The sequence below is a fragment of the Ziziphus jujuba genome, chromosome 6, assembly GCF_031755915.1.
Source record: "Ziziphus jujuba cultivar Dongzao chromosome 6, ASM3175591v1".
NCBI lineage: Eukaryota > Viridiplantae > Streptophyta > Magnoliopsida > Rosales > Rhamnaceae > Ziziphus > Ziziphus jujuba.
The window spans coordinates 13,407,881-13,511,986 of NC_083384.1; the positions used below are offsets into that span (position 1 = coordinate 13,407,881).

At 31.8% G+C, this 104,106-nt stretch overlaps 17 protein-coding genes and 1 non-coding gene across 30 annotated transcripts; 8 read left to right on the plus strand and 10 right to left on the minus strand.

The window, feature by feature from the left end:
* Window positions 1-842: 842 nt before the first annotated feature.
* Window positions 843-3,531, minus strand: LOC107430555 (laccase-17-like). The gene is made up of 6 exons (XM_016041400.4): window positions 3,319-3,531; window positions 3,024-3,175; window positions 2,687-2,931; window positions 2,456-2,584; window positions 1,403-2,365; window positions 843-1,203 (listed from the first exon to the last, which is right to left on the minus strand). Exons 1-6 carry the CDS (start codon window positions 3,451-3,453, stop codon window positions 1,073-1,075), a joined length of 1,755 nt encoding a protein of 584 aa, XP_015896886.2. The 5' UTR covers window positions 3,454-3,531; the 3' UTR covers window positions 843-1,072.
* Window positions 3,532-10,090: 6,559 nt separating this feature from the next.
* Window positions 10,091-12,745, minus strand: LOC125423966 (laccase-17). Its single transcript, XM_048480004.2, has 6 exons — window positions 12,567-12,745; window positions 12,271-12,422; window positions 11,935-12,179; window positions 11,714-11,842; window positions 10,660-11,625; window positions 10,091-10,413 (listed from the first exon to the last, which is right to left on the minus strand). The coding sequence occupies exons 1-6, from the start codon at window positions 12,699-12,701 to the stop codon at window positions 10,283-10,285; spliced, it is 1,758 nt and encodes a 585-aa protein (XP_048335961.2). The 5' UTR covers window positions 12,702-12,745; the 3' UTR covers window positions 10,091-10,282.
* A 1,507-nt stretch (window positions 12,746-14,252) lies between these two features.
* Window positions 14,253-18,241, minus strand: LOC107430512 (laccase-17). Its single transcript, XM_048464347.2, has 6 exons — window positions 18,057-18,241; window positions 17,767-17,918; window positions 17,252-17,496; window positions 16,982-17,110; window positions 15,190-16,161; window positions 14,253-14,670 (listed from the first exon to the last, which is right to left on the minus strand). The coding sequence occupies exons 1-6, from the start codon at window positions 18,171-18,173 to the stop codon at window positions 14,540-14,542; spliced, it is 1,746 nt and encodes a 581-aa protein (XP_048320304.2). The 5' UTR covers window positions 18,174-18,241; the 3' UTR covers window positions 14,253-14,539.
* Window positions 18,242-21,566: 3,325 nt separating this feature from the next.
* Window positions 21,567-23,516, minus strand: LOC107430551 (aspartic proteinase PCS1). The gene has a single exon (XM_016041395.4). The coding sequence runs from the start codon at window positions 23,130-23,132 to the stop codon at window positions 21,786-21,788; it is 1,347 nt and encodes a 448-aa protein (XP_015896881.2). The 5' UTR covers window positions 23,133-23,516; the 3' UTR covers window positions 21,567-21,785.
* A 5,829-nt stretch (window positions 23,517-29,345) lies between these two features.
* Window positions 29,346-33,366, minus strand: LOC107430514 (amino acid transporter AVT1E). Its single transcript, XM_048464399.2, has 11 exons — window positions 32,914-33,366; window positions 32,159-32,445; window positions 31,819-32,033; window positions 31,699-31,722; window positions 31,408-31,588; window positions 31,071-31,290; window positions 30,704-30,839; window positions 30,371-30,536; window positions 30,192-30,235; window positions 29,807-29,869; window positions 29,346-29,683 (listed from the first exon to the last, which is right to left on the minus strand). Exons 1-11 carry the CDS (start codon window positions 33,117-33,119, stop codon window positions 29,588-29,590), a joined length of 1,638 nt encoding a protein of 545 aa, XP_048320356.2. The 5' UTR covers window positions 33,120-33,366; the 3' UTR covers window positions 29,346-29,587.
* A 621-nt stretch (window positions 33,367-33,987) lies between these two features.
* On the plus strand, window positions 33,988-35,178 carry LOC107430515 (DNA-directed RNA polymerase II subunit RPB1). The gene is made up of 2 exons (XM_048464556.2): window positions 33,988-34,216; window positions 34,330-35,178. Exon 2 carries the CDS (start codon window positions 34,339-34,341, stop codon window positions 35,074-35,076), a length of 738 nt encoding a protein of 245 aa, XP_048320513.2. The 5' UTR covers window positions 33,988-34,216; window positions 34,330-34,338; the 3' UTR covers window positions 35,077-35,178.
* Window positions 35,179-36,795: 1,617 nt separating this feature from the next.
* Window positions 36,796-38,156, plus strand: LOC107430568 (uncharacterized). Its single transcript, XM_016041417.4, has 2 exons — window positions 36,796-37,009; window positions 37,120-38,156. The coding sequence occupies exon 2, from the start codon at window positions 37,128-37,130 to the stop codon at window positions 37,905-37,907; it is 780 nt and encodes a 259-aa protein (XP_015896903.3). The 5' UTR covers window positions 36,796-37,009; window positions 37,120-37,127; the 3' UTR covers window positions 37,908-38,156.
* Window positions 38,157-38,303: 147 nt separating this feature from the next.
* Window positions 38,304-40,096, minus strand: LOC107430565 (mitochondrial import inner membrane translocase subunit Tim9). Its single transcript, XM_016041412.4, has 2 exons — window positions 39,916-40,096; window positions 38,304-38,804 (listed from the first exon to the last, which is right to left on the minus strand). Exons 1-2 carry the CDS (start codon window positions 40,005-40,007, stop codon window positions 38,603-38,605), a joined length of 294 nt encoding a protein of 97 aa, XP_015896898.3. The 5' UTR covers window positions 40,008-40,096; the 3' UTR covers window positions 38,304-38,602.
* Window positions 40,097-41,886: 1,790 nt separating this feature from the next.
* LOC107430566 (kinesin-like protein KIN-10B) lies at window positions 41,887-46,084 on the plus strand. Its single transcript, XM_048463677.2, has 14 exons — window positions 41,887-42,275; window positions 42,375-42,543; window positions 42,654-43,047; window positions 43,162-43,367; window positions 43,465-43,772; window positions 43,855-43,918; window positions 44,083-44,172; window positions 44,247-44,325; window positions 44,411-44,697; window positions 44,778-44,824; window positions 45,395-45,416; window positions 45,524-45,586; window positions 45,687-45,725; window positions 45,815-46,084. Exons 1-14 carry the CDS (start codon window positions 42,040-42,042, stop codon window positions 45,887-45,889), a joined length of 2,079 nt encoding a protein of 692 aa, XP_048319634.2. The 5' UTR covers window positions 41,887-42,039; the 3' UTR covers window positions 45,890-46,084.
* A 1,067-nt stretch (window positions 46,085-47,151) lies between these two features.
* LOC132804350 (uncharacterized) lies at window positions 47,152-50,172 on the plus strand. The gene is made up of 2 exons (XM_060818643.1): window positions 47,152-47,243; window positions 47,368-50,172. The coding sequence occupies exon 2, from the start codon at window positions 47,442-47,444 to the stop codon at window positions 48,840-48,842; it is 1,401 nt and encodes a 466-aa protein (XP_060674626.1). The 5' UTR covers window positions 47,152-47,243; window positions 47,368-47,441; the 3' UTR covers window positions 48,843-50,172.
* Window positions 50,173-50,303: 131 nt separating this feature from the next.
* Window positions 50,304-53,545, minus strand: LOC107427650 (aspartic proteinase 36). Of its 2 annotated transcripts, none has more exons than XM_060818646.1 (7): window positions 52,929-53,545; window positions 52,676-52,832; window positions 51,781-51,863; window positions 51,601-51,697; window positions 51,355-51,415; window positions 50,962-51,168; window positions 50,304-50,580 (listed from the first exon to the last, which is right to left on the minus strand). In XM_060818646.1, the coding sequence occupies exons 1-7, from the start codon at window positions 53,480-53,482 to the stop codon at window positions 50,549-50,551; spliced, it is 1,191 nt and encodes a 396-aa protein (XP_060674629.1). In that variant the 5' UTR covers window positions 53,483-53,545; the 3' UTR covers window positions 50,304-50,548. The 2 variants fall into 2 exon arrangements, with proteins under 2 accessions (XP_060674629.1, XP_060674628.1); XM_060818645.1 differs by having other exon boundaries at window positions 51,355-51,424.
* A 2,177-nt stretch (window positions 53,546-55,722) lies between these two features.
* On the minus strand, window positions 55,723-56,937 carry LOC125419087 (metallothionein-like protein type 2). Its single transcript, XM_048464226.2, has 3 exons — window positions 56,774-56,937; window positions 56,422-56,502; window positions 55,723-56,248 (listed from the first exon to the last, which is right to left on the minus strand). Exons 1-3 carry the CDS (start codon window positions 56,836-56,838, stop codon window positions 56,155-56,157), a joined length of 240 nt encoding a protein of 79 aa, XP_048320183.1. The 5' UTR covers window positions 56,839-56,937; the 3' UTR covers window positions 55,723-56,154.
* Window positions 56,938-65,095: 8,158 nt separating this feature from the next.
* LOC107430517 (probable protein phosphatase 2C 4) lies at window positions 65,096-68,190 on the plus strand. The gene is made up of 4 exons (XM_016041361.3): window positions 65,096-66,949; window positions 67,044-67,157; window positions 67,468-67,732; window positions 67,831-68,190. The coding sequence occupies exons 1-4, from the start codon at window positions 65,339-65,341 to the stop codon at window positions 67,944-67,946; spliced, it is 2,106 nt and encodes a 701-aa protein (XP_015896847.3). The 5' UTR covers window positions 65,096-65,338; the 3' UTR covers window positions 67,947-68,190.
* A 2,653-nt stretch (window positions 68,191-70,843) lies between these two features.
* On the minus strand, window positions 70,844-76,829 carry LOC107430593 (pectin acetylesterase 5). Of its 9 annotated transcripts, XR_003057881.3 has the most exons (15): window positions 76,445-76,825; window positions 76,220-76,302; window positions 75,966-76,095; window positions 75,590-75,669; window positions 75,390-75,479; window positions 74,798-74,922; window positions 74,204-74,264; window positions 73,778-73,831; window positions 73,581-73,658; window positions 73,388-73,493; window positions 72,648-72,793; window positions 71,884-72,022; window positions 71,375-71,508; window positions 71,066-71,162; window positions 70,844-70,932 (listed from the first exon to the last, which is right to left on the minus strand). XR_003057881.3 is itself a non-coding variant. In XM_016041450.4 (13 exons), exons 1-12 carry the CDS (start codon window positions 76,668-76,670, stop codon window positions 71,915-71,917), a joined length of 1,287 nt encoding a protein of 428 aa, XP_015896936.2. In that variant the 5' UTR covers window positions 76,671-76,826; the 3' UTR covers window positions 70,844-71,508; window positions 71,867-71,914. The 9 variants fall into 9 exon arrangements, 3 of the variants coding, with proteins under 3 accessions (XP_015896936.2, XP_015896935.2, XP_015896937.2); XR_003057880.3 differs by having other exon boundaries at window positions 70,844-71,162; XR_009639351.1 differs by having other exon boundaries at window positions 71,066-71,508.
* A 1,110-nt stretch (window positions 76,830-77,939) lies between these two features.
* LOC107430592 (dol-P-Glc:Glc(2)Man(9)GlcNAc(2)-PP-Dol alpha-1,2-glucosyltransferase) lies at window positions 77,940-82,126 on the minus strand. Of its 3 annotated transcripts, XM_016041446.4 has the most exons (9): window positions 81,736-82,124; window positions 81,332-81,526; window positions 81,087-81,175; window positions 80,211-80,544; window positions 79,421-79,694; window positions 79,067-79,204; window positions 78,777-78,981; window positions 78,357-78,499; window positions 77,940-78,270 (listed from the first exon to the last, which is right to left on the minus strand). In XM_016041446.4, the coding sequence occupies exons 2-9, from the start codon at window positions 81,419-81,421 to the stop codon at window positions 78,011-78,013; spliced, it is 1,533 nt and encodes a 510-aa protein (XP_015896932.3). In that variant the 5' UTR covers window positions 81,422-81,526; window positions 81,736-82,124; the 3' UTR covers window positions 77,940-78,010. The 3 variants fall into 3 exon arrangements, with proteins under 3 accessions (XP_015896932.3, XP_048320353.2, XP_015896933.2); XM_048464396.2 differs by lacking the exon at window positions 79,067-79,204 and having other exon boundaries at window positions 81,736-82,126; XM_016041447.4 differs by lacking the exon at window positions 81,736-82,124 and having other exon boundaries at window positions 81,087-81,201; window positions 81,332-81,471.
* A 6,588-nt stretch (window positions 82,127-88,714) lies between these two features.
* On the plus strand, window positions 88,715-89,765 carry LOC107430571 (cyclin-dependent protein kinase inhibitor SMR3). Of its 2 annotated transcripts, XM_016041421.4 has the most exons (2): window positions 88,715-89,046; window positions 89,150-89,765. In XM_016041421.4, exons 1-2 carry the CDS (start codon window positions 89,044-89,046, stop codon window positions 89,600-89,602), a joined length of 456 nt encoding a protein of 151 aa, XP_015896907.1. In that variant the 5' UTR covers window positions 88,715-89,043; the 3' UTR covers window positions 89,603-89,765. The 2 variants fall into 2 exon arrangements, with proteins under 2 accessions (XP_015896907.1, XP_048320338.1); XM_048464381.2 differs by having other exon boundaries at window positions 88,715-89,765.
* A 1,948-nt stretch (window positions 89,766-91,713) lies between these two features.
* Window positions 91,714-96,917, plus strand: LOC107430518 (uncharacterized). Its single transcript, XM_016041362.4, has 7 exons — window positions 91,714-93,644; window positions 94,343-94,433; window positions 94,572-94,729; window positions 95,260-95,311; window positions 95,411-95,487; window positions 95,618-95,711; window positions 95,940-96,917. Exons 1-7 carry the CDS (start codon window positions 92,076-92,078, stop codon window positions 96,704-96,706), a joined length of 2,808 nt encoding a protein of 935 aa, XP_015896848.3. The 5' UTR covers window positions 91,714-92,075; the 3' UTR covers window positions 96,707-96,917.
* Window positions 96,918-97,733: 816 nt separating this feature from the next.
* LOC112493490 (small nucleolar RNA snoR26) lies at window positions 97,734-97,825 on the plus strand. The gene has a single exon (XR_003057972.1). It is a non-coding gene; the product is annotated as a small nucleolar RNA snoR26 (small nucleolar RNA).
* The last annotated feature ends 6,281 nt before the right edge of the window (window positions 97,826-104,106 follow it).

Consider the following 104,106-nt stretch of genomic DNA (forward strand, 5'->3'; position numbering starts at 1 on the left):
TCCGTTGGCTGTGAGGTTGGGTCAGTGTTCATGGATGTGGTGGCTAAAGCCCAAATGGGTGTCTGCCTGGTTCAAGTGCGTATCGCAATGAGTTCTTCGGGTTTTTTTTTTTTCCCATATGCGGCTTCTATAGTTTTATTTTTCATTTTCTCACACTATCGATTAATTACAGGTTAGTAGGAGATTATTAGTTGCTAATATATATATATATATATATGTTTGTTCCCGAGGACCCTTGTATCTTCTCCAACAACAAATTTAACATTTCCTCCATCTAAATTGCACGGTATATAATAAAAATTATTTTATATCAATCACACACTTTATAAAGGTAATTTTCAAAACTTTAGAGATTAAACTGTGGTTAGTGTAATTACATACACTATATATATTGTAGCGTTAATATATATATTTTTTTCTATATTAGAAAATGGGAATTTAAGCTCAAATTTATTATTTAAAGAAATAATAATTTTTGCCTGTAGATTTTCCTATAAGAACCATGGTATACTATAATGTATATATTGCAATTAGTGCACTTGCAAGCTATATTTAATATATTTATTTTATTTAAATACTGTTATTATTATTTTTAAAATATTGTATTTTAACAATTAGCCGGATACGGAATTTCCAATAAAACGTTACTCAATATGAATTGATATGAGGATAAAAATAAAAAATAAAATAAAATAAAATAAAAAACGAAGGGTCAAAATCTAAGCAATACTACTTCAATGCAATTTTTTTTGGTAATACTATTTCAGTGCAATTTGATCCTTTCTACATACTAATAATAATATTTATCTTTTCATATAGAAAAATGAGGATATTATTAGATGGAATACAAAATTGAATCCCCACTTATTTTTGCTTTGATAAAGTGGGTAAATAATACTACAACAATTGTTGGGGGCTAATGACCTATAAATCCTTCTCTGTGGCCCTCTTTTCGGCAATCACAGTCACAAAGATACTCCGGAAAGAATCAAAAAAGTAACAAAGATATGTGAAAGGAAAATTGGTTTTTAGTAAAACAATTAGAGCAACCCACGAAGGTTAATTGTGGGATTTAACATTTGGGAAGATCAGACGGTGGAGGAAGTAGCTTTTGATTGGCCTTCTTTCCATCTAATACAACCCACGCCATCTTCAGGCCCCAACTGGTGTGTACTTCCAAGTGGCAGTGCATGAACCAAACACCTATTTACACAATTAAAAGTGCAAGACAAAGAAACAAAATTAGAGCTATAAATTAAAAGTTGAGTGTCTATTATATATATAATATGGTTTTAATTTTAATGGGTATGGTCAAATTATTTTTGTTCCCTCTCCCCAGTTAAAATTGGCACATATTCTACGGTATTTATGTAATTGATATAAAACCCATATATGTGCTCACCTGGATTGTCAGCACGGAACCGTAAGGCAACCCATCCTCCGGATGGCACCCCAATGGTGTTCCTTTCAGCGGGATCGAAAAGATTGTATTTAGTTGGATCCTGTTTTGGATCAAAGTTACCAAAACCCATACCAACCACAAAAAAATTGAAGCCGTGGAGGTGAAGTGGGTGGCTCTCTGCCCCAATAATGCTAGTGTCCTGCAAAACCAACTCAACTGTAGCATTGAATGGCAAAGCCGCCACTTTAGTCCCATTGCTCACCAAAGTGTTGTTGGGTGGAGTGCCTGTGTAGTTAAATTTGAACGGTGGGTTGGTGGGAAAATCCGTTGTGAAAACTCCCTTGGACCGTTTCAAGAAATGGGCCTGAAGAAGAGCTATATTGGGCTGGACAAAGCTCACATTATTAATGGACGCCACAAGTCTGGTGTTGTTTGGGCCTGGACAGTTTTGGTTCGTCAAGCACGAAGTGGTTCCCAACCCAACTGTGAAAAAGAAGTTCTTATCAACGGTTTGTGGAACATTTGCCGGGAATTTTGAATTGGCCAAGCTACGGATTTTCTGGTTATATTTAAAGGAGAACGATGTGTCGTTGAGCTTGGGTAGCACTGGTTTCAGAAGAGGGAGCTTCTTGTTGTTGTTGCTTGTGACTGAAGTTTTCTCGTATTCGAGAAGTCCGGTGGTGGTGGAGTTGTCGAAAGCGGCGGGGCCAGAGACATAAGGCCTAGCTGCAATGAGGAATGTGGCATTTGGGGTTTTAGATTTGGTTTTGAGAAGGACATTGGTGGTCTGTCCTGGAGTGATTAGAACTGTTTGTGTTTTGAAAGGCTTAACGTAGACCGCGTCGGCTTCAACGACAGTGAGAGTGTGATTGGCTATACTGAAGAAGAGCTCGTCGTTCAGTGCGGCATTGATCAAACGGAGGAGATAAGTTTTACCTGCCTTTACCTTGAGCTTGAATGTATCTGGCAATGGAAATTAAATATATCAACCACGATGTTCCCAATTCATAAATTGGGAATTTTATGAATTTTCTTATATATAAAGATTAGTACCTTTGGCTGAGCAATTATACAAAGGTCCAGGAAGACCATTAATGGTATAGGCATCGGAAACATTTGGTGCTGACCCTGTTTGCATGGCCTGGTTGATGACAGTCTCTGTATCTGCTTTCCACCATTCACCTGCAATTTTTCAGACAAAATTCTCATTATTTAGTTTATAAAAATCTTCCAAATGATTCTATAACTTGTCTATATATATAAGTATGTATTGTTATGAGTTACCAAAAATGATTAGAACTTCTTTGAATGGTTGAGGAAATGGATAAGGAACACGTTTCTTTGGGAGGATGACAATAGGTCCATAGAGAGTTGCTCTGAGCCATGAAATGTGGGCATGCCAAAACAATGTGCCTCTTTGGCCAGTAATTGTATAGTTGTAGACATAGCTCTGTCCTGTCTGAATTGGGCACTGTGTGATATAAGCAGGTCCATCTGCCCACCCACTTCTAAGTTGCCTAATTCCATGCCTATTCTCCAAATTCATACCCCAACATTAATAAATGTTCAAGCAAACTAAGAATTACTAGCAAAATAATTAATGGAACAGACGAGTCTTTACCAATGGAGGGTGATATTGTTTTGTACTTGGTTGACCACTTTAATTAAGAGCCGGTCACCTTCTCTTGCTATGATTCTTGGCCCTGGAAATTTTCCATTAACAGTCACAATGCTCTTTGTTTGGCACAATCTCGTCACATTTTGTAACTTAATCTGCACAAAATATATATATATATATATATATATATATATATCAATGGAAAGAACAAAAAGACATTTTGTGGGAACTGCAATGTCTGTATCACTTACTCTTTTTTTTTTTTTTTTTTTTTGAATGAAAGGCATTAAAAACTTACATTGAACTTGTAGTGCCTGGTAATTCCTGAATGCTTTGCTGCTTCAACCTCTGGGTTTGTCCAATACAGTGAACAAAATAGAACAAGGATGATAGACTTGAAGAAGGCTGGTGATGAAAGAATTCTGGAACCCATCTCAGTTTTTTCTCTGTAGAACTTGAATGAAATTGATATTTTCCTGGAAACTATAGAAGTTCTCTTTTTGGATGATGAGTAAGTGTGGTAGTGAGATGGTTTATATAGAAAGAAGAAATGGGAAGCTAAACTAGGGTTTGGTTGATTAGATGAATGGGAATGATATTAGCTAGGTTGGAAACAACTTTTGTCTTCATCAACAAATTGTGAGTTCGATGAAACCAGATGAGTTGCTGGTTAAACTTTATTTTAGAGTGTTATTGAAGCCAGATTATAGTATCTAATAAATAGTTTTCTAACGGTATCATTGAAAATTAAGTTCCTGAAAATTGCCCTTATGGAAAGGTGACCACTAGGAAAATGCTAAACTTTTAAGGTCAGGATCGGCAGACTTGGGCCTGTTTTGGTGATTTATGATAGTCGGTCAATGGTCATTGTTTATTATACATATGGCATTTAGAGGATAGTCGGTCAATGGTCATTGTTCATTACACATATGGCATTTAGAGACTCTAAAATTTTACAAGTTATGATCAAAAGCTTTTTTTTTTTTTGTTTTTTTTCCTATCATGTTAATTCTTTTTCCTCTTTTTTTTTTTTTTTTTTTTTGATATACCATAAAATTGGAGGAGGGGAGAAATTTTTTTTTTTTTTTATCTTTCATTATTATTATTTTTAAATTCACCTCTCATCAATCTAAAATCTATGATAACATGAGTGGTCATTGTTATTCGAATTGTTTGTAAAATTACTTTTTATTATGTTATAGTTTGAGGAGGACATTTCTATCAAATTAATTTTGATTACTTTAATAAGTTTTTGAGTAAAATAAAAAGTTAAAAATTAAGCTGACTTTTGCGTAGGAAAGGGATTGATTTAAGAGTAAAATGAGGGGAAAAAAAAAAAAAAAAAAGGGCATGGTTGCCTGGTAGCCTTCAGGCTCCTACCGTTGATACTTGGTAATCAAGGAAATAAAGGAATAGGATCAAACTAACTTGTTAGCTGTTGGTTTTTTATTTGTTTTTGGGGGTTAGAGAGGGGGCTATAGCCCAGAAAGAAAAGCCTACACTCTAAGGAAGGGAAGTCTTCTTTCCCATAAAATCCTCAAACAACACCTGCAGAACCTCTCAAGCAGCTTTCTCAAGTATTTAACTCCCAAATCATTAGTAAAATTCAAATTGGCCATTTTATTAGCAACTCTGTTACACTCTCTATGAGGCATGAAGCAAAACCAACTCCCACTGCTTGGCAATAAAAAATCCGCACTCATTTATCAGCTCAGAAAGAGGATGAAAACAATCCACACCTTCTTGCTTCACCCAATTAAGAACAACCAAGCAATCCATTTGGAAAATAAAGAATTTTTTAATTCCCACCTTCCAACTTAGATTCATAACATAATAAAAGACATTACTCGAGGTTTTACCCAAAGAAACCATAAAAAAACCAGCCACCCATAAACCAGAACAGTTCTTATCATACCTCCAGAACCAACAGCGCCAAAACTCTGTTTACAATAGCCATCTGTATTTAGATTAACCCACCCATTTGCTGGAGATTCCCAATTTAAAAATTTTGAAACTGTGGGATTCATGGTGCCTTTACAAAAGTTGTCCATCATATCTCTACTATATTCAGAATTATAATTCTAGCATTTTCAGGAAAGATTAATTGCTTAGAAAATAGAGAATTACATCTTCCACTTCCAAATGGACCAGCAACAAATAACAAAAATATGCTTCCATATACATATATATATATATATATACTAGGATTTGGTTTTGGGATTGAACATTGATTCTCTGGAGCTGTGGGTGGAAGGAGTTTTTCTATGTGGTAGATATGGGGTGCAGAGAGAGCGAAGATTTGAGAGGGAGATGGCCATGGAAGAGAAAGTGAATTTGTTCTCATCGGCTCTGTAAATTAGGGACCTGAAGAAGGTTGTTTCAGTAAATTCGACGCAGTGAACGATTTTCTACACTGGCGAGGTTTGGAGCCTCGGCCTCCTCCAAACTGCGTCAATGACGAAGCGTTTACCAGCTGCACTTCGGCGCGGTTATTCTTCTTTTATTTATTTTTTTTCTCTTTTTCCTCTGTTCTCCTTTTTTTTTTTTTTTGGCGTTCCAATCGGATTTTTTTTTTGTCCCCTGATCAATTTCTTGTTAATTACCAAGTAATTATTTTGTATACGAAAAATTTTCAAATTTTTAATTGAGCAAAACTTTTTCTACACATTAAGAAAATATATATTTATGAAATTATTAAGGTGGAAAAAAAAAAAAGGGTTGCACATTATTGATTGGAGATTCATTAGTGTTTTGCTCAATCAAAAATTGTAGGAAAATTTCGTTTAATTTATATTATTTGATAGACATTATCAGATGTGGTTAAATGAATAGGATCATTTCTTGATTAGTAAATGGTTGGTTGATACTCACACTCAAATATGTTTGAGGAGGTTAAGAAAATCAATGAAAGGAAATAATGGAAATCATAGCTTATACAGTTTGAAGTGCTTTAGTATTCAATAATTCTAGTATAATTATTTCTTCTTTCTTTGTATTGCTAACGTATTACAGAGTACATTCATAAGTGAATTGTAAATGGAAAAATACACGCTAATTCCAATTCATAAACAACAATAATACAGGACAGCATGTTAAGCTGAGATAACGGAAAATTTATTGGTAAAATATATATATATATATATATATATATATATATTGATGGCACAAAATCAACACTATTAATGATAAAACACTACAAGGGAAGAATTGGTTCTAACCGTCTGGAAACAATCATCACAAAAAAAGGAGCTGATAAAATCAAACAGAACCATACAAAAGATGGAATGATGATCTGCAATAGTAACAAAGAAGAAACAATACCACAAAAGAGGCTAATATTGCCCATAACTCTAGCATAACGTGAATTGGGATGATAATATATCACAATAGCATAAATATGCAAAATTGTGATGAAAATTAACATAGTTACAAAATTTGTATCAAAAGGAGAGATAGCTTTTGAATTGAACTTGAGTTGAAGGAGGACAAGCAAGATACTATATGAAATATGAAGATCTGATGTGATACCATAATGGCATTCTCCTCTAGCTGCCTGATCATAAAAAATATGAATATTTTTAGAATAAATAAACAAAATACACACATGAATAATTAGTGGCAATTAAAAAACTCAAATAGCAAGTATAGCGTCTAACCGTGCTAATGTTAAAAAACTCCTTACTAATGTAAAAAAACTCCCCATTTTATAAGAGGATAGAAATTTTATGATAGGATAGAGATTTTAAGTAAGGTTTATTTATAGCACTGTTTCTTACAATATATTTTACCTAACATTATAATATTATATTACTTTCGGATTATTATAATATTACTTTCGGATTCGTTTATAATTTCATGAGGTCCTGTCACATTATAATATTATATTACCTACTTTAGTATATTTCATTCGTTTATAATTTCATGAGGTCCTGTCACTCCTTTAGTATAATTTCATGAGGTTCTATAGTTCACATAATTTCATGAGGTCCTGTAGTTCACATTATAATATTATATTACCTACTTTACTATAATTCATTCGTCCTGTAGTTCACATTATAATATTATATTACCTACTTTAGTATATTTCATTCGTTTATAATTTCATGAGGTCCTGTCACTCCTTTAGTATAATTTCATTTACTAATTTCTATAGTTTCACATAATTTCATAAGGTCCTGTAGTTCACATTTATAATTTCATGAGGTCCTGTCACTCCTTTAGTATAATTTCATTTACTAATTTCTATAATTTCACATAATTTTATGAGGTCCTGTAGTTCACATTATAATATTATATTACCTACTTTACTATATTTCATTCATCCTGTAGTTCACATTATAATATTATATTATCGTTTATAATTTCATGAGGTCCTGTCACTCCTTTAGTACAATTTCATTTACTAATTTCTGCAGTTCACATTATTTTATGAGGTCCTGTAGTATATTTCATGAGATTCTGTCCTGTCACTCCTTTAGTATAATTTCATTTACTAATTTCTGTAGTTGATATAATTTCATGAGGTCCTGTAGTATATTTCATGAGATAATTTTATGAGGTCCTGTCACTCCTTTAGTATAATTTCATTTACTAATTTCTGTAGTTTCACATAATTTCATGAGGTCCTGTAGTTCACATTTATAATTTCATGAGGTCCTGTCACTCCTTTAGTATAATTTCATTTACTAATTTCTATAGTTTCACATAATTTCATGAGCTCCTGTAGTTCACATTATAATATTATATTACCTACTTTAGTATATTTCATTCGCCCTGTAGTTCACATTATAATATTATATTATCGTTTATAATTTCATGAGGTCCTGTCACTCTTTTAGTACAATTTCATTTACTAATTTCTGTAGTTCACATAATTTCATGAGGTCCTGTAGTATATTTCATGAGATCCTGTCCTGTCACTCCTTTAGTATAATTTCATTTACTAATTTCTGTAGTTGACATAATTTCATGAGGTCCTGTAGTATATTTTATGAGATCTTGTCCTGTCACTCTTTTAGTATAATTTCATTTACTAATTTCTGTAGTTGACATAATTTCATGAGGTCCTGTAGTATATTTCATGAGATCCTGTCCTTTAGTATAATTTCATGAGGTCCTGTAGTTTCATTTATTAATTTCTGCACTCCTTTAGTATAATTTCATTTAATCCTGTCCTTTACTATAATTTCATGAGGTCCTGTAGTTTCATTTACTAATTTCTGCACTCTTTTAGTATAAAATTTCATTTCATTTACTAATTTCTGTAGTTGACATAATTTCATGAGGTCCTGTAGTATATTTCATGAGATCCTATCCTTTAGTATAATTTCATGAGGTCCTGTAGTTTCATTTACTAATTTCTGCACTCCTTTAGTATAATTTCATTTAATCCTGTCCTTTAGTATAATTTCATGAGGTCCTGTAGTTTCATTTACTAATTTCTGCACTCCTTTAGTATAAAATTTCATGAGGTCCTGTAGTATATTTCATGAGATCCTGTCCTTTAGTATATTAAAATTTCATTTCATTTACTAATTTCTGTAGTTGACATAATTTCATGAGGTCCTGTAGTATATTTCATGAGATCCTGTCCTTTAGTATATTAAAATTTCATTTCATTTACTAATTTCTGTAGTTGACATAATTTCATGAGGTCCCGTAGTTTCATTTACTAATTTCTGTAGTTGACATAATTTCATGAGGTTCTGTAGTATATTTCATGAGATCCTGTCCTTTAGTATATTAAAATTTCATTTCATTTACTAATTTCTGTAGTTGACATAATTTCATGAGATCCTGTAGTATATTTCATGAGATCATGTCTCCTGTAGTATATTTCATGAGATCCTATCCTTTAGTATAATTTCATGAGGTCCTGTAGTTTCATTTGTAGTTTCATTTACTAATTTCTGTAGTTGACATAATTTCATGAGGTTCTGTAGTATATTTCATGTAGTTTCATTTGTAGTTTCATTTACTAATTTCTGTAGTTGACATAATTTCATGAGGTTCTGTAGTATATTTCATGAGATCCTGTCCTTTAGTATAATTTCATGAGGTCCTGTAGTTTCATTTGTAGTTTCATTTACTAATTTCTGTAGTTGACATAATTTCATGAGGTTCTGTAGTATATTTCATGAGATCCTGTCCTTTAGTATAATTTCATGAGGTCCTGTAGTTTCATTTGTAGTTTCATTTACTAATCTTGTAGTATATTTCATGAGATCTTGTCCTTTAGTATATTTCATGAGGTCCTATCACATGAGCCTAGGCCATGAGATCCTGTCACATGAGCCTGGGCAAGCTTGCATTTTTAGAAAGTTACTTTATATTTTTTTTTTGCTTGAGGTTTCCTTATATCTTTATACCATTTTACTTTTGTGTTATACTAATGTTACTGCAAGTTATATTAATTCTCAACAAAGCACGTTAATTTACCATGTGGCATTAATCTGTAGCAATCAATTAAAAGCCTTGGATATTACCAAAAAAAAAATAAATAAATAAATAAAAGTTTGGGTGATTAATATTAGTTAGAACAATGTGTAATAAAACTTCCTATCCTTGCATATTATATGGTCAATATAATTCTCGCGATATACTTTTATTATATTTATCAAAGAAAAAGAAATATAGATATAGCTTTATTATATATATTGATATGTTCCGTACTTATTTGGCTAATCAACACAATATTCGATATTTATTTTCATATAATTTTAGCAATATGAATAATCACAAGTTTATAGGAGATTATTAGTTGCATATATATGCTTGTTCCCGAGGACCCTTACATCTCCATAGACAAGTTTACACGCTATACTATGAACATTATTCATTTTATTTCATTCACACATTTTAGTAAGATTATTTTTGAATATTTGAATTATTATTAAAAAAAAAAGGCAATGAATTTTAGCAATAGGCTGTTTTGCAAAGACCACACTGTAATGTATAAATTGTAAAATGTTAATTTTTCTTTTTCACAATTATCAAAAACTAATAATAATATTTTTTTCTTTCATATAAAAAAGGAAGATATTGTTACATAGAATAAAAAATTGGATCCCCACTCCTTTTGCTTTCATAAAGTGGGGTAAATAATAGTAGGACAACCGATGGGGCTAACGACCTACAAGTCCTTCTCTGTGGCCCTCTTTTGGGCAATCACAGTAATAAGGATATGACCCCCTAAAAATAAAAAAATAATTTTTTTTTTAATAAAAATAATCAGACCAATCCATGTGGGAAATTTGTGAGATTTAACATTTGGGAAGATCAGACGGTGGAGGAAGCAGCTTTTGATTGGGCTTTTTTCCGTCTAATACAACCCACGCCATCTTCAAGCCCCAACTTGTGTGTACTTCCAGATGGCAGTGCATGAACCAAACGCCTATTTACTCAATTCAAGTCCAAGACAAAGAAACAAAATTAGATCTATAAATTTAAAAAAAAAAAAGAAAAAAGAAAAGTACAAGTTCTATTACATAAAGCACAGCTTTATCAAAGAAAACAAAATTATGGCTTTAAATTTTAATGATATAGTCAAATTATTTTTATTCTCTCCCTCCAATCAAAATTGCCACATGTTATAAGATATTTATATAATTACATAAAACTCGTATATATATATTCTCACCTGGATTGTCAGCACGGAACCGTAAAGCAACCCAACCACCGGATGGGACGCCGACAGTGTTCCTCTCAGCGGGATCGACAAGGTTGTATTTGGTCGGATCCTTTTTGGGGTCAAAGTTACCGAAGCCCATGCCAACAACAAAGAAATTGAAGCCGTGGAGATGAAGAGGGTGGCTCTCGGCGCCAATAATGCTAGTGTCCTGCAAAACCAACTCCACAGCACTATTGAAAGGCAAAACCACCACTTTAGTCCCATTGCTCACTTGAGTGTTGTTCCGCGGAGTGCCCGTGTAGTTGAATTTGAACGGTGGGTTGGTGGGAAAATCGGTTGTGAAAACTCCCTTGGACCGTTTGAAAAAATGGGCCTGAAGAAGAGCTATATTGGGCTGGACAAAGCTCACATTATTAATGGACGCCACAAGCCTTGTGTTGTTTGGGCCTGAACATGTTTGGTTCTGGGAGCACGAAGTCGTTCCCAACCCAACTGTGAAAAAGAAGTTTTTATTAACGGTTTGCGGGACATTTGCCGGGAATTTTGAATTGGCCAAGCTACGGATTTTCTGGTTATATTTGAAGGAGAACGACGTGTCGTTGAGCTTGGGTAGCACTGGTTTCAGAACAGGGAGCTTCTTGTTGGTGCTTGTGGTTGTAACTGCAGTTTTCTCGTATTCGAGAAGTCCGGTGGTGGTGGAGTTGTCGAAAGCAGCAGGGCCAGAGACATAAGGCCTAGCTGCAATGAGGAATGTGGCATTTGGGGTTTTAGATTTGGTTCTGAGAAGGACATTGGTGGTCTGTCCTGGAGTGAGTAGAACTGTTTGTGTTTTGAAAGGTTTAATGTAAACTGCGTCGGCTTCAACGACAGTGAGTGTGTGATTGGCTATGCTGAAGAAGAGCTCGTCGTTCAGTGCGGCATTGATTAAACGAAGCAGATAAGTTTTCCCTGGCTTCACTTTGAGCCTGTATGTATCTGCATGGAAATTAAATATATGAACCATGATCTTCCCAATTCATAAATTGGGAATTTTATGAATTTTCTTATATATAAAGATTAGTACCTTTGGCCGAGCAATTGTACAAAGGTCCAGGAAGACCGTTGATGGTATAGGCATCGGAGACATTTGGTGCTGACCCAGTTTGCATGGCCTGGTTGATGACAGTCTCCGTATCTGCTTTCCACCATTCACCTGCAAATTTTCAGACAAAATTCTCATGATTTAGTTTATATAAATCTTCAGAAAGATATCATATATAAATTTTATATATAATTATGAAATACCAAAAATGATTGGAACTTCTTTGAATGGTTGAGGAAATGGATAAGGAACATGTTTGTTTGGAAGGATGACAATAGGTCCATAAAGAGTTGCTCTAAGCCATGAAATGTGGGCATGCCAGAACAATGTGCCTCTTTGGCCAGTAATTGTATAGTTATAGACATAGCTCTGTCCTGTCTGAATTGGGCACTGTGTGATATAAGCAGGTCCATCTGCCCACCCACTCCTTAGTTGCCTGATTCCATGCCTGTTCTCCAATTCGATACCCAAACATTGGTAATTGTTCATGGAAACTAAGAATTACTAGCAAAATAATTAATGGAACAACGTGTCTTTACCAATGGAGCGTGATATTGTTTCGTACATGGTTGACCACCTTAATTAGGAGCCGGTCACCTTCTCTTGCTATGATTCTTGGCCCTGGAAATTTTCCATTAACAGTGACAATGCTTTTTGTTTGGCATAGTCTTGTGATATTTTGTAACTTAATCTGCACAAAAATATATATATATCAATGAAAAAAAAAAAAAAAAAAAAAAAAAAAAAAAAAAGAAGAACACAGACAGTTTATGGGAAATGCAGTGTATATATCACTTTTCGTTTTTCTGGTGAAAGAAAGCCATTAAAAACTTACGTCAAACTTGTAGTTCCTGGTAATTCCCGAATGTTTTGCTGCTTCAACCTCTGGGATTGTCCAAAACAGTGTATAAAATAGAACAAGTATGATAGACTTGAAGAAGGCAGGTGATGAAAAAATTCTGGAACCCATCTCTGTTTTTTCTCTGCAGAAGTTGATTGAGATGTCTACTACAGAATTTCTCTCTTTGGATGATGAGAAAGGGTGGTAGTGAGATAGTTTATATAGGAAGAAGATCTGGGAGGCTAAACTTGGGTTTGGTTTATTAGGTGAATGGCAACGAGATTTGCTAGATTGGAGACAACCTCTGTCTTCATCAACAAATTGAGAGTTCGATGAAACCAGATAAACTGCTGGTTGAGCTTTACTTTAAAGTGTTATTGAAGCCAGATTATAATATCTATATTATATAGTTTTCTAACGGTATCACTGAAAATTAAGTTCCTGATATTGCCCTTATGGAACGGTGACCATTAGGAAAGTGCTAAACTTTAAGGTCAGGATCGGCAAAGATTTGGGTCCTTTTGTCCTCTTTTGGTGATTTATGGCATTTGGTCAATGGTCATTGTTTATGATTCGTAATGCAGTTAGAGACTCCGAAAATTTTCAAGTTATGATCACAAACATTTTCTTTTCTGTTATGTTATTTGTTTATTTTTTTATTTTTTTATATACCATAAAATTGGAGGAAGGAAGAGTGCTTTTCAAGCTCAAGGCCTTATTCTAGTATCCAAGAACCAGCACTATGATCATATTATTGCCATTTGAGCTGTTTTAAAAGGATTTTTCATTATAGTTTGATGAGGGCATTTCTGTCAAACTAATTTTTATTAATTCATAAATTATTAGAGTAAAATAAATATTAAGCAATTTGCCTGATTTGGGTGTAGGAAACGGAATTTCTTTTTTATTTTATTTTTTTTATTTTATAGTAATTGGTGTAGGAAAGGGATTGATTTAAGAGTAAAATGGGAAAAAACAGAGCATGGTTGCCTAGTAGCCTTCAGGCTCCTACCGTTGATACTTGGTAATAAAGGAAATTAAACTAACTTGTTAGATGTCGGTTGCTCCTTCACACTATTATTCTAACAGCTTTTGATGTTAACAAGTTTATTTCTTAATTTTATTTCGTAGCCAATAGAACCCTTTCTTCAAAAAAAGTCTAAAATGTCAAATTTAATAGCTTGAGAAAATAAATCCCATAATGGATAAAATAGTTTTACAAAAGCAAAATATATAAACTAAGAGGAATTGAATGCCATTACAACATGTAGATTGGATAGCTAAATAACCTTCAAATGATGTTTTAGAAGGTCGTTGAATTGTGTGGAATAGGTGGTTAAATTGGTTTCGTGGTGTACGAATCATTTGAATGACAGGAAATAAGATGAAATTGTAATTTATTTATTTCTAAATAATACACTTAATAAATATTAGTGTGCCGTAAGGTTCGATCACATCCCATAGACAATCTAAAACATGTTTGTGCTCTCTTTCGTAATGCCTCTTGGCCCGGCCCATGGAATCTATAACTATACATATGGCTGTACATATCATCATCAACCTCCAATAAATCGTTGCATACAAATCATTTGGTGTATTTATGTAACATCAAACGAGCTATTACATATATGTTGGTTTTAAATTGTTTGGTTAAAAAAAAAATAAAATAAAATAAATGAATGCGTTGAATCCTTCTACCCATTTACTGTTTGTTTACTATTTTTCATCTCTTATTTATAAATTACATACAACAACAAAACAATTCTTCAATAGATACAAATATAAATAAAAATAAATAGGCCGCAGCTCCATCACTAAAAAAAGCCCAAAAGTCTACTTGGCAGTTCTGTCTCACCTATATATGTGGCTAAATACACTACCTTAAAAATTATATGCACCATAAATAGATTAGATGTATATAATGTTGTACGGGGTGTATATAAAACGATCCAAAACAAATCATAATTCTAACATTTGGGAAGATCGGCTGGCGGAGGAGGTAGCTTCTGGCTTTGCAGCTTTCCATCTAAAACAATCCAAGTCATTCTCAAACCCAGGGATATATGGATCTCATAGTGGCAATGCATTAACCATACCCCTGTTCATACACACATTAATAATATATTATACATTTATATATATATATATATATAAAGTCATATTAACGAATAACAGGGAACAACTACTGAGACAACTTAATTCAGTACTCTTATAAGTTATATATTATAATATATGTTATAATAATACCTGCTTTGGGCAGAGAGCCAAGTTGATTAATTTTTTTAAAGTTCGTTTTTCAATTCAATATAATAATAAAACATTTAGATTAATATATATATATATATATATATAACAATGATTCTAGATTCACTAAATTATTAACCAAATTTTTAAATATCAAATGACTTGGCATTTTGTTATTGGACTTATCTTCTATTATTTTAGATTATTATTTATTTGTCAACCATTAATAAAATGATATAATTTGTGTAACTAAAATTTGGTAAACAAATTTGAACCTATAAAATTGTAATATATTATATATAAAATTACTTGCAATAATTGCAATAAGCTATAATAATTTCTTAAAAAACGAAATAATTCATAGTCGATTCACCTGGATTATCGGCCAAAAATCGAACTGCAATCCAACCACCAGTAGGCACACCCACAGTATTCCGTTCAATCGGGTCTTGAAGATTAAAATTTTTTGGGTCATTCTTCGGGTCATAGTTCCCAAAACCTTGTCCAACAACAAAGACGTTAAATCCATGAAGATGGAGAGGGTGATTCTCAAGCCCAAGAATGCTAGTATCCTGCATCACAAGCTCAACACTAGTATTAAATGGAAGAACAACAGATTTGGTCGCATTCATAACCATTGTGTTATTTGGTGGTGTTCCTGTATAATCAAAAGGAATTAGAGGTTTGCTTGGAAAATCTGTGGTGTAAACACCCTTTGACTTTCTATAGAAATAGGCTTGGAGTAGAGCTGTGGTTGGAAGATTAATAAAGGATATGTTATTCACAGTAGCAGTCAATTTTGTTCCATTTGGTCCTAAACATGTTTGGTTCTTTGGACAAGGGTTGGTTCCGAGCCCAACTGTCAAAAAGAAGCGCTTGTCAACTTTGAGAGGGACTCTAGCCGGGTATTTCTTGTTTGCCAAGCTACGTAGTTTGCTTGTGTAATCGGTTGCAGAGGAAGTGTCATTAATTTGGGGAAGAACCGGTTTTAAGAGTGGAAGCATCTTTGCTGAAATTTTATTTTTCATGGAGGGTGGTGGTTCGTATTGGAGGATGGCAGCTCCCGTGGAGTTGTCGATGGTGGATGGACCATTTTGATATGCTCTAGCAGACATGAGAAATTTGGCACCAGGGAAGTAGGGTTTGGTTTCGAGAAGAATGTTTGTAGTTTGTCCAGGGGCTATGAGAATGGTACGAGTATTGAAAGGTTTAACATAAACGGCATCAACTTCAACTACTCTCATTGTGTGATTTGCAATGCTAAAAAATAGCTCCTCATTGACTACAGCATTGATCAAACGGAGAAGGTAAGTACTCTTAGGTTTCACCTTTAGCTTGAAAGTTTCTGTCCATAGAAAAACCAAGTAAAATGGAATTAGATTTTTCATCACATATATTTGTTAAAATATATGTAGATCCTGTCTTTAGTGTCTATTTTGGAGTGATTTTAAAATATCTCAATCATTTCCAAAAATATAAAAATATTTTCTATAATATTTAGCCAAAAAAAACAAAAAAGTGAAATTACTTTTTGGTATTTTATTCTATAAAAATAATTTATTAAATGACTCTTAGAAAAAGCAACAATTCATTAAATCTCAAAAAATCATTTTCTAAAAGAGGAGTGATTCTTAGAAGTACCCTCAGAGACTTGATGAAAATTCATTGACATGCCTGAAGTTTGAAAAATTATTACTTATATCCTTGGAGTTAATTTTTGAGTAAATTCATGTATGAAAACTCTCTTTTAGCCTTTAATTTCAAAATAAATAATTAAACTTTATTTTATAATCTTTTTATATAATAAATATTAAAAATTATAATTTAGTTATCATTTTTTAATTTATTGTTTATTATTATATAAATGATACTTATAGTAAATAATAATTTTTAATGTATACTATTGTAAAATAAATGATGAAATAATAACATAATATTTATTTTGACATATAAGATAAAATAGACTTTCAATAAATTAATTTTATTAAAAATCAACTTTTAGGATGGTAAATGTTAATTTTCAAAACTTCAAGAGTGTTAATGAATTTTTATCATATTTCAAATTTTCCAAAAATAAATTACATAAAAGGCACATTCTACATGTGAATGAAGGGTATTAAAGTAAAAAAAAAAAAATTGATTGTATTATTACATAAATATAATACCTTTAGAAGAACAATTATAAAGTGGCCCAGGAAACCCATTAATAGTATAGGCATCAGACACATTTGGGTTTCCACCATTTTGAAGGGACTGACTTAGAATTTCCTCAGGATCTGCATTGAACCACTCTCCTGCATGTAGTTTCAAAGCAAGTTGTACTTAAATTTACACATCAGCAATTTTCAACCATATATATACAAAATGCATTTACAACTGCTAAATTAAAATTGAACAAGCTTAAGCTACATAAATCACAAGGCGTAGAATATTACCAAAAATGATGATGACTTCCTTGTAAGGCTTGGGAAAAGGATAAGGTACTCCACGCTTGGGCAAAATGACTAATGGACCATAGATGGTGGCTCTTAACCATGAAAAATGGGCATGCCAAAATAGTGTGCCTCTTTGCCTTGTTACCGTGAAGTTGTACACAAAGCTCTTCCCAATCTGTATGGGACATTGAGTTATGTATGCTGGTCCATCAGCCCACCCACTTTGCAGCTGTCGAACTCCATGCCTGTTTTTCAAAAGGAAAACAAAAACATAACTTTACAACGTAAAATTTTATCAAAATATTAGGACCCATGTATTTTTTTGGCATGTATAATAACTTGTTAATTTTGTACCAAGTAGCATATTGTCACTAAGAATTAATTAATCATATATCATTGTTATTCAAAGCATTATTAATATGCATATATATATATATATATATATCCAATCTAAAAGGAAACAAAATTGGGCATATGTATCTAGAAATTAAGTCTCAAATGTGAAAGATGTGCACCAGTGAATAGAGATATTGTATTTGGCATGGTTAACTACTTCAATAAGGAGTCGATCACCCTCTCTACAAACAATTGTGGGTCCTGGAAATTTTCCATTGACAGTCACCATAGATCTTGTGTGGCAGAGTCGCGTCACGTTTTGCATGACGATCTATTAACGAAACGTTTCCACAAACATAGAAATAAAGAAGGAAAAAAAAAAAAAAAGTTAATTTTCCATATGCATAGCTATTACAAATTTTTCAGAGAACTACGGAACTAAAAATGCATAATGGATGTAATGCATTACGTTGAATTTGTGCTTTCTGGTTTTGCATTCTGCAATATGAGAGAGAAGACATAAGGATATGAATGAGAAGAGCAGAACTCCAGAGAATGTTGCTGAAGAAAAAAGAGAAGCACCCATATCTGTTTGTGTTTTTGCCTGTGTGATACGAAATGTGAGAAAGCTAGCAAACCAGGTTGAAAGACTCACACTGAACTCTTAAAAATCTCAGTATTGTATATATATATATATATATATATAAACTTAGAAATGGACATTGTTATAGGTTACTTGATGAATAAAGTTTCATAATTTTGTTTAAAAGCAAGGGTTTTCTAGATGAAGAAGTTTTAGTTCCGGAACAATTATAGAGTGTTGTCAAAGATAAACCTTTTTTTTTTTTGGGGGGGGGGGTCGAATAAGACAAACATTTTGCATTTAAAAATTTCTCTTTTGTCATGAAAACATGATAAGATCTCCAAAAAGTGGGGTAAATCCGAATTGTGCATGCAAATGAGGGACGCTCGCGGTATGTCCATATATTGTAGTTGTTGAGATAATTAGATATTCATATTAAACTTTTTTTTAAAAAAATTTAAATTTTTAGAATCAATGATAAATTAATATAATATGAGAATTTAAAATCTTAGATAACTAGATAAATTAATATAATATGAGAATTTAAAATCTTAGATAACTAGGTATTTATCCTAATACTACCAATACCAACACTTGTAAAGATAATTTAATAATTTTATGCATCAACTAGATTACAAATTTTCTTCTTCTTTTTTTCAAAAAGGAAAATCAAAGAATGCCCTCAATCTTGTCCTTGTATTGTTAATTTTCTTATTTTTCAAACAAAATAAAATATTTTTGTAGATGGATAGTGGAAAATTTATTTGCAAAAGAATGTTAATTAACATGGTTTACAAGCACAAATGCTTGAATTAATCCAGAAAATTAAGCTGTAAATTAATTTTTTACTTGAATTAATCCACAAATGTTGGTATCAATTATTTTAACATAGCTCAATCAAATCAATTTTGCCGAAAATGCAAGAATGAAGTGAACGAAAAATATTCACTAGTTCACCCCCAAAAAAAGGTAAAAAAAAAGAAAAGAATGAAGGTAAACAAAATGAGCATATATATAGTATTTCCCCTAATTAACTTACATATGACTACCTTAATGTGCAGTAAATAGGTTTCATTGTCTTGTTGCGGTATTAAACTTTCCAACTTTTAAATCATTATCTTGTTCATTTTCATGGTAGTTAGGCAAATATTTAAAAATATATGGTAAAAAAAATGGTACTTTCCTGGTTATGTATCGAAAGAAGAAGAGTTCGTTGAAGTGGTGTTGTTGAAGAACTTCTTAAGCAAACAAAGATGTGGTAAATTTGTTGCATCCATGGAATGATACTTTCTAGCTAGCTGTTGCCATATACTATATATATCTATGAGTAGAAATAAAAGTAGTTCACGTCAAGTTTAATTGAAATGCAGGCAACATTGGATACTATATTATATATCACAGTCCACAAATTGTTAGATGCAGCCTGAAGTTCACCATTTCAATATACCTACTGCAGTCCTTGTGGAATACACTTGTGGACCACTCTTGACGAGCATATGCTAGTTTAAGTTCATTTAAGGTGACAGGAACACCCAGATGGAGATTATATAGCTAGCTGGCAAGCTTTATACATACATTCAAATTCAAGTCTGTGAGTGTACTATAGAGATCTAGATTTCCTATTCTATTTTTCTGCTTTTATTCTTGTTTGATCGGCGATAAAATCTCACATAATAAAAAAAAAAAAAGTAGTAAAAAAAAAAAGTTATAAATAACAGATTTTTAAATGAAATAAGATTCTATAAATATTGGACAAATAAAAAATATGAGATAAAAAATCTCCATTTATAATTGTACATTAAAAGACAAAATACAAAAAAAAGAAATTGGAAAATTTAAATCTCTATATATATATATATATATATATATATATGTATATATAATCTTCAATGAGTAATTTAATTAACATTTATGTTGGAACGTTTTTGATAGCGTTTTTAAGTACCACAGAATGTATACTTGTACCCATCAAAGTCATATTATTGTTATTATTATTATTATTATGGTAGTGTTTTATGCCGATAAACATATGAGGTTCTTGATCATTTGGCAAAACCATTAAAGCATCCATAAATATTGAAAAAATATTCTATAGCCCTTGTTAATTGTGAGAGTATAAATTCCTCCTACTTGTGCATGTCTTAACTATGTATTGAAGTCTTCTAGGCCCATAAATAGGTGACAAACGAAAACAAAAACTTGATTGAAGATTAAAAAAATTAGACTGAACTTGGAGTACTTTGCTTTTCATGCTTACAATTCCACTTTAGATTTAATTATTTTGATAGTTTTCATTAAAGATTGTGATCTAATTTAATGAAAACTTTTTTTCGTTTGGCAACGTTTATGTTGAAATGAGATCAGACAGCCTTCAATGAATACAGATAACAAACTGTATGATAAAAAAAAAAAAAAATTAAAATTTAATAACTACCATGATCATTGGATATTCTACTCAACTAAACAGTTTACAAATTGGATCATTAAAAATAAAGAATATATAAATAGGATCTATAAGGTACAAGTAAACTAGATCCATAAAAAAATAGAGAATATATAAATAGGATCTACAAGGTAAGTCGTTGTTTAGACAAGGGATAAACGATTTTTTTTAAATTATTGCTATTAAGATATACAAAGTTTTTTTTTTTTTCGATTTTTCCAAACGTGTAATATATATATATATATATATATGTATAGGTTGCAATATTCTTTGTTTTTATGGAATTTTTTGTTTCTTATGGACATTTATAGGGATTAAAATTTCAAGCTATTCTATTGTTATAGGATCATAAATAGGGAATTTTTAAATACGATCTAGGTAGAAAGTAGACTGGAGAAAAAGAATGCTTTTCTATCGTTGTAATTTTTTTTTTTTGAAAAGTTCCGTCATTTTAATTAATATATATATATATATATATAAGTTGCAATTTTTTTGGGGAATAATTTCTATATTTGGTAAAGTAAATCGGAAAATGATGATTTTTTTTTATCATTATAATAAGATATAAACGATGATTATTTTTTATCATTGTAATTGAATTATAGGTTGCTTCTTCTTTTTTTAAAAGAAAAATTTACTTTTAAAAAAATTAAAACGATAATAGACCATTATATGAAAAAAGAGAAAAAAAAAAAAAGCTTCTTTTTTTTTTGGTGGCTAGAAACCATTGGACTGTTTTTACATAAACAATTATAACTCATATGATACTAGTTTCAGTTAGGCATGGACCATTGTCCCAAAAAATAATAATTTTTTTATACCGGTGTAGGGACAGTTATAATTTAATTTAAGCAAACTTATAATATTTAATATCAGCTCGGTTAAGAAGTATTAAATACCATGTGCATGTATAATGTCACTGTAGCAAAATTAATATTCAATATACAAATGTGGAAATTTTAAACTTGGTTTAATTCGCCACAAATAAATTTTATTCATGAATATTAAAAATCCGATGTACAAAAGCGGAAGAGAAAATCAGATCTCCACCAATATATCTCATCGATTTGCAAATCAAAGTCGTGTCCAGAATCTACAAAACATTGAATAAAGAAAGTCGTACAATCAGACGACCCAATCACAACCAACCAGATAATGGATGGTGGGGTCTACTACACACGCAGACCATATCTCTGACTCTCCAAATCACACTGTACCTGAGCCAATCCGATCCTAGATCTTTGTAGATCAAACTCCATCCACATGTTCTGCTGATGGTGGTGACCAATCACGTACGCTTCCACCCCCAACAAATCAGAGTTCCCAAACGTAAAGCAATACACCGAATCATTCCCCACTACTTGACCCGGAACCCGATACAGTATACTTTCACCCGACACGGTCATTTCAGCCCCCTGAAACAGCAGACTCACGGTGGGTAATCGGGGCAGTGTCGTTCGGGTCAGTGGGACCCGGTAGCACAGATCCATTGCCCCTTGGAAAATGAAGCTTGGGTCGTCCAACACACTCAAAACGCCGGTCGTTTGGTTCAAGAACTCGTTCCTCAACGCCGTATAAGCCGGGCCGAGTAGGAACGTGAACTGAGTTCCCGAGTCGACCATGGTCTGCCCGGCTCCGGTATGGTCCGGTTCGAATACGGATTTCGGTATCGGAAGCAATTTTTCCGAAACCTTAATCCCTTCAAGCTGGACCGTATAGGCGACCCGGTCGAAGTAAGGTAACGGAGTGGGTATTTGAATCAACGGTGTGTAATTTAACGGCGAGATGGATGAGAAATTGGTGTCACCGAGCAGCAATAGGCCCGAGAAATCGTGCCCCGATATGCAGTACGAGAATTTTGGGAACTCCATTTGCGAAACGAAGGAAAGAGACCCACGGTTCATACCCATTAACCCGGTATTCTTCGAGTCTTCATCGGAGTTGGAGCTGAAAACGGAGTCCATGCATCCGAATACCAAACCGGGAATATCGGAGGTGCCGAGATTGAAAGTATCGGAGGCAAGATTTCCTTCAGAAGAGGAAGCATCGGCGTAGGAAAGAATGGCGTGGCAGAGATTATTCGGGTCGCAAGAAGCGGGTATGGAGAAGTCCTGGGTCCGATTCGTGCAGGTGGGAGAAGAACAAGGAATGGCCGAGTAGGAAGAAGATCGGGTCGGGTCGAAAATGGAAGAGAAGTTCTGGGTTTTGTTGCAGTGAAGCCATGAGAGCTCGCTTCCAGTATCAATGACCATGGAAACATTCTGTGGAGGATTACCAACGGTGAGAGAGACAGTGAGGCTGACATTCTGATGGAACCGAAGCTTGTTTGGGGATCTAGGAAGGGACCCAGATGGAATTTCCTGAGTTTTCAGGGGTAAAACGAGAGCAGGTGGAGTAGCAGTTTGTGAGGAACAAAGTTTGGGCTGAAGGAAGCAGAAAATTACAGCACATAAAAGGAGATAAGAGAGAAATTCAAAACATGGGTTTTGGAAGGAATTGCAGAGAATGCAAGCTCTCATAGTGTTTTTTGTTTTTTGTTTTTTTTTTTGTTTTTTTTTTATGTTTTATGGTAATATAGTAATATTGGAAACAAAATGGCTCATTTTGGGGTTGACAAGAATGAGGAATAAGAATCAGTGATTGAGGCAGATCAAAAAACAATGGTGGACTAGTGTGTGGTTGTTGGTGTGTAATGTGTTTTGGGGAACGGAGACCTGAACGTGCTCAGATATTTTGTTGAAGTTTGTTTCGATCAGTGAAGAAGTTTCTTTTCCATGTATGTTTTTGCACTTTGAAACGACGGAGAGAGAGAGAGAGAGAGAGAGAGAGAGGGGGGTAGATCTAGTGTACTTCTACGTGTTTAAGTCCGGTGCAACAACTAAAAAAAATACTTATTATGTTAAGGTTGGTAAATGTTAGCCTGTTAGGTGGATTGCAAATAAATCTCTATTGGATTTTTCTTTGAATACTTATAAACCAGATGCTATATATTTTCACAAGCAAAATTATATTTGATTTCATCGTAAATTTAGTGTGATTTTGAAGTTATGCAATAAAAGTTCAAGAATTAAAAAAATTGAATGCATTAGTGTATCGTACGTGTTATAGACGGGCAATAAAGAGGATGGTAACGTATCTCATCCTTGGAACCTTTTTTATTGGGATTCGGGACACCAAACCAAAATAGCCTCTCTTTTTTTTTTCTTTTTTTTTTCCTTCTTCTTTTTTATAATTATTTAATGAAGAATCTCCACGTAGATAGGGATAGGAAATTTTGATTCTTCTCCGCCACTCCTAGCTGCATTTTTGTGGTGGATAAAGTTTAATATTAAAATATATATAAATATATATATATATAAATTTTGTGGTGGAAATAACCCAACTGTATTCCGGTGTGAGTTTCAATATTAATGATAATTTTTAAAAAATTATTATTAATATTTATTTTTATATAATAAAAATAAAAAAAATTATCATTAATATTAAAATTTACATAATAAAAATATTTAAATATCCACGTTATAAATAATTATATATATATATATATATATATTTCTTTGCTTTTATGTTTGGATTCTATTAAAGAAAGGAAATTCTATACATTTTATTGTTTGTTTTTAAGTGGCATATATAAGTTTCAAAGAAAATGCTTTTGTTTTTTTGTTTTTGTTTTTGTTTTTTTTTTTAATTTTATTTGGTTATTGGTTTTACTTCCCCAGAACCAAACAGGGGATAGATATTCCGTTCTTGCGTTTGCTATTAATTTATTTAATGATAAAAAAATAAAAATCTTTCAACTTTATAGCGTTTATTAATTAAGTTAATAATAAAATAATCATACAAATACTAGTAATTAATTAATCAAATTTTGTGCTTCAACAAAAATAATAAAAATCATAATTTGATATTATTAAGGTAATATTAAATTTTTTTTTTTTTGGTAGATTATTTGTACTTTTCTAAGGTCTAGTCCTTAAATTTAGGGTGTTTGTCTCCATGACAATGAGAACATTCAAAAATGATAAAAATTATTGTTTGCTGGAAAGCTCCATCAGATCGCCTGCCTTTACAGTGAAGTTTCCTGCCATTGTTTCCACAGCAGGAGAGAAATAGAAGTAACTGCTTCAGGTAGAGAAGTTTTGACGCTTTCGATATGGTTTGGATCATTTGACCATGGCTCTTCGTTCTTTACAATCATAAGCTCGATAACCAGGGTCCAAATCAGGGTCTCAATCTCGCCTCATTATATAATTTCAGGCAAATTTATGTTTTTAAAAGTTATAGGTATATCTCAGGAGATGAAATTGGATTCGGAGATAAAATTGGTTTTGAATCATCTACAATGATTTTAATTCGATTGTTCCACCTCCAATATAAAATTAAAAAAAAAAAAAAAAATAGGGTGATGGTCATTTCTTTCCCTCATTTATCCTTAACTACAGTACTTGTTGCATTTCTCTTATTTTTACACTTTTGTTTTTTTTTGGGGAAGTAATTAATAACGTTTTTAAATGTGTAGTTGATTATACAAATGTATTTTAAACTCCCAACTTTTTTTTTTTTTTTGGGGTAAATTGAAACTCCAATTACGTAAGAAAAAGAGTGCCAAGGTGTCAAAATCAGAGAAGTGCAACAAACTTCATTGTGTGTGTGTTTTTTGTTTTGTTTTGTTTTTTTTTTTTTTTTTTTTTTTCCTTTCTCTCTCTCTCTCTCTCTGAAAACAACAAATATGATAGTTAAGGGGCAAAACTGTCAAGAAAAAAATATAAGAGGTAAAATGACAGACACTCTTAGTTAAGGGAACAAAAGGGCAGATAATCGTTTATTTTATTTATATTGGATCTCGTATTTTACGAAGTACACCAAAAATTAATCAATAATATTATTTTATTGGTAAACAATCAATAATATAATTGATAACAAAATTTAGTTGACATTATTTCAGCTATATTTTAAGATTTAAGTATAAGCTACATATTGCCTTTAATTTTAAGTTATTTCAATGCGTATTGACTGTTGAAGATCATTACAATTCTATTGGAACATATGAATTGTTTATCTAGCGCAGTTAATGCTTTATTGACATGAAAATTAAATAATTAATTTATCAAATAAAGTTGATTTAGTGCCTAAGTCATCTCTATTTATTATTAGAAAATTATAAATTTGAAACATCGAAAGAAAAATTTATTATAAATGCTAAAAAGACTAATAATTAATTTGATTGCAAGATAAGTATAAAATATTTTTAATTATATAATTAGAAAATAACTTCATCTTATCTCCAAGATCTCTACACTTAAAAATATATATCAATGAATATGTGAGTTAGAAAAATGAATCACAGATATCATCCAAACATGTTTGGAGTATGCAAAGCCGCTTATTCATATGTGATGTTTGTAGTCCCCCAAAACAATATTGTACTCCCTTTTTATTTTAATTAATATAAGCTATAAATTTTCATTTTTTCTTTTATGATGTCTAATACCTTCTTTTAAAAGTGAACTCTTTTTTTATTAGTGAATACTTTTATTCTGTAATTTTCTTGCTTTCATATGTAATTTCATTGTTGCCTATAATTAGTTTCTCTCTGCTTTATATCTCTAGATTACTCTTAACAATTGACCTAATCAAAAGCTTATTTATGCAATACTGAAGAAACTATATGTCAATTAGGATTTTAACTTTGATATGCCTAATTTTGGGTTTTGCATGAATAAAATCTTACTGTTTATCGAAGTTCCTAATAATACTTGTTTGTACAATGGTGTTTATGAGAGGGTATTTTTAATTTTTTAAAAGTTGAAGATAAATAAGCTTAATTATTTAGGATTGTTGGTTTATAGGAATTTGGTGCGATAAGTAATCCAATAATTTTGAATAATCAAATACATTTTAAGTTAAAAAGTTGAGAATATCTTTATTAGAATTGGATTATTTGTTTATATATTCAGATACACATTTTTGCGTATAAAATTTTATTTGGAATTTTTGAATGAGAGAAGTACTGTGTGTGTGTGTATCATGATTTATAAGGATGAAGGATCCCTTAATTATAAGCTTAATTTCGATTAGTTACTTGTGGTTCAATGGTGGGGTCATTGGGTTTAAAAAGGTTAGGAACTTAGAAAAGATGGCACACCCAATTATTAAACTATATAGGCTGTATTTATAATTTTGTCATTACATAATGAAGACAACCACCCAGACTGCGACATCCATTTTCATTACGTGATTAATGTCATGACATGGAACGATAATGCCATTGGTATTAGATTGTTTATCAAATTGATAATATGCTATTATTCTACTAGTTTGTATTTAATTTTAAGATTGATTGTATTTTAATATCTTATGCTTTGATATTATTATGTATAAGGCCTTTGAGTTTAAATATTTCATATTAGATTTACAATTTATAATTTATTTTATATTAGACCTTTAATTTTCAAATTGATTAATAAAAAAATTAAAAATTTAGAAAATTATAGCCTTCAATTTACAAACAAGAAAAAAAAATTGATTAATAAGAAAACTAATCAATTTTTATAATTTTTAAATTATTTGGTGATTAATTTTGAAATTGAAAACTTAAAACAAATTATGAATTAATAATTTAATATAGAACGTTTTAAATTTGAGAACTTCTGTGCAATCTAACCAAATACAGATATTAAAATGTAATTAATTTTTAATTTTACTTATTTATTTCATGATTCACTTATTTATATATATTATCTAATTTTTTATCAAAGAAATAATAGCACATAATTTTGTTTGGCAAGAAAAATAATAGCATATCATTGGATAAACACACGATGGTAATAATATTTGATGTCTTTATGGCAGTACTAGTTGTAGAAATTAAGAAATGAATCAAAAGGAATAAGCAGGCACATGTTTCTGTATTTTTAGCGAGAGGAATGACTTTTGCTGGGGGGACATGGGAGCACATGGCTAGATGCTAAAACAGTCCAACTCTCGTATGGTCTTTGATCGACAACCACGTGCACCTTTTTTTTTTTTTTTTTAATAAAAAAAAATGAAAGTGTATTTTTTTTAGATTTTTTTTTTCTTTGAAATTCTTATATATAATATTTTCAAATTACTATTCTTTTATGATTCGAATCATGCGCAAAAGACAGAAGCTAAAGTTGGGTTTTTTTTTTTTTTTTTTTTTTTTTTTTTTTTCCTTAGATTGAGAGGAACATTAAATATATATTAGTACGGGAACACTACATTTTTCGTTGTCTCCAAAAAGAATTGACATTTATTTGATTAATATCGATTTTTGTTTCCAAGGATTAATTCAGTTTGCTCAAAACATATAATAGATTGTATATCATAAAATAATTATTTCAAAGAGGCAAAATAAAATTAATGCCTCGTTATACAACTGTTAATATATGTTTTCACCTTGAATGTTCAATGAGTAATATTAATACAACTCTTAAATTATAATAGAAATTAAATAAACATAAAAAAAATTAAAATCGTGGTCTAATTGTTCAAATATATCGAAATTTCGCTGATAATGTGTGAAAATGCTAAAAGTACAAAAATCAGTTGTGTTGCACATGTTATGTTGGATGGTTCAAGGAGACAACGACACGGGAATATGGTTGGTCCATCAAATGAAGTTAGCTTAGAGTTGGATACGCGTATGTATGAAAGATTTTGTTTTTTTCTTTATCATTTAAAAAAAAAATTCTTTCTCATTTTAATATATCCAACCATAAGTATAAGTGATTTAACGACCAAGCAACTTCACTTTGCTATGAAAGAAAAAATTTGTTACAATGTTTTTGTATAAAATTGGTCTACTTTGTCATCTCTTATCAATTAAGCAAAAGAACAAAAATTTATTATTATTATTATTATTTGGGTGAAGGGGGGTTAGACTTGGAGATGAGGAGTAAATTACCTAAAAAAAAATAATAATAATAAAATAAAACAAGATGAGGAGTAAATTAATGGGCTTTAAGGGAAGCCCCTAACATATTGAGATTACCAAATTGAGCCAGAATCCATATCCATACACGATCCAAAAAACCGAAGCTAAAGTTCGGGTTTGTTTTTATTTTTATTTTTTTTTTGTGCTTTGTCAATTTTTTCCCTAAAAGATTTGTACTTGTGTTCTAGAGATTGTTCATGATGTTCTTCAACCTCGTTTGTATGTTTTATTAGTGTCTTTGCATTTTTAGTTGTTATAAAAACATCCGCTTTAATTTTCAATTATATACGTTAAATTGCACCCTCTATATATATATATATATATATATATATATATATATATATATATATAACATTTATATTAATATGTGTTGATGTGTCAATTTAAAGATATGTGTTGATGTGTCAATTTCTTTAAATTGACTAGTTAAGTAACTTTTTATAAGTAAATTGAACATGAATATATACAATAGTTGAAATAACATAGTGATCAGTCCGGTGCCACCTAATTAAATATTTCTATATATACTAATTAAGCTCTTAATAGGTCAGATCAAAACGCATTTATAATTTATCCAACCTTTTTAGCGTTTACTTAATTTTAACAAGAATTTTAGTATTTTGCTAAATTTATATTAGATTATTTATTAATTTTTAAATTTCAATTTTTAATATGATTTAAAAACTTATAAATCCTAAAACCATCCATCAACTTGATATGAAGCTTATGGGCATCTTAATTACATGTATACAAAATGGTGGCATTGTAAGAAAAATATTTAGAGAGAGTTTTTTACAATTTCTAAAAATATAAAATATGTTAATCCCACAGTACATAGATGGCGTAAATGAATTTTTTCTTCTTTTTTTTCCATCAAAATAAAAATTGCTTTACAAATACATGAGTCATCACTATTTTTCTTTTTTTCGTCCTGCGGTTAGGAATTTACAGATGCTTATTTGGCACTTGCAGTATTCTTAGCGTATAATGTGGACAACAACATATTCATAATTATTTTCATGCCATCTTCTCAGCTATTCTTCTTATAGCTGAAAATGTGCCAATACAAGAACAAACCAACCCCACAATCATAATGAAAATGCAAACTGCAATCTGAAAACAATAAAATACAACAAAAATATATTATTAAATGCGTATTTAAAAATAAAATTATAATATATGATTGAGTTTAAGCATTTCAATGAATATAAAAGATAATATTGATTATTTTCTCACCTGTAACTTAGTTACTCTATGTTTGAATAGCCTAAGATAACAAGCACACGGGAAAATAAGAGCCTGTCATAGAAAACATCAGAAAGAGATATTAATTTATGATTCATAAAGAGAGGAAGAGCTTTAAATTTAAAATCGGAAGCATTAGTTTCTTTTAGTATATATGAATATTTTAAAATTGAATGAGTATTTTGAAATTGTATTAACTTGGCAAATCTTAGTTTTACAAAGAAAGTTCCTCAAATTCATTGAATAATGTTATATAAATATTATCAAATTAGTTACATTTTTTCATTTAATTTTCAATTCCAAGCCTTTTAATAAATATTAAACAGAGCATAATCTGAAACTAAATTAAGGCGTATAAGTAAAACAGAGTACTCACAACTAGCATAGCAAGCATAGAACCAATTAATGCCATCACTGAACCTGCAAGTCCAATTGAAACATCAAAGCCATTTCAGAACCTTTTTGACATGTTTGTTCCATATACTTTTCCTTTGTTACAATAAAACAATATGCTAAAACCAAAAATTAAATATTGTTAATGTAAAATACACTTACCAAAATATGGAACAGTCAAGGAGACGATCAAAGTTGAAAACACCAAAATTGTTCTCATAATAAGTGAGACACTGTATGATTCACGCAAGGCCAAAGGCAAGAGTTCCTCCAAACTCAACATCACTGGTGTAATTGTTAAAGCATATTTTGTAATTGGGTTAACCACCTATAGAAACAAGCAAGTTTTATCGAATTAATTATTATAGTTTGTACAAATAATCTCCATTTAACCTAAAAAAACCGGTTATTAACACCAAAACCGCAACTTAAAAGCTTCCATATATTGTTCATACACAAGTTAATTGGTAAACAAAGTCGAGTTTCCGATCATACCATTGTCCAAGTTGCAATTTTAGAAGCAACAAGTTGTTTGGGCATGTTCAAAGTGAACTGAGATTGAGTTGAGTTTCCGAACATTAGAAAGCCACATACTGCAACCCCAATGTACATGAGAAAACAAAAGAGAAAGCTGCAGGCCAGGAAAACAACCATATTAGAAAAAAAGTATTCATGTTTATCTATAAAACTTTGGACGATTTAAATGCAAAATTTTTAACTCAATGTTCAAAGTTGAATAGGCCAAATCTGTTTTGATGATAAAGACGGTAATTAATTCTAAACAGAAATAATGAAAGAAAGAAATAATTTTCACAGAAACAATGTGGGAAAAAGAAAACCAAAACAATGTATATATGGTCACCTGGTGAATAGAACATGAGGAAACTGAGATGGTTCTTTCATGGAGCTATAGATATTTGGAAAAACTGAGTGTCCTGAGTAGCTGTAGCCATATATACCAATTGAAACAGAGAAGTTTGTAAGATCTAAGGCTGTTCCACCGGGATGAAATCCAACTTTGTTCACCACTCCAACCCATAACAAACAAAGCGCAACCAGGATTGATGCAATCACTCCTCCAACTGAAAATATTGGATTAAAAAGTTCATCAACTACATATAAGTAAGCAGTTTGTTTTCATTTCATTAAAATGATGACCGAGATCATAATAAGAAGTGCGGTGATGATAAGAAATTAACCTGAGAGGTAGGAGAGCAAACTAAGATTTCGAAGCCAAACGGTTGGCAAAATTAAAAGAGCTGCTGAGATTGCAAATGTTTGATGAGAATCAAGTTGGATTCCACCAAAACTTATGGAGGTGTTCGGATACAACGATGCCCAGTTATCGCTAATCATGGTTATAAACTCAACAGAAGCAGCCTACAAGCCAGGGCTATTCACATTTTCAGTACATTATAAAGCAAGCCAACCAAAAGTGATAAAAGAAAAACAATAGAAACGCAAGGGGAAAAAGGGTTTCTTGGACTTACATATAGTTCCATATACAAAAGTATCTGCATACAGATGATCAAAAATGCATTAAGATTCGCTTTCAAGTAGCACAGAACTAGAAATTTATCTTATGTGAATTTCATACAAATTGGACTTACAGCTATGGCTAAGCGACCGGCTTTGCCAAAAGCAGCCTGGCCAATATCAGGGTATGTTTCAAGTCCTTGAGTGCTTTCCAAGCAACATTTCAATAGAATCCCTGTATAGCAACATATCACACCGAACATTACAAGTAGCATGAGGCTCAACCAACCCCCTTCTTTTATTGCATATGGAGTTGTAAGGAGGCCTATTCCACATAGAACATTGATTCCTGCATTACCCAAAAAAAAAAAAAAAAAAAAAAAAAAAAAAAAAAAAGATAGATTAAAAATAAGTAACAAATTTGACATGGTAAGAAATAAAATGATGAAATTAATTAAGGCTTAGATTAATTACCATTAAGTGTTGCTTGAGCAAATGAACATTGCTTCTGTGGCGGAGGCAATTCACGTATGGAGGGTTTGGAATAAAGAAGAGAGGATGATCTGAAAGTTGGTGTTGAAGCTTCTTGGTTTAAACATGTCTCGGAGAGAAGATGATTCCTGAGCAGTGTATCAGATTCAGATGCTTGTTGTTGTGTCTTGAATGCCGACAACGAAGATGTACTTCTTTTAACCAAACCACTTCCCCTCAAGAAATTCACATTAGGAGGTGTCACACTTGTGTACATGTCAATTGATTGCCTGCATATATACACAAAATTCAGTACCATATATCACATCTCAAAAACTATATATAAAAATATATTTATTTAGTTTCTACCTATTAGGTTCCAATATTCTCTGTTTCCAAATTTCAAATAAAATCGTTATTTACACTTACTCAATATAGACCATGTTACTCTATCAAATCCTAATTTTTATATGTTCAGTTTTAGTATTTATTCAAATGCTTGAGCCTAAAGCTTTAGCTTATGATCACTTTTTTTCCCATTGAGAAATTGACTATTCCAGATTCCAAAGACTTCAAATGAATAGCTAAACAGCCTAAACCAAAATCACCATCATATAGAATACTATGCCTAAAGAAAATAGAAAAATCGATGTGACATATAAAATAAAGCCTAAACAGGTGAAATTTCATAAAGGGTATGTTTTATATATGGAATATATATATATATATATATATGTTTGTATAGACTGAAGAATTACCTATAGCTCTGAGGCCATGCCGGCATGTCATCGTCGATTATATCGTTACCGGAATCATGCCTAGAGGGTAATGTATCAACATCAGATTCAGTGTCTACACCCTCAAGATCAAATACTCTTTCTGCTTGATTTTCTTCATCGTCAGTTTGGAATTGATCATCATCTCCTCGATCACGGCCCAGATCCTCGTCCAGCTTCATCTTCATTTTTTTTTTTTTTCTTTTTTATTTCTTGGATTCAAACTAACAATATTTGAGGAACAAAAACACAAACCTTAATTCGGTGAGAAAATTAACGAATAATTGAAAACTATAATAAAACATATTTAAAGGATCGACAAGAAACTAGTTTGGTCTTATTTGGATTCCTAGTGGATATGTATGATAGCGTCAAGCGATGTAGGATTTCTTTGATGAGACGCTGGTGGCTGGGGTTGAGCGTTTAAGCGTAAACGTGTTGATTGAATTTCAGATGTTTGTTTTTTATTTTGGGATTTCAGACAGATTGACTACTAACGTCTTTATTTCTTTGAGTTTCGTAGTACACAAAAAAAAAAAATAATAAATAAATAAAAAATAAAAAATCAGATTAGTATCAAATCATCATATTAAGTACTACAAAACAATAATGATATTAAAATGATAATCAAATATTTATTTATGGAGGGTAAAAGATTATATGATACTGTTTTAATTTTTTTTTTTGGTTTATTTTAATTGTTTATGTAATCATTATTATTTTAAAAATGCATTATATTAGTCGGCTCAATTTATCCACTTTTTTTCTATTTTCTAATTATAATTGTGCATGTAATTTAAAGCTTAATGCTGATATAAAGATATATGTTTAAGCAACTATATTTTGCTTTTATATATATAATATATATTTATATATATATATATATATTAATTTACCATGCATATTAGGATAAACTAATATAACCCAAGTTCCACGAAATATATTTTTTGGAGTGAAAAATAAACAAAATAAAATAAAACGAATTTCCAAGGCCTTTAAAACGGATGGTTTCCAAATCCTTATAGGTTGGTTTTCAATTGTTTAAGTCGGTGACCTATTGCCTACAGGGAAGGTTCGTATTTCCCCAAAAAAATTATAAAATTATAAACACACCCTCTCCAATCCACTTTCTTAAACTACAAGTACGAACCCGTCTGTCACGCTTTCTCTGCTCTACTACTCTATTCCGCTTCTTGGTCACTTTTCCTTTTTCTCTCTGATTCATCGTCTTCATTGTCAGATAAGGAAGATATAGCTGCGATTTTGCCTAAGAAAAAAATAAAGGGTTAGACCGGTTCTTAATTAGCGTTGAGTTGAAGCAATTTTTTTTTAATTTTTTGAATTCTTAGAATTTGTTTTTTTTTGTTTTTTTTTTTTTTGTTTTAATTCTCTGTGTAGGAAAAGAATATGGGTATGGATGGATTGGAACGAAAAGCAAGGATGAGAGTGATGGCTATGCGTGTGCGTTTCTCTTTTTCAGTACCACCAGATTTGTATTACAATATGGATGATGATGATGGTCATTACTATGATTTTGATCCTGACGTTGTTGATGATGACGACGATATGTTACTTGACCATGATTATCCTCCTGATCATGATCATCATGATCTTCCTGATTATGATCATGACGAGGATCCATCTGAATGTGAAAGTGATGATGATGATCAATCTGTTCCTGATCATGATATCGATGATGATGAGGAGGACCCGTCTGAATGTGAAAGTGATGATCAATCCGATGTTGTTGGTGATGATCATGAACATGTTGATGATGCTGAATCTCCACCGACTCACTCTATTCCATCAACTGGATCACGCCCAGAACCCCAAACCCTAAGCTCACCCGATTATTATACCCCATCTTCACCCGAATATACCCCATCATCGCCCGAATACACCCCATCTTCTCCTGTTTATACCCCATCGACGCCGGAATACACCCCATCTTCACCCGTTTATACCCCATCAACACCGGAATATACCCCATCGACTCCGGAATATACCCCGTCCTCACCAGGCTACACTCCATCCTCTCCGGGCTACAGCCCATCCTCTCCCGGCTATACCCCATCTTGGTCCTTTTGTGCCCCATCCTCAATAGATTGTTGTATTCCATCTTCATGTATTTACACTCCATCCTAGCTCATTGCGAGAGATAGCATTCAAACTTTGAAGTCATTAATGATGAGTAATTATCTTGTAAATGCAAATACTTTTGTTTCTTTTTATTTCTTTTTATTTTTTTTTATTTTTTTTATTTTTGTTTCTATCTTCGGTACAAATTAATGGGCCACAACCCTCCCCCAACAAAATCAATAAATAAACATAAATTAGACTGAAAAACAAACATTCCCAGAAGAAGAAGAAAAAAGAAAAAAGAAAAAAAGAAGTCTTTTATTTTGACATATTTATTTCTGTTGACAATTTTGTCATAAAATTATCATATCAAGTAATACAAAACATTCGGCTTATTCATGACCCATGGCCTTATTTGGGCAAATGAATGTTTCTTCATTCTAGTTATGCATCAGGAGCGACTCTCTAGCTGTTTTTTCTCTTTCTTCATCTTTTTATGTAACCAGCTGGATGGAGGTTACCAAGTTTTGGTTGACCCCATTATTCAGGATGATGCTTCAGGTTTGGCTTAATAAAGTTGAGGTTTTTATTTCCAAAAGAAAGTAATACAAAACATTAGTGATACTGTAATAAATGAAACATTAGTGATATTAAAATAATGGAATATTTATTTATCAAATTTTGTGTAACAGGTCATATGTTACTCTTTTAATTTCTTTACTTGGTGTTTCAAGCTTAAAAAAAATATATATATATATATATATATATTTATATATATATATTCTTTACTTGGTCTTTTTTAGTTTAATTTAATTGTTTATGTAATTACACTATTATTTTAAAATATGTCCAAGATATGTTCATATTATCTTATTTTATTTTTTAAAATTTTGTATGTTCAAGTGATTGATCTAACAAGACCAAGCTTGAGATCACCTACTTATCAAAAAAAAGCTTGAGATCACCTAAATGGGATTGAGATTTGGGATCACCTAGGATCTAGGATCTTGGCATTTGGGATAGACCGGATGCGTCTAGGATTGTAGGACATACCGAACCGGATGAGTAAAAACGATCAATTGAACGGGGACTAGCCGAACGGGTCGGAGTCCCAACTGGTTCGGTCAAATAGGTAATTAAAAAAAAAAATTGGAGTGAACAAAAAGCACAGTAATTAAAAAAGTGTACTAAAAAACAAAAAACAGAAAAAAAAATGGAGTGAGGAAAAAAAAAACCATAAGAAGTCAAAAAATCAACTAAAAAAACTAAAAAGACTTGAGTTAAAAAAAAAAAAAAACATACTAGTAAAAATAAGAATTAATATATATAAGTTCAAAATAGAATATATAAATAAAAAGAGATGAAAAAAAAAGAAACCTGAGTACGTAAATGAAAAAAAAAAATCAACAAATAAATAATTAATATGAATCAGAAAAAAGCAATTTTTTAGATAAAATAAAAGACAAATGATTAACCAAAAAAAAAAAAAGAAATATAATATTTGAGTTAAAAAAAATAAAGAGAAGGATTAACTTAAAGACAATTGAGTAAAACTAATAATACCGGATTTATATGATTCACCAATTATTCTTTTTTTCTTTCATTTTTTCCTTATATACCAAACCTTAGTCATATATATTATTTGGAGTGGAAAAAAAAGAAAAAAAAAAAAAAAAAGGAAAAGCGAATTTCCAAGACCTTTCCAAGGTATAGTTTCCAAATTTCTGTAGGATTAGGTCTTAAAATTGGTCAGTCGGTGACCAATTGAGAGGGTTCGTTATTTCCACGCCCATATAAAATACATATCTAAACACAACCCATTCCACTTTCTTAAACTTGGAGTTTAAAAAAATTAAAAAAAAACATCAATCATCAATCAGTCACACGCTTTTCTCTGCACTACTACTCTGCTACTTGCTTGCTTTTTCGTTCGCATCGTCGTCTTGAGACAAGGAAGAACTAGGTCTAGCTAGGATTTTGCCCAAGAAAAAAACAAAGGGTAAGTGGTTCTTAATTAGCGTTGAGTTGAAGTGCCTTTCTTTTTTATTTTGAATTCTAAGTTTTTTTTTTTTTTTTTTTTTTTTTTTTTTTTTTTCAATTCTTGGGTAGGAAGAAAAATGGGTTTTGAGGGATTGGAACGAAAACCTAGGATGAGAGTGATGGCTATGCCTTCGCGTTTCTCTTTTTCGGTACCACCAGATTTGTATTGCAATATGGATGATGATGATCATTACGATTCTGATAATGACATCTCTGATGATATGGTACGCGACCATAATTTTGAGTCCCGGATGGACGATCATGATCTTCTTGATTATGATGATGATGATGATGACCCATCTGAATGTGAATGGGATGATGATCAATCTGATGTTGTTGGTGACGAACATGAACATGCTGTTGATGCTGAAGAGGAGGAGGAGGACCCATCTGAATGTGAAAGTGATGATCAATCTGATGTTGTTGGTGATGAACATGAACATCTTGATGATGCTGAAGCTCAACAGACTCACTCTATTACATCAACTGGATTACCCGACTATTATACCCCATCTTCACCGGAATATACCCCATCTTCACCGGTTTATACACCATCCTCGCCCGAATACACCCCATCTACACCCGTATATACTCCCTCTTCACCTATTTATACCCCATCATCGCCGGAATATACCCCATCTTCTCCCGGCTATACTCCATCTTCTCCCGGCTATACCCCATCCTCGCCGGCCTACACTCCATCTTCTCCGGGATATACTCCATCTTCTCCCGGCTATACCCCATCCTTGCCGGGCTACACCCCATCTTCTCCGGGCTATACTCCATCCAGGCACTTTTATACCCCATCCTCAACCCAATACTATACTCCAACTTCATGGATTTACACTACATCCTAGCTCAGTGAGTTCCAATTGAATAAGCTCGAGGCTTAGATTTTGTTCTTTCTTGTATTTTTGGTTTTGTTGCATCCAATAGTACCAATTACAATGTGATATAGTTATTTAATACGTGCAAATTTTTTCTATCGTTCCTTTTGTTTACCCTTTATCTATTTTTTATTTCTTTCTTTCTTTGGAAAATTAAGACCCAAAAAACCACCAAACTGACTAAAAAGAAACATTGCCAGAGGAACATTCACCCCATATCTGTAAAGTCACCTAAAAGCAAATAATCAAAACACAAATCATGCTTAGAAAGCTGCAAGAAGGAAACAAAATTAATCAATCAGCAATCTAATTAGTTATGCATCCGACTTGGGCAACATACATAGTCTAATTGTGCAACTTTTGAACTGTTCAATCCAATCCCATCCAAAAATGGAATTTCTAACTTGGACATTTCTAATTCTTGTTTTCCCATTGTTTTCAATCTCAACCATATTCCATATCTAAAATATTACACAATCAAAATTCAATGAACATATAACTGCAATTAAAAGGAGATTTCAATTAGTACAAAAATGAACCCTTTTAAATGTTGAGAACAAAAAGATGGGCATAGCACGTATGAAGGAATCTTTAAATATGTGAACTTGTTATGAACAATATCCGGTAATTGCAGGTTTTTCTTTTAAAACCTCTCCATAAACAATTTAATCTGATGTAGCTGGTCCTTGGTTAGCTGCTTCTTGGTTGAGCTCTGCAAATCTCATGCTAACACGCATCCAGTGCTTAAGAAACTTTTCGGCACAGCTGCGTACACATGTATCCTCTTCCTTGGTGAGTGCTTTGCGCCAGAAGTTGTCCACACAGTCTGTAAAACACCTCTCCGCTAACGAATTGTACATCCTCAAACTGCGATATGGTTTCATAGAGCAAGACGACACAAAAGAACTCAGAGGCTATCACAAAATCATCCACAATACATATAATGAAATCTAAAATATGTAATGTATATAATCAAAAATTCAGAACAGAACCACAGAAAGAAGACATCTTATTGGAAAGAATAGTAAATCAGGACTAATAAATGTAAAACATCCAATATGGATTTTAAGCTGTTATCTATAATTCCATTTAGGATAATAAGCAGAGCATCATAACCAAATATGGTTATTATGCTTATGTCTTTTTGGTCCTCTATGACTCAAAAACCACTATATTGTCCTAAGAATTTATTATTATTTTGGGCTGATAAAATTATTATCAGCATGTCAAGGGAACAGACATAAAGATAGCACTTAACAATAGGATCATATAACCTGGCTATGCTCTTAGGTTTATATCTTTCTGTCACAATATAGATTTTCAATTTTGCTCAAGACATGAAATTCCTTGGTTGTTTTCATAGAATCTCATGGCTATTTTGATTTCCATCCTCTTTTTGCTTCTTAAGGCCCAAACACGAATCATCCACAATTTAGTTCGGTTTGTATTTATTTATTCAATTATTTAGTGTTTTACCGCCTGAAAAATTATAAGCATAAACCTCAACCCCAAAATAAAATTTCTCTCCCAGTACATGGCCTGAAAGTTCTCTTCTCTGGGCTCAGAAACACCCATCATGCTTCACAACGCTTTCATTCCTTTTTTTTTTTTTTTTTTTAAGCCTTTTCTATTCCTGAAAGGATGTCTCACCGATTGAAAGCCATAAACTATCCAAAATACGAATAACTTTACATACGAACCACAAATGGGCATATATCCAATTATCCCCAATATGAAATCCTACATACACCTATATATGCCTACAATGGAAAGCTAATTTTCATGGTAGCTTTTACTTTTGCCAAATCAAAATTTGGCAGCTAACAATGATTAATAACAACAACCTATCATACCCATTTTAGAAACATGAGTATAATTAAATTTTTACTGATATAATCATAAATAAATACCAGTGTCACCAAGTTCAAGAAAAAAACAAAAGAAATCACAGAGTTGGGTTTATATATATAGAAGGCACCTGTCGCGGATCTGAAGCTGTTCTACAATGGTGGACATTCTCTTTTGGTCTTCTTCAGGAAGATTCAAGTCTGCGAGCATGCTCTTGTCCATCTTTTGTCTTCGATTTCAACAATTCTTGGGGTTCAGGGTTTAACAGCTCTGTTTTTATTCCCTCAGCGTACGAGACGAAAATAAAAATATCTTTAAAAGGTAAAAATCCTCTTAAACCCTAACACACGTGTCGTAAAAGGTCAACTCACACGAGCTTTGCTGGAAGGTCCTCCAGCTTTGTAGTAATTATTTTATTTTTAAAATTGTCTTTGCCCTTCCCTAACGGACCTATTTTTCACTTTCTTTCGGGCCCATTAGAAAATTCTCGGATTTGGGCCAATAGGTTGAGTCATCATCTTTCAGTACTTTCCACACAAAAATTGATGTGATGCAATGCAAAAAAAATATATTATTACATCTTTTTTTAAAATAAATAAAGAATACATCTTCATTTAAAAAAAGAAAAAAAGAAAAAAAAAAAAGGGAATACATCTCTACCTAGGTAAATTTTCACTATGGCTTTTTTCTATTTAATATTTTTTTATTTGAATTTACCTCTCTATATTTTAATTATGACCATTTGTTACTTACTATATTAGAATATAATTTTTAATCTTTTTATGTCAAATAAAGTAGGGGTGGACCCACATAGGGTCTGGGGGCACGTGTACTCCTCCTTTTTTTCTTCTTTTTTATTTTTTATTTTTATCATTTTATTTTTTTCTCCTAATCCTCTTCTAAAATTAAAATGTCCTGTGTGCCCCCACTCATTTTATCTCCCAACTGGATTTTTTGATTTTTTAAATATTTTTTACAATATTTTGTCCCAATTATCTACTTTTTTATCTCTTACTTTTCTTCAATGTTAAATGTTTAATATAATCAAACTATTTATTGATTATAAAATAGTTTTTTTAACTTAATTTAGTAATATAATACTTAAAATATGTATTTAAATATAATTATATTTGACTAAAAATACATGCTTATTATTATATTTATTTATGCTTTTATTAGTTTTTTCTAAGTCTCAAATTATTTTGGATAATTAATTCCTAATATACTTTTTTCTCCTTTTTCTTCAAGGAGTATATTTATTTTTTTTATTAAAATATAATTTAATCAATTTATTATTTCCATAAGCATCTAAATTACAAAGAATAAAAAATATTTTTTAACCTGCTTTGTTAAGGAAAAATTCTAATTAGTCTGATTTTGATATAGCTAACAATCTCGTCTTTTACTATATGTTTGTATCGCTTAAAAATAAAAATTTAAAATGATTTATACTATTTTTCAATTGCATTCTTTCGAATTTTTATTTTTATTATTATTATTTTCTGGTAAATATCATTATTACTTGTTATAAAGCATAAATTGTAAGTTTTTATGATTTTTTTACTGCTCTGTTTTTTTTTTTTTTTTTTTTTTTTGATGTCGAAGGTGGGAATTCGAATATTGAACCTCTACTAGAGAAAATAATTGCTAGATTTTTCTTATTTGTCACATTAAATTATACTTGAATGGGATGTTTCAATTTTTGAGAAAAATAATTTTTTTTTTTTTTTAATCTTTACATTTCCGGACTAATATTCTATATGAGTGATAATATCATCCTACCCCTATTCTTTAGGTGAGATATATATATATTTTTTTTGAAAAAGGTGAGATAATTAGAATGTTTACTTTTTACTGAACAAAATATTAAATTAGGAATTATTGTTCGTTTTGGTCAGCAGATTGAGAAATATTAAAAGTTTAAAAACAAGTCCGATATTAAACTAAAAAAAATACTTTGGTATTTAAAATATAGAGGGATTTATCCAAACCTCCATCCAAATTCAAACAAAAAGAAAGCCGCCCAATTCAGAAACTTATAAAGTGGACCCCAGGCTCTCCAACGGTCAAATAGTTTCAAACTTCCTCTCTTAACTCTTTGCCTTTGTTTTAGTGCTTACAACATCAAGAATACCTGTCTTCTTTTCCTTCCTCCTCTCCCTCTCCAACGTTCAATTTTCTGCAAAGCCAAAACCAAAACTCAACGTTCAATTCTCACTATCTCAAATTCCAGGCCTTATTTTCTTTCAAATCTATGGCGGCTTTAGGCGGCCCATGGACCACAACCCAGACTACGAAATCTACCACTCCTGCTGCAAAAGTAAACCCCACTTCAATTTCCAAAGTCAGGGTCATAGTAAGGGTTCGCCCTTTTCTTCCTCATGAAATCGCCGTGAAGAATGATGACCAGACCCCATGTGTCTCTCTACTCGAAGAAGAATGCCAGTCTGGTGATGAAGTGGTTGTTTATCTCAAAGATAAAGAAACCAGGTCTGGGATTTTCTGGGTTTCTTTTTTTTTTTTTTTTTTCTCCTTTTGTAAATGGAGGAAAAATTTGTGATTTTCTTTTTCTACTGTTTTCTGTTGCAGCCGTAAAGAGTGTTATCGGTTGGACTCCTTTTTTGGCCAAGAAGACAACAACATTACTCAGATCTTTTACAAAGAAGTGAGCCCTTTTATTCCTGGTGTCTTCCATGGTTACAATGCTACGGTGTTCGCTTATGGAGCTACTGGCAGTGGAAAGACCTACACAATGCAGGTCTATCCTTAAAATTTCTGAAAATTTTGGGTTCAATTCGAAATTTTCGCTACATTTCCTTCATTTTCTTAGGGAAGAAAAAATACCCAGATATTGTTTGATTATGGCAGGGAACAGAGGAGCTGCCGGGATTAATGCCGTTGGCGATGTCGACGATCTTGTCTCTGTGCCAGAAAACAGGAAGCAAAGCAGAGATTTCGTACTACGAAGTGTATATGGATAGGTGTTATGACCTATTAGAACTCAAAGTCAAAGAAATTGCTGTTTGGGATGATAAAGACGGGCAGATTCATCTCAGGGGACTATCTAGGGTCCCTGTAAATTCTATGCCGGAATTTCACGAGGTATTTTCCTCCGGGATTCAGAGGCGGAAAGTTGCACATACAGGTCTCAATGATGTCTCTAGTAGGAGCCATGGAGTTCTTGTAATTTCTGTTTCCACTCCTTGTCCTGACGGTTCTGGGGCTGTTATTTCTGGAAAGCTGAATCTCATAGACTTAGCAGGTGTCTTTCTCACCATTTTTCCTGTAATTGTTTGGATAGAGAGAAATGTATGGTGGATTTTCTTTTTCTTTTTTTAATGTGGGGTTTTGTTCTATTATCTTTCTGAACAAACAGGGAATGAAGATAACAGGAGAACCTGCAATGAAGGTATTCGTCTACAAGAGAGTGCCAAGATCAACCAGTCCTTGTTTGCACTGTCCAATGTGATTTATGCACTCAATAACAACAAAAATCGAGTTCCTTATAGGGAGAGCAAATTGACAAGGATATTGCAGGATTCTCTTGGAGGAACCAGTCATGCTTTGATGGTGGCCTGCTTGGTAAATCCTTAGATTAACTTTTTTTTCTTTTCTTTTTTGGCTCTTTCCCTCTTTCTATCTTTAATAACTTATGTGGAAAATTTTCTTTGCTTAATAGAATCCAGGAGAGTACCAGGAATCTGTTCATACAGTCAGCTTGGCTGCTCGGTCACGCAATATATCCAATTTTGTTTCCTCAGCTCAGAAACAAGAGACCCCGAAGGTCAAAGTCGACATGGAAGCGAAACTCCGTGCTTGGCTCGAATCAAAAGGAAAGACCAAGGGTGCTCAAAGAGTTGGGGCATTCAATTCTCCATGTGTGGGGAAAACTTCAAGTTCTATTGGTACCCTTAAGAAACGCGGTGCAAGTAGAAGCTCTGCTAAAGACAGGGTCATTAACAATTCGGATGCTATGGTAAAAGAAAGGTATAGGAAAGTAATGATTAAAAAACTTCCATTGCAAAAGCTGGTATTACTGTTTCTGTTATCTAACTGTTAGTTTGTTCAGGATCGTCTCGGTGCCATTCAGAAATTTATTCAATTTTGAAGATCCGGGTGATTCTAGCATAAGGGTAAGTGTGGAAATACCAGCATATTTTCTTTATATGCTCTCAGAGTAGAATAGCTGGATTTCATGGTCTTTTCTCTTCTTTTTTTTTTTTTTTTTTTTTTTTGTCAAGCATGCTATCATATTGAATAGGTTGAATTTGCTGATATATTGTTATGTTATATGAAGGAATATTGGTCAAAAACTTTACAAGAAGGAAGTTTGAATGACAGTTTAGTAGCTCCACCAGGGGATGAGACTCTTCCAAGTCCAATCAATGTTAGTTTTCCCTTACATTTACATTAGAATTTAAGCTGCATGAGAACATTTATGGATTGAAATTAATTTTGCAGGGTCTATGTCAAGCTTCTAAGAACGAAAACAGAGATGGCAATGGGGGGACTCTAACAAAATCTAATACAGGTTTGCCTGGTATTTTACAGTTTTGAGCAATTAGAAGTTTCTTCTTTGGTTTTTCCTTCGGTATATAGTCATTTGATTTTATATGACTGCGTAGATGAGGCATCAACCAAGGATGAGAGCTCAGGAAACATTACTCCACCATCACCTATAAGTGAGAGGAAAAATACACTAAGAAGTCCCGTAAGAAAAGTTCTCTCCCCTATCAACACCAATGGAAATCAGAAGCCTCTCGACGAATTCTCATTCACAGATCAAGCATGTACTTTCAACTTTGAGCCAACGACTCCCAAAACACCTTCTATTTTGACCTGTGCCAATATCAAATTCCAAGCATTTGGGACCCCACTTGATAAATTTAATGCAAACAGTTCTAATTTAAAGGTAAAACCGAACTACCAAACTCCATAAGATAATTAGGCTCTTCAAAAGTTGGTCCTCACCTGTATGTTTTTGGCCTGCAGAGCTACCTTGTTCAAGAGTATATCGATTTCTTAAATACAGCGAGCAGGTACGCTAATCATTCTATCAGATTTTTTTTCTCTTCTATTGTTAAACTACCATTAGCATAGAATTTAAGTTGTCAAGAAATTGACCCCAACTAAATTTGTCAAGCCAACACATAATAAGAGTTCATATTCTGCCCAAGTAGGGGGTTAATTATATTCAAACGCGATTAGACAGAATTTCTTTAAGATTAACTTTTGGTATTAGAGCTCTATTTCACTATATCATCTTGTTATTGAATGGAAAAAGACATGAGGGTTAGCTAATCATTCTATCAGATTTTTGTTCTCTTCTATTGTTAAACTACCATTAGCCTAGAATTTAAGTTGTCAAGAAATTGACCCCAACTAAATTTGTCAAGCCAACACATAATAGAGTTCATATTCTGCCCAAGTAGGGGGTTAATTGTATTCAAACGCGATTAGACGTGAGGGTTAGTGTTAAGTATGTGTTTGTGCATAACTAAGCCCACTTCTTGTAAATTGGAATACCATTTTGTGTCTATTTATTGAATTATTAGAATTCCTTAAAGAAGATGGTGCTGAATCTGTAATTGGCTTTCAAATATTTGCAGGGAAGAGCTGGTGGAGTTAAAGGTAATACATATCCATGGCTTCCTAATAACAGATAAGATAATACATTTTCATGAAATTTTTTATTTTCTCTTCCTTTCAATTTTGTACACCCTTTCGAACATTTTCAGGGGATAGGTGTGAAAACAGCAGAATACATACTAGAGCTGAGGGAAACTAGCCCATTAAAATCGGTAAGCAGTGCGTGCAAAAGAATTCAACATAAATACAAAGTGTCACTTTCAGTGAATGATATAAGTAGTACTAAGTTATATGATTTTTGACTTGTTCCAGCTAAATGATTTGGAGAAGATAGGCCTTTCATCTAAGCAGGTAAGTTTTCATTATCAACGAACTTTCTGCATAGAAAGGATGGATGAGACTAAAAGAGAAGTTTACTAATTCACTGAACTTATTTACAGGTTCATAACTTAATTAGCAGAGCTGCTAGAGGAATATTTGATAAACAAGAAGATGCACCATCCAGTTGTTCATAGACTTGGGTGCGGTGCATATGTTTGGAAATTGCCATTCTCGATTAAAGGCGGATAACTCTCCGCCGCATTGTACTAAAACATTGTTAATACTGTAGGATAGAGATGTAATTTATGAGAATTGTATTGGCACAGTTATGAAAATTTGATATGATTTTTAATTTATTAATTTTATTAATTAATATTATGCATTCTGCATGTATTCTGTGCCTATGGTTGTTTAATATTCATAATAAAATTAATTCTATGTATAAATAATTTCTACTTTTAATGTGAAACTGTTATTAATATTATCAATTTCCTTAATTCTCTAAAAATGTATATAATTGTATATAATGTAATAATTTTCATTAATAATTATCTAATTTCAATTTAATCTTATTTTGGAAATTTACATGAATAATAATAATACAGATTTATCAATGTCGCAGATTTATCAATGTCGCAATATATTATTAGGGTTTTTCCCATAAATAGCCACCTTACAACTCCATTTTAGAAAAATAGCAAAATTTTTTTTTTTTTTAAAAACTAGCCACCTTGGGACAAAAATACCCTTGATAAAATTGAAAATTACACAAAAGCTTTCCTTTCTTCTACACAGCCGTTCGTTCGTGGGGGTGGGATTTATACAAAACTGTTCGTGGGGTTTCTCTAAACTCTTTGCATCTCATCGCCTCTCACTCTCATTTTTTTGTATTTTCTCATATCTCAAACTAAAATCAGGTAAAAATTTTATCTTTTTTCTTATTAGATGTATGTTTTTTTTGTTTTTTCTCTTTCTATTTTTTCTTATAAGTTTTATTAGTTTAGGGTTTTTTAAGCTTTTTATTTGATATGGGTATGCAAGAAATTGATTTATGAGATGTTCTATGTGATTTTAAAGATACTTTAGGTGGCATATGGTTTGAAAATGGGAGAAATTTTGTGTAAAACTGAAAAATCGCGAAAAACAGTAAAAACGGAGGAAATTTGGCGAAAAAGATGAATTTCCGCCAATTTCCTCCAGTTTGTCAGTTTTCGCAAATTTCCGCCAATTTTTCGCCAATTTTCCGCCAGTTTTCCGCCATTTTTCCGCCAGTTTTCCACCAGTTTTCCGCCAATTTTCCGCCAGTTTTCCGCCAGTAGGAAAAAGCTATATTTGGCCCCAAAAAAAAAACAGAATCAATTTTTTTAATACAGTTAATATGTTTGTTTAATAGTATTCAAAATTTTATATATTTATTGATTTAGTTTAACGTTATTCATTTAATTTTGTAGTCAAATGGAAGATGATGACATTGTAATTGCGGTTTTATACAATGGAACATTGGTACAAAATGATAGTGGTGATTGGGAATATCGAAATGGTAAAAATGTAATGGTTTCCGTCGGCAAGAGATGCACAAAATCAGAGTTAGAGGATGAGATTTTCAATTCTATTGAGATAGATCGAAATGAATATTTGCTAAAGCTAAAATGGATATATGGACGATGTGCAGAAAAGTTGGATCCTACAGAAATACGATGTGATAGGGATGTGAAATGCTTTCTTCAAGAAGTGAGGAATGGAGGGATGACAATGATGCGGCCTCCATTGTATGTTGAGGTGATTTCAAAAGTTGAACATGTATGTAGAAATGTTCATCAAACAGCATTTGCTTCGGATAGTGGGAGTAATCTTCATTCTTTTTCTTGTCCTCCAATTGGCGGTCGTCTACCACAAGCTTCCGGTACTGAACCAATTCAGGCTACATCTCAGGAAATTATGGTTCAAAAAACTCAGTTTAGAGATCAAGTTGATGTTCGTGGGGGGGCCTGGACATCATTTAACATTCACGAAGGAGTTGATGTTGGAGGTGACTATGCTGAACGGTTTCCTAACGACGAGGAGTATGAGCAGTTGCATCATATTGATCATGATGAGAATTACAATGCAGCAGGGGATGATGTTGGTCATAATGATGTAGATTTTGATCATGAGTTGCCGGATAATGATAATGATATGCATCCTGAAATGAACAATGAAGAAGTTGATGATGTTAGGGTTCATCGTGCTACAAGTGACCACATATCATCGAGCAACAGAAGTGGTTCTATGGCCATATTTTCGTCAAAGTTCACTGGCTGTGAGAGCATAGTAGTTGGACAATTATTTCGCAACAAACGTGACCTACAGAATAAACTGAGTATCTATTGCATGCGAGAAAATAAGGAGTTCAAGGTGACACGATCAACTACACAACGGTATGAGGTTGTATGCTTGGAAAATACTTGTAAATGGCGACTACGTGCAACCACATTTAAAAATGGAGAAATATTTGTTGTGAGAATTTTTGATAATGTACACAGTTGCTCGTTAGATATCGTGCATCGAGAACACAAGCAAGCCAGTAGTCGGGTTATCGGGCAATGTATCAAATCTAAATATGAAGGTATTGCACGTGTTTACAAACCCAAAGAAATTCAACATGATTTTTTGCAGAAATATGGGGTGAATATAAGTTACAACAAAGCATGGAGAGGTAAAGAGTATGCACTTAACAGTGTTAGGGGATCTCCAGAGGAGAATTTTGCTAAGTTACCTGCCTACTGTTTTGAGTTAGTGTCGAAGAACCCTGGGACTGTTACACGTATCAAAACAGACGATAATAACAATTTTGTATATTTCTTTATGGCGATTGGAGCAAGCATTAGGGGATTTAAATCCCACATAAGATCCGTATTGGCTGTTGATGCAACTACATTGAAAGGGAAATACAAAGGGTACATGTATATTGCATCGGGCATGGATGGCAATAAGCAAATATATCCTTTGGCTTTCGGCATTGGAGATGGAGAGAACGAGCAAGCATATACATGGTTTTCCCAAAACCTGAAGGATGCCATCGGAGATTTTCCAGATTTGGTGTTTGTGAGTGATAGACACCCCGCTATTGAAAGGGTATTACGCAAAGTTGATTTTCCTTACTATTAACTTATATAATCTATTAGAAATTGATTTTCCAAGTGGAGGAAATTAGTTTCTAATAGGAGTAAAAATTATTCAACGATTTCCGCTTGGAGGAAATGTTTTCCAACAGGAGGAAAACTATTTCCGCTTGGAGGAAAATTTTTCCGCTTGGAGGAAAACTATTTCCGCTTGGAGGAATTAGTGACCTTTCGCTTTCCGCCAAAATACGTGTCACTAATACGAGTAGAGATGTTAACCTGCCTATTGGGTTCGTAACCAAACCGTAGACCTGTAATTATGGTGAAGTCCCTCTGTGTAAATCTAGCACCACGCCCTCCAAAATTGAATACCATAGAGTCCTTGTCTTCGCAAACACATTGCCTATACAGCATGCTGTTGACGATGTGGCCACTAAATTGTATCTCGTTGGCCTTCAAAAAGTGGCCAAAACAGCTATCCTCAAACTTCTTTATTTGGGCTGGAGTCAGTTTGAACTTAATATCCGACACGGCTTTCCAGAAGTTCGATCTACAATTAACCTTTACCCTCGATATCTCCGAGTCCCAAAACCTTCGTTGGTAATCTGAATCCATTTATCTGCAAATCAAATACAACAAAACATAACAGATGGAGGAAACATTTTTTCCGACACGAGAAAAGCCTGAAGGACAATTTTTCCGCCTGGAGGAAAAAATTTTCCGCCTGGAGGAAAAGGTTTTCCGCCTGGAGGAAATTTTTTCCTCCAGAAGTAAAAAAATTCCCGCCAGGAGGAAAAAAAGAGAAAATATTTTCCTCGGGGTGGAAAATTTTCCAGAACCAAAATAACATACACCTAACGGGATTTTCAAACCAGCGCATAATACATTATACATTAGTAGTGTACATTATACATTGCTTCGTAAAGATAACCTATAGATATATTATGGTTTCACATTCAAACCTCCCATTAAATTCAAACAAAAACACAAGTTCACAATAGTTTTAATTTCACATTTCACATTCTAACCATGCAACACAAACATTTCTGACTCACATGCATATACAAGAGAACCTAACCATCTTAGACACATAAACAGGGTTATATGATAAAGAATAAATAAACTGACTCACATCCTTAAGAATAGGAGCAGGAAGGCAGCATATGTATTGACCATCTGGATGTCTTTCACAGCGTTGTTCTTCACCAGAATTCAATTTAGAGTAGCGTAAGAAAGACGGTGGGAAAGGCAATGTTGGAGAAGCTAGGCTTAATATATATTTTGTTCCAAAGGCAAATTTCAGAGCCGACAAGTCACGTGACAAGGCACACTCCGATTGATTTATTTTTATGGGAACCTCCGATTGATTTATTTCTGCAATTAAATTTATAGAGACGAAATAAGTTGAGGTACTTTGATTTCCCTTTCAAATGCAATGCTCTATAAGCCATATATCTTAACCCAAATAAGGTAGATAACTCGATTGCGCAAATTAGAGACAGATACCTATAAAAATTACAATACATCTACTATGGAAGTTTACACGAAAAGAACTTTCTCTTCATATATCGAGTATCGACCCAATAAAAAATCCCACTATACAAATCAGCTTTTAGAGTGGCTGAAGCTCTTGCTCGGGAACAACCGCACCAACAGGCTCGTAGGCACCGATCTCTTGCCGTCTATTGTTCCATAATAACCACATCCCCAACGTCAATACTACAAAAATCAAAGCAACCATAGCTCCAGCACTCACAGCCCAAATGTGTTGCTCCCACCATAACCTGCAATCCTCGAAATGAACCCCAATGTGATAAAAAGGAGACATGAAATTTCCGCTTCAAATTTCAGCTTTGTTTTCATACTCATCATCCATTACAATATATGATCATACATATCCAACTACAAGTTCACACATCTAGATTTACAGAAATGACCATAGCTAAACACATCATCTCACTAGCTTACATCCTAAAATAATACTAGTTTTTCTGCTTGTGTGAAAAACAGACTTTTGTCTATCTATAGGCTTAATGTTCAATAGGTGAATCATTGATCAACTCCACATATGGATAGATGCCTAGCATAATTGTGAATTTGTGAAAACTGTAGTTTCAATTTGTGAGGCTATGTAAAGGCCGTTAGATGCTTGAAACGTACTCTACCTGGAAAAACATTCTGAGACAAGTCAACTGGAACTACAGGAGGCAGAATTTCTGTACTTCTATTCTGGCTATCAGAAGGTAACCGAGATGGGGGAGGAGCACTAACATAATTCAATCTCTTTCCAAGTTCAGAACAATTAGTTTTCCAAAAGCCAATCTTATCATTCTCTCGATCATAAGTTACAAGGGTATTACGGACAAGAATTCCTGTAAAAGTTGAATAAAGAAATAGTGAGATGCCCATTTGTAAATCTAAATGCACAGCACATGTAAGAAGAAAAGGGATCTATTGTCATGTGTATAAATGACAGTCCTACACAAGATGGCTTGAGCAATGAAGAACCATATCTCAGAGTAACCTTTAAAATACAGAGAGAGAGAGGGTTGGCATACCTCCCAAAAGCGTAGTTGAATCCGCATTTTTAAAAATTCCCAAGCAATATGCACCACTAACCTTTGTATACTTTTAGTGGCCAGAGGAATAAAGAAGTAGAAAACAAAGGAAAGAAAAAGTTCAGTGACTGTATACTTGCAATTAAACTTTGAATAGAAAGAAGCAATATCTTCAAAATGAGTGTAGATAAGCCTCCATCAAAGAGTTCATTTTGATTTCAAAATATGGGTAGCTGATCAAATTACCCGAAACAAGTAGTTTTCAGGAGACAACGACCATTTTTGCCCATTGTTGAAAACCATATCAACTTCTGGAAATATTTTTGATAGTTGAGTGACATCCCTAATAACAAATTTCAAAATCATTAGATTTATAACCACACAAGTTAGTAAAACCAAGTGTTAAAGTTCAAGTTGTATGAATACCTTCCAGCACCAGAAAAACAAATATCGTTATAACTTGGGTCAGGACCATGAACTCGTTTGAGGAAATGAATTTTCTTTATTAACTGCATATTACACAACAGAATTATGATAAGTTCATTGTTTAACATAATAGTTATAAAATGTAGACAGATGGAAAACTAAGAAACACTTAATCTTAGAGGTATTATATCTAAAAGAAACTTAACAGAACATCATAGAAAAAAAATTTAAAAAAAAAAGAAAAGAAAAATCAGCAAATTGATTTGGAATATTGATAGCGATTCAAGAATCTACAGGCTATGATGCATCTCCTGCAACTTTCAACTCTAGCTTATTATCTTTTATTTAAAACCAAAAATAAATAAATAAATAAATAAAAATAAAAGAATGAAGATAAAGCTAGTATATTACAAACATCAATATTCAAAAACTATTGAAAATATCTTCTGATTTGTTCATAAACAAACAACTACTGCATCAAAGCTCCAATAGCCACCTTATTCACTGATTACAATATTGGAGCCATGCTCATGCTGCTGATTGCAATAGCTTCAGGAGGAAAAAGGATGGTATATCTTTACACCACCTAAAAGCAAAGCTTCCCTATCCAACTAAAAATTAAACCTGTCTATAATAAGGTTATATACAGCTTAAGTAACTAAGAGATGGTGAAGCTTACTAGCTATTGATTATTAATCTTTTAAGTTTCTGCTAAGCAAACATATCTGAATCACGATCTAGACTTTTTGATAAAACTTCACAAGAAATGAGACAAAATACCTCCTTGAAAAATATTAAACCACCTTTCTATTTTATTTCACTCATATTAACAATGAATTTGATCTTAAATGTAATAAAATAAAATAAAGGATGGAACTAAAGCATGAAAGCTTACAACATCCTTAAATGCGAGAAAAGCTTCCTCAGGAAGATAAGCATATGTAGTTCCACTATCCAAGACAGTTCCATGTCTTTGATCAAAAACTTTTGGGCTTAATTTTAATGGCTTCCCCGCCACATGTATTTCCTTCAGCTCAATGTTGTAATACGGACTGTTGTAATCCCAAAACTAAAGTATATGTGTGAGATGCACAAAATATACTTTTCAAATACCAAATATAAAGTTCACATATTGTAAAAGTACATACCTGCGAAATGGGTCTGAATGGGTAAATACCATACCAGGGGGAGAAGGGATAGCACCAAGAACCATAGCACCCCCACCGACGCCCATCCCACCATAACATAATGAAAATGAATCATCAATAACCCTCTTGTCAACAAGCTGATCCATCACACTAAGCCTACCACGCCCCAAACCCATTATTCCATCGGCACGTTGGCTATATAGATCACCAGTTTCCAAAGTTTCACAACCGAAAACTGCACGCTGGGGTACAAGTTCACTTTCATTGCCAAAAGAAACGATGTCCTCACCAAGGACGCCACTACTGGAGCTCATCTCAGCATAGCGGCGCTCATAAGTGCATTGAACCCCTTCATTGTCACAGTTACAATTGATACTGCACTTTATAGGTTGATACGTGCTAGATAAATTCGGTTGGAACCTTGGATCCTGCATGGAAAAAAGAGTTACTCTTAATCGAACGACTCTTGCCGACACAACAATGGACGAGGACGATGCCGGCGAATGGGAGACGAATGTCGGTGAAAATGGTGGCCGGGATGGTAAGATGTGCATATGCCCTAGCTGCGTTTTCAAACGTTTTCAAAGGGAAAGTGAAAAAACAAAACCGAAACCAAAAAAAATAAAAGGCTTTTTGATAGAGAAAAGAAAAAAAAATATATATATATATATATATAGATAAGGGTATTTTAGTCCAAATGGGTAAAATATTGGTTAGTTTTTAAAAAAATAAAAAAATTTGCTATTTTTCTAAAATAAAATGGCTAGTTATCGAAAAAACTCAATATTTTATTATTTATGAAAAGTACATTACTAATAATAATTAAGAAAAATATTTTTTTATCAAAATAAATTTTTTTAAAACAAAAGCAAATATTTAACGCTGTTGAAAAGCACTGTGCATATTAATATACTTCATTTTGTTTTGAAATGCCTACAAAAAAATCTTACAGATGTATTCAATAAAGATTTTTAAAAACTCTATAAAAATTTTAAGTATTTAATTTGGATTTTTAAAAAGCTAAAAACTATATGGTACTTAATTAAAGGTATTCAAAATTTCAATAATTTTTACGAACTTCTATAAATGTTAAGGTATATTTAATTGAGATTTTAATTAATTTTTATAAACTTATATAGAATTTAATTCAAAACTTGGGATATTTTGATGTTGATTTTAAATAACTTTTTAAAAAACTTATAAAAGTTCAATAAATATTCAATTAAAATTTTTTACAAATCTATAAAAATCATAAGTTTATAAAAATTTAATAAATATTCAATTAAAAGATTTTACAAATCTATAAAAATCATGTGATTTAAATAAAATGTCAATGATTTTTATTGACTTTTTAATTTTATGACATTCATTGACTATGATTTTTAAGTTAAAAATAAAAATATTTATTTAAAAAATTCTTCACTTACCTCAAAATTTTTAAATTAAATTATCTCACAAGGTAGTTTTTACGGCTAATTCTCAGTTTGAAAAAACTCTACTACTCCTGTGAAAATGATAACCCTACCCCGCAAGGATCCACCCCCTGGCAGAGGAACGAGATGGGACCGAGAAATGTACTCATTACCTTGTATATATATTTATATATTTATTATAACTACAAAAATTTTATGGTGAAAATGATCTGCATGAGAATTGCAGTATTAATAATAATTTTTTATAGTATTAACGACAGTTTCTTAAAAAATCATCACCAATACTATGAAAAACCGTCACCAATACTATAATCCGCATAAGAATCGTCCACACCATAAACAGACTGTTTATAATCATATTTAAATATTTTTTTTATTTATATTTATACAATAAACTTATTAGTTAAAATATATATTTTATATCAATAAACTAATATTTTTTAAAGAAATATTGAATTTTATTTTAAAAAGTGGAAAAATAGGTTTCCTTTTCATTTAACTAATCTGCTTCCCATCCCACTCCATTGTCATTTTCACACTCTTGGAGTATTCATTGATCACTATCAACTCGTTTGTAATAACAAAATTGAAAAGAATTATTATTACTATCTACTCCTTTGTAATAATAAAATTGGAAAGGTGGAAAGGATTATTATAGATTGTGCACAAAAATCAAAAGAACAAAATATAAACTATAAATTTTTTCTAATTATTTTCATGAAGGCTATATATATATATATATATATTAACATATTAAATAAAATTTTATTATTACAAAGTTCATAGTTATATTTTTTCAATATCTATGAAAATTCATGGTTATAAATGTCTAATCTCCCTCAAATATTTTTTATATGAATATCTATACAAATTTATGAAAATTTTGTGAACTCCCAGAAAAAGAATTAGAAACCGATCTCTCGATTGAAAAAGAACCGAGAAAAAAGAATGAAAAGAAAAAGAAAATAGTATTTTCAAATGCAATCGTACTTATCTTTGTGCAAATTGACCACAAACAAATAGCAACCGGCTAAAGTGCTAAACAAAACAGTTGTCCGGATCTCTTCAAAACACATCACGAATTAAACCCAAACCACCAACTTTCTTATCGCTCCCAACCACCCACCATGGCCCATGCAAAGAAAAACAGTCGTTCCCACCACACCTTTCATTTTCACATTCTCACACCGACCAATGTGAATCGCCCATCTCAAATCACTCACTGTTCCAAAGTACCACTTGATTATTTGAAATTTTATGCCCCAACGACTTGTTTAGCTGCCTTTATTTCTCATAATCATTCAAATCCCAATTAGATAACAAACAAAAATTCATATTTATCAAAAACAAACAAAAATTCATTAAAAGAACCAGGAAGAAGAAAACTTTCATTCATTCTTCAAAAACTCGTCCTCTTCATACATACATACATAATAAAAAACTACACACACACAGCAGAGACTCATCTATTCATATATATATATATATATATATATTAGACACTAATTTTGCACAAGAAAAGCAGACACCAAGCAGCCAAGACTATCAAATTTCCCTCGGCAAAATCCTAATCCACAAAAGGATCCACTCAAAGGACAACGCCATGACTACTTTATTTCTAGGCAAAAACGCCATATGTTAAAACATAACCACGGCTTATAATTAGTAACATAAGCTACTATTTTATATTATTGTTCTTCTTAGTTCTAGATCTTCAATGGAGAAGGCTCTCTTTATATATTATATATATATATATATATCTCTCTGCTTCAAAGGGTCAATTCTGCCTCCTCTCATTTACAAGTGCATGGATTGCAGGTGCAGTTGTCTCCGCACTTGCAGCCTCCATTCTCCGCTCCCACTTCCATCTCAGATCCCTCAAAGTGTCTACCAAAAAGGAAAAAAAAATTAAAATAAGTACCATAATTTGACATCTTTGCCCCAAAAAACAAAGAAATCAGAAAAAAAAATAAAAAAAAAAATATATATATATATATATATATATATATTTCTCGACAGAATAAATAATATTAATATATAATATAAAAAGAAATACATACGGCTTCTCGGGAGCTACGCCGGTGATAAAGGTCTCTGTCGTGGTCTTCTCTGAGTAGCTCAAGTCAGGGTACATCTTACATCTGCAAGATCATCATCACAAATTTTCGGTATAAACAAGTGTGAAACAATTATAATCCATAACAATTAATCTCGGCTAAACAAAGGTAAAATCTTTCAGAGATCCTAACATTCAGGCAAGTTACTGATGAGCAAAACAAAATTTTCTAGGGAAAATCATCATCAACTTTGCAAACCAGACAAAATAAAAATGAAAAGACAAAAATTAATCTGCACCCAGAAAATAATAGAGCAAAAAAAAAAAAAAAAGACAACGAAAAAAAGAGAACTTACCCTCCACAGCCGCTGCCGCACTTGCAAGCAGTGCCACAGCCACAGTTTCCTCCACAGCAAGACATTGTTTTTCTTTTCTGGGAAAGCTTGACGGAGCTAAAGGTTATAATAATACCGATCACAGAATTTCACTCGCTACTTCTCCTTGGGTTTGAACGAATTATAAGGCAGACCATGACCTTAATTTATAATGAAGCAGAGGAGGCAGAGAGACTGATTTGGACCGTCCACGTGTCATGATCAGACGTCATGTTTATCCATGCAATTCGATCTAATCTTCTCTGTACCTGCTTTTTTCCACGTATCTGCCGTTTTTAATCTTTCCTGTCGATGGGGTCGGTTCTTGGGGGTCCCACTCCCATTTCTCTTTTATTATATAGGGACTCTCTCGAATCTTCTCCTTGTGTACCTCTTCCTGAAGTTTCTTTACCGTTCGATGGTTTGGTACAAGATCTAACGGTCGAGATTTGATGCACTTGGTCATAGATCGAGCTCAAACATGTTACGTCTTCAGGTTTCCAGTTTTTCAAATTGTATTTAAACATTTGATGTGTACGGTGTAGGATATATCAAAGCTTTGAAAAATAAATGGATTTGAATTTGTAGAAAATATCTAGGTTGCTTGTTGCATTTTGCCTTGTTTCCTTCTTGTTTTTAAATTGGTAGTAGATGGAAAAGTTTATCAACAATTTTCTATTTTGTATTTACTGAGGTTTATTTTTAGAAATAATAGAAATCTATATTTATTTTTATTATAATTATAATAAACATAATTATTATTTGATTAATTTTGGATTTTATTTTTTTCTTGTTTTCTTTTTGTTCTTTTACATTATATAGTTAATTGTTATGTTTAATAAACTTTAGCTATTACTAATTAACATTAACAAATAATTTAAATAAATAAATTATACATATTTAAAAACAAAATCAAACAGATTAGGATATATCTATTCATAATGTAAATTTAATAATTACACTATATCTATATATCTATATTTTACGCATATTCACTTTTAATTCAATTTTTACCAACTGTATCAATAAATTATAGTTAATTTTCCATTATAATTAAATGCATCTCTTTACCCCAATTTTTCTTTGAAATTGGCAAACCAACTGCCCTAATTCCGAATCAATCTCCTCCCTCTTGATAAAATTGCCTTATTCATTTTTAACCTTCTAAGTAGATGATTTAGTCCAATTACTTAGATTGCCTGAACTCCAAACAATTTCTATTTTTGAGTTCTGTCAATTTATATGCAGATGGTAGAAGCTGGGTTTATTTTTGGAGATGGGAACCGCATTTCATTAGTCCAATTGCCTATTTAAAATCGAGAGGTCTAGCAGAGAACCAACAGAAACACTGCATAAGACCTACACTGCATAAAACCTGTCCGCGGGATTGGAACTTGTACCATGGATATAAGAGATGAAATAGAAATGCTGTTATTAATGAAATTGACATTAATAGTAATTATGATCAGATATATTTTGAGGGTAGAAGAGAGGGTAACAATGAAAACTTTGATTAATTCACCCAAGCCTATACAGAGTATCATGCAATTGATTTTAGTTTCTACCTTTTTCGAATGCAAAATGCTATAATTATTATATAAACTAATCAATATTTTATTATCAAAGTATTGTTTGTAAAATAACAAAAAATTGCACTATGAATCTATTGTTTATGCTTTCAATTATTACTTCTTTTCTTTTTTTTTTCTTTTTTTGTATTTGGATTTCAAATATTAGTATTCAAGGGCATTTGTGATCTTTTGTCTGAGAATATTTTTAATATAAAATATATATTTAAAAATGTAGTATGATTATTAAATTTTATAGTATAAATATAATCACTCCATACATTAACAAATAGTACCCAATTGCAATTAAACATATTTGTACTATTTGAAAATATAAAATTCTCTCATCATCTTTTAATTTAATACCACTCCTTCTTCACACAATCCATTAAAATTTTAACACTTTCTTTTATATATGTATATATATATATATATATAAACAATAATCAAAATGCATTAGATATTGTGCACATTTTTGTATATTCAATTTATATATGAAAAAAATAAAATAAATATGTGCAAATTTTTCAAAACGAGTAGGATATTAGGGTAATTTGGCCTTACAATAATTGATAGTTTTGATACCGTAGAAACATCATAGATGATAAGGAAAAATTGAAACGGAGGAGCTAAGTTTGCAGTACTTGTACTGCTCGGAAAAGCTAAAGGCCCCATGGTACTACCGAGCTGGTAGTGCTCATGTCTAATATGTCAGATTCTAAATCTTCAACAAAGTCTCAGCCCATCATTAACAGATTATAAAAGATGAGAATCTTTTCAGCTCGACTCAAACCACAACAAAAAATAAATAAATAAAAACGACCTAGCAATGTGATTGATTTGCCACTACCTTCCTGCAATGTAGCTCGAATACCATATTCATGTATAAGAGAAATTAAACCTTTTCATCTTCATATTTTATGAGCGTAGACAGCCTGTCTTTTTAGACAATCAATTTGAATTTGGATCTCTATATTTACAATATAAAAAGAAAATTTAAATATATATATATATATATATATACAGTCCGTTTATGGTGTGGACAGTCCTCATGCGGACCATAATATTGGTGACAGTTTTTTATAGTATTGGTGATGATTTTCTAAAAAACCATCGTTAATACTATAAAAAATCATTACTAATACTACGATCCTCATACAGACCGTTCTCACCACAAAATTTTCATATATATATATATATATATATTAAGAGTTGAGCCTTTATCTATCTCCAAATAAACAGCTCCTTTTTGTTGCTTACTTGATAAGACATAATTCAATTCAATGATGAACTTTTTAAAAATTAAACAGCTATGTCAACATAAGTAGTTTATAATGCCCGAGTGGGGACAACAGATATTATTATTTCATCTGATAAATGATAATAATAATAATAATAGTTTATATGGTTTAATTAAAATTTTAATTAGAGTACTCAATCCACCAAGTTTTATGAAAGTTTAAACCGGCAATTTGGTCAGATTGATTGTTTCATAAATAAAGTAACAATGAGATCTATCTATAAAAAGTGCAGAATAAAGGGAGTTTTAAAATTTTGCTTACTATCTTAGATAGTCATTCTTGCTTTGGCAAGCCGAGTTCGTCACAGAAGAAAAGTGGAGAGTCTTTAGCTGCAGCTTTTTGAAATTTTAACGGATAAAAAAGGCATATTTCTTATAGCTAAAGCAACGCATGTTATCCTACGAAAAAAGAGTAAAAAATAAAATAAAATGAATGATGGAATCTATTAGTTTTCTTGTGATCCAACTACCCACCAAATTAACGGAGGGTGTGAGATTGACTTTTTACCTAACCAAACTAAATCGATAATCATATTTGAATATTAATTTTTAAGGGTATTATTCGTTAGTTTATATAGTTACTAGCCAAGGTTAGTTACGATTGTTTACATCAATAATATCTACCACATTCACCATTACACATGCTACAGTTAGCCATTCATTCTACAAGGTGATGAGTTTTGGTGCTTATTCCTTCATCACTTAAGCAGCTTCTTTTGTTAGAAATGGATTTCATTTTTGATACAGAGGAAAGGTGTTAATACTTTTTAAAGAAAAAGGTGTTTTACTTTTTGTGGGATTTAGATGCTAATGCCACCATATGGTACCATTTCAGACATGATCAAGCCTCTAATCCAGATCCAGATGATGATGGGATTTAATTTCAAACCTTATCATAGTCAAGTCGAAGAACTTAATCAACCAATCTTTTAGCATTAATTGAGAAACTGTGATACGCATATGGAGATGGTGTGTGAGTTAGTGGTGGAACCTCAAGAGCACATGGAAATAAAAAGGGATGGTGCTCGTATTTTTGTACGTTTTGTAACGTTGTATTCTCTAAGGCAGAAGGCTGAAGGTGGCAGAACCCACTAACACGTACCATCCCTTTTAGGCCCGGCACATTCTTTTGCTATTCACTATCTGGGTCCCACAGCCTTACGTCAACGACCCATCATCAAAACAAAGATTGCAAAGCAATTGTGCTGACCTACTAGTCACGCTATGCTTATTCGTCGTGGTGGGCCCTAATTCAACTTCGTCCATTTGAAAGCACCTTAAAAAAAAAAAAGAGTCCCATCACTTTCCTTTATCTTTCAGCCCTTGAAAAAAAATTAAAAAAAAGACTAGTGCTCGTTATCAACTAGTCTTTCTATATTATATATATAATATAAAGGTCGTTCATATTTAAGTTTGTCACAGTTATCCTTTGCCTATGAGGTATTTGATAAAATGAAAAATATTATAGGAAATTGATTTTTAGAAATTAATTTTTTGAAATTTAATTTTTAGAAAATGAATTTTTTCAGAATTTTTTTTACAATATTTGGTTAATTATAAAAGAAAATAGAATTTATAAGTAATTAAATAAATTTATAAAGAATAAAATTATATTTTAACAAAAATATGTAAAATCACTTTTTTAGTAAATTTTAAAATGATATTTTTTTAATAAAATCTATTTTTTCTATCAGTTTTCCACATTATAAAATTTATTTTTTACTAAGGATTATAAATTCTTGTTTTTTAAAAATTATTCAAATAAAAAAAAATTACTTTTCTAGAAAATTTTAAATTCTTATTAATTTTATCATAACTCAAACACTCCATTAGAATAATAATAAAAAAAACAGTCTGAAATCTATATACCACAACTATGTTAAATTAAAGTAGGTAAAAAAAATTTAAAATTTAAATTCTTATACCCCAATATAAAAATAAAAAAAAATAAAAATAAAAAAAAAAGAAAGAAAGACAGACTGGTGAATTTTTTATCAATCACAATTTCCTGCTTGTGACCGATTAATCATGAAGCCACTGGAAAATGCAAGTTTAAAGTTGAAAGGTTGGGTTGGATTTTGGAACAAGAGGACATCAAACATTTGCACTATTCTCGGGTCTTATGGTGCCTTTTGTGTTGTAGGATTGGACCGGACCGTTTTAAGTTTAGACTAATCAAATTGAAATATTTTAAATTTAATTCAATATTATTGGATAAAATTTTCAACAATCCAGTTTAATTCACTTCAGTTTTTCAATTCAAATGGTCAGAGATTCAATGTCCAATAATATTTAATAGCAATAGTGACCGAATGGCATTGAACTCGTTACTAGCTGCCGCCTCATAAGAATAAAAAAAATTAACCAAAGTCGAAATTTTTAATAGCCAGAGTATTTAAATGACCGTGGCAACAGCGTTTCATCCCATAGCAACAAGATTAGTACCCATCGTTTCTTACAAACACTTATACGAAACCTTTTCCATTTTTGTGGAGGCCCAAATTGAAATAAGCCTAGAGGCCCAGTAACCAAGGGACTATAAGAAAAGCAGTTAGTGTATACACTCACATTTTTACGTGTGTGTATACAGAATTTTTGTCCGGTATTTTGAAACAGTCTACAAATTTGGGCGGAGTAATACAAAAAATCCACATATTTTACGCCCATAAAAAGGTTGCTCAATGAGTCCATCAGCTAAGTTTCATTTCCCTCGATCGGGTAGTTATGATGCACCAAAGCAGTGACATATACACAAGCACATTATTATGTTTTTAAGGCCCATAAAATGGGAGAATTTTTCAGAGTTCCACCTGTATTATTGATTACGGATAATTATAAAAGTCCAAATGGCACTAACGCAGTTTAAAGCCTTTTTTTTTTTTTTTTTTTTGAATTTTGATTAATTTTTTTTGGTAATATTGAATTTTCCTTAATTGGGATAACATAGCAATTACTTTTCCTTTGGTGGGATTATTACATATTACAATCTCCAACAATTTTTACCTTGAATCTTTTCATGCCCACTTTTTTTTTTTTTCTTTTTGGAATGATTATAGATGGTATTCTCCACCGATTTTTATCAAGGTTCTTTGTTTTTTCAATCCCAATCCTTGATGAAGACACCATTAAAAAACCTAACTTGAATATTTAAGATACATTTTCATAAATTGCAGTCAAACACTTAAAATCTTCATTATTAATTTGCATTATTCTTTGTTTATGGATGTCTAAAATACGACCCGATCTTGTTTATTTTGTTTCTCCATCCTTTCTGTAAACTTGATGGCATAATTATATAATTATCAAATATATAGGAGAAATACACAAAGTTGTGAAAAACTGTTAAAAACAAAGATCTATGATGGATTGGCTGACGGTGAAAAAGTTGTAGGATGTTTTTGTTTTTCAATTTATTGAAAAATAAGTTGTAGGCTAGAAAAAGAAACGGAAGAAAAACAAACCAACGGCATAAAATTATATGCTGATTTGGATTTTTTTGTTTATGATATGTGATTAATAGTATAGGTGACATTTTTTAAATGGTTATATGTACCAAATCATCTTATACATCATGTGTACTGAAAAATTTCTCTTAAAATGGATGCACATCTATCTGCAGTCAGTAGCTATCAAAGAAAGGTACTACTTTTGCTTTTTTCAGGGCTTTGTATTTTTTTTTTTTTTATATTTTTGATCCTAAATTTTTTTTCCATAAATAAGATAGGCCGTACATATAGAATAAGGAAAAATGGCAAATTGATCCTAAAACAGTGACAAATACGGGAAAGATGAAATGTATGATTCTAAAGGGATATTGATGCTTCTCACAGATTATGCTCTTTTTTTTTCTTTCTTTTGTTTTTTTTCCCCTCACCCCCACCACAAGAGCAAAATTTTATAAGAAACCCAAACTTAAAACATCACTTTTTTAATTTTTGGATGGATAAAATTGTAGCAAGGAAAAGGAAGTTTCCTAGTGCTTCATTTTCTTGGATTAACTCGAGTTATAATGATGAATAATATAGAAAAAGATTTTATAAAGTTTCCTGTTCCAAATCTCCAAAAAAAAAAACAAGTTGTTTATAATAGTAATAGTAATAATAATACAAGCTTTTTTTTTTATATAACATTGGATCTATAAGTCAAAATACTTTTTGGTTACCCTTTTATTCTATTCTTTTGTTCTCTGTCTATTTATTTTTCTTATTTTGGCCCCATGGGTGCCAACAACTGAAAGCTCTAAGCAAAGAAATAAATGACAAAGAAGCAAAGTGATTCCTGTAGGGTTAGGCAAAGAAAAAGTGAGATATACCATTTTAAAGTACAAATTCTGTTTGTATGCCTTTCTTTATTTATTTTTATTTTTATTTTTAATAAAACATATGCATAGAGGTGTGAAATTTCCATTTAAATCCACTGTTGAGGGTTTGAGAGCTTCGAACCTTGTTTTTCTTTTACTTTGTTTTTTTTTTTTTTTTAATAAACGCATCTATGTTATGGCTACTTTTTATGATTATTATTCTCCAGTATGATTATCCTATTGCATAAACTAGTTATGTTTCTATTATTTTTCTCTTATTGGTTTAGAATAGAAAATATAATTTGTGAAGGAAAAATATTCCACCTACTTATTTCAATAATCTTATATCTTTCTCCTCGAATGAAATTCTAATACTCCAAGAGTTTAAGAGTTTGTACTGTTCTCTAATACACATATGGGACCGATAGTATGGAATCCAGATATATATTATAGAAAGGAATACATAGTAGATTTTTAATCCTAATCTTCTTTACTCAGCAAAAAATTTCTAAGAAGGCCCATTTTTTTTTTCCCAAAAAAGAAAAGAAAAGAAAACTATGATGTTATAATTTACATAATATACATACGTATATCACCTGTTATTTTACATTACAACTAAATAACATGTATATTTATTTATATTATAAAACATTACTCTAGCCGCACAAAAATATTACTCGCAGAATCTTCAACGCAAATATATATATATATATATAGATTTGCATAAAAATTGGTTAACAGCTTATTATTATCATAATTTAAAGAAATCCCCACATGAATTTTATTTTTATTTATTTATTTTTTTGTACTGGGTGGAAGAAACTGGGAAAAATATATAAATAAATTGAAAACTATGCCAATTGCCAGCCAAATCAGTTTTGCAGTTTCCTTGAAGACTTTTCGAAAGCCAAATTCGTTCATTGCAAGCCCAAAAAATATTAAAAATAAATAAATAAATAAACTTTCTGACTCTCCAATTCCTCCGTTTGGCTTTTTAATCTTTGACTTTTGGATTCGGAACATTAATATTATTTTTCTTTTCATTTTTATTCAAACCCCACGCGCTTTTTAGTCTCAAGAACTCACCTTCAAACTCATTTGTCAACTCTCTCTCTCTCTCTCTGTGCATAAATACAACATTTGAAGCACTTACACGCATTTTCTTTTTCAAATCAACAAAACCAAACAAAATTCCTTCTCGAAAAGTCAACTCTCTTTTCTTCTTCTTATTCTTCTCCAAAACACAAACACCGCTTTCACATTTTTTTTTTGGTTTTTTAAAGCTAAAAATCGAATTCCGAGCTTTTAAAACCATCTGCACAAAGAAAATAAATTAATTCTCAACTTCCCTATTTTTGTTTTCTGTTTTCTGTTTTTGAATGGGAAATAGCGTCGGAAAGATTGGACTCTGTTTGGCCGGCGCCGGAGAAATATCACGGCGGCATGATATCGCCGTCATTCTAGGTGACACACTTGACGAAGGTTTGGGCCATTCCTTCTGTTACGTCCGACCCGACCGGGCCCTCCTCTCCAACTCCAAGGTTCACTCTGACGAAGAGAACGCCACAACGACAACGTTCCGATCAATCTCAGGAGCTTCAGTGAGCGCGAACACATCGACTCCACTCTCCACGGCTCTCATTGATGTATACCCATATAGCAATGGCTTCGATCGAGCTGCTAAGTTCGAGAGCTCCACTTCCTTCGCTTCGATTCCTCTGCAACCCGTACCTCGGAGTTCGAACAACCTCGGATTCCCCGGTTCGGGTCCGATCGAGAGAGGGTTCTTGTCGGGTCCGATCGAGCGGGGTTTCGTTTCGGGACCGATTGATCGTGGGTTTTATTCAGGTCCGGTTCTAAAAGAGTGCGACGATGAGCTTCAGAGAAGCTTTTCCCATGGTGGGTTTGATGAAATCAGAGCAAAAACCAAGAAGAAGAAAAGAAGCTTGATGAAGATTCTTCAGAGAGCTATTTCCAACACCATAGTTCGTGGGCACAAGTCCATTGTAGCTCCGATCAAAGGGGTTGTTTCTTCGGTTAAACAATCAGATTCAGATAAGAATATCGAGGTGAATGAAGCTGTGAATGGTAGTATCCATTTCAGTAGCCATTTGAGCTCCAACAACGGTGATGATGTTGATGGTAATGATGATGATGATGATTATTCAATGGAAAGTCAGAATCTTCAATGGGCACAAGGAAAAGCCGGTGAGGATCGAGTTCATTTAGTGATTTCCGAGGAACATGGTTGGGTTTTTGTTGGGATTTTTGATGGGTTTAACGGCCCGGATGCTCCTGATTATCTGCTTTCCAATCTATACTCTGCTGTGCATAAGGAACTCAAAGGGTTATTATGGAATGACAAATTCGAATCCTCGAATTCGAATCCGAAAGAATCAACAGAGGGAATCAAAAGTAATGAAATGGTTGATGGGGATGTGGAATTGGATTTGGATTTAGATTCTAGTTCTAAGAGAAAGATAAGTAGGAGTAGAAAAGGGGTTTCGAAAGAATGGGAGAAGAGTCGGAGGAGATGGAAATGTGAATGGAACAGGGAAAGAGTAGAAATTGAAAGCAAACCAAAAGACAAGTTGAACCGATCGGTATCAAATGGAGTTGGAGCTGTTAACCACTCTGATGTTTTGGAAGCCCTTTCTGTGGCTTTGAGGAAGACAGAAGATTCGTATTTGGGTATTGCAGACATGATGGTAATGGAGAATCCTGAGTTGGCTCTGATGGGTTCTTGTGTTCTGGTTATGTTGATGAAGGGAGATGATGTTTACTTGATGAATGTTGGGGATAGCCGAGCTGTTTTGGCTCAGAAACCTGAGCCGGACATTGGCACACGAAGAGAGCAGCGAAGGGATTTGGATCGGATCAATGAGGAAACGATTGATGATGTTGAGTTATGTAATGCTGATGAATGTTACGGTTTTACCAATTTAACTTCCCTTCAGCTAACTGTGGATCATAGCACATATGTTAAAGAGGTAGCTTTTTTTCTCGCCGCATTGAATTTTCCATGTCTGAGTTTGTTTTTGTTTTTTTGGGTGAACTAAAGTCCCTTTAAATTTAATTTTTCAGGAAGTTGAGAGAATCGAGAATGAACATCCGGATGATGCTTCTGCAATAATGAATGACAGAGTAAAAGGCTACTTGAAGGTCACTCGAGCTTTCGGAGCCGGCTTTCTCAAGCAGGTATTTTTTTATACGCAAAACTCATAGTTAAATGCAAATTACCTTAACAAATGTGAAAAGACAAAAAGATTACTGAAATGGTATCCATTGGAATCGTCAAGTAATGAATGAAAAACCATTGGGAATTCTATTGTTTTTTTTCCCAAGATTTAGTAACGTTTGGTTGTTTGATTCTTTTGAATGGAATTAAGCTAGCTTGTTAGTTCAATTTGCCTATGTTTTGATAGAAATCTGCTATGTATCATAAATTGTGAGTTTTCGCTTTGCATTTTTCTTTTTGATAAGCATTGATTTTCGCTTTCTTTTGCAGCCAAAATGGAACGATGCTTTGCTTGAGATGTTCAGAATCGACTATGTCGGAACTTCCCCCTACATCACTTGTTTACCTACACTTCACCATCACAAACTCAGCCAAAGGGACAGATTCTTGATATTGTCTTCTGATGGTCTCTACCAATACTTCACCAACGAAGAGGCCGTTTCCGAAGTTGAGTTGTTCATCTCTTCATTTCCTGAGGGAGATCCTGCGCAACATCTCATTGAGGAAGTGTTGTTCCGAGCAGCAAGGAAAGCCGGTAGGTCTTATCTTTATTTTGATTTTTCATTGAATTGCATAACTAACTAATTAACATTAACAATTTTAATTTACTTCATCGAAATTGTGACATGCCAGGTATGGATTTTCACGAATTGCTCGACATCCCACAAGGGGAACGCCGTCGTTACCACGACGATGTTTCCATCATTGTTATTTCTTTGGAGGGAAGAATATGGCGTTCATCTGTGTAAATACAAATATTAGCAAAATACAAAGTATATACAGAAAAGGTTGAGGCAATTTTGCCATTTCCTTCGTTTGTATATCTTTTTTTTGGTTATCAACTTTGTAGCATACAAATTAGGCACAGAAAAACAACCTTTTCTTGTATATCAAGATGTGAAAGATTGTAAAGCTGCTAAAATTTTACCCTGTTTTCTCCTTAAATATGATAGATGAATATAATATACACCCTTTTAAGGTTTTTCTATCAAACTCCTTTTCTTAATAATAAGGATAAATTTTTTAGTTAGTTCAGAGCAAGAAAGCAAACATTAGAGTTGTTGAGCAATTACACCGACAAATGACTGCATTGTCATTGTTGTTTGGGACTCCAGAAAAAAGACAGGAACGAGGAAACTGCTTTTTCTTTTTTATTATTATTATTTTTTTCCATGTGAATTTGACTGCCTTTGTGAATCTCCTAAACCATATATACATAAACCCATGTGACAAAAGAACCCCAAATTCACTTTTTTTGTTTTTTGGGTTTTTTTCTTGTAGTAAACCAACATCGAATCAGACAGGAAATGAAGACTTAGATTCAATTTACTTGGAAAATGGAGTTGTTAATGTATTTCCAAAGGTTTTTGTTCAATTCAAACGTAAGGGGGCTTTAAACCATGAAAGTCTTTTCCCTACCAAATCTAAAAAATTCAGAAGCAGCTAGCTAGCTTTGTCGCCATACATTTTCAATCTATCCTAATGGACCCAACTGCAGTATATTGGGTTAGTTTTAGATTCCTCTCTTAGTGGGGTCTTGGTTAAATATGCATTACTGGCTGAAAATTATGTCGTTTTGTGGTTAGGTACTATATTAAAAGCTGAAATTTCTTAATAGAAAAAAGAAGTTTTTAAAGTTCCATTCTCTTAGCAAAAAATAAAAATAAAAAATAAAAAAAATATGAAATGCATGTTTATTTGTTGAGGCAGTGCAGTTGGAAATGATAGTGATAGTCAAGCAAATACCCACATTTGTTTTATTTCTTTGAACAATTTTTCTGTTTCTATGAAAGATTGTCTTCCCATTTGACAGCCAAAAGATGTGACTTTTCTGAACCTTCTAAACCCAATTAAAAAGGTCAGCTATTGCGCGTTTGGCAAAATCTATATATATTTTTTAAATTGATTTTATTTAAATATTTAAAAGACCATGATATTGACAAGCACTGCGTTTATAATTTGACCAAGACTATATAGAAGCAGTTACGGTCTTAGAAGATGATGATGAAAAGTGGTAGGCTTTATAATATTGGAATGTGCTCCCTATGAGATCAGATGCATTTAATTGGTGCTATAGATAAAACTTAAAATAGCAATGCCTTTTTTTTTTTTTTCCCTTTTTATTTTATTTTATTTAAATGAAAAAAATGATATTTGTAAGGGACAATAAATAAAAATTTAAATGCTAAATAACAATTTAAATGGTTATATTTAAAAATTTTAATTTTTTTTTAAATTTTAATATAAAAAATAATAAAATTAAATATTTCAATTAAAATTTACTATATAAATTAATAATTATCATTAATAATGATAAATAATAAATTTTTTTATATAATACTGGTAAAGTTATCAAAATTTTCACAAAATTTAATTATTATCAATCATATCATTAATAAATAAATTGATAAATATTTTGATAATTTCAATATTATTATTTTTTAATATAAATAATGGGTTGACAATTGACAAAGTAAAAAGCAGAAAAAGAAATAAAGGTAAACGTTATTGACTATCATTAATGTTTTGACACAATTACGGAGATTTTATAGCTGGTTTGAAAATTTGTAATGGATTATCTTAGCTTAAACCAAATGGGCTAGTTGATAAAATTCCAATTCTACAAAAGAGAACCAAGACAACTTTTAAACAGGGGGTGACTTCCCATAAATACTTGACGAAAAGTCTATGATATTATTCCAAAAAACAAATAATTATACGAAAAGTTATTCACTGCCATAACTTAATGCTTGAAGTAATTATAGTTCAGTCACTACTAGTTTGAAAAGTTATCATTTTGCTCCCTGGTTTCTCTAAAATGAATAATTTAATCATTTGAAACCAATCCTAGCTGGTCATTACGGATGCAACTTTATAACTACAAGGACATAGTTTAAAAATTTTAAAACTAGTACAATGATTACTGTAACAATAATATTAAAAACAAGTTCTTTAACCAATTTTATTTCTTTCATAATATTTAATTGGTTTATATTGAATTTTCTTTTTTCTTTTTTTCATTTTCATGTCTAATTTATATTATTTTTTCAATCAAAAATATGTTGATATATCATTTGTTACAGTAGTTGATAAATAAATTGACAAACAAATTATTATTCAAAGAGGTTGATAAAATTATCTCAAAAATAAATCTCAACCACACATTTAAAAAAAATTCAACATATTTCAAAGATGTATATAATTATTGTAAAATCAAATCAAGAAAGAACCATATCTCTAAAGCGTGATGAAACTATACCAAACTTCCCAGTATGTGGATTAAATTAATTTAAAATAAAACTAAGCACACCATTTGAAATCGTCATATTTCTAAGATTGTCAAATCAAATCAGGAGAGAACCATATCTCTATTCTAAAGTCTCATGGACCATTAATTAAAACGAAAATAAGTCTCATGAAACCATTAATTAATACCAAAAAAAGGTTGGGTTTGAACTTGAATTTTTTGGACCGTCACGTGTTGCCTTGGCAAATAAAATCATATATATATATATATAGGTATGGAAAATGAAATTTGGAAACTCAAAAATCATATCTTTGCCATGATTTTAGGAGGGTTTTCAAAATTAAAACCTTCAGCCGGGGTTGACTTTCAAATCCAAAAGACATGATTTGCATATGCATATAAAAAATATACATATAATTCTCATTTTTATTTCTAAATAAATTTTCAATGAATGCTGTCTCGAGGATGTGGGATTTAAGCTGGGAAACCTACACCAAGTGATGTGCCTATGAGATTACATAAAATGTACCTAAACTAATGTCTAAAGCAGCAATACTTTTTGAAACAAGCTAAACAAAATAGATGTTCTAGAATTTTGCATGAACAAGTTTGGATCATTACCACCAAGCTCAATGTCAATTTCGCCTGTCTAATCTCATGGGATAATTGGGATTTGGAAAAGCTTCTAAAAGCATAAATTAAAATTCCAAAACAGCACCTGTGCAATGACATCCTTGAAGCTTCTTAGAAAGAATCTAGATTTACATTCTTTCTTTCTTTTTAAAAATAAAAAATAAAAAATAATAGTTGAAGAGAAATAAATGTTTTTGATCAAATAACACTTTGATGCAACCCCAGTTCGAACCAGCAAACTTGAACAAAATATTTGACCAAATAAGAGGCTCAATTGAGTAATGAGAGGGTACTTACTTGAAAATTGACATACCATATTCCAGTAGAGAATGCTACTCATCGTATTCATCTGGGAAGACTAGAGAGGAAAAGGATCCCTTGGTGAATAAAAACAACTGCTACTAAAAATATTCACTGCCCTCGCTAGCAACCTGCAGAATTCATGAAATGAAGCTCCTTGAAGCTTAGAAGAAAATCACTGTCACGGCTTTAGGATCTTATCAATGCAGAAAATAAATAATGTATAATTATGCAGCTGGCGAAATTAAATAAGTTGAAATTCTTTAAAATTCAGTTGGAAAAAGCTTCAATTCTTCAAAGAATGTACACAAGATTTCCACAGTTTTCTGAAAGATAATAATACACAAAGAGCACAGAAATTTATACTGCATGTTTCAAAATCATAGCTCTCTCAATCGAAGAAAAAGCCATCTTCTGGTTAAGATTTACACCTTAATTTTGACATGTAGGGAATATGATACGCTTTGAACCAGAAGAGAATTTTTATACATTCAAAAAATGGAGACCTGCAGTTGGGTGGTCCAGGTTCCGTCATACTCATGTGAAATCCATATGAACGCAGGTGGGGTTGCAAGGATATGGGCAATCAATTTGCTTTACTACTTTCCGATCAAAGTACCAATCTCCTACAGATTCTGCAATTGTCTGTTCCCATAGGCAGTAAAAGTCATATGGATAGAATAAAAGGCAGAAGTAAATGCCAAAAATGTCAAAAGTTATGGTGCTTAAGTTTAAATGATGATAAGCACCAATGACAAAACTTTAGCATAATGGGCAAAAAACAAACATGAGAAACAAAGCATTTGGTAAAACCATCATAAAAAACCTCAAAGCCCATTTGATCTTTCACACTTTTATTCGTATCAAAATATTTTTTCAATGACAGGAAATAAAGTAATGCTGTCTGGAGCAGGAAATCGTTTGAGAAACCAGATTGAAGAGCTTCCACTCTGGTTACAGAGTTCCTGAAATATACTGGCAGGCAAAAAAAGCCATCTTTTCTGGCAATTATAATTTAAATATTCACATGTTATATATATATATATATATATATGCAAGCACTGCCACGAATTAAACTTCAGACATTAACCAAATGCCCAGCAGTTATCAAACCTAAAGTCAGACGAGAGGGACAGGAACAGAAGGACAATACAGCAGAGAGCATAGAAACAGTTTGCAGAGACAAAATGCTTCCCACGGAAAACTGTGTTTCTTATTAACTTGAAATCTTCATATGGTATCTAATGCAATCCAGATGAACTTTTCTCACCTTATTGTTTATTCTAGGAGAATTTGGTGAATGCCATGTTTCAGCCATCCATGTCTGACAATGAATAAAGCAAGAATTTATAAATATTCCACCCATCTTATTCTTCTGGAATTCACTCAATGCCCTCAGTAGAGAATCACGGAATCCTGTATAAGATAAGTCAATGAGTTAATTGCCTTTTCATAGATAGATGTTTGTATCCACGTTGTCAAATGATAAAGAGGCAAGGAAATTAAATCTGTTCTACTCAGATTGTTTCCTGTATCAGTTAATGTTGCTTATCCAGGTTTTTACCAGAAACAAACTCCTTGAGTAAATAACACATAAGACAAACCAACAGTTACAGTTACTCTGCGGAAACTATATATGGGCTTCCTTATGGGTTTGGGAAAGATCCAGTCAATAGTCCTACTGCAGTATTAATCTTATGGGCTGTTACTATTTAGATTTTATAGTCAACAATCTATCCTTTGATTACTACAATTAGATGTTCCCTAAAAAAATAGCACAAACAATTGATTATATCTTTCAGGGCGTGAAGTGCGTAACCTAGATTTATATTCAATAGAACATATTTTTGGGTAGTTCTGGATTGCAATTAATCACTTGTTCTTATGATCTATGCAACCTTCAAGATTGAACAGCCATATGTTTGGATTTTAAACTACTTTGCCAGTACAAGTGACTTCTATACCACCAATAATTGTATGCGTGTTATTCACTAGACAATCACGTAATACCTTGTACTATTTTGATCTGGCTAGGATTGCAATTATGAATGTTGAGTCTGCAGCTTCTCCAGTAGCCATGAGGATCTAATGCATTGGGTACCAGGACATGTTGTATCTGATTATCATCCAATTATTATAAGAAAAAAGCCATAGTACAAGTACATATCTAGGAAATAATGCTAGGATATTGAAGAAATGTTACCTGCCAAAAATCATAAGCTGGATTGACAAGGAACACCGGGGTGCGTATGTTTTTAATCAGTTGTTGAGGAAAGAGACACTGCCATTTCAATCCACAACAAATAATTAGGGGCTTAATGATAAAATTTATGATTGTCTAGCAATAAATAACTATATCAAAAATTTGACCAGTGATAGTGAAAAGAAAGAGAAACCCACCTCTGATGGTTCCATTCCCGCAACACAATCCTTGGGCAAACTTTTGGCTACACCCTGAAGCATACTGACATCAGCAATAGATATGAACAGTTCTTCAAAATAAACCCTTTTCCCTCTTCTCCCCAGCACCCTCTCTTCCCTCAGGGGAGAGAGAAGAGGATATGTGTAGAAAGTGGTAGGATGTGCCTTTTGCCTAGACCAGATTCAATCAAGGCACATTTTATACAGCCTTACCACACATTTTATTACTTGGACCATTTAGATTAGAAAAGCTCTAGCAGTATGTACGTAATATACACATTATATAGTGGGATAATAAACCAGATCTCAACATCAGAAGAGGATATTTTGATATAAAGGATCTCAGATAAGTACCACCAAGACATAGACTAAATAAAGTGACAGCCTGACAGATCAGATCAATACCTGAAGTAGGACCACATCATGATAAAAAGATCTCATCGTGTGATTTCCAAAAACATCAATCCTGCAATGGAGGACAAAATACCATAACTGAAATTATCTTTTCCATATTTAGAGCAGAGGATGACTACTAACAGAAACAAGTAGTTGTGGCTAAACTCTAAGCATATGACAATTGAAATTCCTATTTCTGTAGCTTGAATGGTAAACATAATTTTTATATTTAAATTTTGAAGTTGCTTGAAAATACAATGATAAAAGGTATTTTTATCATATCTGGCCTCTTTCATGACAATTGAAATTTATATTTCATAGCTTGAATGGTAAATATAATTTTTATATATAGATTTTGAAGTTGCTTGAAATACAATGATAAAAGGTATTTTAATCATATCTGGCCTCCCTCATGAATGTTATAACATGAAACTAAATTCAGGCAACTATCTCAGAATCCCACTGATTGTATAACTAGAAGCGAATTTACAAGAAAGTGAAATCCTAAAAGACAACCAGTTGGTCGAATATAACTTTTTAAACAACACAAACCACTAAGCTAAAAGTATTGGTGCAGAAGGCACTGACAACAGTAAAACATACTCATCAAGGAAAAAACCTGCATCAGCAAGACACTTGACAGTTGCATTTTTTGGTAGAAGTTTTCGGAAGTCATCGCAGTGTATAAGAGTTGCCAAACCACCAGCGGAGCATCCCGAAAGAAGAGCCTAAGAAAATATATCATGTATATCAGAAAAGCAGAAAATTCTCATATCATATATCAACTTCAGACATAGGTAAAACCACTGGATGTAATTCTGCTTTAGAAACTTGTTCATTGAGGAAAGCAGATTTATTGACTTATATCAGTCACATATAGATTGGGTGCAGAAGGCAAATTCAATTATAAAAAACCACTGAATCATTTTATTCATACAGAAAAGTTTTCACAAACTAACTACCAAGGATACAAAAAAGCCATTATATGACATTATACAATAGTACATAATAAACAATATGTAATCATCTTTTAGAGTCATGAATAAAGGGTTAATCGTCAGTCCATCTATAATTGTTGAATGACATACATACTCAAAATTGCATTGATATCTTATCGTTAAATTTACAGACCATATTAACATTTAGATCTCATTACGAAACAATTTGAGATTAACTAAAGCAACAAGAAAGCTACCTGTTTCGCTTTAGACATGCCAATTGATAAGAGTTCATCCATAAGCGATTCCCAGATGATCTGGCCTCTAAAGAAAAGCTTATCTCCATTCTACAGGATGCAAGACAAAATAACAACAATAATGTAGGCGTAAATGTAAAATAGTATTTGTCCGGTTAACTACAAAGGTTTTTCTTTTAAATTTATATACCCAAACTTACCTTCAACTCACTTTCTGGACGGCCAGCTAAAGATGCACCATCACAGTATCGGATCTTGACTTTATTCCAGTTAAAGAAATCTATTAAAAGTTCAAAAGAAAGAATACTTCAAATCAACATTTTCACTACACATTAACCTAAAAAAATAGTTGGTAAAAAGCCTAAAACTGATGAAATATCCAATATTATTTATATTACAGTAATTTTTTGGTGAATACTTATATTACAGTATTAAACATGAATATGAGGTGGTGATTATAAAAGATTAACAAAGATAATCCTCGAATTATAAATCTAACAAAGTCAGTTGGAAAAAACCAAATGGAAAATTAAGCATTATCAAGAGCACTAATTGCTTGGAAAAACTTAAATTTACCAGGATTTTCTGATGAGTCACGGCTTAAAATCCCAGAAAATCGAACTTGACGTTCCATGTATTTAGAAGAGCCTAATGGCGTATTCTTACGAAGGGAACACGATGCTATTGTATTGCACCAACCTCCACCCTACTCCTCAATCCAAACCCAGAAAAAAAAATTTCAAAAAAAGAAAATCTAAAATGTAAAATTTGCTATTGAAAACTATAATTTAAGGCATTAAATATTTGGACTGGGTTTAAAAAAATAAAACCTCAATGTGAAGAAGCCAATTGTGAGCACCAGAACCAAAACCCTTTTGGAAATGATATCCAGGAACACTCCCATCTAAACAAACTGGCCAAAAAAAAATAAATAAATAACACACACCCAAAAGTCCTATTGAAAGTTAAAGCTGCAAAAAACAAAAATACAACTTGAACTGTTTCTTGCTACAGGGGAAATTTAAGGAAAAGAAAAAGAGATGAGAATCCAGTACGGGCGCCTCTATGGTTGGCGTTGCGCAACAGGGTCAAGTCGACGAAATCAGAAGCGGAGGTGAGATCGACTGGGTGAGTGATTTTGAAGTCATCGTCGCGCCAAGAGATGGAAATGAGGGAGAGAGCGAAGAGGGTGAGAGTGAATCCGACGGCTGCGATTGCCCAGTCCTTCTTTGCCCACCTTCTCCACCAAAGAAGAGCACGAAGCCTGCTTTGGTTCGCCATTGAAACACCAGTGAGTAGAATAAAGTATATCAGCAGCTATTTTCTCTTGTAGCTCATAATCTCCGATCTAGCAGGTCCTTTCACTTTGTATTATAAAAATGAAAAAAACTGTCACTAATAACGGTCAACTGGACATTTACCCATAAATTAATCAACTTTGGAAGCCAAAGAAAGAATATAATAATCATAATCATAATCATCAATTCCAAGTTGAGTTTATCCGTTCAAAAATTAAAAAAATAAAATAAAATACTCTTCCAAGTTGATTTACAGATAATCAAGTAAAATGTTACTAAGCGAAAAAGGGAAATTTGTTATGAGTTACCACTTACCAGTGTCGTTAAAATGAGGTATTGTTTTTTTTTTTTTTTTTTTTAATGTATACTTTTTGGATTTTATTTGTGCTAGTAGTTATAAATCTTCACAATTTCATAAAAATACAATCAATTAACTTTTATCGCGTTCTTATATGCTCAATTTTTATAAAAATACAAAAATATTTTGAAAAGTTTGAGTATTTTTGTGTCAACTTTTTTATATCTAAAAAATATTTTACACAATTAATAGCTTGTTACATCAAATGAGGTAATCAAAGTTTTGTTTGAGAAGTATAAAAAGTTAAAAGAAAAATTAATTTCGGGATTTAATTTTCTATGAATTGGTTTTCTGTTAAATATTTTTTTTATTATATTTAGAATTGAAATTTATATGTAATTAAATTGAATATTATAAAATAGATTAACGATAAATATATATTTTTAAAAAATATCAAATTTATTTTATTTAAAATTTTTAAATGATACTTTTATAAATAAAAATAAATTTATCTTATTTTTCTATATTAATATGAATTTAATTTTTTTTATTCATATTTTTCTATTTTATAATAAAAATTCAAATTAAAAAAATATCAATTTTCAAAAAATTTAATCTCTACTAATTTTATCATTATTCAAACAATAGTTATTCTGGAAAAGCCGTAGATAAGTTACATCGTTATGTCATGTTGTGGTCACATTGATTGATACCAATTTGTACACCTAATTTAATTTGATTTTAAACATTTGAGAAAAAAAAAAAAATCCTAAATTTTCTCACTGCTTTTCCGTAAATTGAAATTCCGTAAATTTTAGTTTATCTTCTACATTTTTTCATCGCATTTTCTTACTTCTATATATTATCATACAACCAAACAAGAAAAATCCATCTTCCTTTTTCTTTTCTTATTATCTGCCATTTCCATCCTAATATTTAAGAACCAAACAAGAGTGGTAAGAATTTCACTGAGACTTGCATAAAGACCTAATGCACTTCTAGCATCCAAAATGAATGAAATCTTTCTACCATATAAACCTCTGAATCCCAGGTTCATGGTCCCAATGGAATGGTCGGTACAAGAACATCATCATTGTGAAGACATTGATGGCTATATACAAAAGTCCCATTAGAAACCAACTTTGGTAATCATCAACATGGGAATGAAGCATCAAGAAAAAGAATGGGATGGTGAAGTATCTAAACTCAATCAAAGGAGCAGGAACCAAAACTGCTGTGGTAGCCAAAAAAAATGCCAGCACCCAGATCTTCCTCTGAACTTTTCCTACCAAACAAATATCCAAAAAACAAGTCCATAATGAAGAACATGCGGAAATTACATATAATTAATGAACAAAGCTGCGCACTAACCCAATCTAGCGAAGATGGAAAGCCATGAATAAACATAAAGCGGAACCAGAAGGTACTTAAATGACCAGTGGGCTTTGATGACTTTCCGCCATAGATAGAAAGTGTAATGCCGATTATCAGCAAGGAGATAAGGATGAGCTATGCTGCAATGAGCAAAAGGTTTGTCATTCTTGCAACATGGAAAACATGATATATGATGGAAACTGTGACTCAATAGTTTACCTAAGAACATGTTTTTAACCAACAAAATGGCAAGAAACTATAACCAACAATGCGTCTATATATGAAAATCATGACCAATTACATGCCAATCAATCCAAAGCAAGTATTCTTTTTCAATCAACGAGATAAACTGGTACTTGTACTCAAAAAAACTAAACCCTGGTAACTTTGAAACATAAAGCAGTTTATGGGCCTGACCTGAAAAAATGAACAGAGATGAAGCTAGCAATAAAAGCCATAAATGCTTGAAAGAAACTAAGGGGCTTGTTCCTCCAAATTGAATGGAATAGATCTAGAGCTTGACTAACACTGAAATACAAAGGTGCCATAAGAAGAGCAGAAAAGAGGCCAAAATACATGATCTGTGCGAAATGCAGAGAAACTCCATGAGCCTCTTTGGCGCCTGCAATATCAGAGCAAAGTATGAGACAATAGCAACAAAGGACCCTTCATATGCTAAAAGAAAAAAAGACAAGGCTGAGAGATACCAAGAACTATACTTCCATTCCAATAGATAAAAGCAACAAAGGCTGCCAATAATATAAAAAAAGGAATGAAAGAAACAAAAAGCTTCCACTTTATATGTAAAGCTGTCAGAAATATGGTCTCAATCTCATCAATTAAACCTGCAATCAAAACCAACAAAATGTTATGTCTGGATTGCAAATAAGACATATAGACAATGAAGGAGTATGATCAGCCAATTCAGTTAGCTACCAAGTTGCATTCTCATATTTCCAGCCCCACAAAAAATGGGGGTTGATCCACTGTGTGAATTGTAGAAATAACATAAAAGCATTGCTAAATAACCTGATAATTCTTTAAATAAGCGGAGTCAAAACCTGATATAGAAGCTTTTGAAGAGGCATTTTTTGTGGGCATTGGCTGTATACCAGTATCTACTGGCGTATTAATTTTTCTCTTTCTCAAGCTTGATCTGAAAACAGCACCATCCATGGAAGCTTGCTGTCCTAAATACTTGATTGAGGCATCACCGTCACCTATATCTATTTTATCTCTCTTACAAGCAAATGTAAGATCTATAATCCCACTGCAAGCAACAAAAAGCATCCAAATAATATTTGTTTGTCGAATGACAACTGCCAGGGCACCAAGCTGCATTAACAAAGTGAATGAAATTTATATGAAATTCATGAACATGGGCACTCACACGCAAAAGAAAAATGTATGCATTCATGTAGGGTAGGGGTAAAAATGCATCCATTGTTAAATAACCTGATTATTCTTTAAATGCATGAAAATGCTGACGTTTGTCTAAAGCATATCCAACTCTCTATATCTTATAATTGACAATCATAAGAAAAAATTACAATAATTTTATCTTGCAGAGAACAGTTTCCCACTTTTAGGTTCTTATAAGAAGCAACTAACATTAACGTTGATGTCATATTTCCGCTCCAGAATCCCTTAACATCTATCTGTCGCTCAAGAAAACTTTACTGCACAACATTTTATACTTTGAGATGATCTAGGCTAATACAAGTCAGCCTGGTACAATGCAGTAAAGAAATGGGGTTGTGAAAATCACACACCCATCATAATTGAGTGTCTTTGCAAATTATATCATGTTCCAAAAAAATTAATAAAAGATATTTGAGATGACTCCATTACCAATCCACTGAACCAATAATTCTTCCTCAAACAGGCAAGATACATAGCAAGAACTGCAGTAAGTGATGCAACATCTGTATAATAGAGAAAAGTGAAGAACCAATGGAGAGGATACATAGATAGGACCACAGCATACACGGTTGCTTTTCTCTCATCAAGGGTCGGTCTCAAATTGGTGATAATCTCATATATAAGAATGCTGCATAATATTGCCAAGATACCATTTATTGATCGAAGAATCGGAATTGAGCAGACTTCAGGGAATGAAGATACTGCTTTTAAGTAAAACATGCCTGGAAACAAAGAAGCAACATGGGCAAGTGAAAGATAGTACCTGCAAAAGATTTACGTTACACATTTAAATTCTCCACTGATATAATTACTTAAATGAGGATTGAATTGAGCGCTTAAACATCTGTTATTTTGATAGAGAACAAAATGCAAGTACTTGTGAGGAAAGAGCAATATTTTCATAAGTACGTAATGCATACATACATAAACATTCAGCAAAAGAAAAAGAAACTATCTTATAGTAACCAGAGAGCATAAGAGCTGATTTATGGACACAATGCAAAGATACTTCATAACTCATCCAACATTGTCCCTCGATACATACTGCCATCGAAAGAACTTAATAAGCACATATTTTACGCAAATGGAAAACTAGAAACTAAATGTTAAAACCCATTATTCTCCGGCAAGACAGAAGACGTGCATATTCAATAACTGCTTAATTTCTACAAAGTAAGCAAAAACCAAAATTTACACATTACACTGGTGACTTATCCTTGTAGTACATAAGCAATTTTAATTTCAGCTGGTGGAATAAAAAATTTTGAAATATTATTGGTAATTATATGTGGATAGAATACATACAAGCCAGGAGGAGTGGTAATCATGGGGTCCCAACTTCTGAAATTGCCTTTGCAGTACTGTTGGGCCTGACGTATGTGGAAGATCTCATCCTACATACACATCATGGGCAATCCAACTTTCTCAAACGAAGCAAAAAATCATAAGTCACCAGGAAAATATATAACTGAAAAGAACGATTCCTTTAAATAAAAATAAATATAAAAAAAAAAAAGATTTTCTTCTTTTTTTCAGGTCCTGGGGCTTACCATGTAAGGTTCAGACACAATGCGATTCCCAATTATGGAAATGGGAATTACCCAAGAGCTCACAATCGCTGCAACAGCTATTCTACCCATCTCAGTCTCAGTGCCTCCCTATCACCCCCTATCTTTCTATCTGTATATGCAGAATAGCTTATAAGCTAATTCGCGGTCTCCTTCACAGAGCTAAGCCAAAATGAACTGAAAAAGAATCACCGACAACAAACACGCAGCCAATCAAAAGCCATACAAAATTAAACAGTAGGTTTTTTCAGGGTCATTGTCAAAATCGCAAAGTAGTAAAAAAAAAATTCATATTCTGATATTCAAAGCAAGTTACCAACAAAACGAATAAGAATAGCAGAATATCAGTAGTACAAAATAGATAGAGCAATGGCAAACTAGATTACTTGATGGACCCAATCTGGAACCAGTAAGCCCTGAGATTGTCGTGGAATCCCGCGCAAATTCTCCGACCAAGAGCTGAAGAAAGCAACAAGAGGTTTCAGTTTCAGAGGCCAAAAAAGCTAGTTGTGTTTTGTGGATTTGGTCGAATTTACAGAAGGAACTTTGCCAAACCGCCAACCCCAAAGACCCTGTTAAAGCGAATTTCACACCATTCAAAGCAGGGCGGTTCAAGAATCGATTCGTGTCTGAAATCGCTAATACCGAACGTGTTCGTTGCAGAAAACCGGTTCGATTTAATATAAACAGGGTTGAGAGGCTGAGCACCCAGAATTGTTCATTGCCATGGACGACGCAGAACAAGTACGGAGCAAAATGCTTGTTCTTTTTCTTTGTTTCTTTTTCCCCTCATTTGACCATCGACTTAGTATGACATGGCAATTTAATGAGCTGTCGTCATATGATTGGTTAATTGGAACCACGTAGGTAAAGAGGTGCTTTCACGTATTTTAATGAGCTGTCGTTTTATGATTCGTTATACAAGGTTCTCTCATTGTAGCTCCACGTCAATATTACTGACTGACGTGGTAGACCAACCAAAAAAATTTAAAAACTTTTTCTTTTTTCTAAAACTACTTTTTTGGTTACACTCCACAAAAATTATAAATAAATTAATTAAAAGATTCACCAAAAAAAATACATTATTAAAAGCATAATATTTTTAGAAAAAAAAAAGAAAAAAGAAGAAGCTGTTTTTTAAATATATATATATATATATATAGTGAAAAAATATGTGTTCTTTTGAAAAAATAGAAATTAATTGTTCTAATTTATTTATAAATGTAATCTCTCAGACTCAATTTTTGCCTAGAGAAAGAAAGAGAAATTTCTTTTGTTTTTAACAAAAATAATTGACCCAAAAAGATAGCAGTTAAATATTTTTGTTCATTTACAAAATATAATCTCTCAAGCTCAATTTCGGCCTCTGATCATGACCAGAAACAACAACGAGCCTCTGTAAAAGATAAAGAGAAAAGAGTGAGGTTTTGAGTAGCGGTGAAAACGATTGTCCGTGTGAAAGCGAGCATATTGACAATTTTTTTTTTGTAGTTTTTCAGTCGAAATTTCGAAGCCTCTAATGATAAAATTAATGTTAAGAGATATTAAAAGATTTTATATTATATATTTATTAAAAGATATTATTACTTTATTTATTTATATTTATTTTAGATTTTTTTATATTTTATAAATAAAAATTATATTAAAATTTAAATTAATAAAATAATAATGCATTATTTTACCATATCATACTGACAAATATTTTGATAAATTTTTCAATATCTTTAACATTACTCATGCTGAAAATGCATGTGCCTCCATCCACATATCATTCTTCTTATGGGTATTTATTCTTGTGTAAACATGCCATCAATATCAAAATTTTTATCAATTAATACAATATATCATTATTTTATTAATTTTATATTGAGCTTGATTTATTTATTTCTATTTAATTTACTTTAATTTTTTAACCAATAAAATAATATAATATAATTTTATCATATTAGTTGACAAACAACTTGCTAAGAAATCAATTCTTATAACACTTTTATGGTTATATGAATATTATTATGGGAAAAGTCGCTTGTTAAATAGTACTCAATTTTGTCCATGGTAGCACCCCGTATGCATGGATAACTACTAATTTTTTCCTTTAAAAAAAAAAGATAAATTTATTACACAAATATTTAACATATTTTGAGATAATTTTTGCAATTATATCTCTCCAAACCTTATAACCAAAAAAATAAATTAATTAATAAGTTTGGTGCTCTAGGCGTTTTGGGTTGGCTGCCTATCAGCAGCCTTATGATAAAAGGGAATAACTTTAATTTAAAATCAAACTCCAATGGAGATTCTTGAAGTTGATATTAGTAGTGGAAGGAGATGATTGTCAAGGATGGAGGCAATGGGCACAATCATGATTTATGAGTCATGTGCATCTCTCCTAATGATGCCCCATATATGCCTGTTTTTAACTTTAATTCTCTATACATGATCTTCCTCCTCTTTTTCTTTAGTTAAGATCTTTTTTTATATATATAATTAGTACAATTATATATATAATTAGTACAATTTCTCTTTTCATATAATATATAGTTAAGAGCTATTGAATCCTCGTGTCTAATGACAAAGATTATGTTCCAGTATTTACTTAATAAGTCCTCAATTATTCCACAGATCTCCATATGCAAAAACCAAAAGCCATTCCAGTTTCATATTATTTTCATTAATATTGGAGACTCTGAGTCATCCTCCAATCATCCAATGATAAACATTCCCTGTTTCAAATCATGATACAAGATCATGAATGGAACGTCATTTGCACGCGTATAGAGAAAGCATAGGATAGTGATCATAGAAGTTATATATACTATTTGATGATGAAAACCATGCACTCCAATCCAATGGTTGGTGATTCCCCCGTTTGCACTCAGAGCCTCAATTACACCCCCTTTTTTTTTTTAATCTAAAACAATTACCTCTCGTTTCTCTTCAATATTGGCCGCTATCTCTTTACTTTAATCATATCAAAATTTATGGTTCATCATATTTTACCTTTACATACTATTTAATAAAATCATATCAAAATTTAAGATTCATCATGTTTTACCTTACACAATTATAAAATTTTCTCTTTATTTTCTTAATTAATTGCAGAAATTTTTAAATTTGTCCATTAAAACCTTATTAGAAACTTATTATTCATTTTGTCTTTTTTATTTTTATTTTTATTTCCTTACAATGTATATGAGGACTTTTAGGGAAAAAAAAAAATAAGAGAGATAATGCGGGATGTCTAATATAAAGTTTTTGAAGTAAAATAAAGGATAGATGTTATAGTGAGAGTTTCAAAATTTGAAGTTTTCTTTTGTTACAATTATTTTTTCCTTTTTGTTTAGTTATAGTCAGTAGATAAATATTAAATTCTTTCAGTACTAAATTGCTTGACCTTCATTGAAAATCCTGTGTCAAATACGTTCAAACTGATGACTGTTCGTTTAATTCAACAGTAAATAGTTAAGCTAAATTTTGAGTTAAGACCAAGTGTAAATTCGTGAAAAAAACAAAGGGCAACAATATTGTAAATAACAATAACAAGAATAATAATGAGGATGATGATGCAAAAAGCCCTTGATTTCTATACAATTCTCAACTCCTAGGGCATGAATTCTCCGATTATATATATATATTTTTGTATGATTTAAAAAATGATATGAAACTTTTAACAAGTTTTAAAAATATTATTGGAGAAAAATTTTAAAATTTGTACAATTTTTAAAAAAAAATAATAATTAATGGAATAGAAAATGGGGTCCCTATCCTGACGGAGAAAACCTCATTGCCCTGACTGCCTACCAAACGAAGAATTAGGCTAAGACAAGACAAGGATGTAGAATCCCCGCCAGATGGAGATCGCGGGAGGCCGCCCCCCACTCCCACTGGTTGCCATCTCTATCAACTCCTATACTTTCAGTTGGGGAGTATCCTAAGTTATAGATAGACAACTAATAAAGTCTATTCCAGTACTTACTCTACCAACTCCATCAGATCCAAAAAGATTAGTATCACAGCCCAAAAAGCAACCACATCCAATCCACCATTAAGATTATTAATTACCAACCAAAAAAAAAAAAAAAAAGATTATTAATTACCATTAGTCATCATCTAGACAGCAGCAATATTGTTTATAATTATTCATATTTAGAGAAAATCACACATTTGGTCAAGGACTTTAGTTGGTTCTTAAATTGCTTTTTTAGCATCAAACCGAAAGAAATTAATAAAAATCTGCTACGAAATTTGTTTGCTTGTTTGTTTTTATTTTTTTTTTTATTTTTTTATTTTTATGCTACACTACTAATGTGATTCTCACTCATGAACCCCCTACGACAAATTTAGTTATTAGTACTATATGTACACCGACCAGAAAGTAAAGGTGATCACCGGACAATTCAAAGCACAAGTAAAAAATAAATCTTGAGATTTTATTTATTTATTTATTTATTTTCCTGAAATGTGATTATCCTAACAAGAGTAAGAGTTTTGGCTTTGGGAAAGGAGTACAAGTGCATAGCTCTAAAAGGAAAATAATATTAATATATATTTTTTTGGATAATGGAAATTAATATCAATATATGCATATCATTACCAGTCTGCAGTGTCTTACATTGTTATCTTGTTCAACCATTAGGACAGTGTCCCTGTAAGATCTTATCATTTATCAATGCTTGCATGTGCATGGAGATTGCATTTATGAAGGATAAGATTAGATTGTACGTACTTTAGAGAGAGACTAGTACTATCACTAAGCTATGAGGGCAAGTTGAAGGCAGCTATTTACTAGGCTTGCTGACAAAAGAAAGGTGACATCCAATGCATATTAATTCAACTCCCTCCTCCTTTTTATTCTATCATGATTATATTCAAGAGTTCGAATCCATTGTAACTCCTAATCTGTTTGTTAACTAATCCAGGAGGCTATCGTATGTCAAAGTCAATTTATGGTAAACAAATGGTGGAGTTGATTTTTATATAAAATTTACCATATGTATGATCCATATCTCTTATTATAATTGGGATGATTTATTTTTATTTCAAATAGATCCTTTTTGGTTATGAAAATGTCAATTATATTTCTAGATAGGATGAGAATGATAGATATTAGGAAAATTTTCATTTTAGTATTTTAAATTTAGATTTTACAAAATCTTGATTTTTAAGTTTCAATTTTTGCGATTTTGATTATGAAATTTCAAAATCATTGAAAATTGATAATATTAATTATTTTTTATATTAATATGATATCATGCTGATATCATAATTTATTTTTTAAAAATAAAAAAATTAAAAAAATTATTATTTTTTCATTTTATATTTATGTTTTTTTATTTGAAAAGTTTAATCCAATCTTTTTTTTTTAATATTTAAATTAAAGTACTCATAATCATAATTAAATATTTTTAGACTTAAAACTAGACCAAAAATAAAAATTAAAACATAATTGGAATTTTAGATCTAGTAAAAATAATTTTATTACACCAAAGATTAAAAACAATTTTTTGTGCCCAAACCAAATTGAAATTTCTTTCAAAAATGATTATTTCCATATTTGTATTTTAGTATATAATTAGATATGTGATTGAGTCGAGTTGAGCCGCTATTACAATTCTTAAGTTTGGGTTGCATAGTTTTTGAAGTGATCAAGTTTGACTTAAGCTCGTCAAGTTTTAAAATTCATTGCCTAATATTAGCTTAGATCATTTATAACAAGCACAAACTTAACTCGATTTAAGATAAAAATCTAAAAAGAATTAAACATTTAGTTATTAATATTTAATCTTAAATTATTAATACATTCTATTATTTTATAAAATTAAATATTTTATTACATTATTTATATATTATAAGCATTTTGCATTTTTAGTTAATATTATAAGTATTCTACATGATTAAATTAATAATATAATGTATAAATATGTATACAAATATAGATTCAAGCTATTAATGAGCTATTTGCGAGTTATTCTAAATCAGTTTGCATATTTTAGAGCTCCATTTTTTGTTCAAAAGTGGATCATATTTTTTGCAAGACAAGTTCGAGCAAGCTAAAATCGAGTTGAGCACTAGCCAATCTTGAATTGTTCAAATCTATTTACAACCTTATCTATAAGTCATTTGGTCAAATGAAAAAAAATTTCAAAAATGGAAAAACTAGACCATTTAGTTCTATTTTTTTGATCTAGTTTTTAATTTTTTTTGAAAAAATTATTTTTTTATTTATGAAAAATTAATTATAGCATTAGCGTGAAATAATTTTTTAAAAAATTTAAAATTAGACAATTTTTTTAAAAAAAATTTAGTCTAATTTTTATTTTGGTATTTTAGTCCTTTTTTTTTTTTTTTTTTTTTGGGTTTGGGCATAAACAATTACTTTTAATTTTTGGTCGGACAAAAATAATTTTATTAGACCAAAACTTCCAATTCTATTTTAATTTTTATTTTTGACCTGGTTTTAGAACCAAAAACATTTAATTATGCTTGTAGGTACTTTAATTTAAATATAAAAATGGAATGGATACAAGTTTTCAAATAAAAAATTATAAATAGAAAATAGAAAGTATTAAATTTATTTTTTATGATTTTTTAAAAAATATGTATTTTTTTGTTTCTGAAAAATGATTTAAGATATCAGCCAATATCATATTGATGTTAATACTTTAAAATAATTTTAAAGGTACAATTATTTCATAGTATCAACTTGCAATTACTTTGAAACTTCAAGGTCAAAATTGCCAAAATTGCGTAAACATTGAACTTCAAAGTATTAAAATATAATTTTTCTTATTGATTTATATTGAACTTAAAGAGTACATATATGAATGAATGTAGCTGTCAAAGTACGATGGGCAAATGAAAATCTTTGAAACTATTTGGGAGATAGACAAATCTTTGAAATTATTTAGGAGATGGATAATATTTTTCTATTGATCAAACCTTAGAACCGAAAATGATATTAATTCATTATCTATAGAGTTAGTTTCCACAAAAACGTTATATATATGATAAATATAGGAAGAATAAATGTGAATCTTTATATACTAATGACAAATCATCAAAGATTTTGCACACATGAGATGAAACTATTTTACTAGGCATGTAATAAGTAAAAAACTTTTGGAAGTAAGTGAAAGACTGGTTGGGATAGAAAATGAGATCTCTCTCTCTCTCTCTCTCAAATAATCAGAATAAAAAGTGCAAAAAGGGTAGGGTTTTGTTGCTTGATAGACAAACAAAGCATATTTTTACAGAGAATATGATGATGAATATAAATATTCATAATATATTTGCTCCATGAGAAAAAAGAGATATAAATACCAACTCTGGTCTCACCAATCAACAAATGGTCCCCCAGTGTAACAAACCACGTGCATAGATGCATCAAAGTTCGTAGAAAATCAGAAAGATGGGAAAAAAGAACTTCTAAAAACAAAGTTTTATAGTCCTATAAATTCTATTTTCTTTATCTATACGCCTACTCAATCAGATCAAAGAGAGATCAATTTAGTGAAAGTTCATTGACACTCCACTTCTCGGCGAAGGATCCAATGGATATATAAAAATACAGCACCAATCTTTTAATTTCTCTTTACACATAACCTCACTTTGAAACAGTCTCTCCTCTCTCTTTCTCTTTGTGATTTTGATCACCATAATTATAGCCAAACAAGCTTCAGAGATATGGTCTTTTGATGGTTCTCTTTTTCTCTACTACTCTTTTTATTATCTCCTTCTTTGATCTTCTTTTTCTTTCCTTGTTGCATATATATTATTGTGATGTATTCTGGATTCAACCAGATCTCTTTCCTAAACATGTCGGGTTCGAATACATTTTTGGTCAAAGATGAGAAGAAATATATTGAATCCGACGTTTTGAAAGCGCCGAAAATGGAATTGAAAGATGGTAGCTGTGGGAGTACCACTGCACTTTCTTGTGAAGAACGACGTCGTTTGATACCCCTTTCGACTGAAGGAGAATTTAAGGTAAAGGAAGATAATGACAATGACGATGATGATGATGATGATGATGGATTCAAGACTCCAACTTCTTTGGATCACAAAATCCCGGAGACCAAACAATGTCCGCTAGCTCCTAGAAAACCCAAAACTCTCCCACCGCCGAGAAAAAGAAAGCTATCTCCTAGTATTCGAGAAGATTTTTCGGAAGAAGTTGAATCAATCTTCTCCCCGCTTCTTCTTTCTGATCTGCACAGCAAGAATAAGAAAGCTCGACGAGACGAGGTCGAGTAGGCTTCATATATCATTCATATACTTGTTTTTTTTTTTTTTTTTGAAATAAATTTTATCTAGTAAGACTGTAATTGTATATGTGAAATTATTAAGCGCAGAGCTTATTACCAAGCTATATGTAATAATATATATGGTGATCAAGTTCTATTTGTGATCATTATTATTCTCTTTGTTCTCGAATATTTTGATTCATGTGTTGATTGTATGAAATTATATACATACAAATTAAAAATACAATTCACCAAAAAAATAAAAAATACCAATTAAAATTACAAAGAATATATGATCAGCTGATGTACGGAAGCAAAGCAATGCAAAATCTACTCCCATCAATAAGCAAGTTTATTCAAGATCTTTTAGGAGTTAAAGCGACCCTTTTGTATAAATACACATTTAAATTACGTCGGAAATTTGGTTTTAAATATCTTGTATGATTAGCTAGATTAAGTTTAAATCTATACAGCAATCTATCTTTTACTTGCTCTGAGAATCCCAGAGGTTGGCTAGGAAGGAAAATGCTTAATCAGTCAGCCCAATCCATTAACTATATAGTTGGGCTGACATAACTCACATGAAACCAGTCCAACCTTGAAAATATTTATGGCTTGGGCGGACAAACTTATGACTAAAAGTACCAGCCAAGAAATATTTATCTACCTTTCGATCCCTTCTAAGTTTTAAAGAAAATTTTATAATATGATGAGTAGTAGAACCATTTTTTTTTTTTTTTACAATTATGTATCAATTTTCAAAATATGCATAGCTATATCAATGCAAATTAAAGGTTGTGTTCCTAACACTCTGAAGTTCAATAATGTATGTCAGTATGTGACAAGAATTATAATTTAAACCATATATATAAAGGAAATTTTATTCAATTACAAAAGAGTTATGAGAATGAGATTTAAAGGAAACTTTAGGAGATTTAAAGCTACCTGTATGCATTAGATTATCCTAGGCAAAAGGAAACATTAATCTCCCACAAAGGAGGGAGAGACCTACTTAATTATTATTTGGCTACCCAATCAACTATTTTATTGGTCATGTATACAATAAATAATAAAAAAATACACAGTCATCAAATAATAAAATTTTATTGTTTGTAACCACTGATAAGATTACCATTTTATATCATAAATTTTAATTAGGATATTTAATTTTATTAATTTTTTATTTTAAAATTTTAATTATGAATCTTTAATTGATAGTGATTTAAATTACTATTTGGACATATAAGTTATACTAATGATCATTTATCAATATTAACAAATAACACTTTTCAATAATAAAACGCCATAAGCATAGGATATCTTCCCACATGGCACCAAATTAATTGCCAAGTGCAAGAAGAAGTAAAAGGTTTGTATCATAATTTATCGCTTGAAAGCATTGTCAGTTCCAACATAATATTTCTTGCCCATTTCATATTGGAAGAGTGAGTAGATAAATATATATCATATGGCATACTAGTTACTCTATCCAAAAAGAAAAAAAGGGTTTTATTTTGACATTGCACAAAACTATAGATTAGTAAATTTATATTGAACCATCAAATGACATGATATAACATTTATATGTGTTATATATTTTCTCCTAACTATATAGAATCTGAACCTAACTGCTATGTATACATATATACAATGAGGCTCTAATAATGAAGATATTCTAAATTTTTTAAGTTAAAGATATGTTAGTTTAGTTATTGAAAATATTTAAATTTAGTTATATAAAATATGTAAATTTGATATGATATATTACTACTTATCAAATTAAAAAAAGATTTTAAATGATTGAATCCACTTATCATTAATTTAAAAAATTAAAATGTGCTATTTAAAACCTCAATATATATATATATATATATTTGCTAAGGTACTATATATAGTCTTATGGACTTCTAAAAAATTGCATATAATATATTCATATGTAATATAAGATTTGTAAATTCCTACTTTAGATAGAATAATTTTTAAATAAATGTACAAAAATGTGCTTAAAAAAATTTAATAGTAGTTTATAATATATTCTAAATTAATGGGATATTGGGTGGTTACTGGTTAGTGACAAGACGAAAAATAAAAGAAAAAACATAGATAAACATGCATACCACTTATTCGTAAATACATACAATTACAAGACGTGATGGGTAGCATTTTTCGGTTACAAAAGAATCCAAGAACATGCAGAGATGTAATAGAGACAGTTGACTATTTCATTTCCTTTAAACTCCTACCGGCCAAACTAAGAGAATTATATAACCAACCCTCCCATTTTTTTCTCTCTTCCACTTTCTTTTCCAAGAAAAATATCCAAACACAAATTAAAACAAACAAATAAATAAATAAATAAAATAGAAATTAATTTTGATTTTTCCCATGGTATCCTTCTCTTATTGTTTTCCCTCCATTTCCTGTCACCATCCTCATCGTAAAAACTCTGGTAATCAAACTATCAAACTATTGCCACTAAAAATATGGAGCGCAAAAGGACCCTGACTATGAACTGGGACGGCCTGAAAGACGACGATGACGACGACCATTTTTACGAGTCACGAGAACGAGCCTCTTCCGCCATGTCAGCGGACCTCGAAGCTTCGTCATCGGAAGAAGACGACTTCGACGATTGCCGTATTTCCTTCACCTCCGCCGTCTCCACGACGGAGTTCGGCAACTTCGCCGGAGCAACGGCTTTCTCGTCTCCAATATCGCCGGACTACGACATTTGGATGGCCGCACCAGGTTCGATCACCGAACGCCGGAAACGATTGCTGCAAGGAATGGGATTGACCGGCGACAAAGAAATAGCCAGCTCTAAACGAATCACTTCCATAAAAAAGCAGCCGGAAAACGATAAATCGGACTCCCCCGCTTCCACCGGCGGCAGCGAAGATAAACAAGAAAACTCACCGTCGACTTCTTCATTGCCGATCGTTCTGATCCGGTCACGCTCCGAGGGAGATATCGAATCGTTTTCCGTCGACAGAAACAGAAAAGAAGAATTAATCGGAAGAATCTCGAAGCAGCGACTCACCAGAACGTATTCCGCGATTTTAACCCCAAATTGCCGAATGTGTCCGTACCCGGATTCGATCCGAGTTTCTCCGAAGGAAACCGGAGGAGAATCGGGAAGATCCATAAGAAACGGCGCCGCATTGACGTCGATGGTGTCAAATACACGATTCGGAGCTTTTTTCTTGATAAAGAATTTGGATACGGGAAAAGAATTCATCGTGAACGAGTATAACGAGGACGGAATGTGGAACCGACTCAGCGATTTACAAACGGGCAAGCAATTGACCATGGAAGAGTTCGAGAAATGCGTCGGGTACTCACCCGTCGTCAAAGAACTCATGCGCAGAGAAAACATTTCGAGAATCAACGGCGAAGGAGGTCACGAGAGGAAAGTCGGTGCGAATTACCTTTCCAAGAGCTTGAGGATGAGCAAGAGAAGAGGAGTCGCTCTGCTAAAGAACAGCATAAAAGGCGTCGCGAATTCCATGAGCGGTTTGATCGGCGAGAAAGAGAGGGAAATCCATTCGCCGGAGCAAAAACCCTGCAAGAATTCGGGCGGCTCGTCATCTCCGTCGTCGGAATGGATTAAAGTCCGGCAATGCGGGAAATCGTACAAGGAATTATCGGCTCTGCATCTGTGCCAAGAGATTCAGGCCCATGAGGGTTCTATCTGGACAATCAGATTCAACACCGACGCGCGATTCCTCGCGAGTGCCGGGGAAGATCGGGTCATCCATGTCTGGGAGGTTCAAGAATGCGAGGTCATGTCGTTGAGAGAGGTCGCTGATGGTGGTACGACTCCGCTTCATCCGTCGCTTTGTGCTTGCCCTGATCGGTCGCCGTCGATATCGCTCGGTGGCGATGGCTGTGATAAGAAGAAGAAAGGGAAAGGAGGATCAAGTCGGAAAACGAGTCCGATTCCCGACTACGTTCATGTGCCGGAAACTGTGTTCGCTTTGTCGGAAAAACCTGTTTGCTCTTTCACTGGTCATTTGGATGATGTTTTGGATCTTTCTTGGTCTAGATCTCAGGTAATGTTTTTTTTTTTTTTTTTTTTTTTTTTTTTTTTTTTTGGGGCTTACACAAACACATAAACATAAATGAATTATTTTTAATGATATTTTCCATCAATAATGATTAAGGAAAATAAAAACTTTAATAATAGTTATAATATGTAAAAATTATCAAAATATGTTGAGAATTTAAAAAAGGTTGATTAGACAAATTTTATATTTATTTTTTTAAAAATAAATTTTAGTTTAGTAATATGAGATAAGGATTTTTCCATTTATCATATCATTGTGAATTTTAAAATATGATAACTTAACAAATATTAATTGGCTTAATGTTTAAAAATAAAATTCAATGGTTGTCTATTAATTATCACTAATAAATGGTAACAAATAATATTTTTAAAATTTGAAATCATAAAATTTTAAACCTATACTTAATGATATGATATCATCTAAAAAATAACTAAATTTTTGAAATGAAATAGTATAAAAAATAAGGACAAAAAAATATTAATATGCTTTAAGTATTGGAACTATTTTTAGCACAAATGAAATGGGCAAAACTTTTTGACAAAGCAATCCTATGAATTAGGCTTCATTCAATTAATAACGGCGTGCTAGTAATAACTTGCTTGGTCATGGTTTGTAATAATTTTGTGAGAGCCCATATTGAATATTCCATGATTTGTTTACAATTTGTTTTGATGAATGTGTAGCTGCTGCTTTCATCTTCCATGGACAAAACTGTTAGATTATGGGATTTGGAAAGCAAAACTTGTTTAAAGTTGTTCGCCCATAATGATTATGGTAAGTTTTTACATAAGTTAAACATTTTTTTTTTCGGAAAAATGTACTAAATTGTAATTAATTTTAATCTTATAAAATTGTGTCTCTAGGCCTATTGGGTAATTATGACGTGGATTTTTTATTATTTTTTTGGTGCAGTGACTTGCATACAATTTAATCCAATGAATGATGATTATTTCATCAGTGGGTCACTTGATGCGAAAGTTAGGATATGGAGTATACCTGAACGACACGTCGTTGACTGGACTGATCTCCACGAAATGGTCACTGCCGCTTGCTACACCCCCGATGGCCAGGTACGTCTACAATTCTGAATTTTATTTTATTTTATTTTTCAGTTTTTAGCAGGAATGCCCACTTGTTTACCTGAATTTGCACTTCAGTCTTTAAATTAGAAATTGGTTACAATTTAGTCCTTGAATGATAGGGTTAATTTGCACATATTTCCATCGTCAAGGCGGAATAATACACAAATATATCCATGCTTTGGTGCATTGTTTATAAAATTTAAGGATAAAATTATTGCATGGTAGAATTTTAAGATTTGAGGTGTAGTTTCGGGCACCAAAAATACCATGTATTAATTGCTATTTTCTAGTGTTTATTTTACTGTTTAAACGAGGTTACTATTTGTCATTATAAAAACAATTTAATGGTAAAATTTTTATTTTTATTTTTTTAACGACAAAGAGATCCAAATGCACCAACCCCAATATCTAAGTGTGTATATATATATATATATATATATTTTTAAGAAAACAAAAGTTAAGCTTATGATATTGGTTTTCGATGGTGTTAGTGATGGTAAACGTTGTCAAAATTGTAGGGTGCTTTAATTGGTTCACACAAAGGGAGCTTTCGCATGTACGACACAGAAGGCATGAGTTTCCTTATACCAACAAAGTTAGTCAATTTCCAAGTTTGTTTTTTTATATTCCTTTCTGAGTTTGATCATCTTATTGCTTGATGATAACCAGATTGTAAATTGAGTCAAACAAGCCAAATTGAAATTCAAAACAAAAAAAAGTCTGCGAAAAAGATCACTGGGTTCCAGGTAAAATTGTATATGCACTTTCTTTTTGTACTTTTAATTCTCTATATATGAAATTGCTTGGCTTCTTCTTCTAGAATTATTAACTATTTACTAATTATAGAAGTATTTCTATGTGTATTTGAGTTAACAGTTTTCCCCCACGAACCCATCTGAAGTGCTTGTTACATCTGCTGATTCTCGGATTCGAATTTTGGATGGTTCAACTCCCACTCACAAGTTTATAGGTATCTCTAGTTGAAATATACAGCATAAGGATAATTCTTTTATCTTGATTTTTATACTTTGTTAAATTAAAAATGCCCAGATGATATTAATACTTGTTGTCATGTTTACATTCCCGATTTAATAATTCTGAAATATAAAAATAAAATAAATAATATTTGGAACAAAACTAAGACACCAAAAAAAAAAAAAAAAAAAAAAAATCATCTTCTTGTTGTTGTTGGGTGCAGGTTTTCGTAATACAAGTAGCCAAATTGCAGCTTCATTCAGTCAAGACGGAAAATATATAATATCAGCCAGTGAAGATTCTCAAGTCTATATTTGGAGGTGTCAAGAACAACGCAATGGAGCGTCAGGAAAAAGAAGCTTGATCACAGCTCGAGCTTATGAGCAATTTCAATGTAGAGATGTTTCAGTAGCTATTCCCTGGCCAGGCACTATAAGAGGAGAAATCCCAACTGTTTCTTTGCATTCTAAAAGGAATTCAAAACGGTGCACTACTTCACCACTACCAACTTCTAATACTAATGCTGGTGGTACTGAATCTCCTACTAAAGATGAAAACTCTACCTGTACAAACAGCAAAAGAAACTTATTACCTCCACTTCCCAAGAAAAACACCAATACTAACAATAACAACAACAACAACAACAACAATAATAATTATAATTTAGAGAGCAGTGCGTCTCCTCCAGAGGAAGAACTTGAGAAAGTTAGTCGAACGGAATCCGGGATCGGGGATTCGTTTGGTTCGGATTCAGCTTCCATCCGGTACGGTGATTCGATCTCTGCCACTCCAACCCCGTCGTCAAACTGGTCTTCATCTTGGTCTTGGTTTGATCTTGGTGCAAGCCATGGAAACCATACGATCCAAGCAACTGCATGGGGTTTGGTCATTGTGACAGCAGGGCTAGGTGGTGAGATTAGGGCTTACCAAAATTTTGGGTTGCCAAGAAAAGTTGGAAGGCAGACTAATCTTTTTGGAGGCCCTACATAATTAATCAAAATAGCTTTTATTTTTTTTTATTCATTTATTTTTTACCTATAATGCAAAATTGTGTATGGCTATGAATGTTGGCTTCAACATTGCAAAAAATCAAAACTGATCATTAAGGAGAGTTGTATTTTCACATTGCAAATGTTGAAGGTGCTCATGTGAATTTTGTAAACTATACATGGTAAAATCAATATTGTGTATTGATAATTGAATAGCTATAGAGCGTACATACACCTAAGAGCTTATATTATATATACTAGTATAGTTAATTTTTTTCTCTTCTAGACCTAGTTGAGCCATAGAGAGTCAATCTTAAAATTCAATGATGCATCAATATTTATGTGTGCTTATATCTTTATATGTAGTAAAGAAATTAATTATAAGTTTGCTCATTAAATATTGATTTTGAAATATATATTAAAGCACAGAGCTATACAATATTTGTTTGGACCTTGTTTGTTTCTATACGAAGCCCAATAGGATTTTGGATTAATTGGTTTACAGGTTTAGAAAGCTACATCACAGAATCCACAAGCCATGAGGCTTGAGTCGAGAATGATTTGATAAATACACATTCGGAAACCATGGAGACACTCGACAGGACCTACCTTCTCTTTATGAATAATAAAGGTAACTGTTTTTTATATTTATTCTCAAAAGAGTTTTGTTAATGGTCATCAAAGTGATGATATTTTGAGTATTTTTAATGATTCTGTTCATCTAAATTTATACAATATGAAAGTTGAAAGATATTAGATATTAATGTACTATAACATATGTTTAATAGATAGTGTCTTTTGAAAATTATTTTTTAATAGATACTGTTTAAAATAAAATTTCAACGATAAAATGAATTATTTTAAATGGTTTGTTATTTTATTTTGTTATTTTATTCTTTTTTATTGTAGGTGGTTTTTTTATTTTCCCCATCCCTCCAGATCTTTCTGTTGGGTTCCTCTGGGTTTCTCTCGCAATTGATTTTCTTGATTCAGAAAATTGCGATTTTTCTTTCATATTTTTTGGGTAAGGAGAATCATTAATGAGTTTATTATATTATTAACCTTGCACTTTGATTGCTTGTTAAGAAAATCTATGGGGAAAATTTTCTTTGAGATGCTCTTTTTTATTTTTTTTTCTTTGAGATTTCCTTTTTGATCTTTGATTATCATTCGCAATTTTTTTTTTTTTTTTATGAGATTGATTCATGGAAGATTGACAATTTGCTGAAAGTTGTTCGGTAGAAAAGAAAAAAACTTTGGTAGAGGAGGAAAGTTGTATCTTTGGAAGAAAATGAGTGGAGAGAACAGGAGAGAGAGGCTAAATTGCTGAGTCAACATTTCTAGTAGACTTTCCAAGTAGAGGGTTTGTTAAACAACCTATTTTTTACCATATCAGCTTGATAGATGTTCTTCATAAAACCATTAAGAAAGTTTTTTTTTCCCCCTAAAGACTGTTCATTTTAATTGATATGGTAAATTTTTTTAGTAATAAACAAAGTAATGAAGAGGCCATTTGAGATACTCTAATACTTATATGGAATTGTTAATTGAATATATTTAATGATGTATTGATTTTTAAATTTAAAAATTTAATTTGGAAAAGTAAACTTTATTGGTAGTTATTTAAATTGTTAAATAATGTGTAAATTTTAATAAATAATAATAGTTATTAATAACATTTTTTTTTGGGGAAAGAATACAAGAGTTATATGTCCTAATTATTTTAATAGGCTGAGATATTCTTTTAATTTAGAGTTGGGTCTCATGACTTGGAAGGATCAAAACCGTCTACATTACTAAACAATTAAGAACTTTTGCGGCCCATTTAATAATTCGTTTGTGAAAGTGGGTCACTTATTAGCTTTTTATGGGTAGTTTTTTTTTTTTTAATTTTTATATTCTCTCAATATTCAAATAACACTTCATAAACAAGCAATTAAACGTTTGGCAAATTTTTATTTTCTAGACATGTTTTTTAAAACTTTAAAAAGAAAAAAAAAAAAAGGACATATAATAATAAAGCATGAAGCTTTCCCACACTTCCAAGGAAGATGAATCTTCTAACGAGGTGATTTTACTATAACCAGTCCAAGTGCATTTTTATCAACAAAATAATATTTCTCTTATTATATATGTATATTTTTTTTTTAGGACGCCTTCTAGTGTGGAAAAAACACTACCAAACAAACTCTTAATTATGAGTTTAATTATGATAGAAGACTCATGTGAAAAACGCACTCTTACACAATGAGTTGATGATAATTAATTTTTAATTTCTTCAAACCCTGATATTCTTGTTAAGCTTGATAAATACTTTCTACTAATTAATATATAATTTTGGGAACAATATTGGTGGGGTCGAATGGGACAGTATTAAGAAGTGAGAAGCCTTTGGGGCCAATACTATTTTTAATTAGTTGTGCAAAGATATTTTTGTGATTATGAAGATCAGATTCTGGAGATTAAAGAAGGCTTATCTGCTTATTTTTATATAATTGAGAATTATCAGCTTTTGTCGAAGAAAAAGACAAACATATACAATTAATAGTCTCCTGCGAAACAATTTCAAACTTGTTAAACTTAGGCATAGCTTGCATACTACTAGTGTTAATTATGATTTTTTTTTTTTCAATTGATATTGGAGTAACAAGGATTTGAGCTTTGGTATAACTTATATACTTATTAAACTGGATGTTATATTATCTCTGTTTGGCTCATAGATATGCTCCTATAGTAGATTCAACACTATGGAAAATAAATCCGCTGTGTTGTTAAAACTCATGTTTATTAAACTTTTCATTTGTCACACAATATTAGTTTTTTTTCTTTTTTCTTTTTTTTTTTGGGATAAATTACACAATATTAAGTTTGTCTCTGAACTGAATTGTTTTTGGTTTAAAAATCTCATTTTAGTTGCTCTGAAATAATTAGAAAATTCTTCTGGCAGCCAAGAAAATAACTATACGTATATAAAATTTAAGTGTTACATACCAGGGTAAAACTTTTAGAAGAAAGTATCCAAAAGGCTAAGATGTTAATATGGGCTTCTCATGATGGAGCAATTATTTAATACACAATGTTTATTGACATGGAATCCCAAATGGTACATATAACCAATACAATAATGCCATGTGTCTTATCAATAAATACATAAAAAGATGAATCAATCTACTCATTAACCTCGTTAGATTGCCATCATCGTATGAAGAAGCTTTTCTGCTAAACCAAAAGCACCAACATAGTATTTGCAGCTTTTGTTTTTAAGTTTTCTAAGTTGAGAAAAAGGAAAAAATAAAAATGATCCAAAGTCGTCAAACTGCATGTTTCAAAGACAAAAGCACCTCCAACTTTACTTAATATTTGCCTCCTAATCAAAACAGAATAATTTGAATATAAATTTTAATGTTGAAGCAACCTTCATAGAGAACAATAATGATGGAAAACTGAAAATTAAAGCCAAGAATCTAGTTGTATTCATCTATATTTTATTTTATTTTTTCTATTACAATTGAACCCCATTTTGTTTAAGGTTTTAAAGGTCGATCTCATTGAAATCTAGGGTTATTACTCAAAGATGGGTGAAATAGCAGAACAACAATGGTGGACAACTAAAATAATAATAATAATAATAATAAAAGAATAGAGAGAGGGAGACAAGCAGAGAAAATGAAGAAAGAGATAGAGATGAAGAGAGGATTAAGGTGGAGTGGAAACCCCAAGCGTCGTCTTCTAGCACCAATAGACCATGCCATTCCATTTTCTTTAATAGATCTAAGAACACTCATGAGAAGGTAAGTAACAGCGTTGACTTGCAGATATATCAAAACTTGACGTGTTAATAGTAAGAAACATGTTATAATTTAGTCAGTTATATGTGCCGTCTAGGATTCCATGTCAATACGCATTGTGAATTGAATAATTTTTTTTTCATGATGTATGATATTGTTTCATTTTCTCTTTCTAACTTTGGTGATGATAGCCGCTTCAGGTAAATATATTTGTTTTATAACTCAAGTTAGTTTGCTCTAAAATAATTCAAGAAAACCTTTTAAGCATATTTTTATTTATTGATTAGTCTCTAACCTCCTTTTGTCCATCTCCTTTAAAGAACCTATTTGTCTTTTTTGGGCTTTATTTGGATCCTTATATGTAATTTTTTTTCTTATAAAGTTGTTGAGTTTTAAACGTAAAATTTGAAATTTTTTTTTTTGTTTTGACATCAAATTGAATCACTATTTTTTTCAAAAGCTGAAGCTTAATAAAATATAGTTCAATACCATTATTAATTACTTTAGACAATAGCTAGATCTCCACCTCAAATTAAAAAGATAAAAAAAATAAAAAAAAATAAAAAGAGAAAGAGAAAAGAAAAAATAAAAAGATAAAAAACTAAGTAATAGCTAGTTATATAGAGGTCTAGGATGAGGCAAAAGAGTAACAAGGACTATAAATGAATATGAAGAATAAGAGCTATCCCTTTTTTTTTTTTTTTTTTTTTTTTTTTTTTGCTTTTAAAAACAAGATCTCTCTTGATTTGCAAACATGACTAGAAATTTCCTCAATGCCGAAAATTTTACGATAAACAAGCACAAAATATATATTATATCTATATATTAAAACAACATGGCATGCATTTCTTATACCCGTAACAATGATGGTTCACTATTTGTAACTCCAAAAAAGAAACCTAACTCAAAAGAACAAACATTCAAGAGCCAAAAAAAGGGAGAAAAAAAAAAGAAAAAAAACAAATAAGATAAAATATCGAAAGCATAAATTTTGAATTATCACCTTATAATCCTGCTCAAAGCATTAAAGATATCCACAAGTTCATGTTTCATATCTTCATATCACCGTTATGGTGAAGCTGGTGGAGAGTCATGGCCAACGCCGGGGCTATGGCCAGGACTAGTGGGACGGAACGCGTCTTCCTCATTTATTTTGTAGTGATTTATAGTGAACCACTCTGTAGAAGGTGGCGCTGGAGGACTGGACCAAGAGGCTCTAGGATTAACCGGGATGTGATCTAATGGCCTTGAAGATGATATTAAATCGGATCTTTGAATTAAGAGGAACAATACCATAAACAAAGTTGGAAAGAAGCTTTTTATTCCCATTATGGGATTGAAAAAAACAGAGATTATTTCGGCAAATATAATTACTAAGAAGAAACTAACATAAAAAGAAAAAAGAAGATTATTCAAGCTTCTTTGGAATCAAAATCACAAAAGAAATTGATGATGTATTATTAAGTGGTATATGGTTGTCAAGCTGAGACTGGTATTTAAGCAGTCTTTAGCGGTCCCACGTGCGGCATTGTTTAAAAAGAAAAAAAAACTTTCGACAATGGAAATTAAAAATATGGGCTTGTTCCACATGGAGAGATGGTTTTGTCACAGATATAATTATTATTTGTAAATAATTTGGAAGAGAAAGAGGTAAGCATTGGAATAATTTCTATAATTAGAAAGTCTAGCAATGCTTGACTCATTTCCAATTTTTCCTTCAAAACAAACTTTTCTCATAGCCATTCGTTTTGAGTTTATATAATATTCAAAAAAAGAGTCAGCATGGATTTTGATTAGACAACACCAAGAAACACTTGGCATTTTTACATATTGATTTGTGTTTGTTATTGATTAATTTAGCAGGTTGAGAGAGACTCTCTTGAGTCGTCAGCTAATTAAGATATAGCTACCTTCTCAAGTTTTTATAAAGGAAATGCTTCTTCCACTAAGCTTGTACGAGATTTGTTAAAATGAATATCTCTTCCTTGCTAGCCATTGTTAAAATTTTGTCCTCTATAATCTTGCAGAGGAAGACCTCTAGTCTAGACTGGAGCAGTTTAGAAAAATTGAAAGGAGGTCCATAGAATTTATTCCATAGTATGGACTTCCATTTTTTTTTTTAATATGTAGATGTCTGAAAATAGAATGATTTTTGAAAATACTATAGCTAGTACTATCAAAAAAAGAAAAAAAATAGTTCTTTCAAAAATCGTTTACTGATGTTTATACTGCACCTTAGAAGAACTACTCTAAGAACTCTATATGCACGTTTATATGCATCCAAGTAGATGGCATTATAATACATCATTTAAGCATCCTATAAACTAATAATAGAGTCAACAAGAAAATTATTAAAAGGGGATGAGAAGTACAATGGTCTAGCAAGATGATATGAGTATTTCGATAGGAACATTATTGGTACAATAAGGGTTAATATCGTGCATTTTACCCCAAATTATGGCATATTTGTCCATGATTTATTGTTTTTTGTATAATTTTAATCAAACATTTTTTACTATTCAATTTGTTCAAATTAATTATACACACCTCATGTAATTAATTTTGTTTGGAAACAGTTTTATTTTTTATTTTGTTTTTTTGTAGTGCGTATATGGCTAATTGAGCTAAATTAGTTAGAGAAAATTGCATGCATGATTGATTAGAAGGAAATTCAACATCATGGTTTGGGAAGCAAAAATTTTATATAGGGAGAGCAAAGTGAAAAATGTGGCCTAGTTTAGGAGATATAGTTAAAAATATTTGCCCTAAGATCAAATTCAAGAAACATAATAAAAAACCAAATAATAGTATTATTATAAACTAGTAAAAAAGGTCAATAAGAACAATTAAAAAATTCTAGAAATTAAGTGGAATTTATTCAACCTCGCTCTCATTAAGTCTCTAGGTCATAATACACATTGTGTTGTGGTCTATCTAGTAGCTAATTAAGCGTTGCTATCAAAAATGTAGGTTACCAAGCATGTCCTTGAGCACTAAGTACAGCTCCACTAAAAGATCGAGATACCTTCTCTTTTTCACTGACCATATAAATACAAGAGACATCATGAGCCCCTAGACCTGCTGTCGGCCTTAATATCAGTGACATTATAAAGCTAGTGCTTAATTCAACTCATCCTCATGAGTAAGAGAAAATAACAAATCCCACTTGATATATGTTTGAGAGAGAGAGAAACCATGCGTTAAGTTTGCTTTTCTTTTGTAAAAAAACCATAGCAGACCATACTTGTATGAGCTTTTGTCTTCCATGAACTAATAAAGAGTACATTAAGTCACCATCAAATCGATTCTTCCTATTTTTGGTTTAATTAAGGAAACCCTAGGATGGATAGGTGATAACCTAGAAATAATACCTACCCACTATGATTTTTTATTATTATTATTTTACTTCTTTTAGTGTTTCATGATGTATAGACCGATGATGCTTGATATGGATCATCCTACATACGGTCCAAATGACAACCAGCCTAATCAGAGAGCTAAGTTTGCAAATTTCTCTAGTAAACGGTATAATATTCCTTTGATTAGCCTAATACATGTATCATGAACAATTACTCTTCGACTTCTCTAAGGAAATGTTTTATAGAAAGTTTAA

Bases quoted from the DNA above. Each gene is read 5' to 3' on its own strand.
- LOC107430571 (XM_048464381.2), top strand. From the start codon at position 89,129: ATGTATTCTGGATTCAACCAGATCTCTTTCCTAAACATGTCGGGTTCG.
- LOC107430551 (XM_016041395.4), bottom strand. From the start codon at position 23,132: ATGAGAGCTTGCATTCTCTGCAATTCCTTCCAAAACCCATGTTTTGAA.
- LOC125419087 (XM_048464226.2), bottom strand. From the start codon at position 56,838: ATGTCTTGCTGTGGAGGAAACTGTGGCTGTGGCACTGCTTGCAAGTGC. The intron at 56,503-56,773 runs GTAAGTTCTCTT...ATGATCTTGCAG, and splicing joins TGCGGCAGCGGCTGTGGAGG to ATGTAAGATGTACCCTGACT. The intron at 56,249-56,421 runs GTATGTATTTCT...CCTTTTTGGTAG, and splicing joins GGCGTAGCTCCCGAGAAGCC to ACACTTTGAGGGATCTGAGA.
- LOC107430592 (XM_016041446.4), bottom strand. From the start codon at position 81,421: ATGGGTAGAATAGCTGTTGCAGCGATTGTGAGCTCTTGGGTAATTCCC. The intron at 79,205-79,420 runs GTTTTGACTCCG...TTTTGATTGCAG, and splicing joins TTCAAAAGCTTCTATATCAG to GTTTAATTGATGAGATTGAG. The intron at 78,271-78,356 runs GTTAGTGCGCAG...TTTGTTTGGTAG, and splicing joins TTCCATCTTCGCTAGATTGG to GAAAAGTTCAGAGGAAGATC.
- LOC107430593 (XM_016041450.4), bottom strand. From the start codon at position 76,670: ATGGCGAACCAAAGCAGGCTTCGTGCTCTTCTTTGGTGGAGAAGGTGG. The intron at 75,480-75,589 runs GTAAGTTTGGGT...TGCATCCTGTAG, and splicing joins GTCCAGAAAGTGAGTTGAAG to AATGGAGATAAGCTTTTCTT. The intron at 72,023-72,647 runs GTGAGAAAAGTT...CTATGGGAACAG, and splicing joins CTCCTAGAATAAACAATAAG to ACAATTGCAGAATCTGTAGG.
- LOC132804350 (XM_060818643.1), top strand. From the start codon at position 47,442: ATGACAATGATGCGGCCTCCATTGTATGTTGAGGTGATTTCAAAAGTT.
- LOC107427650 (XM_060818645.1), bottom strand. From the start codon at position 53,482: ATGCACATCTTACCATCCCGGCCACCATTTTCACCGACATTCGTCTCC. The intron at 52,833-52,928 runs GTATGTACTTTT...GGATTACAACAG, and splicing joins CATTCAGACCCATTTCGCAG to TCCGTATTACAACATTGAGC. The intron at 51,864-52,675 runs GTAAGCTTTCAT...TGTAATATGCAG, and splicing joins TTCTCGCATTTAAGGATGTT to TTAATAAAGAAAATTCATTT.
- LOC107430515 (XM_048464556.2), top strand. From the start codon at position 34,339: ATGGGTATGGATGGATTGGAACGAAAAGCAAGGATGAGAGTGATGGCT.
- LOC107430517 (XM_016041361.3), top strand. From the start codon at position 65,339: ATGGGAAATAGCGTCGGAAAGATTGGACTCTGTTTGGCCGGCGCCGGA. The intron at 66,950-67,043 runs GTAGCTTTTTTT...TTAATTTTTCAG, and splicing joins ATAGCACATATGTTAAAGAG to GAAGTTGAGAGAATCGAGAA. The intron at 67,158-67,467 runs GTATTTTTTTAT...TTTCTTTTGCAG, and splicing joins GAGCCGGCTTTCTCAAGCAG to CCAAAATGGAACGATGCTTT.
- LOC107430565 (XM_016041412.4), bottom strand. From the start codon at position 40,007: ATGGACAAGAGCATGCTCGCAGACTTGAATCTTCCTGAAGAAGACCAA. The intron at 38,805-39,915 runs GTGCCTTCTATA...ACCATATCGCAG, and splicing joins CAGCTTCAGATCCGCGACAG to TTTGAGGATGTACAATTCGT.
- LOC107430568 (XM_016041417.4), top strand. From the start codon at position 37,128: ATGGGTTTTGAGGGATTGGAACGAAAACCTAGGATGAGAGTGATGGCT.
- LOC107430566 (XM_048463677.2), top strand. From the start codon at position 42,040: ATGGCGGCTTTAGGCGGCCCATGGACCACAACCCAGACTACGAAATCT. The intron at 43,773-43,854 runs GTATAGGAAAGT...TAGTTTGTTCAG, and splicing joins GATGCTATGGTAAAAGAAAG to GATCGTCTCGGTGCCATTCA. The intron at 44,326-44,410 runs GTATTTTACAGT...ATGACTGCGTAG, and splicing joins ATCTAATACAGGTTTGCCTG to ATGAGGCATCAACCAAGGAT.
- LOC107430555 (XM_016041400.4), bottom strand. From the start codon at position 3,453: ATGGGTTCCAGAATTCTTTCATCACCAGCCTTCTTCAAGTCTATCATC. The intron at 2,932-3,023 runs GTAAAGACTCGT...TTTGGAGAATAG, and splicing joins AACAATATCACCCTCCATTG to GCATGGAATTAGGCAACTTA. The intron at 2,366-2,455 runs GTACTAATCTTT...TTCCATTGCCAG, and splicing joins GTATAATTGCTCAGCCAAAG to ATACATTCAAGCTCAAGGTA.
- LOC107430512 (XM_048464347.2), bottom strand. From the start codon at position 18,173: ATGGGTGCTTCTCTTTTTTCTTCAGCAACATTCTCTGGAGTTCTGCTC. The intron at 16,162-16,981 runs GTATTATATTTA...TTCTATGGACAG, and splicing joins TTATAATTGTTCTTCTAAAG to AAACTTTCAAGCTAAAGGTG. The intron at 14,671-15,189 runs GTGAATCGACTA...GTGTATGAACAG, and splicing joins ATTTTTGGCCGATAATCCAG to GGGTATGGTTAATGCATTGC.
- LOC125423966 (XM_048480004.2), bottom strand. From the start codon at position 12,701: ATGGGTTCCAGAATTTTTTCATCACCTGCCTTCTTCAAGTCTATCATA. The intron at 11,843-11,934 runs GTATTTCATAAT...GAAAATTTGCAG, and splicing joins AGAAGTTCCAATCATTTTTG to GTGAATGGTGGAAAGCAGAT. The intron at 11,626-11,713 runs GTACTAATCTTT...ATTTCCATGCAG, and splicing joins GTACAATTGCTCGGCCAAAG to ATACATACAGGCTCAAAGTG.
- LOC107430514 (XM_048464399.2), bottom strand. From the start codon at position 33,119: ATGAAGATGAAGCTGGACGAGGATCTGGGCCGTGATCGAGGAGATGAT. The intron at 32,446-32,913 runs GTAATTCTTCAG...GTATATATGCAG, and splicing joins GCATGGCCTCAGAGCTATAG to GCAATCAATTGACATGTACA. The intron at 29,870-30,191 runs GTGAGTACTCTG...TTTCTATGACAG, and splicing joins CTATGCTTGCTATGCTAGTT to GCTCTTATTTTCCCGTGTGC.
- LOC107430518 (XM_016041362.4), top strand. From the start codon at position 92,076: ATGGAGCGCAAAAGGACCCTGACTATGAACTGGGACGGCCTGAAAGAC. The intron at 94,434-94,571 runs GTAAGTTTTTAC...TTTTTGGTGCAG, and splicing joins GTTCGCCCATAATGATTATG to TGACTTGCATACAATTTAAT. The intron at 94,730-95,259 runs GTACGTCTACAA...TCAAAATTGTAG, and splicing joins GCTACACCCCCGATGGCCAG to GGTGCTTTAATTGGTTCACA.